We start from the raw sequence: 138193 nt of genomic DNA on the forward strand, positions 1-138193 counted from the left end.
ACCCAGTGGAGCAGCAGTACATGTGGATTGTAAAGTCTATTCATATTTCATAACTGGGAAGGTGTAGCTTTCTGACTTAACAAGAAGCCAATTCCTAACAGGAGATTTACTGTGTTTTTCATTATTTCTAAAATACTCTGGAGGGAAGAAAAACCTCTCTGTGAGGTGCTCCTTTTCCTCTTCATGTTTACCTTGTAGTCATTAATGCAAAGGATGCTATCCTGCAAAGCCCCATTGCCCATTTCACTACTGCAGAACCGTTCCCAACAGTAATAGAGTTAATGCTTGCAGAGCAAGGGGCTTGTGCTGCGCACACTGGTGAGGGGGATCCTGTGTTCCTTAAGGCAAGAACAAGCCTGAGTACCTAAATCACTACTCAATGTGAAAAAATAGAGCTGCCAATGATGAAATGCATTCTGAAGAGGGCATTCTGGAATAAAACAAGCAAGCAAACAAACAAACAAAAAAAAAAAAGCATGCCACATTACAAGTTCTAAGCTTCTGAAAGGCTCAAAGAAGAACCAGAAGCTTTGGATTGTAATCATAAGCTGTAGCTTATACCACACCACTTCAGAGCAGACATGCTGAGGCTGAGACAGCTGCTAGCAGTTAAGAAGGATATCACTGACATAAAATTGCAAGGCAGTATGGCTACTATCGGTTGAATGAGAGGTCAGACAAGTATATGAGCAGACAGGTAGACAAGATTAAAAAATACTGTCTTAGGTAAGTGTCTTCAGAGACAGCAGGATGAGAAAATGCTTTTAATGCACTAGCTGATGGGACAAATGGGAAACCATATTCTGAGTCACAGATACCACAGGTTTGGTTTTGTTTACCCAGTCATTTTAATCACTCTTTTCTGTCTGTCCTTGTGTTGCTTTTTTTGGTAGCAATACATCTTGCAAACCTGTAATCACTGTTAACACCAGCTAATAAATTTGCATGTCCATGTGCAGAGACATCCTCAGTAAAATAAGTGAAAGGAACTAGTTAGTGAAATCAGCAGCACTGATGGACTTGAACACGGAGCAGGCCTGACAGTTTCTTACGCCCAAGCTTCTAGAAAAGGGCTCAGAACCTTACTGAAAAGATAAACACATGGACAAGTCTTTAAGACTAACACAGAACATGTAAGGAAAATGAGAAGGAAAGAGAAAAGGGAAACAGAAAAAGGAGAAAGGAAAAAAGGAGAAGGGAAAAAGGAAAAAAAGGAAAAATGTAATTTTGAATGTTAAAGGAAAATAAAGTTTGTAGTCACCAGTGCTACATGCAGAAAGAAAATAACAAGCAGAGGAAAGCTGAGTGAGACCAGAGGGAATGCATGATTTCTTTTTCAGTTTAATTAGCCAACATATATGATACTGTGATTGTATCAGCTATATATGGTCTGTAGGTAGACAGATAATTCTTCACCTAGAATAAAATCTACAAAAAGCTCTGAACAGTTTTGAACTGCTGAAAAGATTTAAGACCAATTCAGTGTTTTCACTCCGTCTTTTCAAAATGGATTTACCATGACATGACTATTTGACTTCTGCCTAACAGAACCTTAATATCACATAGGCTTTCAGGGCAATGTTTGAACAAGAGAATAGTTCAAAACTTGGATGCAATTGGGAGAAAACGAAGACAAGCTGTAGAAACTGAAAATGAAATGAAAATACGGCATTGTTGTTTAACAAAGTACCTGAAGTTTCCTGTTTTCCAGACAAGTAAAAGCTAGTAATGCTCTTGTGAGTAAACTTCTTCTGAAGCCTTTACTATACTGCCATTGGCAAAATTTGGTGATGTAGCAGGGTGCTGGGCTAGGTTACCCTGGAGATTACCCGCAGTCATACACAGCAGTTTTTGAAACTATAAAGATACAAATGATAACCGGATGATGAGTGGCTACTTGGGATTATTTCTGCTGAACATCATGGCCAGACCAGTGAGTTTAAAGAGTGTTGTCCCTTATGCAACTTGTGTCTTTTACTGATTGCATTGTAAATTTTTAAAAAACTCTAAACACTTACTCCACTGTAGCTCCCACCTAGAGATTTTTCCCCCCATTCTTTCTTAATATCTATAGAAAGTTAATTTTCTTCCTTAAGGAGCAGCAAAATATTTGATAGAGAGAGGGGAGTTTACTGTAAACTGTATGCAATTCAGTACAATTTAGCAGTACAGTTACTGCTGTACTTTTCCCTCTTGCTTTGTAGTAGAAGGAAGTTTTACTTTGTTCCTGTATTGCTACCTGCAGTGCATCACTAGAAGCCCTGGTTGGTGGCAATTTATGTACACCTGATCACTTAGTAAGTCTGATCTCTGTGAGGTCAAGGCTAATCTGTTCTAAAATCCAGACCTTCTGCTTTTGTTTAATATAGCCCACTGAGATTAAAATGGGATTAGAGCTCATCTGATCAGGGGAATAACCTCTGCACATGAACTCTTCTACTGTTCTTTTGCAAAAATTGTTAGGTGGAAACCATGTCGAGCAGTGGCCATGGGTCCTATACATCAATATACATCAGGCATTTGTTGATTTTTTTTTGTCCCTGTGGTAGTTTTGAAAACAGACTTTGAGTATATTACTTCCTGGCACCAGACTGAATTGCTATTCCACATACGGAATATATAAATATGGATATCAGAATAGATGGTTTTCTTCTCATTCATCTCCATATATTTTCAATTTACTACAGCAATAAAACTAAGGCAAATTTAAATAACAGGAAACTGGCAAGCTCTACATTTAATAAAGTGATAAAATTTCACCTGTTTTATTACTAAGATTTCTTTTAAAATGTTTTCTTTTCTTTAAACATCTGTGAGTGCTAAATGCACAGGACTGTTTTCAGCTCATTTTTGCTCAACGTCTACATTATAGATATCACAGAAATAAGCATGTCTACATGATTCAAATGATATGCTTCAAACTTGATTTGTGATGGAGCCAAACATAAGGACTGTCAAAATCCGAATTAATCTAATAGTACTCTTCTGCATTGTTCTTTTTTTCTTAGTATTTTCAGTAAAGCAGTTCTGCTATAGGTATTTTCAGTCTCTATATAGTATTTTTATGTTAAAGTATAAGATCGTGATGTGAGCCTAAAAGTGGAAGTAAAAAGAGCAAAATTATTTGGTTGATGTATTCTCATTATTCAAATTCTATGAAAGGCAAAAATAATACAGTTGTCAATAATGAGGCTAATATAAAATATCACTGGTAGAATACAGTGAAAAGCTCTACAGGTGAAGAGTTCTGAAAGCGCTCTTTTGGCAAAAAGAGACTGGTTGTCTGCTGTCCTGGAAGTCAGCCTGCTCTAGGTGAGGTCATGCTGTGGCTGAAGTAATTAACAAGGTCAATCTCACCAGCTCAGTGTAAACCTGGAATAACTCTACTGAAGTGTAAGACTAGAACGACTGAGAAGAAAAGCTGGGATTCTGTCCTAGGTTGCAGAACATGGCTTCCTAACCCATGTTAGGAACGACAGCAGGTTATGCTGCAAGTAGATTTCAGCACTTCTCAGCTTTGGGATGATCCTTGGCCATTTAATTGCACTTATGCAGGGGGTTATCTTTCAGGTGATGTTACTTCCCATCAGCAATCTGAGAATTATCCAACAACCAAGGTCAGATCTTAATCTCCTCCCGCCGTTAAAGTTTGCCTTTGCTCCTGTTTGGGTATCAGTGAAGGAAAACCCTCTTAAAAGGCAGAAGTACATGTTAAAGATTTGATTGAGTTCTTAAAAAAAATTCAGTGGAAGCAACAGAAGGTACTTTTAGTGATATGCGTAATTACATTTTCTTAACCATATGGCATGAGCTCCCATATGGTTTTTACTTGAGGAGACAATGCATCCATTGAAAGTAACAAGTATCTCACTAAGCAAGAATATGTGAGGGTATTGAATTCAGTCGATAAAATGTAAGATTTCTTCTAGCAGCAAATTCATAATTTATAACCTTAGAGTACACAATTGTGTGAATATATAAAGATAAAAAACCACTATTATTGCATAAATCAGCATATATTATAATTTCTCATCTCTCTCTGAGAAGTTATCTTGCATTCTGCTTATTGTGGTTAATTAATTTTTTTTCTCGCTGTGACGCATGCAAGTTTTTCTTTGAAGAATGCTTATGTCAGTTGTAACTATTCAGAAATTTTGGTATTGCAAATAAAGTAGACATTTATTTTTCACTGGTTTTGAAAGGTCATAAGAACTTGCAAAGTCACTTTATTCACTGCATCATTATAGAAACAATTTAATTCTACTCAGAAATATTCAGTTACTCCATTCAATTCAATCATACAACCATTCAATCATACATCTACTATGGTTAGAGTGATAATGGAAAATATAGTTACTGAATAACAAACATTTTGATGTCTCGGACCCCAGCTATGCTTGTTTTGTAAAACATGATTTACAGACTACATAGCTAACCTATTCCAATTTCTCCATTGCTGCAGTTTAATGTAATAACACATTATTTTGAGTCCTAAGTTGCTTAGCAGAATGGCTGGTTCTTGATTTATCTTAATGGCTGAAAATGGAGTTGTAACTTGTTAAAGTAATTCTGTTGCTAAACTTTCATATTATCCCACTGATACCACAGGTCTCATGGAATTCTTGACAAACATGCTTTCAATAGTTTGTGAATGGTAGAAAAACCCAGATGCCTTCAACCTGTTGTCTGTGATTCTCATATAGGCATAAGTTTGCTTTCTTAATCATGAATCAGAAGAGCACGTGAGCATTTGGACCGGTTTATGCATGTAGGAAAAACAGCTCTTTAAAGGGCCAAAGTAATAATTACTTTTACAATCGTGTGATGAAAATGCATACTATGTTGAGCATTATTTCTAATTGTTGTTTCCCTTTCTTCATTCTTTCCTGTACTCTATGCAGAAATCACTCACAGTGGGAACAATTGTGCCAAAGTAGATTTGGCTTCTATGTTTTGCAAGCAAACAAACACAAGCCACTTTAGTGGAGCTGGCTCCATCCCAAAGGCACCTGAAACTCAAATTCTGTATTTACTGTATAAACTTCTACACTTACTCAAGTGACTTGCAACCCTGCATACATCCAGTACAAGCTTACTTCCCATACCTAGCATTCCTTCCCAAAATGTTCCTTTAGTAAAATAAAAGCTTTTGTCAAACAGTGTTTCCACCAGTCACTTGTATGTTGCACATTTGTATAACATAACGCACTGCCTGTATGCAAAGGATAAGATTTGGAGAAGTACACTTCTGTGCAAACCATGAAACACCAATTCCCATGTTAGCAATGGCTGCACACAGCTCTTACCCACATGTTGGGCAGGTCTAAGTAATGGCAGATCCAATGCTTTATGCCTGGAAATGAGTGTCAGACCAGTTGACCCTACAAGCTCTTGCTGTACACGACTGTATGAGGATGTCCCCTTAAAAGAAAAAAGGAAGGAATTTGTCCAAAAAAGTAGACTTGCCGCCCTTTTCCCCAAATCATGTTAACTACCACTTAAGACAGAATTCCATTCATTCACTGTTCTTTAAGTTTATTGTGCTTCTAACAATAAACTACTAGCTGAAAGAAAAATCATACTGCCAGCTTGATATCTGTCTAGCAGCTGCATGATACTCAGCAATACTGTTCTTAAATAGTTGGATATTACCACACTGATTACCAGGCCTGCTTTTCCTAAACAAATTACAAAACTTTGTGTACTATAAAAGGAAAGGAAACCTCAAGAAAGATGTACAGCTAACATCTCAAAACATCCTGTGGCAGATTTGAAGAAGATTCTAGGTTGTTCTTTTCTTGCACTGTATCAGTAAGATGACTAGAACCATCTTCAGGCCAGAATAATGTTAGCAATCATTTACTTCACATACCTAGTGGTAGTGGACAAGTTGTATGAACTCTCGTTACCTGGGCCCTGCTGGAGCAGGCCCAAGTAGATGGAGAGTACCACAAGGCATCATTTCACGTTCTTGCCTCCCTGTCGCCCCACAGGCACAGTCTGCAGACCCAAACTTTTTTCTCCTTGCACAAGCAAAGAGACGCTCTTAACCCTGAGCATTTGTGGCTCGAGCTGTTACAGAGACCATATTAAGAAAAGCTCCTGTTCTAAACCTGAACCAGAGCTTTTGTACAAAATGTTGTCTGTTGGTTTTGTAAGAACATTACCTTTCTCTTGCTCTTTTGAAAGCTTGTCCCTATAGCATCAACTGTCATATCACCACTGTCAATAAGTCTGTAAAGGTGCTCTCCTTGGTCCCACTGTGCTGTGGTCCTGGCTTTAACCTTATCTCCAGCAAAAGCATTCATTAGTCCCACTTGCATCTCCTAGGAGTTTTTATAGGTTAGGATAAAATGATGGATCTATGGTTGTTATAAGCCAATATCAAGCTTAAAACTGTTTACTTACTTGAAGAAACATTGCGTAGTCAATGTTATGCCTGTTGATGATTGATGTCATATCTGTTTCTTACAAACTGGACTTCCACTTGCAGAAATGATCATGGATGTATGTGTTAAATAATTATAACCCAAAAGAATGTCCTTAGTTTTCTTTCTTCTGCTAGTGCTGAAAAATACAAATCATGAATTCTTAGTTTAAAAGGGCAACCAACCTGTATTTCATACTATATTTACAGCACTTGGTTTAATTTTTATTCTGTATGTGCATGTTAAATCTTCTCTGACCTGGGGCATGGGGCATATAGTTTACTATTAGATATGAGGAAATTATTTAAAGGGCTACTTTTTTCCAGTGATTACACAAACTAGTGAAGACCTTTACTTATTCTTGGCATTAAAACAGAGCTAAATTAAGTATAATTCTTCTCACACCAAGCATTTTAAAATATTATTTATGTTTATATGTGATTTCATATCTCTTAAACACAGATAAAGAGATAAAGTAAGTTGTCATAAGTCAGTAATGGGCAATGAGACAGTCCAAATCTGTCTAAAAGTAATGGAGAAATAAGATGGAGCCACACCTTTCTAGCTTTTTTGGCATCAAATACTGATCACTGGAGATTGCATTCAAGGTAGTACTGGCCATTTGATATTTGGAAGGAGATTTTCAGATTCTGCAAGAACTGATGCTGGAAGGCTAGCTGGAGACAGCTGCAAAAGTCAACATCTTTCAGATCTAACATACAGCAGAAGTTCTCAGTATTAAGGATCACATATCTGGGGGAAAAAAAAACAGATCAAATAATTGTATCTGTCTTCTTAAATTGTTCTTAATGTAGTGAACATGTTACAGTGATCTTTAGAATGTCTAATGGGCAATGTATTTGAGCTTTTTGAATACTTAACTACCTTCCAAATTATGTCTTATTTGTTTATTCCTCTTAGCTTGCACATTAAACTGCATCTTGACTAAGACGGAATAAAAATAATAAACCCCCAAACCCCCACAACCTCTTATGATTAATTTCAGGTGTCATTACTGTATTTTTTGTTAAGTTTCACCTCTAGAAATAACATTTTGCTGCTTCTCTCAAACTGCTATGTTGATCTGTTTTGTTTATCTGATTCTTTAAAAAGCTACTGCAGTACACAAAAGTGATTGTTTTGCTTTATCTGTGATCAGAATTATATGGCAGAATATAAGTTTGTAAGCTTGGGAAATTTGGCAAGATTTTGGGGTGAAATTCTATAAACAGTTCTTACTGAATGCAGAAAGATAACACGTATCTGAATTACTTAGTTTGTGATAGTCTTTCATTTAAAAGACCTGGGTATCTTGTTTTCTGAAAGCTTCTCAAAACATCCATTTATTTCAGTTCCAACTTTCCTTTTATGTTCTGATTCCAGATTCTCTTATTAGTTTGAAAGGTTTGAGGTTTTTTTCAGCTGATGGGACTAATTTTGTGGTGCTGCTTTAAACCACTCTTTTGATCTTACTCTAAAATTTAATATAGCATGACTCAGTGCTTTTACTACTACTGAATACAAAGCCCAATATGTCAGCTGTTCTTTGAAAGATTTCGGCTGCTGTTGCAACCACTGAAACTCATGAAACTATGCTGATAGACGGGGTCTTTGGCCTGTTGACCTGGCCACATTTCAGTCCATGGTGCAAGTGCTTTCTGTGCACATGTGCAGGACTCTAATCGAGCACAGCTAATTAGTGCTATGCTCACAAGGATCTAGCAATGTAAAAGGGAAATTAGTCCATTACTTCGCTTCCCCTCCTCTTCTTTTTCCCTTCCCCTCCTCTTCTTTCTCCCCTCCCCTCCCCTCCCCTCCCCTCCCTTCCCCTCCCCTCCCCTCCCCTCCCCTCCCCCTCCCCCTTCCCCTAATATTTCTGTCCCCTTTTACCCTTCCATTCTGCCTTCTCTGCACACCAGCACATGCATAGTTAATTTACCAACAGATTGTGACACTAATTTTACAAATACTTACCATTTCACTTCTCACTATTTGAGGGCAATTTTTACCTTATATTTATTTCCCTGAAACGTTCCATGGGGGTGGAGGAAATTGCTTGAAAAACAGATTACTGCAGAGATGAAGACAAATAGCTTGTAATTCATCAAGAACAAGAAATATGAGAAGGCAGAATATAAGGATATATAAAAGGAAGAAAAAATTGATAACTGTTTGATGGCATAGCAATGAAGATAATTTAATTGGTGTGGTCAGTGGGACACATTTCCCTCCAGCTCTGCCTGGACAACGGACTATCCAGAAATAAATTGTGTAAAAAAATCCAAGTTGTACCCAATAGTGAGTTTGACCTCTGTCCCTGAGGCACTCCTAAATGTTGCAAGTCACAGAGAGCAGAGAGTTTCAAGCTGAGGCTCCAAGCAACATGATACATGAAACTGCTGGGAAATTGGCAAGGATGTTGGAGGTCATCCACCAAACCAGAAATTGTTTCTAAGGCTGCTGACTTGCCAGCTTGCAGGTGTTCTTATAAATGATGCTGGCAGGCCACAGATTATAGCAAAATAAGCAGTCCTGTTGACTTCAGGGCAGCTCACTGGGGTTACATTACAGCACTTAGATACAAGGAGCTTCAGAGAAGCAAATTATCATCTCTAAAAGAAAAAGTCCTCTGAAAGAGAAAGTCGTGTTGCTCTGTCCTGCTGTTTCTTGGAAAGTGCAATTACCCTGTAAGTAAAAATAATCATCTGCATATAATCTATCCAGGCTTTGAAATGGATTTCAATAATGGTATACCATTTAGTACTTTTTTTCTGTTGTGCTACTAGATGTTAGGCTGCAGTGGTTCTACTCTGATATGGACCTCCCAAGGAGGAAGATTCGTACTTTAGTGAAGGAGTTTGTCCTTTAAAGAGACCGGCATGCTGTGATGACAACATTTACAGTTGCCATATGACTAATTAGTATTTTAAACATTACATTAGTAAAACATGCTCTTTACTGTGCCAAAAAAATCTTTTGTCTTTTAAAGGTATACTCAATTTATATTTTCTTATCTTTGTGTTCACTAGCAGAGACTGGAATCATAAAAGCAGTTAGCTTTAGTTTCCTTAATAAAAATGTTTGCACTGCTCATTGTAACTATGCAGAACACAGGTAAAGCCCTCAGATTTCACATCTTGTATATTAAAAAAAAAATTCAAAAACTCTCAAAGCTTTCCAAATCAATCATTTGTTAAAAAATGTGAATTTCCATTGCAGCTGATTGTGACAGATAGTAATTGCATCAAGACTGTTTCAAAAAGTATGTGTAAGCAAGTAAAATTTAACCCACTCCAAGTGAAACAGAAATATCAGATGATCTTAGAGGTTTAATAATAAGCCAATGCCTACAGTTTAAGGTAAGGTACACCTTTTGCATCTTTTACAGCTTAAGCTCACATTCTGTTGCTGTCACAGTGAATTGCAGTAGTTGCATAGTGATACTGGTCTACATGTCATTTTACTTTTTAGTTTTAATGCCAGTTAGAACTCTGTATTGTTGTGTACATGTTTGCCTCTTACTTCCCAATACATGAAGTGGAGATAAGAAACACTCATAACTTCAGGTACTTGTAAGGTTTACTTATTACAGAGGATTCAAAGTAGTTTCTGAGTATTGTTTTAATTGCCTCTTCAGTGAGGGCTGCTGGAAACTTGTTATTGTAGTTAATTTAAAGAAGCTTGTTCAATTTTGTTCAATATATTCCTCAAGAATGCATTACTCAGGTAATATAAAAAGTTTCTGCCCCTCAAGCCCTGTGATTTATATGTAATATGTTTATTACTACAAACAAGTAAAAGATGCAACATATTTTGATGATAAATACCATGTAAGTGTTTTAATTTAACTATGTTATCATCCTTTTCACCCTTTCACTTGTTATGCAGGGCAAAGTGTTTAAATAATTTTGATATTTCAAATGTCACCTGTTCCCAGCTGCAATTAGCATTTAAAAGCTTAACACCAATTTTCATTCAAATATGCCGCCTGTGTAGTCATGGTAACCTCCTCATCAGCTTTATCTTCCAGCTTTAGAAGGTATTGCCATGATACTTAGAGAAGTTGTTATTCAGGATTTTTCATTTGGCTCCCTCCTTCTTTCCTTTCCTGCACACAAGACAATTCTGTGCTTGCTTTTACAAAATTGTAGGTTTACAACAGCAAGAAAAGAGCCACAATAGAAATACTGAAAAAAAAAAGTTCTCCTTCATGGAGCTTCCTGGAAATAGGAAGTAGTGAAGAAGAGTGGCTTATGATTTCAGAGGGCACATCAGACCTGGGCCGTAAACTACATATAAGCAAGCTAATTATTCAGCATACTTAAAAGTGTAAGCCCAGTCATATATACTGATGTGTAGATTCAGGATCCAAGTACTTAGCAGATGTCTTCTCCCTCCTCACTTAAGAAGAGAAACATTGAACCAGATGCAAGCCAATTACTGTTTCATTCAAGTAATGTAATTATTCTGCGTTTACCCAGGATATGCTCTGACGTGAGAAAAATATGTAATTTATTTTGCTGTTAGTTATCCTCCACATACTAATTTAACTAAGCCTTTTTGTTTCTATCATCATTATTATGCAGTATTTATTTGAGAACAGGTCAGCTGATTCAAAATGCTTAAGTTATTGGTAGAGATACCCATCTGTGAGCCACATCAGTCTTGTTACAGATTTTACTGTCCTTGGCCTGCAACACATGTTTATCATCAGGAGATGAAATGTTACAAGTACAGAGAAACAGATGGATATTACAATTCAAATACATGGACTTTGGTTAGTAGATAATCTAATTATAGGGTATATTACAACATAATTACAGAGGACTTTCTACATTTTCTCCTTATGTTCATTTGCAAAACTCACCTACTTCCATTTCTGTTGCAGAAACTGATAGAAGTTGGGGTACTACGCACATATCCCGGCCTGCCTCTGGCCATCTGTGAAGCTGTGAAAACATCTCCTAGGTATCTTTTTCAAGTGGCCACTTCTCAGAGACTCCAAGGCTGCTATATTGTTATACAACAGGAACAAGAAATCATATAAGCATGCTTATCTTTAATCCTTGTTGTCACTGTATTACAGGCACAGGTTAAATATTTCAGATATAGCCACTTCATCTGTGCCTTGCATTATGTGATTACACACAGTAAATCTGTATTTTCACTAATTCTTATCTATGTGGTGGCTCTAGAAGGATGATTAAAACAATCTCCACATATGTCTCTGAATCGTCCTGAGTCTGAACAAAGCAAGTCTGGACAATCAACAAGCACCCTCTATCAGCTGTCAGCCACTAATGAGAACCTCTCACTGTGTAACGTGAAATAAATGTAAACTACTTGTGCAAACTCTAGCTTTGAGGGGCAATTTGTATGTATGAATCAGCCACGGCTCTCACAGGAAACTGTTAAAATTTTGAGAATATGTTATAAGTCTTTTGCATGTCTTGCATGTCCACATACCCTCTAAGATGTGTGTTGTGTTTTGTTGAATCTGGGTTTGCCACATCATCACTTTTCAAAAGAACTTATAGATTCCCAGTCAACACAAGGCAACCTAAATGGCTCAGATACTGCAAACTGCCAGTGTGGAGATGCAAGTAGACTATGCACCTTAGGTCCATGCAGTGATATCCTAATACTAATTTCACAGATATTTAACAATGCCCAGATTTTATCACTTCATAAAAACTCACATTTTTTTTGTATTCTCCATGAAACACTTAGTAAATTATTTTACACTTGCCACCTTATGAAATCAGAGTTGAAAAATGAAGAAAGTAGAAGTTGTAAAAGTTTAAGTTACTCTTTAGCCCAAAGAGGCTGAGACTTCAGTGTTTACAGTGAAACGTTACAGAATGTGAAAAGGATATCACTGAAAGCAGAGTAGTGCTCGTGAGATGATGACGAAACACTTCTCAACCACTGTCCCATCCAGCCCATCCAGCCCCTCTAAATCTTTCTGATCTTGCTTGGGCTCTGCATTTTTCAAGGATTTCCCCACTGAGGTATTCCCCAGCTGCCCTGGCTCAAGGAAGGTCTTCTTGAAGCATCGGCCTACTTACACTAGACATCTTCCGTGTTTCCATGACTCACCGTGTGTGTTTCTATAACAAAGCCATAGTAGGGGTTCAAGTGATATTTTAAAACAGCAGCACCAGCACCTGCATATTCCAGTGGATCTACAGCATGTTAGCTGCAGCAGAGCTGCGCTTTAACGATTTTGTTGTATTTGTATCTTGAAGCAACTACTTAACAAAGCTAAGTTTGTTCAGGAAACAGCCATGTTGATGGAGAACAGAATAGGAAAGGAGCAGTTCTGGCTATGAATTTGACGGTTTCTTGGGCGTTCAGTGCACCTTCTCTCTGACAACTTTGAAACGCAGTTTAAAGAAGCCTCTGTTCACAGGTACGTTAGTGGTTATGAACAACTTTACAGCGAACGTATCTCCTTCCTCAAAATCAAAACCAAGACGGACCTTTCCTTTCCCTTCAGAAAACACTTGGAATACAGGACGCTTTGACTATAGGCGACCTCTCGTTTCAAAATCAGCGCAGTCCTCGCGCTTAGAAGCGCTGGACTCCGCTTCTGCTCCTCGGCTAACCCCGAGACGCGAGGGGCACCGCCCCCCCTCCGCCGCGGAGCAGCCGCCGGGGGGCTCCGGGCTCTGGGCGGCGCGGGGGCGGATCCCGCGGGGCGGATCCCGCGGCCGCCGCAGACGGAGCAGCGGGGGGACGCCCGTCCCTGTCCCCGTCTCTGTCCCTGTCCCCGTCCGTCTGCCGAGCGGAGCTCCGGGTGAGCGGGGCCGGGGGCGGGGGTGGTTTGCGGGGTCTACTCGCCGCTCCGCACGGAGGGGAGGAGGAGGCGCTGGGGCTGGAATCTCGCTCCGCTTTTGATTGGGGGGGGGGGTGTGGAGGAGGGAAAAAAAATAAGAAAGAAAAGAGAGGAAAAAAAAAAAAGTTTGTGCGGTGCGGAGGGGCGCGGTGAGAACTTGGTCTGAGTCGGGCGGCCGCGGGGGAACGGGGTGCGGGGATGCAGCGCTTCCCCCCCTTTTCGCCTTCGTGTGATGTTTGACCGTGTCGGGTGCTCGACCCACCGCGGCGTTGCCTTTCCCGCTGCCTTCCCCGCTGAGCGGTTTTTATGGTGGTCCCGGTGAGCAATAACTCCTAAGGTGGAAAATGAAATGTCCCTGCCGCGCTGCTGTATCCTGCAGATGGAGCGTGTCTCTATGGCATCTTCTTGCTGTGGGAGCTGCTCGTAGCCATCTAGAGAAGCTGCGCCTGGGTTGATAACTTTTACGTAAATAACTGCGTGTAAAATAGTTGTAATTCTGCATTTGAGAATACAAAATCAACGTTCAGCTGATTAATAGATTGCTCAGTACTCGTCTATTTTTACCAATGACTTTAATAGGTGGTGTAACAAACTATTTTTTGACTGCAATAGGAAGTACCAATAATTTTATTCCGAAAGTAGTCTATATTTTGTGTCATATAAAATGCAACTTACTGTGCATAATGCATCTGTAACTAATTTCTACGTTACATATATTCTTAAAATTCAATAACCTCTGCACCTGCTATTATATAGCTGATTTTTTCCTGTCTGAAAAGTGCTGTTGGTCTAATATGCTCAGCCGTGAGAAACATAAATAGTCCTTCTCACATAGTTTAATTTCTCAACATTTTATTTGTTTCAGGATCAACTCTTTTGTAAATATAAACTGTTTTCTTAAGGATCTGTAAGAGGAGCACTTTTAAAAGATGCTTACCACAAATATTCTTAGCAACTTCCTACATTTATAGCTGAATGTGTGACGGAAGCCAAAACAAAATCAAAGGTGGATGCTTTTTTTTTTTGTTTTTTTACCCTTATATAGTCCAAGCTGGTGTCCTAGGTCTGATCACAAGCCAGCTGAGTCCGCTGTGTAAACCTGGGTCAATTTTGCACAGCAGTTAAAGAAACCGTGGATGTGTTGGATCTTCAGTTCAATCCTGTTCCAGCAGCTTACCATTTTACCTACATGTCAATGACTGTTGCTCTGTGCATGCATAATGCTCCAATTAATACCACTTCTGCTGCCTAAAGGTCAGATGAGATGCTTGTTAGTATGTTGGTTGCTTTTTTCATACGTTATTGCCCCTGCATTTGGGATTTGGACATTACATGATCACGGCAGGAGGTGATTACAGAAGGCAGTAGTCTTTGGTGAATCCATTAAAATAGTAGTTTCTTCATTTTTACGCAACATTTGGGGACTGATTTTACCTTCTACTAGGCAACCAAGGAGAGCAGTGGCTTGGAGGCATATGAGAGGCATAAGATGATCTGAGTATTGATAGACTGCAAGGTTACTACTGAAACAAACATCGTTGCTGTTTTCTGATGGGATGTGGCAAGGTTTGATATTGTAGCTGGTAATATTCTACCTCAAATTCTGAATTTAATCCAGTCTGTAATATGCTTTTTAGAAGTTTCTAATCACATGCTGCTTCACTAATGTTAATAATATCTGTTTGTCCTTTTAAGACTGATGAAGAAAATACTTCCTATGATGAATAAACATACTTGATTCTGGGAAAAGTCTTCAAGCACTTCTCATCTCAAAGCTGAAGAGAAGTATGAAGGAACAATCCATCTGACTCTGTCAGCGTCTCACGTGGAACACAAAATGGCTCTTCAGAAAAAAACTGTTGCTGATGTTGTGGAGGAATGGTGTTTGGAGGAACCGCTGTTCGGTTGCAGATGGCACCAGAATGTTAGGAAAAAACTGAGACTGATACGAATTATAGGGCTTCTTGTCAGTGTAGTGGCCATTAGTACTTTCTCTCTTTCTATTAGTGCCTTTTTTAAGGTGGAACCCCATAGTGTGGTGTGGGCCAGCAACCTAGATAGCCAAAAGCCGGTGCGTGGGCACCAAAGAACTCTGTTGGATTTCCCAGAACAGAATGAAAATGGCACTCCAGACAGACACAGTTCTATGAAACACGAAGCTGGGCATGGAAATGCAACAGATGATTCTGCCAAGGGAGAGTACCCCGAGGACCTTTTCTCTCTTGAGGAGAGAAGAAAGGGAGCAGTGATCCTCCATGTAATTGGAATGATTTACATGTTCATAGCCTTAGCCATAGTCTGCGATGAGTTCTTTGTTCCCTCCTTGACTGTTATCACTGAAAAACTGGCCATATCCGATGATGTGGCAGGGGCAACCTTCATGGCTGCTGGTGGGTCAGCCCCAGAACTCTTCACTTCTTTAATAGGAGTGTTTATATCCCACAGCAATGTCGGCATTGGTACAATAGTGGGATCTGCTGTGTTCAATATCTTGTTTGTTATTGGAATGTGTGCTCTATTTTCCAAAGAGATCTTGAACCTTACTTGGTGGCCGCTCTTTCGAGATGTGTCTTTTTACATCGTTGACTTGATCTTGCTAATCATCTTTTTTCTGGATAACTTGATCATGTGGTGGGAAAGCGTGACACTCCTGACGGCATATTTTTGCTATGTGACTTTTATGAAGTTCAATGTTGAAGTAGAAGAATGGGTGAAGAAATTTTTGAGCAGGAACAAGGTTGAGAAGGTAACAACAGCAGATGCTGAAGGAAAGGTTGGTCAATTTTTAATTAGAATATATGTAACAATGTCAATGTTACTCCAGAGCCCTTCTATATCATAACAATCATAATATACCACAGTAAGTAATATAAAAAAGTTCTGTTTTGCTAAAAGGTCTATTTGTTTAATCAGTACAATAGAATTGGAAACATAGGATGTAAGGCAGCCCTCTAGTAAATCAATAGCTTGTAACTCCAGAATGATCCTGATCAAACAGAAGGCAAGGAAAAATGTCAGCAAAAAGATATAAAACTTTACTCAGCATTTTGTCACATTGATGAGGCATGAGATACGCTACTCTTTTTTTTTTTTTTCCCCTGAGCTTTTGGATTAAGTAGTAACAGTATCTGAGGAGAATCTGGTGAAAAAAATGGCTTTTTAAAGAACCTCAAGAAAGAACTCAGAACACTATTCAAAGGTATTTTTATGTATGTTTTTGATCTGCCGATGCTTATATGCAATATTAACGTCCAGTTTTTATTAGCAGCAGTTATATGTAAAAAGGCTCAGGAAAAACAGTGACAACAATGGCAAAAGGCAGAGATCATCTGTTTAAGTGCGGTGGTCTCCCATTCATGGTATTTGCAACTAAACAAACTAGTTTTTGGCCTAATATCTGCCCACAAGTAGAGAAGGGAATTCACACACAGAAGCTTGGAGGGTCTTCAGCAATTATCTTCATGTTTTAAACAGCTCTCTTTTTAGAGATGGCTATGTTTTAAGGGACTTCTGAAACTGAACACAGATACTTATGTATGTATCTATGTGTGTTAATTTGATGTTTACTTCTGATATTGAAATGTGGTTTATGACAATAGGGTTATTAGTCATCGGGTGAGATTTTGTTATCTGGTAATTATTCAGATTATCAGGGAACTATTCACTGTTCTGTTTCCTTTGTTTAACAGCTCTGCATGAGTTATTCAGAAGAGGCACAATCCACTGGTATAGGAGCAGAGGCACATAAACAGGAGAATAGGGAGATGGAACGCTTGTAACTATAGAAAGAGGCTACCTGCCTGTGGCTCACGGAAGGTTGATGATTCTGCCTTTATGCCTGGCTTTAAAGAGAAAGATTGATATTTTAACGGTACATCCAGGTGGTTGCAGTTTTAGGACAAGCCACAAAAACTCTGAGTTTTTTTTGTTTTCTAGTGAAGTCTAGGACCTGTACACTTATTTGTAATTTTATATTTTCCTTTTTTTCCTGTTCCTTTTCCAAAATCAGCATCTTTCTCAAAAATGCATAATTAGGATTTATAAGAAAATGAAAAGAAGGTTCAACATCATCAAAGTATTTGCCCTAAGAATGAAAGGCTCCTTTGACTACATTCATTTGTTTCTAAATAATGTAACATTTCACAGTAAGTTGTAAATACTTTCAGGGTTTGTGCTAAGTATGTGTAATGATAGGGAGAGTTTGCAGTATGTGAGGCAACAATTTAATGCACCTTCACCTGTCCATAAACTGGATTTGAAGGAGATGTGAATATCCTATAACTAGTCTTATTCAATATACAGTACAAAAAGCAGCTGCATTAGGTTGTCCCGTCTATAGGGTGGGGTAGACAAGCTATTTACTGTGGTAAGTGCTCAGTTATTTTCAACTGGACAGAAGAATAAATCATTTGTGAGCCGAACTGAACACAAGATATGTTTAAAGTGCCATAGATGGACTTGATTTTAAAAAGATACCTTTAGGAACACTTGTTTATTTTTTAATATATTAATTACTTTTTCTTAGAGTTTGTTTGTAGTATAGGTGCACAGAATTCAGATAGGGATGAAAAAAATCAGAAAAATGCCTACTTTTCCTGAAAACACACACTTTACATCATACATCTCCTCAAGTAAATTTATGAAAAACATCTTCAGGTTAATTGAAATTATAAAATTATGTATTTATTGAGGAGTAGAGAGGGTTAAAGATGCTCTAGTTTTGTTGCAGTTTTGCTAATATGTATTTTCTGCTTCCTGGGGAAAATAGCTTCTGTAGGTATCAAACCATGCATTTCTTCCATGAGTTGTGCTGTCAAGACAGATTTTTGAATATCCAGCTAGCACTTTGAAATTCTAACTCATTATTAATTGTATTACTGTTCAGTTCAATAACATTTGAGAGGATGAATGAACTTATTTTCAGACAGCAAGGATGTCACAGATTGGTTTTTTTTTGCAAAGAATGTCACTGAACTTGTTGCTTTTCAGATTTAAATTTCAGATTTAAAAAGAAAACCCCAAGCAAATAGAAAAAAGAGGCGGGGAGGGGAAACTGGCATGTAGTTCCAAAGCTGATAGGAAAGCCTAGGATTTTCAGCTTGGAAGTTGTTCCCTAAAGCAAAGGATTAAATGTTTTTGTAGTCTCAGATCTGATGTCTGGTAGTGAATGTAATGCATGTGGGTGCTTATTTCCTAACCAGTGGGGACTCAAAGTATTGTGGAAGTGATAGTCACAGCTTTTGGTGGCAAAGGATGCGTAATTTCTTCAGTGTTAGCTGTTAGCCTAGATTGCTTCTAGTCATCAAGTGCTAGGTCAAGTCAAAATAAAATTATATGTAATCAGATTAGTTTATCAGATGCAGAATTTGTGACTTCAGTTGTTTGTACTGGAAACTTTTTCACTCTTTTTTTTACCCCTATAGGGCAGAAAATTGCTAGGCAGCTATCTGGAATCTATGGGTTAGAGTGCCTTGAAAGAATGTTATTTTAGGAGTACATAGAAAATTCTCTTCTTTCCTCTAAGCAATACTCCTTCCGACTATCTGTTGTTGATTCTCCTGTTGCCAAACTGGGAAGCATTCTGGTAGAAAACAAAGGGCGCCTGCCATATTTATCTGTAAGACTTTGTGATGTTATCTGAAAGCAGCTCAACAAAGTTGAGAGGCTTAAATAGGGCATGTTAAAGCTGGGTACATGGAGGGTTGGGTGGTTTATTAGCAAACAAGTATCAAAGAGTAAAAAACTGATCAGATGGAAAGCCTCTTAACATATTACAGTGTAGTCTAATGTTAATTTCAGTACTTTTATTATCAGTCATCTTGAAAGGCTGAAGAAAATTTTATATTCTCATGAAGGATAGTATTTCCCATGAGAAGAATGTCTTATGAAATGTTTTTTCTGCTTGTCTGTCATTTGCTCTAGATCTATTCTTTGAATTGCTAGAATGCATGCATATCTCTAGATGCCTTTTAAATTCCTTTCTCTTTCCTGCTCTTAAGAATTAAAGGCATTTTTTGTGTTAGAAAACTGTGAATATTCAAACTTAGCTACTTTTTCTGGTCTTGTTTTCTATAGTGTATCTATTACTTGTAAAATGTGAATGCAGACGAGTACTCAATATGAATTTGATTGTGCTTACTATTTTCCTCTCACAAACTTTGAAATAATATAATATAGGTCCTTAAAGAGCACAGGCTGAGAAAGCCTGATAACTTGAATTTTGGCAACAATTTGGTGACACTGATGAGAACAGACTGCAGTCATTTTTGAATTCAGAGTTCATGAGACACATTGGCAAGGTCCTGCTCAAACTGTTGAATAGTTTCCGACCCATCTCACACTCAGGAAAGCGTAATGGCAGTCTATTACTGATGAACTCTGCTGTGCCAAGGATAGAAAAAAGGAGGAAAGTTCAAAAAGCGAGGCAGTATGAGAAAACAGAATAAAAACCAATGGCTAAGTTTTACAATGTATGGTGTCATATGACATATTTAGACCAAGACTGGTCCTGGCAAGTGATGTTGCTGGATACCCTGAATGAGTCCTACAGTAGCTAGTGCAATTCCACCAACAGGTACCTCTAAAAGTCCCTTCCAGCCTACTTATTTTGTAGTGTGATTTTTAGGGTATGTAGTAATTCTGCAAAGATTTTTTAGGATTGTGGAGGAAACCCTGATATTAATTCTCCATCTTCCTCAGTTGATTGAAGATGTTTAAAAACAAAAGCTTGAAATTGAGTATAATGTATTAGAAGATGAAAACGGAAAAAAACTGATGTACAAACTTCTTAAAAATAAGACTTTTTTACCTTCTGCAAAGGTTTCAGTCTTTCCTTCACAGTTCACACTCATTAAGGTGTGTTGAATATATTAGATCACGGTAAAACATCATGTGAAATTGCATTTCAGTTAGTAAGTACTTTCTTTTCCTTAATGTAGCATGGAGATCATTGCAGAAATACTTGAATCTGATTGCTTGCTAAATAACTCATAACAGTTTTGTTTGGCAACTAGGAGAACAGAACGTGGGTGGCAAAGGGATATTGTGCAATGACATCTGTTTCACTGACAGTACCGTTTTAGATAAATAGCTTATGGTATATATAGGACCGTTCCCATTTTTCTACAGTTACAGAGAACTGCATTTGGAAAATGAGCTATTTTTATCAACAAGGCATAATCTGACATTGTTTTATTGCCAGTTTTGTAGTCCTAAGAAACCTGAATAGCTTGCGTGTGATATTTTAAGATCTATACTGATCTCAAGCATTGCCACATTGTATTTAATGGCAATATTTGAATTATAACGGAGAGGTTACTAACAGGACTTTTAGGCACTTCTCTGCATGGCGGCTTTTAATACTGCATACACACAGTCACTGTTACGTGATCCAGTATGTGTTTGTTTAAGGAAAACACAAATAACCTGCATGTGTACCAGGAAAACTGGAATCAGTGGAAGGTCTGAGTTTGTAGTTGGTTCTTAGCATTGAAACCACAGACCCAGTAACTGTAACTCTTACCTATATAATAGCCTTTCTTTACTCACCACTACCAGAAGATGTTTTAAAGTGATGCTTCGTAGTTCATAGGGAGTTCAGAGTCTTACTCTACAGACATTTCACAGTTCATCTACTTGTGCAAGCATGTGTGTGAACATAGAGCTATGAATATCTGGATCTTATGCAAGAACTTTGCATTGTTTTAAATACCTGTTTGGAACATGAGCATCATCATTGTCTTTGCACCATGTTTTGTTTTGATAAAAGCCTGGGTTTGTGTTACATTTTATTTGCTTTTATTGTCTCAAAAACTTGCAGGTTACTTCTGTGTTAACTTAATGCTACTCCAGTAGCAGTAACTGTCAGTTAATTTGCCTTGAGTATTTAGCATTGTTGATTCCATTTAGAGTTATTGTTGATATATCCAAAGGCTGACAGTTCAGATATGCAACCAATAGTGCAGGGAAATGGATACAATTTTCAGTTTATGTTAGCTGCTGTCAGTAATTTATTGTTTACAAAGGAATGCTTATAGTGATTTTCACTATTGGAGTCTCTTACTTTTGTATGTATGTACCCTGGTAATGAATAGAAAGTGACAGCATGGAAATGTAGTATTCATTAAATGGACTTAAATCATGGCACTCCACAAAAATTCATTACTCAACCCTTCCTAATTGTACTGGGAAAAATAAGCCTAAAACTGTGCCACCTTTAATAAGCAGCAAGGGGACCACATATCCATCAATGTATTTTAAAATAAAAAGCATATAATTAAAAAGAAGTCAAATGATACTTCTTTGAGGCTGAAAAAACCCCAGCTGTGTTGGCAAATGTTTGCCATACTATATTTTGTAAAATTAAATTCATTGTGCTAGGAGCTGTACAAACAGAGGACTATGCAGTCCCAGAGCCTGGAGGCTTTATAAGTGTTTTTCTTTCTGTCACGCCAGTCCTGGGTACTTTGGTCCAGATCCTCAACAGAATATGGGAGCTACCAGGTACTGTAGGTGGAATTTCAATTCCCAGATCAGCATATCAGACCTCAAAATATCTGCCTGCTTGGAGGTACTTAAACTCTGAAAGAGCTTTACTTTTAAACAGAGATGATTGTGGGTTAGATGGAAAAGCAATATCATGCTGCCAGTGTTGCTTCCAGGCTCACTGAGAAATGCCAGACCCAGGTGAGGCAGCATGATACTGCTTTTCCATATAACCCACAATCATCTCTTTTTTCTCCAACCTAGTTCTCCAAATTTACCTCCCAGGCTAATATTTAAGAAAGTGGCTTTTTTTTTAAGTGGCTTTTACAAGCTTTTCAGATTCTAGTGGTGAGAGTGCTAAACTTCTTACACAATTATATCAACCGCATTCACTCTTCATATTATGTGGTGTCCTGCTCATCATTTGAAAACTTTGAATGGTAAGGCACAGCTGACTGCCCTGCTTTTTCTGTCCTTGTTTTAAAAGACAATGGTGAGCTCTCCACACAAGGTTTTTAAAGGACGTGTGTAGGTATCTGTCTTTTCTAAAGTGTGGGACTCGGGTGGTAGGAGCTGTCCTAGGGCAGTGCTTGTTGCAGCCTTGAGGGTGTTGAAGTACAGTGATGTGAGCACTGCTGACTTTAGGGTGGCCTTAGTCTTTCTAGGTGGTGATAGTCCCTAAGCAGCTAGGGACACATGCCAAAAAATTAAGTTTTGGTGAAGTGGTTCTGTCTTGTTAATGATCTGGGTTTTGGTTTTTTGTTTGTTTTTTTCTTATTAGAGGGAGTCAGTTTTCTACTGCCAACTGCAGAGGTGAGAAAACATCCCTTTTTGGTTCCTTTCTTGTTCTGAAATTGTCTGGAAGAATTCATACACTGTGCTTTTGTAACATAAAGTGATATAGAAGCATAATAGTTGGAACAGTTCTTAAAAATTAGGTTAAGGCCCACGCTTGTTTGGTGTTTGAAAACCAGGCTTTTTCCCCATAGAAATTGGCAACCTGTGCAGAAAGCTTTTGAAAGGACTAAATCTAAAAGGCGAAATGCTGGGTTCAAGGTCAAATGCTGGGTCAAGGCCAAATGACGGGTACTGCACTTGGGGAACAACAACCCTGTGCAGTGCTACAGACTAGGAGAAGACTAGCTAGAAAGCTGCCTGGAGGAGAAAGACCTGGGAGTGTTGGTTGACAGCGACTGAACATGAGCCAGCAGTGTGCCCAGGTGGCCAAGAAAGTCAACTGCATCTTGACTTGTATCAGAAACTGTGTGACCAGCAGGTCCAAGGAGGTTATTCTCCCTCTCTACTCGGCACTGGCGAGACTGCACCTTGAGTACTGTGTTCACTTCTGGGCCCCTCACCACAAGAAGGATGTTGAGGCTCTGGAGCGAGTCCAGAGAAGAGCAACAAAGCTGGTGAAGAGGTTGGAGGACAAGTCTTATGAGGAGTGGCTGAGGGAACTGGGTTTTTTTAGCCTAGAGAAGAGGAGGCTGAGTGGGGAGACCTTACTGCTCTCTACAACTACCTGAAAGGAGGTTGTGGAGAGGAGGGTGCTGGCCTCTTCTCCCAAGTGACAGGGGACAGGACGAGAGGGAATGGCCTCAAGCTCCTCCAGGAGAGGTTCAGGCTGGACATCAGAAAAAAAAAAATCACGGAAAGGATCATTGAGCACTGGAACAGGCTGCCCAGGGAGGTGGTTGAGTCACCTTCCCTGGAGGTATTTAAAAGACGGGTGGAGGTGCTGAAGGGCATGGTTTAGTGTTTGATAGGAATGATTGGACTTGATCCTGCTGGTCTTCTCCAACCTATGTTGGAGAAGATTCTGTGATGCTGTGAAAATGTACAGTCCGCGTTCATATTCTCTGTTGCTTGTAGTTGGATGTTTGTATATTTTAAAAAGGTGGTGCAATGCAACATGGGATTTGGACATTTATAACCTTTTACCCCTTAAGTACAGACAATAAATACACAAAACCAGTGAGTGCTTTCTAATAAAGCAATCAATACACTACCAGTATTTCAGAATTAAAATAGCTTCTTCCCTTGGTCCTTTAGACCAAAATTCATAATCTGATTTTAATCAGTAAAGCAAAGAAATAGAGAGACAAAAGAAGTTTGAAAGGTCACACTTTAAAAGATATGTGTGGGATGAATGAGTATTAGAAGTGTTTCATGCAGGAGGTATAGAGCAGATGAGGAGGTGTTTTAGAGAGAAGTAAACTGCTGTAATACCTTTAACAATTAAGACACCTCTTATCTATTTAGTAACCTTTTTTGCTATTTATGAAGTAAATATTAAGAATAAGACTCGTTAATTTCTTCCTAGTGGTCTAAAATGTTTTGCCTGACCTGCAGACTATCATTAGTGTGGTGTTTCTAATTCTGTACAATAAGGAACGGTATTTCCTTGGCCTTAACCTAGCTAGATCAGCCATATTCCATTGTATTTTAGCCAGCTCTTTTTTTAAATATCACTTTTTATTGTTTAACTTAATGGCTGATTCTATTAATCTGTGCAGCAATGAGCATGCTGTTGGCAGAAACTAGAGATTCAAATCCTTTCTTGGCACTGGCAGCTTTTTTAGAACTTAAAATGACAAGATAAAGCAAAATCAGATAATTGTGATGAGTTTATTATGCACAGATGCATTCTGATGCATCATAAGGTAAGATAAAGCTGGTTTAAAAAAAGAAAAGTGACTAGTTTTGTGATTTTTAATCCAACACCTCCCTCTCCCGTTGGGTACTTCTCTTGAAAATCATTATCTTCCTTTATCAGTACAAACCAAATACCTTAGTAATACTTGACTCTACATTTCAAAGTTCTGGAAATCTGGGCTGTGAATGAGAACTCCTTATTATAGAATGCTCTTGACTCCATATTGTTCTATTTTAACAGAAACGCAAATGTTTTAACTATTGTTAGTTTTCATACCAAAATACCAAGATAATAATCCAGCATGCATCATACTAGATGCTTAGACAGCAATATGAAATCACAGTCCCTCCCCTCATAACTTCAGGACAGAAAAATGTCATTCAGGGTACCTGGTAAGAACAATGTTTCAACATGTTTTTTATTTTCTGTATGTTGTTACACTTAACCTTTATAGTTAGCCTGCGATCATTCTTTTTGTCATTATCTGAGCTGTCACTGAGTTGCTGATTATTTATTACACAAAGATGTCCAGGAGGCAATTTAAGTAAGTAGTTTATTTCTCTGTATGTTCTAACAATAGATCTTTGCAAGTGTCAGCCAATGATGCATCTGGTAGAAGGCAGCATCTTTTGTATGATAGTACTTAAGTCAAAATAGTAATGCTGGTGGTCTGTTTTGCTCTTTGGGAAAACAGACAGTTTAGATGGTTTGGATTTAGTTTAGTTTTGTTGTAAATTTGTGTGTGAAATTCTTCCAATTGTATTGGTCACGTTAAGCAGAGATCACTGTTACAGACAAACTGAAAATCCTAAACTAAAGCAGACTTAGAGCATAATTTTTGCAAACCAATTACATCTGACAGAAAATACATTGTTTTCATTACTACATATTTAATTATTTTGCAGGCAGTACCTGTAACTTTAAGGAAATAAAGTTGCTATTTGTTGTTCTTAGTCATTTATTGGCTTTCTTGTGTTACTATCTGAAAAAAAGGAAAAGATGGCAGTAGAATTGAGCCTCACGGCTTGGGAGGTCAATGAGAGTTTTAAGTATTGAACATGTACTTGTTTCTGCAGCTGGTGGACCGTTCAGACCTGTTCAGACCTCACGTTGCCTCCAAAGCAGCTTTGTCTGGTGGAATAACTACTGCAGTGCCTTAGTCAACAGTGACTCACTTTGAGTAATTTTATTGTCCCTTTCAGATACGATTTCATCTGGGCAGTTCAAAGAATAGTTACTGCACAGTTACTGTGTTTTGCAGTATTCCATTACTATTCCATTGTCCTCCATATCATTGAAGTTGTATTTATTTACGTGAATAGCCATGAATAGCAATGATCTTGGATGACTTCTTTTAAGGTGAGTGTGTGAGAATAGGCTTAAAGGTGTGTGTGCAGTGCTATTAACACCACAATGACGTGCTACACTTCAGGGATTAATAGATTGGTGCAAAATAATTTCTTGTTCGAGTCAGAATAAAGATGGCAGGGAAATTGTACTGCATACTACACTGACAAATCAATCACAAATTTTCCTCAGGAATTAATCCTGCATTATCACCTCTTAACTGCTTACTGCTGGGAGTCTAGTCTAAAGTCAGTGGTAATACCAGTGACATTTATTACATAACCAGCTAGTGTAAACTTTTCACCTCTCACATTGCTATCAAAGTGTAGATTTTGTAGCTCTAGCAGCTACAGAACACTAAGGAAAAGGTACATCTACTGTCACAGCCTGCATTTGGTGACCTTCAGGGTCATCTTTTGGGACCTGTCCAGTTATTTAATCTTTTGCCTAAAGGATAAGGTTGAAGTTTGCAGGGCTTGTAATGCTAGAGTTTGAGTTCCTCTTTTGGGACTAATGAGATTAATTTTATTGTTTAATTAGTGGTGCAAGCTTTTACCAGATTACTAATTAAATCCCTTTTACTGCTACCAGGCACAATCAACAAGTTATCATTTAGCTAAAATTTATTGCAATCATGTGTCTGAGTGGAAAAAAAAAGGCAGATTTGGGGGTTTTGCTTTGTCCAGGAGTAGTTAGAAATCATTCATATTATTTAGCTACTCATTTTTAAAGCAGCCATCTGATGTAATTTGAAAGCGTGTTGCTGTCAAGCAGCTATTTTTCCTTCTGTATAATTTTATTGTTATTTATATGGTCCTGGTTTTCTGCTTTATTCTTAATATTCATTGTATTTATTTACTATACTTTGTTTTAATTTACAGTGTTTCTGGGTGGAATCATATCCTATTTGAAGGCTTCATCTTGACTGGCTTTCTAAATACTGCAGTGATATAAATAATTATGAAATAGTTTGCAAAGTTTAGCTTAAGAAGTGGTTATGATTTCCTCTCTGCATTGAAAACAGAACAGTCAAGTTCTCCAGTTCAGTATGAGGTTTTGACATGTATGTGTCTTTGAAACGGACACAGCAATGCTAAATTCTCTCTGGAAGTCACAGGCAGAATACCTGGGTCTGCTCTCACTCAAAACCAGTGGCAAAATTGCTCAGAAATTTAGTCAGAGAAGGATCATGGACTAAATTTTGGAGGAATATTGCCTTTGATTTTTGGATTCTATTTCTGAGATAAAATTGCTACATGCTGCCACTCAGAATCTTACTCTACACTTTATAATGAAGTGATTTTGTAAATTTTTCATTGTCTTATACTCAATCTGTACTGGAACCAATTACTCTCTGAATGTCTGTAGGCACATCTGTGTATACACATACACACATGGACACATAATTGTGAGTCTGAACGGTGCCATGTGGGTCATAAAAGAGGTCAATGAGATATAGTGCAGATCCTTAGGATTCTAATGTGCATGCTTGCTACATCATTTCGTCTGTCTTCTGCCTAGTAACCCATTTCCACAAGACTCACTCAAATATTTAAAATTACTATGCAGCACATTTCTCATAGGTTTTTTCCAGATTAGCTGTTTAAAGAATTATGTCTGTGGCTTTTCCTTAAATTTGGAATCCATCCAAACAACAAATCACTTCTGCCTGAGGCTGAGGACATGACGTACTGAGTTATTGACATATTTTATTATATCTTAATATAATAAGGCCCGTTTTCCTGTGCCTCTGCAGGGATAGAAGAAAGGAGGTCTGCATCACTGGAGAGTGATGATTTCTCGCTTTCCAGTGAGGTAATCGGGACTTGATTCTATCATGGGAGTGGCCCAGGGCACTATTCTATACTACATGACATTTCATGCAGAGAAAAGGCCATTTCTTATTCAGAGGAAAGGCCAACAGCTGGAATTACAGTAACTAAAATTTGTTACATAAGCAAGAAACTGTGCAGTAAGTTGGGGCATGAATTTAAATTAATAGTATCTACCCAGAAAGCATTTCTTCTTTGGCAAAGGAATAGAAAAGTCACCACACTCATTCGTTTATTATTTGCAAATATATTAGTACATATGTTTGTGGATATAATAGTAATTATTTGCAAATAAAATTATTAAAAATAGTTACCAAAAAATACATTAGCATTGAAATTACTTATTGAATTATTTGGATAGCTTCCCTTCTCTGTTTGCTTGCAAGCAATTCCATGAGGATACTTAGAATGTAAGGTATGGTATATATATTTAGCAACCAAAAAAAGAACCATGCAACTTTTTCTTTCGTATTAATGGCCATTGAAAAGAAATGTTGATTTATGATGTCACACGTGGACATGTGTGAAGAAATACAGACTCTCATCTTAAAATAACAGCAGTAAGCTCAGTAATAGGCATGCACTGAATTGCAAACTCATGCCTTAGTTTTGGATTTAAGGGTTGAGATGTGGTTCTCTCTTTCATTTAATCTTCTTAGAAACCCGTGGCTTTCAAGCCTTGTACAACATTGTGCAGTGTGCTGTCGGAAGGTTTATTTCTGTTTGCTTGATTGGATTACTGTGTGCAATGAAAACAATGGTCAGCATATTGGCAGCAAAGTAATCTTGAGGCAAGACAGAACATGTGGCATCTGAGAGAAAAGTGGTGGATACAGTAGCAGTGAGGCTGGTGGAAACCAGTGAGCAAACCAGATACCATATATGAGACTCATATTTAGTGTCATGCTATTTTTGAAGTATCTTGGTAAGCATAATCTTGTTAATGGCCATTTTTGCCAGTTATTAATGTTAGTAGATTTTATGCTTAAGAATTCTTCTCATCATAATTATTGTCCCCTCTCAAAAATATTAGGAGAAGTAGCAGGGGGAAGAAGTGAATTAGACTTGAACAAACCTATAGGTGCAGATTTTTGTAATTGTAAGAAGGTTTTGGTTTTGTGAGGGAAAAGGCTACACTGAATATAAGTGAAGTTTGAAGTTGATGCCAAGTTTTGCTAGTCATTTTGATGAAAGTGAAATTAAGCCCTAAAGTCAGGACATTGAGAATTATGATCTTGCTGCTTCTCTGGTCTGTGCCACCATGTAATTCCAAGCCTCTGAGCTGCTCTCCTTCCATATTAAATCACCCCTAGCAAATAAAGTAATTTCTTTTGGACTCAAGGCGAGCAAAACAGACTTTATCAGCTTTCTGTGTCCTTGGACTTAACTGGAGAAGGGCACTCAGTGTTTCACAGCCTGATCTCTCCAGTCTTGTGCGTAGTTTTTGGAATATTGATAAATCTCAAAGTAGTTACTATCTGGTGAGCCCATAATAGTCTTTTCTCAGACACCTCATCCCTAGAAACCCCTACTGCCTTCAAAATTTTTGGGAATCCATCTCTTTAAGGGGAATACTGGGTATGCATAAAGTCAGTTAATTACTTTCTGAAACGCAGGAAGAGCTACTGCTCTGCACTTAATTAGTTAGTACACGTACAGGCACGTTTTTATGACTGATACAGTGGAAGAGAACTCTTCTCTGTAAATAACCTGGTCTTCCTATAGAAAAATAGTATGCAAAAATAAAAAGGCAAACTAACTCGTTTTCAGATTTAGTTGAACCGCATTCAAAATTGCCAATGAGAAATTAAAGACTTAGACAATTGCAGAATCCAGGTCTTGGCCGCAGATTCATCTAGCTTATCTGTGCTGCCTGACCTATGAATATAGTCTCCTCAGGTTGGTTCTGTGATCAGTACAGAAAAATTGGCATTTATAAAGCATGGCTTGGATCTTTGTTATAAGGATTAATCCTCTTCTGACCTGAAATTGGGCAAAACTAATCTGGGAAATCACCTACAGCAGTAGGGTTGATAAAATGTGAAAAGCCATCTCCTGTGCTTTTATTGCAGTAGCGTGAATACATATCATGATGTTGCCTTTTCTAACTCTTGAAATTGCATCAGGTTGTGGTGAGAGTGACAGCCTAATGTAATTTTTGTGCAGTCACCTTTGAGATACAGGTGTTTCAAAATTACTGGTTTTCTTTGCCACTAAGGAAAACAAAACACTCATTTAGGTGTGTGAATCTAAATTAGTCTGTGAACATTTCATTTGCTCCCTTGGTATTCAGGTCAGTATGGTATCATGTGTGGTTCTAAAGAGGTGTGTGTGGCAAATAAGCTAATGAGTCATAAAGTTAGCTGTAGAAAAGTCACTGACACTGCAGCCACGGAGACCGTTAACATATGTGATTCATGAAGATTTTGCTAGATTATATTTTTTATTAGAAGAGGTATAATTTTAACTTTCAGAGAATTACAGTATTGGTTAACTAATTAAGCCATTCTTTGATTATTTAATTACATTTCCATTAGCCTTCAACGTGGGTGACTGAGCATTTACAATGAATGAATTAAGTTGTATACAGCTTCTAAAATAATGAGGAAACTCTTGTTAGGATTCTGCAACTTCAGTTTCCAAAGGAAAAATGAGTGGTTGATAATGAAAATTCAGATTACATTGTTCTTACTCCATCTGCTTTTCACTGCCTTTGGAAGCTGTTCTTCAAAATTAAATGCTAATTGGTGTTTTCAAATATTACAATACAGCAAGGGAATAGAGCCTGCTGAGAGGAAGCATGTGTGCACACAGCTTCTTTACAAAAGGAAATCAGGTTGCAGTCATGGCTCATTCATACTTGTTGATTGAGTTCGGGTAAGTTATTTCTTTCACTATGTCTCATGTACCCTCAGACTTGTAAAATCATATGCATGTGTTATTCATTTGTGGGAAAAAAAAAACCAACCCACTTGGATCTCCTTGGATGTCACACTTTTAAAATAATAAGCACTATAATGTCTGTGTGTAGAATGAAGACAGTGGCATTTAGCTCATGAAGCGTCTGTTCCTGTTACAGTCTGTTCTGACCACCACCCTTTCTTGGCGCTTTAGATGAGTTGTCAAAGTAGCAATTATAGCATCATCTTGTATCAGTATAGGGAAGTGTAAGACATAAGGATACGAAATTGATATTGAGAAACAGGTATTTTTTTAAAAGACAAAAGATCTGGTGCCACATAATATGTTATGTCATATTAACCACAGATTTTGTACCATACATACTACTGTATTTTGCCATGGAAAACCTGAAATTTACCATCTTCCCTTTGCTTGGCACCCCTCTGAGGCATAAGTACATTCTTCCTAAGTGTAGAGGAAGGTGTATGGAGGAGTGGTGTGCAGAGGGCTGGCCAACGCTAGGCCTTAGCTAGTGCTCTCTGACCTTTTCTAGGGCAAACACTGGCTTCAATTTGTTCACCAATCCTTTTAGAGCAATGGGAGGATAAGGAAAACCAGCAAATTTTTGACAAGGATCTGTGACTTACCTGTTTTCCTAGTATCTTGACTCTTCTGTTCTGATGTGTCAGGTTTGCCAGACGTTGTCAGGGGCTGAGGCTCTTGCATCACTGTTTCCTGAAGTGTGGGCCAAGAAACCCTTCCTGGCAACCTGTGTCAAAACACATAGCTAAGAGCTTTCTGATGCCAAGATTAGAAGAATCTGTTCTTTCAGCTCCAAATGTCAGCCAGAGATTGTGCATTGCAGAGAGCTGGCCAGCTGCATAGGACTGACTTTATTTGCACTAGAGCACTATTACCATTGTTGTGTTTTCTGGGTTTTGGGTAAATTCAGAGTGCTAGAAGAACTTCATGTAATTGCAGCATACTCTGTGCAGAAATCAGTGACCATTAAGATGCTAATTGACAGCAAACATAGAGGAAAAGCTCATTACACTGTGTATTTTGCTAATATTTGTATTGGAAGGGAGCTGTATTGCCCAACATTAAGCCCCCTAGCAAGGAGAATTTTGCTGGAAATTTACATTTTCTAGGCTTAAGGAAAAAAAGAACTATCACCATAGGACATGTGCTACACTTCTAATGTTAGGAGCTTATTTAAGTTCATGAAGATACATGGGGTGAATTGAAAGCTCAGTGTTGAGAAGAACTACTCATTTCTGAGCAGAAATCTATAAAGAATATATCCATGTTCATGAATTTACTTTTGGTAAAATGCAGCGCTGTTTCCCATGGAAGAGTCTGCTGCCATTTTCATTGTACTTTCAAAATATGGTGCTACTACAGACAAAGTTAATTTATTCCTCATAAAAATGCATAAGAGCTTAAAAAAGAAATACAGGAGAAATGTTCTTCATGTGATTGAACTGTATGTGCTGACTGCTGGCAATTTTCTGCTAGCCCTGTGGTGGCAGTTCTGTTGGTTTTGGTTAGTTCCACTTAGACTCATAGAATCCCTAGGTTGGAAAAGACCTTTGAGATCATCAAGCCCAACCCTACCTGTCCACTGCTAAATCATATCCCTAAGCACTTCATCTATCCATCTTTTAAATACCTCCCTGGGCAGCCTGTTCCAGGGCCTGATAACCCTTTTGGTGAAGAAATTTTTCCTAATGTCCAATCTGAACCTCCCCTGGCATAGCTTGAGGCCATTCCCTCTTGTCCTATCGCCTGTCACTTGAGAAAAGAGGCCAACACCCACATGTCTACAACCACCTTTCTGGTGGTCTCCCCTCAGCCTCCTCTTCTCCAGGGTAAACAACCCCAGTTCCCTCAGCCGCTCCTCATAAGACTTGTTCTTCAGCCGCTTCACCAGCTTCATTGCTCTTCTCTGGACATGTTGTAGCACCTCAAAGTCTCTCTTGTTGTGAAGGGCCCAAAACCAAACACAGTGTTCGAGGGGTAGCCTCACCAGGGCTGAGTGCAGGGGCAGACTCACTTCCCTGGTCCTGCTGGCCATGCTGTTTCTGATACAAGCCAAGATGCTTTTGGCGTTCTTTGCCCCATAAGCATACTGATGACTCATATTAAGTTGTCTGTCAACCAAGGCCCCCAGGTCCTTCTCCACCAGGCATCTTTCTAGCCACTCTACCCCAGGCTTGTAGCACTGCATGGTATTGTTGTGTCCCAAGTGCAGGACTCTGCACTTGGCCTTCTTAAATCTCATCCCATTGGCCTCAGCCCATGGATCCTGCCTGTTTGGATCCCTTTGTAGAGCATCCCTACCCTCAAGCAGATCGACACTACCTCCCAGCATAGTGTCATCTGTGAACTTACTAAAACTACATTCAATCCCTTCATCCAGGTCATTGAACAGAATTCAGATATTGAACAAACTGGACCCAGCGCTGAGCCCTGAGCAACACCACTTGTGACTGGCCTCCAACTGGATTTAACTCCATTCACCACAATTCTTCAGGCCCGGACATCCAGCCAGTTTTTTACCCAGCAGAGTGTGTGCCTGTCCAGGCCAGGTACACGGTTTCTCAAGCAGAATACTGTGAGAAACGGTATCAAAGGTATTGGGTATTGTATGTCCAGGCCAGCATGAACCCTCCAAACCGGAATTTAGAAGAAAAAGTTTAATTGAGATCAGACAGCAAGATCAGACACAATACTGAAAAATTAGGCTCCTTATCAGCAGAAACAGTCATGTTTTTGATGTTTCCCTTTTTTTTTTTTAACCAGGGATGCCAACATCTTTAATGCAGTATGTATGCCAATTATACACTTATCATGAAGTAAACTTCTTTCCTTAATACTACTGTCATATAAATCCCAGTCAAGATGTAGGAGGGAGGACTGTGTTTTGTCAGAGGCAGATCCAGTCAACCATGTGTGGTTTGGGACTTTTTGTGACAGTTGGCCGTTCCCATCACATGCATAAAAAGTTCATGGACTGATTTTTTTCTCTGTTTCACCACTTCTGGGTTTGTTGGAGTTTACAAAACACATATATAATGGGACATGTGGAAAGCAAAGTAATTATTTACAGAGACTATTTCTTTGTTCTGTGAGTCAATACAAAACTGATATGTGGCTTACATAAAGTTTCAACAAAACCGTATCTGAGAAAACCTAAAAGAACTTTACAACTTTAAAGCATTAGCAAGTCTAAATTACTCTTCTAACACGTTATGGAATTATTCATGACTCATGTATCAGTGGATCATAAACTGGTATCCACAGAAATAAGCAATGCTTTGTGATTATGAAATATACATATCAAGAGTTGCTCAGAGTATTTTTAAGTGTCATGTCAATTAGGAATCCTGAGGTTAATATTTCTGCTCGTATTGCTAAGAGAAGAGACAAGGGCAATCAAGAGAGAGGTTCAAATGTCAGCTTTCACTGTCATAGACACAGTATTTTGCTGGAAGGTGTGCAGATGCATTTTGATTGGGTCCAAGATGCAGCTTGGATATGCTGGCCCTCTGTCAGTATAATTGGAAAAGTACACATTTACAGTTTGCCCAGGGCATTTAATCTTAGTATAAAGACAGCAGAGGGTTTCTGCTTACTAAGGAGGAAAAATCAGCATAGTCGAACGTGTGTGCATTCCTGCTGTGATGTATTCTCATTACAGATAGATGCTAGTCCTTGAGCAGAGAGAGACATAAATAACAGAAGAACAGTCTCTTCCCATTTATGGTGTCTCTATTTAAATCTGTGAAAGAGCATCTGGTTCTCAGAGGACAGCTCCTCTCTAAGAATTTAAGGTTGCAGAGATGAAATCAGAGATGCTATTCATCACACTTGCCCCCAAATAAATATGGTGCTACAGTACCAGTTCTACCAGTTATTCCACAATTATTAACTTTTCTTGTGTATTAAGAGACTGAAATCAGAAAGGCAATGTGTAATAGTGCCATCTGGTGACCTTGATTTGGATCATGGAATGAAAAGATGTGATTTAACGTAAGACATTTCATTTAGAAACATTAAAAAGTCTTCAAACTTAAGTTTTTAGGTTCAAACTCTGACAAAGTTCAGAGTTACCAAAAGAGGATATTGTTCCATGCCACTGGGAACAGTTGAAGGGTATGTTGTTTCAGCATGGGCATAAAATGCTGGAAGGTGTTTTTTTCTCTGGTGATATCGACATTGAAACAATAGAACAATTTTTACAAATCCTGATAGGCACATACGGCTTCTCACTTCACCTGAGAACTGTAGTACCCAGATGGTTTAATGATGAAATCTGATTATTATTACAACACTGTTTCTCTAGCAAGTGGGATGACACCTCCTGTAACAGGCCAGCCTTGCTGTTGTTGATTAGAGCTTTTTCATCATGGCATTTGTCACAGGGCTTGATCTCCTGTGGGAGCAGCAAGTTCTGTGCTCTGCTGCATGCGATGGCATGCAGTTGCTTGCTTGATCCTTAGCTAATTGGGCTGAAGATCCTGTTGAACCTCTCGGCTGAAAAAAGCAACAATGAAATATAAATATAGGCTCCTAGCTTTGCAGATGAATGGTGAGGAAGTCTGATTTTGTGTCTTGGCTGGCTGGCCCTACTCAGAAGAAAGATGAGAAACCTGATAATGTGCCTTGCTAAACAGCAGATGAAATTATGAAAGATCACTGTAAATATTTTCTGCTAGATATGTTTCCCATTTTCTCTGTCCTCTCGTCTTTACAGAAGGGGTGATATGATTGCTTTGGTTTGAGACCTAAGCAGCAGAAAACTAGTGCATGGATACTATAGTTATAATAAAATACAGTATCACATTTCCTTCCCGGTAATTCTAAATCACTTGTAGTAAGAAACACCCTTCATCTAACTATGCAGATAATTAGTTATCCAAACTTCAGGCCAGAAGATAATAAATACTGGCACAAATCAGTCATTGTGTACATCACATACAACAAGTAAGTTGATGTAAAGGCCCAGAAGTATGTGGGATCATTTTCAGTAAGTTGTCAATGTTGCAGACATAAACATAAATATACGAATAAATAAGTATTTTCAACAGGCAGTATATACTCACAAATAGTATAATTTTAGTTTCTGGCAGTAATAAAAAGAAATACTGCAAGGTGCACACTGGCAAAAGTATTCTTCATTTCAAGACCTTCAATTCTGGAAGTCAGATGCCTGAGCCTGTGAGCTTGAAGGTCAGGACTACTATAATTTCAGGTTTTAACTTGCTTTTTTTTTTTTCTTTCTTATGGAAGGAACTGGATTGTATATATTGCTCTTCTGAGCACAGAGGATGTAAGCAGACATTGAAATAAACAGCTTTCATTAAAGTACTTCTAATGAAGTTCTCCATTTAGAATCACGGCAGGTCTGAGGGTGGTGCTTCCTCTGGAGGTTGTCCAGTCGCACCCAAAGTCAGGCAGGCTCAGCTACTGCAGGTTACTCAGGGCCATACCTGGCTGGATTTGGTTATCTCCAAAGAGGGAGAGTCCTCAATGCCCCTCAGAATTCTCTTCCACTGTTTGACCACCATCACAGTGAAAAAAACATGTCATTGCAAAGGTTAAGAAGAAATTTCTTGTATTTCAGTCTGTCCTATTGCTTCCCATCCTTTCCCCGGGCACCGCTGAGAAAAGGCTGGCCCCATTCCACACTCATGTCAGGTATTTATGCACATGCACAAGCTCTTCCTAAGCCGCCTTTCCTCCAAAATGTCTCAGCCTCTCCTGCTATGACATGCTGTGGTCTACATAAAACCCTGAACAACTGGTATGGTAAATGGGCAGTTATTCTCTTTGAGTAGATTCAGGAATTCAGTCCCTTTTCTGAGACTGAAAACTGTCAATATTTTAGGTCGTTATTTTCATATGTGAATAATAACTTTCTGTGTATTGTCCAGTGTTGCCATTAATTTTATATGGACCCCCACAGGATTTGTTTCTTACATGAAATGAAAAGGAAGCAAGAAGTTACGTGGAGTCACATACATAGTCATTGCATCAAAGTAGCAAATTGCATATCAGGCAAAATTCTTGTTAGTGACCTCCGAGTCCATATTTCAGCCACTTTGTTGTAAGAGCGAGCAATGTGTATTTGTGTGCCCTCTATTATGTTACAGATATTCTTGTCCTACATCAATGTTTTAGTTCTTGCAGATTAAGTTTTTTCTGATCTATTTCAGTTAAATAACTGTTCAGAAAGGGAAACCTTGCTCTGTGCAGCACTAGGTTTGAAGGAATGGTTTGGAGAATTGCTTTAACATTGGCCTCCTGGACTCCCTGCTGTCTATTGAAAATACTTTAGAGAAAGTACACCAAAAAAAAAAAAGGCATACAGAGAGGAAAAAAAAATTCATTAGTTGATATCCATGAAGACCAGGACATAAGCCAGAGGAGAGCAACCTGTCCTTCTGGTGCAGATGGAATGAGAATGAGTGAGGAATGGGACACTTCTCTTATGGGGCTGTGAAGTAAAAGGTGTTTATTGAAGATGCTAGAAATAAGCCACATTTTAACAGCATGGACCTGTTTGTACAGCACAGTTCAGCTGCATCGCACGGGATAGCCTCATGGAGAAACTTTTGAGTGGGCAGAACTGCCAGAAAAGATTCAGTTCAGGAGAACAAAAAGCAAGCTGCCCTAATGCGCTACTAATGTCAAGTTATGCAGAGCTGCTGTATGTTATAGAAATCCTTTAATCTATATGATTTCTCTAGGTGCATGATCCAGGTATGAAGTATTCTTGAGATTATGAAGAAACAAGATTAATGGCGACAAAGCCTACTTCCATTTTGTGATTATAGCTGAAACTAGGCAGCCTAGCGTCAGCATTTCTCACATTTTGTTTTCTTAATTGTAGACTCAGTTTTTAAATAGTATTGCCACAAGGGGAAAGGTTTTGAGACCTTTTGGCAATTACTTAGCCAGGCAGGTGAGTTATCTATCACCGTAGAAGCTTTGTGATTGCAGAAACAGGCAGCTGTACTCAGTCACCGGTTTTCTGGTAGGAACTTGCTTTTTGCAGTAGGCACATGTAGTTTTGCCCCATTGATTTTGTTGTTGCTTGATCCATATGAAACCTCTTGTGTGCAAGATAAAGCAAATAAAATTTGCATGTAATTGAAAATGTAAGAAAATTAATTATTCCAAAGAGACATAAGGAAATAAAGTTTTAATGATAAGATACAAACTATGAGAAAAATATTAATATCCAATGCAGGCATTTAATACTCTGCTTGTAGAATCGTGCCTTATGACCTGACCAGCTATAGGAGAGAACAGATGAAACAATGATGTGACTACATTTTAGGCATTACTTTAAGTAATTTTTTTTTCACTCTGAAGTCATACAGAGAAATATACCAATCGCTGCTAACTTTTTGTCAGGCCTAAAATAAAGAAGATCAAACTGAGATGTTACATGGCTTTAGATTGCCATTATTAGCTGGCAACACTAACTTGTTGCAGTGAAAGCCAAATGTCTTCCCTGTGAGCAGTCTTCGAAGTATTAACTGAGACTAAGTGAATGGATCTGTTTACCATCTCAGGAACTTGGATTTCCAAGCAACTTTCAACAGCATTAAAATACAACTGTCTCCCCCATTTTTTGCTGAAATTACTACTAACAGAGCCTATTTCTAAGCAACTGATATTTTCCTCTTATGAAATGAAAATAAGTTTATTATCACCTTTATTTTACCAACTGTTTCTTCATTAACATACATTTCTAATATTCTTCATCTTAGAATGGAAAAAAAAAAATCCTTATATTTGCCTGCAGTTACAGCAGCATTTTCAATTTGGAAGGCAGTAGAAATGCATAGAAAGCCACATCTGCATGCTTGCACTTACAGTGAGGTGCGATTTGCCTAATATGAGACTCCTCCAGTGTGGGTATTGTGATCTGACTCTCTTTATAGCCCATGGAGACAAGTCAGTGCATCTACAGTGGATATCTAAAAAAAAAATTTCTGCATTGCACCTAGGAAATGCTTTTTTCTCTATTGTATGCAGGGGAAAGCTATAAAACATAATCAGAGGTATACTGCTATATTTAGACAAATGCACCCCATCCCAGTCACCTGACTAAAGCTTATTTTGTAATTATTTACTTACTGTAAGGAATAAGGTTTCAGGCAATTTAGGGCTAATTTCAGATGAATTTGCTAAGAAACCTTTGTTGTTAGATTTGATGGCTAAATAATCAACTTCTGGACACTCTGAGCATCAGCTGCTTTCCTTCTAGTTACTGGAATATGCCTGACAGTCCCTAAACTTTATGATCTTTTTAGGAGAGACAAATAGCAGGTGTGAGAAAGATGAGGTGATGTACAGTGGGATGCTGTAACCCAACTTTTTGAGATCCACTTCGTTCACCACCCCAGCAAGACTATTTACGTAGAGTAGCACGAATAGCCCTTAGAAGAATGGCCAATGTTACTAATATGGGATTGACGTCTGTCTGGGGACCTTTATCTAGCAATCACGATGGGTGGTAGGACGTGGTTTTCTGCCTAATATGTGACAGGAATTAGGAGGACATTGCCTTAAATCAGACTAAATTTCAGTTATTGCAAGAAACTGATGAATACCTTCAGTATCCATATCACAAAGTCATGAGCATTTGAATTACAATCCCCTTTGTTCCCCAGCAGAAAGAAAGGAGGAGAAGAAAGGATTAAACCAATTTAATTGTAAGGAGTGACTGCCAAATGAATTGTAATGATGAAGAGGAAGGAGACGACATAGAAAAATCACTGGAAGGCATTCTGCCACTGCCGTTTTCTATCTTCCATGCACCAGTGAGAGAAAAACGTCCTAAATCTTTGTTGAAATAGAACTAGATTACCAAAGAGTTAAACAAGATGAGTGGCAGCTGTCAAACAAAAAGCGTGATTGCAGCTTTTAATGAGTTGCTTAGGAATAGACAGGGACAGGCGGTGTCTGCTGTGGGCTTGACTGAAACAGACGCACACACACACACCAATTTACTTCTGATTTTTCTACTGATAGCCTTATGTCCATGTGCTAAATATAGAAGTATTTATAATAAATCCTCTTAAGATACACCAGTGCTTAAACTTACACAGAAATTACAGAACGCACTCTCATCACTAGGATATGGTGTGAAAGGCAGTGAAAGCTGTGGTTTGGTAATGTCTGTAGTACCGATATTGAATGCACTGTAGTGGTCTCAGCTTTCTGCAGGATCTGCTATGGCATTACAGTTTTCTTTGCATTTAGTAGTCAAGGGGCAGTTTTAAATCAGTTGTCTAGCTCAAATGTGGTAGATTTAAATTTTTCTTGCAAGGACATTTGCCTGTTTTGGAGTCCTCACTGAATCGCAGTTAACTAGGCACTTGGCATAAATTATGGGGGGACTAAGTAGGGATGTGTGGGCTCCTTGTTCAAGAAGAGCAACAGAAACATCCATTTTACCATGCACTGTCTTCATATGGACTGTAAAGAAAAAGCACTTTGCAAGCAGGCCGACTTGCTGTTTGTAAGGCCAATCCCTTCTACTCTGGTAGTTTGTACAGCCAAAGGCAAGTTGCTTCATGCTGATAGGCAATGTGAAGTCATTCAGTTCAACTTGCTTTTTAACAAGCTCCTTTTCTGTAGAAGCCTACCCAAAAGCAGTGTGGATCTGAGGATGCTTTGGCATTTTGGCTTTATGTCTTGTTATAAGCTGAAGGCAATGGATGATCGTAATGGCGAACTAAGACTATGTAATACCTGACTGAAAATAATTGGGGAAAATTCATTCCTGGACACAACCTAAATATTGCTGGGTTATGGGTTTATTTCTTCTTCCATGGAAGTGCTGAAAATGTATGGGAAGAACATTGTTATAAATACAGCTGGCTATTTGATGGTCCTCCGGGTAGAAGGTAACCTTTCTGTCCTTACTCACAGAGTAGTCTTCCTTCCCGCATATAGAAAGGGGATAAGAAAACAGACACATTCAAAGCGATACTACAAAACTTTCCATTTGTGACCCTGTCACAGTCCCTCCTAGACTTTAATCTTTTTATGTTCTTGTCGGAGGCTATTAAGACTTGTGTATGATAGTTCAGGCATGGAATGAAGGGAAATATAACAGTTATTTTAAAGGTCCATGGGAAATCTTCTCTTTGGGTACAAGACAAGTTTTCAATGGAGAAGGTGTTTGAATCCTGAAATCAAGTGAATCAACAGCCAGAGAATGGAGCCCATGCACTTCCTCAGAGCCACATTCTCTAAAAAACGAGATCAATAATGAAGCAGGACTTTCTTTACGTCTTAACAAAGTAAAAGATTTCTGGGGATGCCAGTTAACATGTGGGAGCATGAATAGTTAGTGTTTGCAGAATTTAGAAGCTAGTCACCAAGGATAATGCATCCTCTGTCATATTAAAAGCTTAGAAAGCCTAGTAATTACTTTGAATATCTGCACGACAGTCAGAAATTTAGTGCTGAATTGTTCTAGTAACCAGCAGATATCCACATCTCTAACAGTACCTGCTGGTTAATAAAACAGTTCAGCACTGCAAAGGGAGAGAAAATCACAATCCACAGAATGTCCAGTTCTGAGCAGGTCAGTGGGGCCTGCTAATTCAAAGCAAAGCTGTCTTTTAACAGACATGCCAATGTCTTTCTGTAGAAGCACCATCTCTGCCAGCCATGCAGCAGGAAACAAGAATAATTGATTTAGTGTCATGTTACTCCTTTCCTACTTTAGGCACTGCTTTGCATCTTATACTGACTTAGCATTTGGAAACACTTTTACATAAACCGTGTTATGCTCCATTTTGTTGAGTGGAGGTCAGCTACAAATCTTGTAGGTACAGTACCTGGTATCTAAACAGGGACAGCATTGTGTAGGTTTAGCTCGAAATTGAGTTGTTGCCACCAAGAGGAGTGGTTATTTGGTGTTTAAATGAAAGTCTGTATTTGGCAGCACCGTTAATTGGCAAGAGTGATTCTTTGACAAAGTCCACCAGCTGTTAAGTACCTACCAAGTTTCTCAATAGAAACAATTACAATTTTAATTATTACATTTAATTATTGCAATTATTGCTGCATTACAGTATCTGTCATCTCATTTGGGTACTGTGCTGATCTTAGCCATCAGATAAGCCAACAACAGCACTCTCTATCCTTTATATTCATGAGTTGATTTTTCTGAAACTTCAATGTCATTTGGTCATTCTTAGGTTATTTAGGTAGGAATGGCTGCATCCCGTTGAATAGGGATTAAGTACCTAAATCTAGAATTTTAATGATTCTGCAAATGTTTGCTAATCTTGGAAGGACATCACACTGGCATACCTGAACTGTGGATCTGCACACGTATATAACTCTGTCAGCAGTGTTTGATAGCTGAGCATCTGTCTTGTACATCAGCCTAAGCTAACTCTGGAAACTTGACCGTCCTCTGACATTGTGCCTGAGGCATCTTCTTAATGGAAGACTTTTATGGGTCAGCCAGTACATGCAAAAGAGGACTAGGCTTCCCACAAAATTAAGTACCACAGGGGTTTTTGAGATCTGACTAGACACAACTGAGCATCTGGGACTGAATTCAGTATTATGCCTTGCTTCAAGAATGGGCTTCATGTAGCAACCTCCCTAGGCCACTTCCAGCCTCATTGGCTCTGTAACACCCTTGAAATTCAGTATCTATAACAAGCAAATTGGAAATCCAACTTCATGTTGGCCTGTGGGAAATCAGTGCTGTTTCTTGTGGCTCCTAGGGTAGTATTTTAACCATCAGGCTATGGACTTAAACCACTGAGACCACACTTCTGCTTCTTTAGGGGAAGGTCTGCCATTGATTTGCTGATCCAGGGATGAAGCCTGAGGCAGTGTGACTCTGGGCTTGCAAGCAGCAGTGGTGGTTTGGGGTGCCTGTCAGCTTTAAAGTGGCTCGCTGCACCACAGTGTGGGCTCTTCTGCACTGAAGTGTGGGGAGCAATAGCAGTGGCCTTTCAGCAGGCAGGAGCATTATCTACCCAGCCATCTCAGAGAAATTCTGACATTCATGAACCATTCATGAGCTAGGTCATATAAGCAAAAAAGTGCACCATCTGCCACCTAGAGTGAGGCACCAAAACTTACCTCTGTCTGCGCCACTAGCCTCACTATATCCTGCTGTCTGTCTTGTGAGGTTCCATACTCAGGGCTGAGCATAACCCCATTTTGAGGCATTTGCTTCATGCACAGATTGGGAAGCCTGTGTGCCTCACTTAGAAATTTGTTTCCAGGTTCACATAGCTAAAACGAACAGTTGGCCTGAAGTCTTCTCTGTGAGCTATCCCCAAGTCTTTGTAGTTCCTCCTGTGTCTTTCTCAGTGTGTATTGGAATACAACTCTTTGCTATGCAAACAGCCTCTATTGATGGGATGGTAAGGGAAGACATAGAAACAGAGGTTACCGAGTGTGACACTACTTTCAGTGACTGATAAGCCTTCAGAGAAGAGCCAAATGCAGATTATCTTTTTTTTTTTTTTAATTCCCTATTAATTTCAAATAGGATTGTAAAATCCAGTCTCACATAGCTCACAATGGTATTTTTCTGCTGCACAGCTGCTGGCAAATTAGTTCTGTGCAGGATAGTTTAAATTAATACCCCTGTTCCAAGAAAAGAACGGATGGCATGTTTAACTCCAGAAGTTCTTGCATCACTTTTGGACTACGTTTTTAACTGTGGATTTTCAAAATTCCAAAAATAATTATCAGTATACATATTTATAAGTAATTTCTGTACAACCAAAATATGAGTAGAATTCTTTGTGAGATTGGAAAAGAGCTATGCTTGTATTGCATTTCTTGTTTTAATTTATCTAATTTTATTAAGTTTATTTTATTTCCTTAGTCTCTAAGTTGTCAGCTGTAATTCATGAACTCAAAATTGAAAGTGAAAAGTTTTCAGTTATGTAATATTACTGTGCACATCCCCACTTCTTATCTACAGAATATTGCAGGTATTAAGTAAAATTATTTATTCAAGGTTGAATAATAAGACACAAAATGCTTTGTGTGATTTTCCAATTTGTGTTTACTGTCTGTAGTAGATTTATACTAGTAATGAATTTGGTCCTGCTATTGAAACACCTACCATAAAATGTTCTTCCACTAACAAGATTGCAGTCTATTACATTGGACAATAGGTTGCAACTATACAGCTGATTAGTGTTTGACTTCTTTTATGAACAACGTTGTTAACTAACTATTTTCATGTCATTATGGAAAACTGATTCTAAAAGTCAGCTGACCAAATTGTGTAAGCTATTTAATTTTTGAAGATTGATTTATGATTTTTTTTAAATTAAGTGTACTTTGGGAGCTGTTTACCAAGGGGATTAAATTAAAAATAATTAAAATTGGTAAGATGCAGTAGACCCACAATAATCCACGTGCTGCTAATCCACACAAATGTTGACAGTGTCTTCCCTTTTCTCAGGGAAGACTTAACAGCAGGTTGCTATAGCCAGGATTCCTAAGCCATTATTTTTTTACAATGTCTGTTGCATACAGTTAGTGCATTCTGAGATGTTATCATAAAAAATTAACCTTCTGTGCAATTCTGAAGTGAGCAAAGTACATTTTGAAGTGATTTATTCCTCTGGCTGCATGCTTTTAGCTTACATATCAGTACTATCGAACAAATAGTTCTCTGCAGCTGCAGAGGTCCAGTTGGCAAATGAGGTGGTACCATCCCATAGGGGCAGGATTCTCTAGCATTATGTAGGCCCTTGTTCCAGCGCTCTCCATGGCATCACAGTGCACCTGATGGACAACAGTGAGCTCCAATTCACTGTGGAACTTGCCATTAGCAGCTCTGCTGGTTCACTTTTTGTTCTAGAAATGTGAAATGCCATTTTTGCTAACAACTGAAATAATTTTGTGTCCAATTGAAAAGATCTCTCCCATTTCTGCTCACTTTGCGTGTCTTTTTAGCACCCAGGCATTCATGCTGACTATTGCTTGAAACCTTAGGATATGCAGCAGAGTATCGATGCCATTCATGTTATGGAGAGAGAAGTGGAAATTATTTCCTATGTGACGAGGCTGGTTCTGTGCAGCCCCAGGTAGTGCTTGAAAATGATCATATTTAACTCAATTCATACTTTCTTACATTCAGATTTATCAGTATACAGAAGTTTTCATTAGTACATTTTATGTCCCTTTTGTGAAATAATACTGATGAACAATTTGTTCCAGTGATGCAACATTCTGGTAGTTTCTGTGGAATAACAATATTAGGAGGTTGCTGCAGACAGGATTGTCAGCAAAATGTCTCTTTGCCTGATCCTAGAAGAAGGGAACAGAGCAGGCATGATCAGAAAACGATTGCGCAATGGCTAGCATAGTTGTACCTGCAGTCTATTGTAGAAGAAAGAAATATAACATCAGGGTCTCTTTTTCTAGACCTTGAAAAAAGAATAGCAGACATTCTAAACCATTATTTTCATAAAGAAATGACATGGGCTGTGATTTCTACTTTGTGAATTTAATTCCTTCCTTCCCCTTACTCTAGAGTCAGGACTGTTCACTACTACAAGCTATTCTAGCTTTTTTCCATCTCTATAATAGCTTTGATACATGGTTTCTTGGCATTTTGAAAGATGAGAGTGAAGGTCACAGTTTTCTTGAAGTCCATGTCTCTGACCAAAAATTTACTTATCATGCCACTGTGCCACATTATCACATTGTAGTGCTGTTTCTGGCAAAAGGCTATAAGGCAGAAGCAGTGAAAGAAGTAAATTGGCTATGCTTTTTTCCCCAAGACTATAAACATAAATTTTAAGCAGAGATTTAGCTGCTATTCTTGCTTTAAGTAATTTTCAGTCAAAATTATAAAGAAATTAATTATACATTGAAACAACTGTAACAGAATGCTATGAACAAATGAGTAGATTCTGCTATCAAAAAAAGTAAACTAGCAAGTAAACTCCTTCAAAAACATTGGGAAAAAAGGGGTAGATGCTGCTATGCAGTGAAGCTTTGCAACACTTAATCTCTGAGCTGCAGGGGTTGAACTTTTGCTCCCTTCTGGAGGGAGGTGAGGAGAAAGGGAAAAAAAAGGAAAACTTATGTCTTAGTTAAAGTGTTTTCTTGATAAAACTTCACCCTTAATTTTTTTGTCTGAGAGGTAAGAAGGGTATGGCCTCAAAGAAGTAGACTGGGGAACACAGGAAAAGAACATTTGGCCAACGGACAAAGGAATATTCTGTGCTGCAATTTAATGTCACATGTGTAGTTATTCCTAAAGCCACATCTGCTTGAACTTTCATCTTCTAAAGGTTTAGACTTCTGCTTCATCAGAAGTTCAATTAAAAAGATTGAATGCATGTTTTTGGAAGGTTTCTAAGTCAGTTTCCTGGCCCGCCTACATCTTAAATCATGAGCACCCTTGGATTAGAGTGCATAAATGGCTGTGGAGGCGTTTAAGATATCTGCTATACTAGGCAGAATGCCAAGGTGCAGTGGGTTTAGTGTGTCTTTAGCCACCCAGACTCCTTAAGGAATGGTTGGACTCGATGATCCGGTGGGTCTCTTCCAACCTGGTTATTCTATGATTCTATGAGCTATGTTTGAAGTTTAAAATGTCATCTGGTTTCCACAGCTTGATGCTTGCCAGCATTCATAGTATAACTTAGAATGGTGCCTTGAATGCTTGCTTTGAAAATAGGAAATACAGATTGCAGGGTGGTGGTGGTGGATTGTTTTAATGAAGGGGTTATAACAGAAATGGTGATATCTTTTTTTTCTTATCTATCTTTTAGTAGTGTTCTAAGTTACATTTTCTCACTGTCACTCTGACTTAAATATAAGCACCTTATGTTTAGTTAAGCATAAGAAAGTCCTTGCATACTTTGTCATTACTGGTTTTGAAAGGGGTTTCACAGAATGAGGTAAAAGGAACTGACTGAAACTATGTGGGTTTTATGGATTGGGTTTTTTTGCTTTGCTATCTCTTTTCAAAACCATGGACAGCAGTGTGCGTGTGGTGTGCGCGTGTGTCAGTGTTAGACCGTGGGAAGAGTAAAGGCTGTTAGAAGGGCTACCTCACTCTATTCATGTGAAAATATGGGTATTCAAGCCAGTGTTCTCTCCTGTAGTTTTAGTAATATATTTTATTTTAATGTGCATTTCAAGATCATTATTTCGTATCATATCATTATAGCAATTTTGCATCCAAATTGATGGCTTTAAATGGAAGCATTAGAGTAATATTTATTTGGACTTCCTGTCATAGAACCTTTATTTCTGCCTTATGGGATTATTTCATGAAGTATGCTAAGTGGGTTTATTATGTAAACACAATAATTCAGCACTATGTTTTTGAAGTATAATATTTTAAGTAAATCAGATTTGTCTTTCAATTTTTCATGTGATTTGGTAGTATTTTATTAATATGGCTACGTATTTTAGTGGGCATAGGTTCTGATAAATCAAATATGCCTTTACATTTACATAACAGAGTTAGTCAAACACATGATTTCCAAGGGAATTAATGCTATTGCATCTATCAACATATATACCAATTTTTAATTTTAAGTGCTATTATAGCACAGTAAAGATGGTCTTTTACAGTTGCTAGGAAGGGATGATTATAAAAGGCAGTGATATAGATGAATATAGTCCTCTGCTTTGTCCTTGAAGTTAGTTGCTGTCTTCCATGGCTTAAGCAGGAAACATCCCATTTAGGTATTAGTAGAAAGAACAAGAATTTTATATAGCCATGAAATAGCATATGAGCTTTAATTAACTATGATTGTCATTTCACCTGCAGTTCTAGTTTGCTTATAGTAGTTCAGATTATAGTCAAAACCTGCTTCAGGGCAGAGGTATTTCTTTCAAAATTTTCATTTCATATACTCAGAGAAAGCTATTATATGAACCTTCTTGCTCTTCCATCCTGAAAATAAGCAGATTTCTCAAAAGTGACACATTCACAACATTGAGGTGCAAAGATTGTGCACTTTCTGTAGTTGAAATTTGGTTTTGTGGATGACTATAAAGCTTTCCAAAATATCCTTTCTGCACAGAGTTCCTTCATAGGAAACTATTTACTCCAGTTTATCAATCTTCTCTTCCTCACTTCCACATTTTAAATGGAGAGCAGAGACCATGAATTCGCATCCTACCAAGACTCTGCAGAGGTCTATCAATAACTGCTGAAATGATGAATCAGCAGTGAATCAGGCTGGCTAGAAAGCAATTCAGAAAAAAAATAAGAGTTTTTTCTTAGTAAATTTAAATTCCTAAATAAATAAAACCCAAATGCTGCTTCATTCTAAAGTGGAGTATTTTTAGGGATAGAGGGTGTATGTGTTATGTTGGGTTTGCTACTATTAGTACTAGCAGTTTCTGTTTTATAATGAAAGTGAATTTGGTTACTTGCACATAATCAGTAAATGGGTAAAATGCTCTTTTGATAAATCGTAGTAAAATTAAAATCTCCTCAGTTTTCATTAGAATATGTTGCAAGTACTCATTGCAAAACCTAACAATGTGACACTAGGATGGACTTCTGTGTCCTGTTCTTTGTAGTAAGAGCTGATTATGTTATGCAATTCTTTGTATACACTTGTCAAAGCCGCAGGAAAAAGTCAGAATTGCTGGTGCTCAGAATTTCACCATTCCCACATATGGAAGTCCTTCTCATTGCTAGATTAATTGTTTCTGTGCTCAGTTTACAATCTTCAATAGTATAATCCTCTAATAATATAATTCTGTCCTTGTGTCACTGATAAATTTTGAATCTGCCTTTGTGTCTGCCATTTTTCCTATGTAGAGGAATGAAGTTCTGAGATCTTCTCTTGTCTTCTGTTCCTTCCCAACACCTCTCCTATTCAGAACGCATTATTCCTCTTGGCATATGACTAGAGTTGTTCACTATCTTGTACTTCAGCCTTTTTTAGTGCCTCTTTGAAGGACTGTCAGTCTCTATTGGAAATACTTTCCTTGACACATCCTAGCATTTAGCTTTTCTACAGTGAAAACATGTACATAGCTCATCATCTTCCTGTCATAGAAGAAAATATGGAACAGCTATGTTATTACTGAACTGTGGTTCTTTGAGTTTTGACCAGTTGCACATAATGGAGGTAATGGAATGTCTTAATAAAATTCCTTTCTGTATATGGACATAATTGTACAGACCTATCCAAAATATGCAAGCTGTTACTTAGCAATGTAATTTCAGTGATTTTCACTGTTCAGTTGTGGTAAGTGAGTTCTGAAAGCAGATGGATATCCTTGTTTTAGCAGCAAGCTGGTGATAGCAGTGAAGTTCAGTCATAGACCAAAACACATGAGAGATCATGCTAAAGAATTCCATTATCATTTTGTTAAAATTGAACAATGTTTTAATTAAACAAGAATACTGAGTTCAAAGATTTGATTAAACATCCTTCGTAAGTACTGAAAGGAGTGAAAATGGTTAGAAAGTGAGATAGGGAAATTATACCTCAACTTGCAGCTTTCTGCCCCAGAAAGTGTGAGGATAGACAGTATACACTGGTACATTTTTGTCTATTGTCTTCTCATAGGCTGTTGTTGCTGATGCATATTTTTTAACTAACACGTACTTCTTTAAGGTGGTAAATTAGGGCCTACAAAACACTTTGAAAGTTTTCCAAAAGGTGGGAGAAAAAAAAAAAAAGCAGCTGAATTAATCTGTTAACTCATTCACTTCCATTTTCATTAAGTCACAAAGTGTGAAAAATACTGATGCCTGAGTATATCTCTTCTAAGGCAACATTTAGTTTTCTTTGACCTTTTCATGTCTGATGGGGAAAATCTGCACTGTTTGCATCAGACAGAGCTGATGCAGTCAATGTTGTCAGCCTGGTTGTCTTACCTACACATACAGAGAAGGCCTCATTAATACAAAGATCTCTTCAGTCAAATGATTGATATTGCCAAATACAGTATTTAAGTCTCAACTCAACAGTCTACATGAATCCAACAAATCACAAAATGATAAAAGACAGGTGAAAAAAGCTGAAGACCAGACTGCCTTACACTGTGTTTGGAAAATGCAGAGAATATGTTCTCACACAAACCAGACCAAACCAAAAATAAACAACCATCTATTCCATTGCAATTGATGCAGTGGAAGACTTTTCATTAATTTAAATTCTACTGAGGTGGACTAGAAGCAAGGAGAAAAAGAGTGGATGGGAAGGTTATACAAAAATGTCAAGGAAATTACCATTTTGAGCAAAACTTTGTCAATAGATTTGATAGAAAAAAGAAAATTAATGGACTGTGTACATTAAGGTTTCCAATTTTCTTGCATTGTATTTGGAGCCTCCTTAACTTGAAAAACAGTAAATAAAGCTCAGAACCTCTCAAACAATTAGAAGATGCACTATGCATGCACCTGCAAGTATAGGCATTTTCTGCAGAGCAAGAAACAATTGTGACCATGCCCAGGCATTTTAGTCATTGAATAGTAAACATAAAAAAAATGCTGGTACAGCAACATCAGATCTAGGTGAAAAATTTAACTAAAGCAAGAACAGGATGAGTCTTTAACTGAGATTGACAAAACCTGCTATTTTAAGTCTGGCCTTGTGTACAACAACTGAGATAATTTAAGCTATTTGTTAAGGTTAATGTAATGTCAACATCCCTGCCTCATATCTTATAATGCCTGCAACCTCTATGAAAAGATCTATACAAAAACTTGTCAAGTGTTGATAATGCTGTTGCTGTAATGGCTAGAGATACCTCAAAGCAGTGCATATTTAGAACTCTGATGAGGTCATACAGTTCCAGTGATCACCAAAGTGAAAACTGTATTAGCTAAGATACACCACGATATTTATTGTGGCTTTGTTTCCTTGATTATCATAAACCACATAAGCAATAAAGACCAAGACTACTAAATCTGAGTTTTATAAAACTTCATAAATGCTACATTGGCTCTCTTAGGCTGTTAAATATTTAGACTTCTTGTAGTTTGTCAGCAAGATTTAATTCAGGATTTATTCTTGTTTTATTTTAAGACTTCAGAAGCAGCACCAGTAAGTGTACACTCAAACAGGATCCTGCTCTTCTGCAGGAAGGTTTTACCCATTTATTTCACCACTGTGCTGATGATTCTGCTTACGTTGATTTGGTCCCTGCTTATGGCAGGCTGACATCAGTATATGCTTATTGCTAGGCAGACTTTCAGCACAGTGTTGAAAGGATGTTTTGTTTTGTAAATTTGGTAATTATATAAATTTGGTATATATAAATATGTATATGTGTGTATATGTATGTATATGTAGATTTGGTATATATAAATAAAATAAATATATAAATAAAAATATTTATTTTATGTAGGATTTAGGGTTAGACTAAGATGTGCTTTGAACCTGTAGTTTGAATTTATACACACATTTCAACAATAAAAAGCATTCTGAGCATCATCCAGAAAGAGTAGCTCTTCAAATCTGTATTTTCATTACCAACCAAAACCATTGCCCGAGATACATGGGATTTAACTAGAAGCAGATGAAAACAGAAATATCAGTTGACAAGGGAATAGCAAAGGTACTGGATAATTGAAATAAATATTTAGATCATTGAATTTTCCGTGTGCGTCTGGCAAACCACTTCACAAAAAGTCCATATTTTTATCTTAATTTTGCAGACAGGGAAACAAACAGCAATGCATCTCATCAAAGGGGGAGCCACGAATATTGCTTAATCTTTTGACTGTTTGGCCTAAGTGGTGCTGTAGTAACTTAAAACTCCGTAGTTTGTCTTAAATGTACAGTGATGGCACAGCCCTCTCTAGAATGGAGATAATGATGCAAAAAAAAATTTATTTCCTGGCAAGTTGCTCTAGCTCTTTTCATACTTTATGTGGCTAATCAAAAAACCACAGACTTCACTGAGGACCTGCTTCACCAAAGCTCTTAAGCATTGGCTGGTAAATCTGGGACTCGGCCTTCACTCAGAAACAGCTCTGACCAAAATATATAGATTGGCAGGTAAGTAACCTCTCTTTAAAGAAAATATTAGTAAGATACCGTTTACTGAGCCAAATTCTGGAACAATCACAGGGGAAACCTGGAGCTGCTTTACTGAGATGAATGGAGTACCTCTCATGCAGAATTTTGTGAAGTCTTATTCATAGAATCATAGAATCACCTGGTTGGAAAAGACCCACCGGATCATCAAGTCCAACCATTCCTATCAATCACTAAACCATGCCTCTCAGCACCTCGTCCACCCATGCCTTAAACACCTCCAGGGAAGGTGACTCAACCACCTCCCTGGGCAGCCTGTTCCGGTGCCCAATGACCCTTTCTGTGAAAAATTTTTTCCTAATGTCCAGCCTAAACCTCCCCTGGTGGAGCTTAAGGCCATTCCCCCTTGTCCTGTCCCCTGGGAGAAGAGGCCAGCTCCCTCCTCTCTACAACCTCCTTTCAGGTAGTTGTAGAAAGCAATAAGGTCTCCCCTCAGCCTCCTCTTCTCCAGGCTAAACAACCACAGCTCTCTCAGCCATTCCTCATAAGGCTTGTTTTCCAGCCCCCTCACCAGCTTCATCACTCTTCTCTGGACTCGCTCCAGACCCTCAACATCCTTCTTGTGGTGAGAGGCCCAGAACTGAACACAGTATTCAAGGAGCGGTCTCACCAGTGCTGAGTACAGTGGGAGAATAACCTCCCTGGACTTGCTGGTCACGCCGTTTCTGATACAAGCCAAGATGCCATTGGCCTTCTTGGCCACCTGGGCACACTGCTGGCTCATGTTCAGTCAGCTGTCAACCAACACCCCCAGGTACTTCTCCTCTGGGCAGCTTTCTAGACAGACTTCTCCTAGTCTGTAGCACTGCACTGACTTGTTCTGGCCCAAGGTGCAGGACCTGGCATTTGGCCTTGTTAAACCTCATGCCATTGGTCTCAGCCCAACGGTCAGCCTGTACACTTGGGAATTAGCATTGTTTGAATAAAAACATGGATGTATAGAGGGGAAGGGACATTTCTTGTTATGGAGCTAGGATTAGACTTGTTTTCCCACAGAAATCTGGATTCATAAGTCTGTAAGAAATGGATATTCTCTCATTTAGTGTGGGAATAGCTTTTTACTCTTAGGAAGGTGAGTGAAAGAGTTCTGGGGCCTTTAAGAGAAAAATGCTGCAATACCCAGAGACCTACATTAGCACAAGCAGTAAAGTGTCCAGGGATGAACAAAGTGCTTGTTCTTATAGAAGAAATGCAAGTGTGGTCTTCTTTCTTCTCGCCTGCCAAGGGAAATAATGTCTCAACTGTGTTTCAACTGGAAGGAGATGTCACGTATTTGTCTGATCAAAATGTAAAGCACCTCTGGTAAGAATGATTTGGATATCCTAATGATCTTATATTTCAGTGCAACTTACATCCACTACTAATTTTATTCCATTTCAACCAAAGATATTTATGCAGAATTGCTGACGCCTTATTTGTTTAACTTGTTGGACATGGCAAATTCCAAATATAGATGGAAGTGAAATTTCATCAGTGTTTCTTGACTCTTCAAAGAACTGTAGAGAGAGCTTTCAGACCTCCTCACTTACTCTGCTATTCCCCTTCAGTGCATATCATCGTTGTGGGAGAAGCTGCAGTGTTTGTCCTGAATCCCAGGGTAATCCACAGGGGACTGCCCTTGTTCTTACTTACTTCATTGTTTTATATTCAGTTCTAGTCCAAGTGCCTAAGCAAAACTTCTGATACGTTAGTCTAATCTGCTGAGTCATATAACTGTACATCATATTAAGATGTAGGACAGGAGACAACAACAAGAAATCCCCTGCCTTTGGTCAAGTGTAGCTGTACCAAGGATGTTATGAGAAGCAGTACACAGCAAGGAGAAACATCTGTAATCACAGCACAGAAGTGTTGAGACCATTGAGATTTGGCTTGGTATTCCTAGGATCCATACTTTTAATAAAAAAAAAACATTGGAAGGAGCAGCTGCTGTTACATGTTATCTAGGAAAAGATTCTGGATGAACAATACTGTAAAATTGATCTAGAGTACTTCATAAGCCACTTGACAGATGTACAAAATGCAGGTGTAACACAGCAGCCATGTGGAAATGGAAATAAAAATGAAGCAAAATGTTATGCAGTTCAATAAATATTTAATATTGGACAAATAGCCCCTATCACTTAGGTTTCCCAGATGTTTTCTTGGCCTCTCCCTTTTGCAAATTATTGTGTTATTTTACAGTAAATGGTGCTACCATTTAGCAAGAAATATTTCAGTGGTAAATAAATTGATTGTCTTTGATGGACAGAGAGAAGTACAGGCATTGAAATCTATAGAAGTTTGGTTTTAATGCTTCAGGAGCAGGCCCAGTTGTTTTCAGTCCACTGTTTGAAAAATGCATTGTAAATTAAATACAAAATCATTACAGTTACATGAGGCATAGAGTAAATCTTAGAAATTACTGAAATTTCAGTGTTGTAATCTTTCCTCCTGCAAGCTATCCAACTGAACAAAGCAAAAGCTTGATGTTGGGATAAGGGCACTTTATTTTAGACTGCACTGTAAAACTATTTGTATTAATTTTCTGTAATTGAGACTAAACCTGGAGTACCTGTATCTGACTATAGTAGAGGAAAAATGTAAAAATGATCTAATTGTACCCTTAACAAGTGTTTACATTATAATCTCTAGAAATCCAAGCTCACCATGCCCACTTGTCCTGAATAGTGCTGAGTCATTCAGACAGTGAGCACTGTTAGATGAGAGTAATAATGTAAGGAAGAGAATATGCTGTGACCTCACAATTAATTCTCCAACCAACTTGCTAAACCACGATTTTTCGTCATCCAAGACTTTCTCACAGATATCTTCATTTGACATGGTGTGTGGTAATAAAATAAAAGGAAAAAAGGAAAAATAAGACAATCAGCTTTATTTAAGAAGATAACTCTGGCTAGTTGTTGGACTCAGGCAGAAGATGTCTTTGTTGCAGATTCAGTTCATTTCTGCAGTGCTTTTGTCTAATATAATAGTTAAATTTTACTGTGGAAACAGACTTATTATTTTATTTTTTATCATAATCTTTAATGTTAGGTTGGCTTCTTGGTAAAGCCTTTCTAGTCTTTATTTTTGGATTATAGTAGTCTTAAGAGTAAAACTTTTCCAGGATTGGAAAAAGAAGGAAAGTTAAAATTAAAGAAAATATAAAGGAATAGTTTGCCAAAACGAGGACTTTGCATGGAAGTGAGAAACAGTACCTTGTCTTATTGAATGGTTTCAATTTAACCACATTTACCAGAAAGACAAAATAATGGCATTTCTGTGACTCTGAAATAGTAAAGTTGTGGAGATGAGAAGTACCAAACATATTTCTGCATCTAATATTGGACAAATTGGTGAACACTGCTGCAGTGTGATGAATGCATTACCATTTTTTCCTGTCATTTGATTATGATTATTTCAAGATACATGTGTGAAACCTCATATCTGAGAATACAATTTCACAATTATAAAATCAAGACTGTAAACCATTTACATTCTAAAGGATGAAAGCTTCTTTTACGACATAAATTAAATAGATTGCTGCTCAGAGTAGCAAATGTGCACATATTTGCGTATGGCAGAAAAGCTAGGATTATTGCTTGCGATGTTAAAAATTTAAGAAATATATTGTAACCTAGGTAGCTGTGTATTTGGCCCTACCTGATGTAGCAAAAGGCTATAAAGTCTAAGGAACTTACCACTTCACTGAGTTAAAAATGGCCTCCAAGGAACATTAGCTAAAAAGTTCCATATGATTTGGTTTTGTTAAGTCATGAGCTTGCCTTTTATGATCAGCACAGAAATTTGTCTTTAAGCAGATTCTGAATGAAAGTGAAAAGAATGAAAAAGAAACAAGTTTTTGTGGAGAACATCCAGCCAATATTATGGAGCACTATTAAGAACTAATAAGAGATGGCCACAGTGGCAGTGTGGCTCATGAATTTTGCAGCAGGTGAAACAGTGCAAACACGTAAATAAAAAAAATAGTCTAGAAGAACCAGCGTATTTTATCCTTTGTCTTAAGGAATGAAAAATCATTTTAACAGAGAAGACATTTTCAAATACTGAAAGCATAAAATTGATGTAAGATGATATAAAAGCGAAAGAAGTTTCTGGAACTTACAATCATTTCTAGCAGAAGCTGAAACACAGAATATTGTCTTACAAAGAATGATTTCTTCAGCCTTCTTTATAACACTAAGAAAGCTTCATGCTGAGCGTTTAGATTGGAGACAGATCAAAATGCAGATGCTTTACTTGGTTACCTTAAGAGCTTAATAGGCTTTACTGATTATTACTCTCACAAGCCTTTTTGAGCTTATAAAATCCTAATGTATTTGCTCTTAGAAATTATGAGCTCAGGCTCAAAAACTGCTACTTGTATGAACCCCTTGGTGAGTTGCTTGATTTAGTGTCATTGGTCTTTAAGAGTCTGCATGATCATCGTCCTGTGCTTGCTAAAATACTTTAGAAGATGAGGAAGTGCAGGAAATTCCAAAGGGCTACCCATTATTCTATGATCATGATCCACTCTACTCAGTCCCTTCCCTAAGATTTTTGCTCCAATCGCATTCTTTCTGTAGTTGCCCCAAAGGCAAATGGATTGTATATAGTATGTGTTAGTCCAAATTGTATTTGTTTAAAAACTGGGTTAGGGTGACGTTGACGATAAAGAGGACTTCTTCCATAAGTCAGGCACAGTGCAGAAGGAGGACACTTTTGGAGAAGTGTCAGGATACAAAGTCTATTCAGCTACATTTGAATTCAGAAAACCAGCCCCTCAAAATCAGATATGAATCTACTCGAAGAGAAATGTCCATTAGTTTGTTGTGACTCTTCCAAGGATTAAGTTACACCGCTTCTATCCTCTGAACTGTCTGATGCCCATCTCTTTGGTATCACAAGGTTTTCTAGCTTTGTTTTTTGTTTTACTTTGTGATGTTGATCTTTTCATAATAGAATAAGTCTCCTCGACCATTAGCCTGACACTATTTCTATGCTGTCATCCATGGTCCAAAATTGATTCTGATGGGAGTTTTGCTGTATGACTACATTTCTGGGTAGAGCTACTATAGCTAGAGCTCTGAAAACATCTGTGGAGTTACTTGAAAATGTAATGAAGAGTTACTTATGAGAACTTTGCACCACCTTATGATTCCTCAGTGTCCAGGCTGGTCTAGTTGACAGGCTGGGTTGTTTGTTTTAACACTAACAGTTTGTCATTTGGATATTTCTATAGGCTTTTACTCCAGAGGTTTCTTGCCTTGAGTGGTGTGGTTCAGGGAGGAGATAAGGACCAGCTATGGCTGCAAGTGTTTCTGGCTCAAGTAGCATAAATGTGTATGTTTGGAGAGAACAGACAGGTGTTATAACTGTATCTTTGCATGACAGCTACTCAAAACTGAGTCTGTTTCATCTGCAGGAGAGGCATTCACTGCTATCAGTGGTTTTATGAATAGTTCTGTTGAGTTCTTGAGAAGAAGTGAAAATTGCACTCCATGGCATTTTCAACTCTGGCATAAAAAGTCCTGTGAGATATTTCTCACCAGAGCAAGGGCCATATGTAACTTTTAGTCCTGAGGTCATTGATAGACCCTACAGAAAAGCTGACAGTTTGGAAGAAAACTACAAGACAGCGAATATATTAGTACTATAGACCTTATCAAAAGAAAGAAAAATAAAAAAAAACAGAGAGAAAGAAAGACTGATTCAGAAAGTGTTGAGAGCAAAAGCCCACAATTGTATGGTCCTTAAAAGTATGTAAGACCAGACTGGATCCAGATTAAGAATCCTGAATCAAACCTTTTCTGCAGGAGATTCTGAAACTGTATTCATTAAGTATGTGGAATGGCATGAGTTCTGTTTAACATCCTGAGGTTGTAATTAACTGTAAAAGACTTTAAAGAGTTCATTTTTTGTTAATAGGTGAGTCACCTTCTAATTAAAGCTGAAGTAAGAAAGAGCAGCTATCAAGAAGCCATCATATTCTGCCTTTGACTTTTTAGGAAACCTTTGATCTTGGTGTAGCCATTGCTAAAAAATTTTGCTGGTATCTCGGGGAAGTTAAATACAAAAATATGGGTTATAATGTATATGCTGGACTAGCTCTTGAATGTGACCACACTTCTGCTCCCAGCCATTTGATGTAGAAATGAAATTTGCTTGCTTTAACATGTTTAAAGGTAGTAAGTGGCTTATGTCAACCTGTGTTTACAAGACTGTCTTTACAAGGATAAAGCAGCAAAAATATCATTTTGTAAATGAAACTGAGATCCATCTTCATGATTTTGTTTCCTCCTAAAATCAGAAGAATTTTTAGGTATTGGACACTAGGCGTTAGTTTGCATAAGTGATAAATCAGGCAACTGTAGAAGATATAAGTGATCTAGCAGGGGTTATTTTTGTCACTAGAAAAATGCAACTAGTAGAATTTAGATCACAGAGACAGATTTCCTTTCAATTAATAAAAGAAGGGAAAAAATTAATCAAGAAAAAGGAATGTCTTTATTAAATAGACCGTCTAAGGAAGCTGAAGATGCTCAAGTCGGTAGGACTTGATGAGAAGCATCCTCAGGTCCTGAGGGAACTGTTGGCTGTTGGATGAAGTTGCTAAGCCAGTGTCCAAGTGGAGACCGGTGGTGAGTGGCATTCTTCAGGGGTCTCTGTCGGGACCGATGTTGGTTAACATCTTTGTTGTAGACATGGACAGTGGAATTGAGTGCACCCTCACAAGTTGCTCACACCACCAAGCTGTGTGACATGGTGAGCATCCTGCAGGGAAGGGATGCCATCCAGAGAGGCCCTGACGGGCTTGAGGGGTGGGCCTGTGTGAACCTTATGAGGTTTAATGAGGCCAAGTGCAAGGTCCTGCACTGGGGTTGGGGCAATTCCAAGCACAAATGCAGGCTGGACAGAGAATGGATTGAGAGTAGCTCTGAAGAGAAGGACATGGAGGTGTTGGTAAACAAGAAGAACAACATGAGCTGGCAGTGTGCACTTGCAGCCCAGAAAACCAACTGTGTCCTAGGCTGCATCAGAAGAAGTGTGACCTGCAGGTCAAGGGAGGTGATTCTCCCCATTTATTCATAGAATTATAGAATCATAGACTAACCAGGTTGGAAGAGACCCACCAGATCATCAAGTCCAACCATTCCTATCAAACACTAAACCATGCCTCTCAGCACCTCGTCCACCCATGCCTTAAACACTTCCAGGGAAGGTGACTCAACCACCTCCCTGGGCAGCCTTTTCCAGTGCCCAATGACCCTTTCTGTGAAAAATTTTTTCCTAATGTCCAGCCTAAACCTCCCCTGGCAGAGCTTGAGGCCATTTCCTCTTGTCCTGTCCCTGTCACTTGGGAGAAGAGGCCAGCACCCTCCTCTCTACAACCTCCTTTCAGGTAGTTGTAGAGAGCAATGAGGTCTCCCCTCAGCCTCTTCTTCTCCAGGCTAAACACCCCCAGCTCTCTCAGCCGTTCCTCATAAGGCCTGTTCTCCAGCCCCTTCACCAGCTTTGTTGCTCTTCTCTGTACTCGCTCCAGAGCCTCAACATCCTTCTTGTGGTGAGGGGCCCAGAACTGAGACCTCACCTGGAGTATAGTGTTCAGATATGGAGTCCTTAATACAAAATGGGCATGGATCTGTTACGGCAAGTCCAGAGGGGGGTTAAGAAGATGATCAGAGGGCTGGAGCACCTCCCATATGAGGACAGGCTGAGAGAGTTTAGCTTGTTTAGCCTGGGGAAGAGAAGACTCCAGGGAAACCTTACAGCAACCTGCCAGTTCTTAAAGGGAGCCTGCAGGAAATCTGGGGAGGGGCTCTTTTTCAGGGAGTGCAGGGGTAGGACAAGGGATAAAGGTTTTACACTGAAAGAGGGTCAATTTGGATTTGATATTAGGAAGAAATTTTTTACTGTGAGGGTGGTGAGGCACTGGAACAGGTTTCCCAGAGAAGTCATGGATGCCCCATCCCTTGAGGTGTTCAAGGCCAGGCTGGATGATGCTTTGAGCAACCTGATCCGACGAAACTTGGCAGGAGGGTTGGAACTATATGATCTTCAAGGTCCCTTCCAACCCAAACCACTCTATGATTCTATGGTTTTTCTAAAAAAGTCAGGCATACACAGAGCACAATTAACTCTGACGTCCTAAATGACGGAAAACAAAAGTGCAGAGTTTAATCTAATTCTCCTTTCTGCATAGGAGTTCACATTATGAGAGATAAAATGCTTGCAATGATTAAAAAAAAATAGTGCTGAAATTCCCAGTAGGAGGAATTATGTGAAAATTGATAATGAAAGATTTGCTGCAAAGTCTTTAGATCACTGTTTCAATTCAATAGCAAGCAGGGTATTATTACGGGAGATTCATAGTGCAGGGACGACAGTGAAGAAATTAGTCATTCTAAATAAATTTTATGTAAGTAGAATCCAAATTGCCGCATCAGACTTTCAAAACTGTGTGTAGCCTGACTTCTTTTTGCAAAACTTGTGATGCAAGTGATTGGGTTTTGTTTGTTTGGGACATCGCTGCTTACAGTTCTTTGTTGTTCTGATTTATTTAATTGTCTTTAGGCATAAGAGATGCAGTGTCATTCTATTATTAGCTTTTTCACAATACTTTCAACAGAGACTTGTGAAAGTCACTTTGTTGGGTTCCTTCTTCGTCTAGGAAGGCACGGTTAACTTGCTCCTTATAGGTTTCATTATCACTCTTACTTTCATACAAACATATGTAGTCTTAGCTCTCATGATTGTATTTGCATGTGAAGTCATGATTGGAAAGATTTAGCAAACAGGTCTATGTTTCTCTGGAAGATTTCTGTTCCATGTTTTGAAGAGCTAAATAACATAAATTCAGTGCCTTCCAAAATAAAATCAGTGGTAAGAATTCAGTCTGCCCCTAGGTCTGTGGCTGTTTCTTGGGCAGAAACTAAAGGCTCTCAGTGTGTGTCCTTATTTAATAGAAGGATAGATAAGCGAAAAGCACCCCTGCTTCTGTGGATAGAACACTTTCTTCATGCTCACAAAAATGTGAACTTTCTGTGTTTTGGCAGTGATTTTGTCTTTTTTAGTTTTATATCTCTTGACTTATTTTCAGTCAATGTGTCAGGTCATTCTCTGTGTCTAAACCACAGGATTAGCCTTTTCTGTATTAATACAATTGTAAATAAGGCTTGTGTAGTTCTGTTAAGTAACTTGTGTCCATCAGAGGAATGACTATATGTAGGTCTTCCACAGGAAAGATAAGTGTCTGGAGAATTTTTCCAAGGCTGTGAGAAAACTCCGAGTCTGTGCTGGCTTATAGGTGCGAGCTATTTGGTGAAAAAGCCAGTCTCTTCCAGGCAGGTGTATACTTTGCTTTTCTCTGGCTGTGCCTGGACAATGATGAGGCATTGGCAGTAGATGCTGGTAGTACACTAAAATGTGTTGTCACCTGGGCCAATTCTGAAGTCCTTGTTTTACAGATGGCACTATTAATCCAGCAGACAGGAACAGCTCTTGTTTATTTGCAACTTTAACAAGCTTTCAGCCAGAAATGAGACATGAAAGGTTTTGCATCCTCTTATAGTTCCTGCTTTGCCATCCTTTAATGAGCTCAGTGAGTAGTTTATATATGTTGTCCTTACTTGCCTGTAACTCTGAATGTGGTGGAGGCCAGGAGTCAAAAGCAGTGAGAGGTGTGGAGGGTAGCAAAGCCGTAGTCTGACTGTTCTGGTTTTGTGTAAAGCTGCCCTGGGTGCTGCTAATGAGAGTGGCCAGGCAGTCCTTTAGTTGGGAGAAACAGTGGTACAACTCACCATAACTTGCCATAGCATTAAGAAAGCAAATTTAAACAAGTATTTTGGATTTTTTTTAATGGCTATTGCTGTGAGACCTGACTAACATAGGTAGAACATGAAGTTGCTGAAATGCTTTTTCCAAAAATATTCTGACTGTTGATATTGTTGGAGGAGTTGAACTCTCCACATCCCCAACCCAGTGTGCATTTGTTTGGTAGGGTAAGCAACTGGGTCTATAGCCCTCAGTCTTCTGAGCTCTGGTTGTTGCAGTGTTGCTTGGCAGGGATATATGACCTTAAACTGCACCAAGGTCTCAACATTTTTGCATCTGACTATACACTGAGTCTCCAGGCTGAGCTGGCAAAGTCCTGACAATCAGTAGGGTCAAGGAAAAGCCTGACTGCGTGACTGAAAAAGCTCTTGTCAGGCGAGAGAAGGTGTGAAACAGGAGCACCTCCTACAGATGACCTCAGATAAAACCAGAGCTTAATAAGCAGACAGTAAATCCAGAGAGAGTGAGACTTCTTATTTAATAGCATATGATAGCTGGTGCTTTAGTGATTCTTACAGCTGCCAGTGCAGTAGGATCTGTTAGACAGTAGATCCTTGAAAGCAGAAAACATCTTTTATTTTCACTGTATTTTGCTTTAAATGTAATAAATTATGCGACTGACATCTTGTTTCAATGTGCTTTGGAATTAGTGTTGCATCTCTTCCTACATACTTCATCAGATCCTGCTCACAATTAATTTAGTTTTATTCTAATCCCATGGGATTAATTCACAGTGGTGTGATATCAGATTTTGAGCCAGGTTTTTTCTGTTCTTTTGATCCGTTTGAGTTTTTCCAAGTCAGTGTCCACTATATTTGTTATTTCTTTATGTTAAGATCATTCCTTTGTCTGGCCTTCTTAATTTTTTACATGGAATTCCCAACTATGAACCAGAATGAAAAGGTTTTAATGATTCAGGTTTAACTAGAACATTGAAAAAAGTGAGTGGTTTGAGGGGAGATTTCTGTGATTGGGAATTAAGTTTGGAAATGGAACACAGTTAACAGGAATTGGACAGTAACAGTGCTAATGACTCTTTCTTATTCAATGATCACAGTTTTGAATTAAAAGAAAAAATACTTTAATATAAAAAGCATTCTTCAGGTATGTTCATAAACATTCACAGCAGGACTGCAGGAATACTATTTATGAAGCGTATTAAAAATGTATGTGCACAGGGTTATCTACAGTAAATTTGCCAGCTAAACAAACAGGAGGCAGACAGACTAAGGGAATTTTAATCTGTGTTTCTTCGCGTTCTGGCCACACAGTGTTTTACAGATCGAAAGGTGATATTTCAAGAGTCAAATACATTTGTTCTCTCTGACTCCCTTAGTCAGCATTGTAAGCACAAAAGCTGTTTACCATAAAAGACCATGTATAGAACACAGTATAATGAGAAGTGGCTTAAATTCGTGAAGTCATGATTAGAGCCTCACAAACTTCCACATGAGAGAACCATGTTTACTGATGATTTAGTCCAGTAGAGACTGCAATTTTGCAGAGTTCAAGTGAATATTTTTAAGATAATTATGGTGCATTGTTTAATGAAGTTTTTACATGCTTATGGAATGACTGCAGAGTCATGTCAAAACAGAGACACAGAGATTCGTAGCAATGGGAGTTTGCTATAGGACCAAGAGCTAATTTATGGATTACTTCCAGACAGCATAAGACTGCAAAGCACATAATGATTGCTGGCTTACCTTACAGTTTTCTTTATATGACTAATTTACTTGAATTAAAGGTTTATCCTAGGAAATTAGGTCGTTCCCTCTTGTAACATCCGATTTTTGTAGATGTGTGTTTTTCCAGTATGTGCATTACTTGAAAACAGGGATTTGCACTAGCATGTCATTAAAGCAAAAATTATGTTAACCTAGAATGTAGGAGTTTGCCGTTTAAATAGTGTTTATACTGAGGCTTAGCAAGTATTCTTATTTGTTTTAATGGGATTCATACCCAGTATATTTCATTATGAGTGCCCTGTGTTGCTGTGCAAGTCTAAGTCTTGTTTTCATATTCCCTTTGTCATGGTGTCTTCACTTAAAGCAAGGGCATAATTTTTGTTAAGTATTCCCCTGATCCTTCTGTTTCTTGCAATTTTTACACTGAAAATAGCCTCGTGGAGCTGCACAATATTGAGACCTGCATGATGTAACAACCATCTCCTTGGTAAATGCGAATAGTTATGATCACACTTGTTAATGAAAGCAGATAGGTGAAACAGTGGAGCATTCATCTCTCATAAAGAGATGTGCCAGTCCCTATAACAGAGATGTTCACAGTGGACTTGGTTTCCATGGGTATTGTGTGGTGTGCTGGCCAAAGAGGCAGGAGGAAAAAGGGCAGCAGAAAGTCTAAGAGATTATTAAAAAAAGCACAAGTTCTGGGGAAAAAAATCATGAGGGGAAAAGATAGAGACAGACTGAGCATTTGGGAAGCAGCTGTTGGCTAACAGGAGGCTTACAGCTGGGGATGGCATGGTCTTCTGCTTGTGACTCCTGCAGTACTTAGGGAAAGCAGACTTTAAATTTTTTTGTAGTGGAATGGGATTACATAAAAGGAGGGTGGAGTTATTGTGAGTTTCTAGTTGAAAAACTTTGCAGATTGTGATTTTGGCTGGTGGCCAAAATAAAATATCTCAGCAAAAGTCTCTGCGCAATCTCATGATTTACAATGAAGGTCACCTGGCAGCTTGGAGGTAAAGAAATGCTTTTGTGCAAGGCTGTAAAGGGAAAAGAGCAGTGGAAGGCAGATATGAGCCTGAGCTAGGGCTACTAGCTGTTTAGGCTACTACCTTAACTACTTCATCAGTAGCTCTCATTCTTTCTTGTAGCGATGGTTTCCCGCTAGTCCCTTCCATGATTCAGTCATTCCTAACTCTTTCCTTTCATGCTTTATTCTCTTTGACCACTGTGGGAATTCTTCTTGGAGCTACAGATTCACCTTAAATATTAGTAAGCTGTTCTGGGAGGAATGGGCATTGCACAGGAGAGCAACAGAGCTACTGCATCTGCATTATGAGTGGCAATGGATTACCTGCAGGCATCCAGTTCAAAGCTGCAGAGACAAGTCAATGGTATCACAGAATCATAAAATCACCACATTGGAAAAGACCCACCGGATCATCGAGTCCAACCATTTCTATCAAACACTAAACCATGCCCCTCAGCAACTCGTCCACCCATCCTTTATACATCTCCAGGGAAGGTGACTCAATCACCTCCCTGGGCAGCCTGTTCTAGAGCCCAATGACCCTTCCCGTGAAAAATTTTTTCCTAATATCCAGCCAAAACCTCCCCTGGTGGAGCTTGAGGCTCCTTGTCCTTCTTGAGGCTCCCTCTTGTCCTGTCCCCTCTCACTTGGGAGAAGAGGCCAGCTCCCTCCTCTCTACAACCTCCTTTCAGGTAGTTGTAGAGAGCAGTGAGGTCTCCCCTCAGCCTCCTCTTCTCAAGGCTAAACAACCCCAGTTCCCTCAGCCATTCCTCATAAGGCCTGTTCTCCAACCCCTTCACCAGCTTCATTGCTCTTCTCTGGACTCGCTCCAGAGCCTCAACATCCTTCTTGTGGTGAGGGGCCCAGAACTGAACACTGTATTCCAGGAGCGGTCTCACCAGTGCCGAGTACAGTGGGAGAATAACCTCCCTGGACCTGCTGGCCACGCTGTTTCTGATCCAAGCCAAGATGCCATTGGCCTTCTTGGCCACCTGGGCACACTGCTGGCTCATATTCAGTCGGCTGTCAACCAACATTCCCAGGTCTTTCTCCTCCAGGCAGCTTCAAGTGCAGGACCGGGCATTTGGCCTTGTTAAACCTCATGCCATTGTTCTCAGCCCAGCGGTCCAGCCTGTTCAGATGCCTTTGCAGAGCCTCCCTACCCTCCAGCAGATTCACGCTCCCACCCAGCTTAGTGTTGTCCGCAAACTTGCTAAGGGTACACTCAATGCCTTCATCCAGGTCATTGATAAAGACACTGAACAAGGCTGGACCCAGCACTGAGCCCTGGGGAACACCACTTATAACTGTCCTCCAGCTGGAGTTAACTCCATTTCCCACCACTCTCTGGGCCTGGCCATCCAACCAGTTTTCCACCCAGCAGAGTGTGCGCCTGTCCAGGCCAGAGGCTGACAGTTTCTGGAGCAGAATGCTGTGAGAAACTGTGTCAAAGGCTTTACTGAAGTCCAAGAAGACCACATCCACAGCCTTTCCCTCATCCAGTAGTCGAGTCACTTTGTCATAGAAGGCGATCAGGTTAGTTTGGCAAGACCTGCCTTTCGTGAATCTGTGTCGACTGGGCCTGATCACCCAGTTCTGATCACTGGTATGAAAGGCAGTGTGAAGTAGCACACTGATGAAGGCAGGTGAGCACAAATATTTTCTGTCTATCCTTCGTTATGTCCATGTAGAACATAATTCTCCAAATGAGATGTGTAAACACTGAGAGCAAAAATTAAGTTCTTAGTGTCATAACTCGGCCTTTAGAAATAGTGTTCTTCAAGTCTTTCTGCCTTAGTTTCATCTCTAGGCTCCAAAGGACTTAAAAGTGACCTAGCATGTGCATGCTGCAGATTGTCCAGGATCCACGTCTGGTAGTCTCCCTCTTGATTTCAGGGGCACAGGTCTTGCGTTTGATATTCATGCAATGCAGAACACCATAGAAAAGTAGTTAGAAGGCAGGATGCATCAGAGTAAGACAGATATTGGTGGGGTCCCTTATTTCTTCACTTAATGTGAACAAGGCAATTTGTTTTGCTGTATGGTGGTAGATAAAATTTGGAGATCCATACTTGCTTTCCTGTCTACAGCGTTATCAGGCTCATGGCAATACAGTGCTGGTGTCTTATCTACAGGTTGTTTTGTAAAATTTCTTTTCTATTTCTTCTTAGCAGTTTTTCTCCTTGCTATTTCTTACATCTTCACAAGGTGTAAGACAAACCCTTAGATGGCATTTGCTTATTTCAATGTTTCAGGTAATCAGAAAGACCGAGGAGGCAATGGTAAGAACAGCTGAAAATGTTTATTGGAAGGATGATGATGGAGGCAGATGGTATTCAATGTCAGTTATAAAGACAGTGAGCCTGAAATACTGTTGAGTCAAATATGCAAAATTATGGTATTTGCTGTGAATAAGACTTTGTTTTGCCTCAGACTTAATATCTACTTTCCCACTTTAAACTGAGAAGGTGTAATATAATCCAGTTAGTGGGTGAATAGAAAAATAAAAAATTTCATTTTATGATATTGAAGAGTCAGTCTAATATCCTATTGGATGTAAAAATGTACAAGTGCTATGGTTGCATTGATTGTCATATAATCTTTTAAAACCATAGTCTTGGATCTGTTAGTGACATAAATAGTCCAAAATTTTTTAAGAAAATTAATTATGCTTGCTGTCTAACAAAACATTGCACGAGGTACCTTTTGATCATTAGCTAGTGGAGATTCTACTCTCAGAGAAGTGCTGCTTTGCAGCTTATTGCAATAAACATACATGTTGTGCTCAGTAAAAGATTCAAAACACAAAGAGCACAGTAAATTCCTAAGGATGGTCATATCCAGTAAACTGCCCCTGAAGCAATCAACCCTCTTCATCAGAACAAAGTTCTTTACAAACAGTGTCTCTTTTCTTAGCTTACAAATGGGCAGATGGAGGAGCCAACTGCTAGATTTTGCTTTTTAGGGTGGTGGTAAACTGACACCCAGAGTCCTGCAGCCTAGAGCTGGCAACGTACACCCAGTGAATGAGGATTTTACGTTTTGAAGCGCAGTTATTTTACATATTTGTACCATAAGCACTATCTTAACTTCTGGTGATGCTTTTCTCTCTCCCTGCTCCCTCTTTTTTAAAATGAATAAGGTAGACAACTTTAAATGTTATTAGAGTTTAATGGAAAAGGTAGTCAAACGGGATAGATATAGTATACCAAGGCTTTCCCTTTGTCTCATTCTCTGTCCCCTTCTGGCACTGTAGGAAACATCAACTATTAGCAATGCTCACCAATTTCTCAGTATCATTATTATTTTATAGGCCCCTCTCACATTTCACTGCATTTGTCTTGCAATTGCTGTCCTGAGTGTTACATCCATCATGAGTCTCTGCCAGCTGACAATGAAGTCGGCAGAGATCCTGGTCACAAAAAGACACCTGAAGGGGAAAGGCAGCTGTGAAATAAGACAGAGAAATGAGCAGAGCTTGGTGGAAAGGGGACGTGACCAGGGCAGCTGAGGATGCACTGATTCAGCATTTCCTCCATATAGGCTGTGCAGGCTGGGTTTTCGTCTGCAGCTGAACCTGCCTTCAAGATTCCCAGCATGATGGAAGTAGTGAGGCAGAGAAACTGCAGCCCTTGTGATGAATCCTCCTCAGTGCAGAGCCAACTTACTGCAGTGAGATTTATTTAGTAGTTACAAATCAGCATAGCAACAGCAAGCGCTAAGACTTGTCAAGCCTTTCCACTGCAGGAATTATTGTGAATACTTTTAAGGCAAACTTTGAAACCTCCATAATCTCTGGTGGATCGTTTGTGCATTTAGGTAAGCAGAAGTCCTAGGAAATGCTGGCTTCTTACTTAACCATTGATGTCTTATTGAGTTGTAAGAAATGAAAAGGAGACATCTTCTGTCAGTAGTCTCTATGGTGTGGTTGTAGTCCAGCTGAAAATCTTCCCAGGCCCCTGCCCAGAGTTTGCAGCTTGTTTCATGTGTGATTTTTAATTCAGACATTTTTTTAGATTTTTAGAACTTAATCTTGGAACACTCATTAATGCTTTCTTGTGTAACATTGTTGATGAAGTAATAGTATATTAAAGACTATAAATCCAGGTTTTTTAAATCTAGCTACATAAACCCATACTGAAATACTGAAAACTGTCGCTTGTGAACAGATATTTTGTATGCATGAGTATGTAAGGACCGCTGAAAGTACCTAGCTTTGGGTTTGGGGGTTTTTGTAAAGATACGTTTGTCCACTTCAAAGTTACATAGACATACAGAGCTGTGGTGCTAATTTATATAATTTAAAAAGTAGCAAAAGGTGACTTCATTGACAAGTCTTGAAATGAGGATAAGAGGACAACTTAAAACTGCATAATTACTTCTGACACTAAGGTGATTAAAAACTCATCAAGTCTTTAAGCTTGAGCTATTACATTGCCATCATAAGCCAAAGACACTTGACTTTAAACAAGTTCAGGGAAGGTAAGAGACTTGGGGCAGACTCTGACTTCTTTACACATGTTGAGTAACTAAATATCATATGATTGATCCTATTGGCTGATTGAAAGAGTCCTATTTCATATAATGGTATGCATAAAAATCTGGAATTAAGTCAATTGACCTAACATTAGGATGTGATTTAGCAACTGATACCTCAAACCATCCATTTATTACTGTTTGAATCAGCAAAGATGCTTTTCTTTTGAACATTTAGGAGGATTCATTATGTGTGTGCACATTGGATAACTGCATGAACAGACTGGCATAAATGAGGCAAATTATCTGAATGAACAAAGACACGTTGCTTTGCCCACAGCTAAAACTTTCACACTAGGTGCCTGTAAATAAGCAGGTGCAAATGCAGCCAGGTGTCCCACTTTGATGGTCCAGCTCAATGTCTTTGGAACTTCAAACTTAATGTAAATTCTTCGTGTTTGGTAAAGTGAGTTTATGTCACGGTTTAGCCCCACCCGGACAAATTCGGCAGCTAAAACCATGCAGCTGAGCCTCCAAAATCTCTTGCTCCCCCACACCCCGCAGAGAAAGGGGAGAGGGAAAACAGAAGGAAAAGGATTATGTGTTAGAAACTAAAACTACAACTTTAATGAAAAGATTATTATAATTATGAAAATAATTGGAAAGTAATGAAATATATACAAGTATATGAGATCGCACCCTCAGCCATCCCTTGCTAACTATATGTCACTGCAGGTAGGATGGAGCTGGACTCAGGAACTGGATTCAGGAATGTACGGATCCTGGATCAGGAATAACCAGGCAGACTATGTCCTCACTGGACATCAGCCATTGCAGAAGAGAGCAAGACAGTTGGGTTATCTCCATTTTATGCTGAGTATGATGTATATGGGACTGGATACTCTGTTGGTCAGTGTAGGGTCACCTGCCCTATTCACCCCTCCTCACAGGAGTGGCCCCCTTCTGCCAGCTTGAGGATGGCCTTGGTTAAGTATAAACATTGGCCTTTTTGCATACCAATGCCCTGTGTTATCATTTTAGAGAAGATCACTGTCTCAAAAACATGCAGTTAGCTTTCAGAAAAGTGAAGTTACTTTACAGCAGCTGAGTTAGTCACAAAACTGACTATAATTTACCTCAAACTACAACAGTTTATAGCCTCAATTTAGTTTTGGTTATGGTTCTTTTGACTCATATCTTCAACAATGCAGAAGACTGCTTCTTTAGTTAAAGCTAATTGTTTTACTTTACTGTTTGTGAAGAGAATGGTGAAGGGAAGGAAGAAAGCAGGCAAAGTGGAAGGGAATTTTAGTTATTTTTCTACAGCATGCTTACTAAGCTTTCTCCTCCTGTATTTTAAATAAGATCAAAGTTCTGTACTTAGTCTGAATTCAGATAATGATCTACTGAGAATATGTAAGTTTAAATCCTTACCATTGTTTTTCTATAGCTTAAATAGGGAAATACTCCCCTACAGACACTTGCAGCCTTTCTACATAATGAATCTAGAGAGTGGGTAATAAGATGTGTCACCTTCAGTTAGTAAGCTGTACTGGCCCTACTGCAGCAACTAACAGAGCTTCTGTTGATGGTGATTGTCAACTTTTATTCCCAAGGGTATCAAGAAGAATTTTTGTTTAAACATATTGAAGCAACTAGGACTTGCACTTTTGGCTTCCTGCGAACCATATAAAGCCTACCCATTGAGTAGGCAAGGGTTAGAATATTGAATTGTTTGGGGATATTCACAGAAAGGAGCTCTAAAGGATTCTAATTTGGCAAAATCCAAAGATGTAAGTATTCTGAGAACTAGATACAGTAATACCTTCCTTTGGGTTTTGTTCCTTCACTGAGATCAGTAGACTTATTTCTGGAAGCTGTCTCATTGAGTTTATTGCTTTGGATTTTAGTTATGCATTAACCTAACTTACATTCCTTTGATAGGAATGGTTGGACTCGATGATCCGATGGGTCTCTTCTAACCTGGTTATTCTATGATTCTATGATTCTATGATTTAAAATAGATGCAAAACAGTTCTGTTCCAATTATGTTACTAGCACTTACTATGATACTGATCTTTAGAAATTTCCTAGACTCTCTTAAGTTAACTAGATTGACTTCAGAGGATGCCTTTGAAATGCATGTCTTTTTTCTGCAGTTCAACCTAGCAAAAACCCACAGACCTTAAGTGCAAGAGTCCTGTGGGGATTAGAGAACCTTGTGCACCAAGAAAACTATCACCTGTCATTTACTTCAGGGCTGAGAAGCAGTGACACACTGATAGGTACAAAATTGCAGAGTGCAGATGCCACTTTTGAAAACAGGCAAGAGAGAGTAGCCAAAGTTCTTCACTGTAAAACACTTCGAGACAATTTAGCAAAACTCTGTCTGGGCTTATACTCTACAATAATTAAGGACACATGCTTCCAGCTACCACCCATCTTGAACTTTTATTATTCCCATAAAGGCTACTTTTTTTTTTAAAAAAAAAGGCTTTTTAGTTGTTATGGTTGGAAAAGATTTAGCAAGCAGGAAAGAGATGTGAACCCACATTGTAGAAAAAGTGTTAAAATTCAGTTATGTTTTTACCTGCTGTTGTTTGACAGCCTGATTTTCTTATATTGAGAGAAGAGTCTCAGCAGTCTAGTTTTCTAAGAGTTTCAGGATATTAAATCTGTAACATGGAAAGTTCAACCAGAGCAGCAACCTCTAGAGCTGCAGGCAGTCAGCTGTCCGAGTATGGTTTTGTAATACATAACCTAATAAATTATTCAAATTACTAGCTATCTTTTATTAACAAGGATATTCTGTATCAAATACAATACAATATGAAATTTTAGATTCTGCTCCTCATTTGACTGCCCCTTGTTTTAAAGGAAAGCTTGAGGACATTCACCATGTGCTTATTGAGGCATCATCTCTTGCATGAATTACTTCAGGACCCTGTTTCTCAAGAACACACATTCCCAAGCAAGGCAAGGAACATGACAGGCTTAATCACTGACAGACATAGATCACTGAGAAAGAAATGTGAGAGAAGGATACCACAGACCATTTCTTCATAACAAGTAGACAAGTTTTAAGACTTTCAGCACAGGTGGTGCAAACTTCAGTACATGATCACCAGTACAGGCAGGAGGATGAACAAATCCTTATGTACTGCTATGGCATATAGGAGAACCAATAAATATTTTGAATTCTCTAAAAAAAAAAAAAAGTAGTTAACTGTCTCATGATTAATCTTTTTTATAATTCTGATAAACTTAATATGGGATTGTGTCCCAGATACTTTTGAGTAAGAGAGCATACTTGAATACAATAATAAATTCAAGGTTTTAAAGAAACATGTAAAGATAATCTTTTTTACTAGTAATTCCTTCAGAAATGTATGTAATGCACATGAAATTTCTCTCTTTATGCTTCTGATGGAACCAATATGCAATGGCTTCCATGATTTGAGAGCAAACTTATCTTTAAAAAATATGTCTTTTTTTTAAAGAAATCGCTATCAGGTATCTAAAAATATATAGCATCCACTCGTAGTGCAAAGAAACACAACCATTTTAACCTTGGACCAATTTTTAAGTGTTGTCTTTAATTAAAAGGCTGGATAAAATATATGAATACTAAGTGTTTCTACAAGTGGAAAATGATACTTTAAAATACTTTGCCATGCAGTGTTTGATACCCAAATTACACATACAAAACTACTTGTAACCAATAGGTAAACAGTTTAATTTGCAGTCCTAGTGTGAACAAAATGTCATCAAATACGTTACATAAGCTGCAACACCACAACAGAATTTTTCACTGTCATAGCTTAAAACCCGATTTTAATGTGTTATTATTGTTAATCCAGAAAACAATCCAGGCCTTCTAAGTATTTAGTATCACGAAAATGTCAAAGCATTATTTACATTCCTATTTTTAAAATTGTGGAGGCACTTCTGCCTTAAAATTCTATTTATATTCCAGAATATTTCTACTAGGATGTAACTTGACTGTCACATTAAGCTTGGAAACAATTGAGTTACTGATCATGTGTGGAAAAAAGAATTTAAAAAATTTGTTCCACTGCTATGTCCTGTTCTGTACTGATGCAGAATTAAATTATTTGAGGTGGTTTTCGCTATTCTTTTATTTTCTTACAGTATAAGCAAAATGTATTTCATTATTCTTTCTCTAATGCAATTATCTTGTACAAATTAAATTACATAGTACAAATTATATTACACAGTACAAATTATCACCTAGTTGTTTGTATACATTCAATGCAGCTTCATCCCATTGTCTTTCAACCAAATGACAGTATTTCCTTCAACATGAAGTGGGGTTTTTTTGGAATGCCCTCATCTTAAGCCTAGAGCATGCTGAGGTTTTTTAAGGCATGCCGACTGCTTTCAGCATTTTTCAGCCCTTTGTCAGGTAAAACATGACAAATTACTCAGATTTATCTATTACATATCCTCGTATCTTTGACCATTAAAATTAAGAAACAAACTTCCTGTCTTCAACAATTCAAAGTTCAAAGTAACAGTTTAAACTTTTATTAATGTTCCTATTCTGAACACTCATCCACATCTCACAAACTTTACTTCTGTACCTGTACCCACTCATCTTTAGGGCTTAACTGTCCTAAATTGCTTCCTTGAAGACAAGAGAAACTTATCCTGGCTTACCCTTTTTGCTTTCTTGCAAATTTTCTGCAAGATAAATTTTCCCTTCAATGACGGTCCCTCAGAGTATTCACAAATAAATCATGGATTTGCAAGTGTCTGTGTGGATTTGTATCTGTAATAGTGTGTGTATGTATAGTGTATATCTACACGTACATAAATATTATGCAAAATTTTTCTAAGATGCATCTACCGTTTTAATATATTTTAGAATACAGATTTTGTATTTTCTTTTGCTTTCCTTTTCTTCCCACAGCATTAAAAGTTCTTTCTGTGACAGTAGTCTTCCTTAGAGGTGTAAAAACTTACTTCTTAACCATTTCTTACACAAGAACAGTCTAATTTCAGAGGTGACAACTAGTACCTTTATCAGAACAAAGATCTTTTCTTTGCCTCATTATTTCTTCTTCAAAACAATATTTACAGCTAGGGGGTATATTTTTGATGAAAGTTTAGTTCTGGTTACTCTTTTAAGATCCATCCAAAGTCTCTTTTTCCTTCCTGGCAGAGCAGCAAGTATCGTGTTGCCTGCCCTTAACCAGAGCTGCCAGTTTGGGCTAAATGGCCATTTGGTGGGAGGGATTAAACTGAAACATCTTTTTCTTGTTTCCTTGCCTAGTCCTTTCCTGTTACTACTTTCTAGGCTTTTCATTGAACAGTTGGTCAATACTGAGTCTCTTATAACTTTTACTTTTTCAGTCCTCACTCTCTTAGGCTGGTTGACGTACAGGGAGTTTGCCTTCTTTGTAATTTGTGTGAAATGAATATAGTGATCTGCAGCCTAGCTGCTGTGTGCTAGGCCCTGAAATGACAATGTTCTTGTCCAAGAAACTGACAAGAATAAAAGACTCCTGCCACGTTGCAATGAGAATTTACTGTGATTTACTAGATCACTAGTATGCTTTAATTCAAGTGGTTGAAAAACCTGTCAACACAACTTTCATAGGATCAGACATCTGTGGTCTTTTACTGCCTTTCCTTTCTTTTCATGCTCCATCTGACACTTCTTTTTATTCTTTTTCCTGTTCATGCAGTCACCTAATGCTGGCGACAAGGATGACCAAACACTTACGGTAGGCAGCAATTAGTATGTATCTGAGCATTTGATTCTCAGGAGGCTGGTGAAGTAAACCCTACTTTGATTTGACACGCACCAGCACTTTTCTAAATTACTGGTATTTCTTAGCCCCTCCTGTGCTGCTATAGAATTCAAATAATTTATTCCCAAACATAAAGTGGTGAATTCATTTTCTTGTTTGGTTTCTTTCATTTTCATTTAGTATGTTGTATGACACTAAGGATTAATCCATGTACCATGTGTTATTGCAAAATACTTTTTTCTTCAGTGCTGTTTTTTAGCCTGTAATTGGATTTCAAGGTCTTATTAGTCAGCAGTCTGTTGCCTTTGATTATCCTTTTTATTGAAACAAGCAGACAACCATCCACAAAGCAGTCTTACTCTATGGGATGTATTAAATGCATTGATTATTGTACTAGACAATAGCATGTGGAAAAGAATCTCAGAATATGTTTTAAATTTCTTTAAACACACATAAAAAGTGCTGGTATGTTAGTTCTGTTGCAGTAGGCGACTGCACTGCCTTACTACACTCACAATCTGTTCTTCCAATCAGTCCTTAATGTATTGAACCAACCCAAGGAGTATGTTTTGTTCTGACTGAACTTTATGATTTTGCCATTAAAAATGTACTGTCTGCCCTTTTTCTCCATGAATTTGATAATATGCATATTTGCAATGTTCCAAGGCAATAAAAATTAGAACTTACTGCAGGGATTCAACCACAAGATTCTGCAAAGAAACAAATTATTAATTCTTCCTGATGCAAGTACGAGTTTTTAATCTTCTTAATACTTTAAGAGTTATTAATCATTAATAATGATTAATCTGGTGATCCATCCCCTCCTGAGAAATTATCTATACATAAGTAAATGTTTTAATATAGAATCATAGAATGGTTTGGGTTGGAAGAGACCTTAAAGATCATCTAGTTCCAAACTCCCTGCCATGGACAGGGAGACCTCCCACTGTATCAGGTTGCACAAAACCTTGTCCAGCCTGGCCTTGAACACCTCCGGGCATCCACAACTTCTCTGGGCAACCTGTACCAGTGCCTAACATACAGTAAAAAATTTCTTCCTATTATCTAATCTAAATCTATCCTCTTTCAGCTTAAAACTGCAATACAGTGTATAGTTTAATACTAACTGTTGTGGGTGATACTTGAAAATGTTTCACTCTGCAATGAGACCTGCGATTAATTCATAGTGTGTCAGACCTGTTTCCACTCGAACAAGAAAAAAATCCCGAAATTCTTTCCCTTGTTTTTCCGCCTAGACCAAGCCACGGCTCCAGCGGGGAGGAAGCTCTGCATCTCTCCACAACAGTCTGATGAGGAATAGCATCTTTCAGCTCATGATTCACACACTTGACCCACTTGCTGAAGGTATTCCTATTATTTTTTGTTGTTTTCTGTTGCAAAAGCAAACAGCAAACCATTACTTCCCTTTTCCCTTCTTCCCATGAAACTATTCTTTGCACTTCTGTTGCTTTCACCAGTCTTTTCTGAATATGTCTGAGAATTTACTGAATTTTCTGACAGTTTTGCAGTGTTATGGCATGATATACATGCTCTCATCAAACCTTGCAACTTAGGAAATCTGTTCCTTGTGGTACTGACTAAAATTGATCTCTTGGCTGATGCACATCATGACTACTGTTTTTACTTTGCCTCTGGCTTCAGCAGCAATTTTAAAGTTACAAAGCTGGGTAATTTCTTATATGGAAATACAGAAAAGAATGAGACTGCTGGTTTGACTTCGGGTGATTTAAAGCTGACATTAGAAAAAAAGGAGCAAACATCCCTTCTGTGTTGCATGCACATTAACAGTTTGTTTCTTTATCCAAATGTGGTAGAACTTCTTTGAGAAGTTAGCAGGAAGACTATGATTTCATTCATCTGCCAAGTTGGCAGGAAAAACATAATCACTGTGCAATTGTTGGGTGATTTAAATCTCAGCTTCTGATAAACTTAAAAAAGATTAAATGTCCAGGTGTTTATTTGGTGAACGTGTGTCTGTAGGACGTTTCTTGCTGTAGTAACAAATGTCTTGAGAAATAGCACTGATGAAGGAATTTTGAGGGACTAAAGATTCCTAAAATATTACCAGCAGTGGGACCTTCCAAACTTCAGTGATCAAAAAATATCTGTAGCACCTCCTTGCATTTGAGTTCCTTTCTGTTTCTCATTGCAACATTACATATGGCTTTTATGTTGGTCTATATCTTTTGGACAAAGCAAATATACTTTTCCATTTGCCTCTTCAAAAGCTGAAGCTGACACTCATTTTCTCAACACAAAGGCAATTTTAGCCCTTACAATCTCTACCCCATTATTTCTGCTCTGGTCGTGATTCATATTCGTTAATGCTGCAGTATTTACTGTCAAAGACTGTTGTCTGTTAGAGTGGAGTCATCAACAGACCATGCCCAGTCCATTCCTGTTCAGTGCTGGAAAAGGACATAAGAAATTTATTACAGTTATATGTTTATCTTCCTTTATTTGTATCAATACAGCAGGTGAGCAGGCTTTGTAATTGCTGTACTTTGTAAGTCTCATATCTGCCCACCTGGTAGCCAAGCTTTTCACTCTACTACAGGAAGAAAAGTCTTACAATCTCTATTTTTCACTTTTTAATGAAAAATTCTAATTTTTTTCATTAGAAACCTTTGCAATCCTCTTTTCCCTTAAAGCAAAGCTCCTGGGCTGCGTTAGTGGTGTCTCAAATAGTGCTAACACATACAAAATAACAAGTATCTGAAAGAGTAAATAGACTTCATCAAATATTTTTTTAAAAATAAGAGATAGCAGAAGCAAGTCGGGGAGACTTCATTAACAGAGGCAGAACCGTTATGACAAATTGAAGACAACAGGAAAGCTAGAAGTTTTGAATGGAGTTCAATTTGGACTTATTTACCAGGTGACCCAATACTGCATTTCATTATGTCAGTAAAACTCTTGAGGTCAACACGGATTGGTAGAGACAGTTGCAAAGGATATATATCTTACTTAAATTACTCCAGTTACAATTTCTTCATCGTTTCTTTGCTCAGAATATCTCACTGTTTCTTTGGGGTTTCTTTCCTCTCAAAACTGTTACATTTATCCTGGTATTGATATCATAGAATCATAGAATAACCAGGTTGGAAGAGACCCACCGGATCATCAAGTCCAACTATTCCTATCAAACAGTAAACCATGTCCCTCAGCACCTCGTCCTCCCATGCCTTAAACACCTCCAGGGAAGGTGAATCAACCACCTCCCTGGGCAGCCTGTTCCAGTGCTTAATGACCCTTTCTGTGAAAAGTTTTTTCCTAATGTACAACCTAAACCTCCCCTGGTGCAGCTTGAGGCCATTTCCTCTTGTCCTGTCCCCTGTCACTTGGGAGAAGAGGCCAGCTCCCTCCTCTCCACAACCTCCTTTCAGGTAGTTGTAGAAAGCAATGAGGTCTCCCCTCAGCCTCCTCTTGTCCAGGCTAAACACCCCCAGCTCTCTCAGCCGTTCCTCATAAGGCCTGTTCTCCAGCCCCCTCACCAGCTTCGTTGCTCTTCTCTGGACTCGCTCCAGAGCCTATTACAATAACCTCTGTGTTCTCCACTATCTATACTTTATAGAAATTTTTCAAAAAATGTAATACGAAGGTCTTGTGGTATTTAAATAAGTGCAAGGCAGTAAGTACCTGTACATTTCATTAAAACTGACACACTGGGTTAAATTTTACAACGGTAAGAAAAAGTCTACCTACATTTGCAGTAAATACTGTATTTTAATGCACAACTTCCATGAAGAAATGGCCAAGAAGACACTGGAAGATAGCCTAGGTGTGCAGACATCAAAGGAGCTAGTATTTCAAATTTCCACTGACTTCACAAAATTCAGATTTTAATTAATGAGCACATAGAAGTGCCAGTATTGGTGTGTGATTCAATAAGTATTTTTGCATGTGGAACTCTGGTTTCTTGCAAATATGCTCAGATGGGTAGAAGAAATGTGAAAAAAAAAATCCACCCACCTTTCTGCCACACATTATGGTCATTAACCTTTTCTGAGGCACCACCTCATTTGTAGGCAGACTTGGCTTTCAAGAACTTCTGCACTGCAGGCAGTTTGGAAGGCAGACACAGACAGTATTGGATGTCTCCACTGAACACTCATATAGTTTCCTAAGATTTTGAGCTTTTAAGTGTCCTAATTCTTTCTTTTTATTTTTGTACTGATATAATTCTGCAAACCTCCATAAAAAGACTAGTATTTTGGTTCCATGTAAATACTATTGCTGGCCAAGGTAGGTAATATTAGTTAACACATTTGGATGACGTTGTACTTAAATCATAAATTACATTAAAAATTAAATGTGGTAGTGGATATGGGTATCTGTTCTATACAATATTTATTATTCATTTGGTTCTGTATGAATTTTACCTACTAAACTCTCACTGTGTTCTTGCGTCTTAATCTTCCTGTGTATGATGAACATCAATCAACTGGTCCACCATGTTTACTTTAACAGATCTTTAACATGCTAACTAAGTAACTTTTTGAGTTGATAACATTTCATCCATAAGAATTAAAATAGGTATTTATCAAAGGTTCTGAGAAGTGCAGTCCTTTGCTCTGCAATTCCCTAATTTTGGGTGATGTAGAAACATAAAGGACTACCTGTTGCCTGCTCTGGCCCCCATGGCTTTCTCCACTTTGCATAGCCTTTCCTACTACAAAAAAACCCAAGCAAACAAACAAACCAACAGAGATAATGAAGAAGTAAATGAGTGATTCATGTTAGTTTTGAGTTTTGTGTAAGCAAAGAAAATAATCTTTGTTGCACAAATGTAACGAAAGACAATGGACCTGGTACATGACTTCTGAGGTCAAAGGATTTCTTTCAAATCATTTCATGCATGTATTGATCAGACTCAAAGGAACAGCAGAACAAGCATTTTTCTATTCCATTTCAGTCAGCTTAGATCCTCTCTGTATTTCAACCAGATGATGGCTTAGTTCAGTAGATCAAAAATATTGCATTATTAGCTGTATTTGTTGGATTTGCGAGAAAAGAATGGTATACAAGAACATTACAAAGTGTCATTCTCAGGGGAAAGAAGTGTGAGAGGTGTAAATAAAAGCTGACACATGCACAGGCACTCTAGCACCCTTGCGTTTGGGCATACTCTTTCCTCCTCCCCCTCTCATTTCCTCACTCACCGTTTTGCTACTATTTACTCCCTCTGCTTTTCGTCATACTGTATCTCATCTACAAACATGTTCTTATAGACTCTTCTCACAGGATGGCTTCCTCATTGTTTGCTCTCCTTCTAGGCTGCTGGATTCTTAAGTCAAAGCACCTCACAAGCAGATAGCAGTAGCTCTGCAGCTGCCACAGCCAAGTGAACTAGATTTTCAGTCTCTGGAAATGCACTGGTAATGTCTGGGAGCTCTGTACTTGACACTTTGCAGCTTCCAGATCAAGCTTTAGCATTAGAAGTAAAGTATCTAGTTGTTGCAGTGCTGCTAGAAGATCCAGCTTCTCTTTCTTCTTACCTGGATAGTAAAGTTCACTGTTACATTCTCTTTAAAAAATTCAAGGAAAAGGAGGATGTGAAAAAGCACGCTGCTCAGTCATTTGGACTTGTGTGCTTTGCAAGGCTTATAGAAAAGTCCCATCTAAGGTCCCTTGACAGCATAAGCAGTATAGAATGTATAAACAGGCTGTTTGACTATTAAAGGTCATCTTGACCTACTACCTTTTGTTGTTACATTAACATACGATGTATTTATAGAAAACCAGCTCATCATATGCACTCCTGAATAATTCATTTGTGAAGTCAGACCCAACTTCTAATTTAATTGAGAGCCTCTTAAAAACACACTTGATTGTAAGTAGGAAAATAGGAAATAAGAGAGAAATGGGCTTAAGGAGTTTTTACTTTCCTCAAAATATAGATGAACAGAACGACCCTGATACACAATTACACATTTGTAAACCTGCCTTTCCTTTTCTCTTTGCCATGGCTTGTACCTGTCTGGTGAACGCCTCCTTGCAAATTCTCAGGAATCAGTGGACTTGCAAAGTGGTCAACCCAGCTCTGCCAGATGAGTAACATCTGAGATCAGTTGGAGTTGCTGAACACTGAGCATTTTACATTCAGGCAGGTGTGTGGCCATGCTGTGGATTTAACAGTCTAAGACCAAGGAGGCTTCTCCTCTTCAAAATCTTGGTCTCAGTATAAAGCTTCTAAGAAGATAAGAGCTCAGCCACTCTAGCAGGTGAATATGTAGGGTATTCATTAATGAGCTGTGAACTTTACATTACTGTTGAAACCTCATGGTTCATTAAAAATATAAATATCTGTATGAGATTTTTTTTGTTTGTTTGCTTTTATCTTTTTACAGAAATAATGACCTTGGTACAGATAATTTCCTGAGGATTAAGATTAATGACTGCTTGTACATCAGTCTATCATCAACTCTCAGCTAGTCATTAATCCCCAGGAAATCCTGTGCCATATTTGCTGCTGCTTAAGTGCTAGTCTGGCAATCCTTTATTCACTGAATAGTGAGCTGGATTGTTCATAGCATCATTACCCATATGAATAAGGATAGCATCATCAGACCTGCTGTGTTGGTCAGGCCCTGACCAAAAATCCGTGCAACTCAGACATAAATCATGCCAATCATTGACAATTTGTGGCTTTTTTTCTTCTGAGCCCTGTACCTCAGCTGCCTTTGTCCTAGTTTTGAAATGGACATTCCTGGTTTATGGAAGCGTAGGACTTGCAAAGATCTCTTTATATTTTTCAATAGATTTCTCTTGTTTTGCAGTGGGAGCAGGGGAAGGAAAGCATGGAAAGTATTTTGTGCAAAAGTATCTGCTATTAGTAACAAGCCTAACTTCTCTCTTCATGCTGTTTGCTACATGAAAGTGTGATTCCTTCAAGATTATTGAAGCAGATTGTCTTCTCTGGAGGTTCCTATTGGTAGTCTGTTGAAAAGAGAAGATATTGGTGGTGAAGTGAGGATTCAGAGCACCATTACAGCCTGAGGCTACCTTGCTTTCCCTGCACAGCATTAGCAGGGTATAGGAAGAATGGGATCTTTTCCTTATTATGCCACCCCTTTTCTGTCTTCTGATGAGGTTCCACAGGACAAGAAACATTTTCTTCAAGGAAGGATTTAGCTAGATGATGACTCCCTTGCTCCTGTTTGACAAGGATATAATTCATATGCAAATGGCATCCTCTGCATGAAAATGATGTGATATAAATCTTTGTCATGGCTCAGTCCTCAGTCAGAAGTAGATGTCTGTGGCATTTATGTCTTTTTCCTGTCTCTAGTCCCATTTGAAAGTTGAAAACTACAGGATGCACTTCTGCAGAAAAGTTGTTGTCTATCTTACATGCTTTACTTTTTTCTTAAACATAAACGTGTGTAAGTGCTTGGTTGAAGAATTAACCTTCTGTTACACAAAGCTGAGCTGACAATTCTGTCACTTCCTTCACTGAGTGCAAAAAAAAATGTGATAATGGTACTGGTACTGTCACTGTTCTGACAAAATAGAAATGGAAACCTGAATTCATGCTTTTCTGGAGAATGAAGGATGGTGTGATTCTCGAAGTATTTAACATAGTACTGAATTATTTATAATTACTAACTAGATCCTGTTGTGTTCCTAGATCTAAAGAATTTCCCAGATTCTCCATTCACCTCTAACTATTCTGCTTAACTTACTGCTGCTACTTGTGTTCTTTTCTGAGATGTCATTAAAAAATATCAGTTTACTCCAAAGACAACTAACAAAGGCTGAATAACCTTCACTCGCCTGGTCACTCAGCAGGCTTCCAGGAAAACAATAAAAAAGGTAACTAGGCTTACATTCAAAATGGAGCATCGTGTCTTACAAAGGCAGACACTCACACTGTCTTTATACAGCTAGGTTTCACCAGAACTGGGTTTCTTTTCATGTAGGTTGGAAAGGATCTCTTGAATTACAGAATGCAGCTAGTACAAACCCCTGGTCAAGCAGAATCCGCTAGAGCAGGTTGTCTAGGACTGTGTCCAGTCATGTTTTGAATATTTCTGCAAATGGAAACTCCACAATCTTTCTTGGAAACCCATTCCAGTGTTTGATCATCATCACAGTGAAAAGTATTCTCTTGTGTCCAGATGGGATTTTCTGTTTTTTCCTTTGTGCCTATTGACACTCTCACTGTCAGTGGCCACTTCTGAGAAGAGTCGTGTTCCCTTCTCTTCTTTTCCTCCTGTCGGGTTTTTATGCATGCAGATAAAATCTCCCTGAGCCTTTTCTCCTCCAGGCTGAACAGCCTCTTCTCATATGAGAGATGGTCCAGTGTCTTCATGATCTTTGTGGCCCAGTGCTGGGCTTGCTCTGTTATGTCCACGATTATCCCGTACTGGTGAGCCCACAACTGGACCCAGCACCCAGATGTGATATGTCTCAGAAACACTGAGCAGAAGGAAAGGATCACCTCTCACAATCTACTGGCAATGCTTTGCTGCAAGGGCATATTGCTATCTCAGCTTTCAGTGGTGTGACTGCACAGCCATTAGCAAGAAGAAAGCTTTTTTTTTCTGTGAAAGATTTTAAAGGCCTGACTGAGATTGGAGAAGTGGTCAGGCACATCACTGTCCCATGAGGCCTTCTTTCGCTTTTCTTTACTTTTCAGCTGTGGAAGAGACCACAGAAGTTGTGTTTCTAATCTAGGTATCTGAGGTTGCATGGCTAATGTAGATGAGATGGTTATTTTTACAGATGCCTCCAAAATCAAACTGAATTCAGAAACTGTAGATACAACTCACCACACTGCCAGAGTGAGCAACAGCATAGGTAGAGTAGAAACAGTGAGTTATGTGCAGCTAAGGGGAAATCTATTTAAATCCACAGAAATGATATTTTAAATAGACCTGTTAATATCTGTCAGAAACTTGAGAAAGAGAAATGAAATAGCTGCTTCTCTGGTATTATTTAAGATTTCAAAGCCAAAAATGGATGACAGTGGAATTTACAAACTTCCATGTAGCAAACATAAGATATAAATGTCACTGTAACAGATATAGAACCTGAGCTGTCTACATGGGTGTGTTGTTTTGGCACAGAGAAAATGATACCAATGAGGCCAATTAAAAGAATTTTGTTAGGAAGTTATGAAGTTTTGGTTGAGCTTATTTATCCAGATGGCAATCACAAATGTGTCTCTAAAACAAAAAAATAGACTTTTCAAGTCTGAATTATTTTGCTGTATAGGTTTATTTAGCATGCATGTAAGGACTGCTTCATTCTTGTCACATTTTGGGGTTGGTCTTGATTTTTCTAAAGACAGTGGCTGCACTTCCATAACTGTAGGGTGAATGGGCTTGAAACTTTTATGCTATCCACAGAATATGTCTATAGTTAGTGACATGTATCAAAAATATTGTATGATTTTGTTATACATAACTTGAGTTGTAACGAAACCCTTACAAATTTCTCATGGAATGGACAGTTCTATGGCAAAATGTAGCTGTTTCTTGTGATGCTTTAGAACTCTGCAGCAGTAAGTGTTTGGTCTGCTTTGATTGAGATTGTGCCAAAATACAGAAAGAAGGCAGCACTCATTGCTAGTTTCACTGATATTAATTTCTAGCTACTTAAAAATTGAAGAACAGGTCTCCCTTTAAAATCAATATTGCTCTTTGTACATAGCAAGTATTAAATAATGTAAGTTTTATGATACCTTTTTTAAATTTATTTTTTAAAATCTTAAATTTAATCCTTATGTTTGTTTTGGGCTAAGTATTAGGTTTCGCAGCAGTTTGTTCCTGCATGTCATGTTTTATTCTTTTAACTAGAATCTACTCAAGCTGCTCACTGCAGGCAGAATTCTCGTCTCTCATCTCCATTATATTTTCCAGTGATGCTCTGTTCTTCTGAGACCATATTCTTCTTGGGATTCCCTAAAGACTGTGCAAGGAAGACATGAATATTTAAATATGAGCAATCCCAGAGCAGGGTACAGCTGTCCTGATAATGCATTTCCATGCTTAATGGCTTTAGCTTCATTTAAGTTTCCTAAGTCTTCATTTCCTTTTTAAAACTATTAACAACAAAGAACACATATAGTTTATAAACCTGTATAGATCAGGGAATGATAGTTGCTATGAGGGAGTTTCTGTTGAAGATGAAAGTGGAAAATTTCCTTTATTATGGTTTGCATCTGGCAGATGACGTCATCCTCCAAAGGCTGGTTGGATTTTACAACTGAATAGTGAGAGGAACATATGCTACCCTTGCATTATTCTCCTTGGACGTGCTAAGAACCAGAACACCAGGAATTTATTGGAGTTGTATGTGTCCAGTACCCCACAATACCTGGCCCTACAGATACTCAGTGAAATCCTGAGCCCATCAAAATCAGTGGTAAAGCTCCTAATATCATCAGTAGGATAAGATTTTTACTTCTAGGTCTTGTAAATCCTATTTTTGTGAATATTTGAAAATTCTTCAAAGACAAATATCCGCTTCATAGTCAATGTGTTTGATCCAGGCAGAGGCATTTCCAATGCCTTTTAATGTTACTACACTCTAGAGAATGTATGGCACTTGACACCTTCCTTCAAGAGTCTGGTGACAGATGGCATAAAGGTAACTTATGGGTAAAAGAAGATAAAACGGAAAACAAAGCCCTCAGAACCAAGCAACTTCATGCATTTTGGGTTATTTTAAAAAAAAAAATGACCTAAAATTTCAGAAGCAGGATTTGACATATAATAGTAATATAAATTACTTTATTCTCTGTTGCACGTGCGTTTGATGCATATGCCATTGTTCACTTCCTTAAAAATATTTTCTCTTTGCTCTGTATCAATTAAAGCCCTGTGGATCCTACGACAATTTTCCTTTTATCACTACAAGAAGATTTTCTAGTCAGTATCGACTGTGAGAATAGCTAGGTTTCAGTCTTCATTTTAAATAGTGCACGAAGTGCAAAGTAATAGGCAGATCTTGCTTTTGGGTGTTGCGACTATCCTGAACTGCCCAGGAATCTCCTGATACAATTGTATTAATTTTTAATTATATTTCTATTCACACTCCAATTTAATGAAATTGCTATAAACTAATATAATAAAAGCAGATAACTTTGATAAGATTATTATCAGGACAAAAAACACCTACAATAAATAACAGTAAGGACACAGGAGAGGAGAGAAGTGAATAGGCATACAAGGCCTGCAATTTAAAGACAAGATGAAAGGTAACAACATGTTTTTAGAGCTCAGATGCACAGAGTGTTGCATAACACAGTTTACTGCTTACTGGTCGAGTACCTGAAAGTCTTCATTTATATCATTTTCTTTATTTGCTTAAGAGTGTTAATAAAGCACTGGTAGTTGCATAATCCAAAAAGACATATTATTATTCTAAAATGCATGTAACCGTTGTTATTGACTGTAATACTCAGATCCAAAAGAGGTCCCTTTGTATTTTTCGCTGCAAGGTCTCAGTGGCAAAGCCTCCATTTTGCAAGAACTGGCAGCCTGAAGGTCTGCATGTAAAAATGTACACTGGAACATTTAATTTTAACTTGCATAGTTTGTATTATGTGGAGGTAGTAGGACAAAGCAAAACATCTTTTGCTTCTTGAAACAGCATTTGTTTTCTCTTCTCTGTGTTCTGCAATGATATTATGTACAAACTCTGACAGCAGTCCCAGTCTGTCCCAGATGAGCTATAAGCAATCTATGAGAAAGTTAAGGGGTTTATGAAGTTCAGAAAACAGGGCAGTCAAAATTAAGATGAAATTCACTGAAAGAAAATTATTTCAAAAGAATTCTTCCTTTTTAACATTCACAATGCCTGATATCCTTCAACTGGTAAGATTTCTTTTGTCTTTTATTTCCAATAGTCTATGTACTAAGACATTGTCAATTATTAAGTATCTCCTAGAAGTTAGGGCTCTCATTTTACAGCTTTAATGTTAATCTCCACGAGATCTTTCATGAGGTTTTAGCACTGAGAATTCTTTGTTCCTAGTCTAACATCACTGATGAAATCAAATCAAGCTTTGATTCCCATTTAGATTGGATAGCCACTACAGCTTATCTAGCAGGACTTTTGAAGTGGCCTCCTTTTTATGTTTATGGGTGAGTCTCTGAACATCTCATTGAATTTTCTCAAGGCCGTGACTGCTAGAAAAAATACCAAGAGAGATATGGGAAAGACAGCTTAGTCCTCCGTGATGTTGTAAGATGAATTCCTCTAAGTCCTTTGGCTTAAGTACTCAGCCTTCTTTTTAAAAAATGCACATAAAAAAAAGGAGGTCCCCTTGATCATGATGACAACAGTAAGTACAAATCAGAGGTTGTATCAGAAAGACATAAAGGGGAAGAGTGGGTTACCAAATTACTGTATTTGTCAGGAACTTGCTGACTTTCAGAATTATGTGTGCAACTTTTCGCACAAAAATTCTCTTCTGTCTTCAATACACAGTTAAGCTTTATGTTTACAACTTTTTAATAAATATTTGCTTGCTTTTAGGGTACAGTTCTTGGCTGAATGTTCATTCTCAATTTCATCATCAGTTTTGAGGCCTTAGTCTCTCATTTCACTTCTCCTTTATGTCGTACGTATTCAACCTTTTGGTAGGTTGAATTTATGGGTATGAAAACTCAGGAAAAATACATGCTGTCCATCTACTTGTTCCAGAATGCCTCATAATTCCCTTTAAGCCAGGCTACCACTGATGCCTTGACTCATTCATGACTAGAAATCAAACACAAGGAAGGTCAAGTAGATGCAATGATGGTATTACACTGAAAATTCAGAAATTGCATTCTGTGATTTATCTCTAGCAGTTTTGTTTTGAATACAAGATGTGTCAACTTTGAAGCCATTTAGAGAAATATGAATATTTCTCTATATAGAGTAACATTTGTGTATATATATAAATATAAATAAATATTTAGATAAATACCTTGGAGAAATATGACATGAATTTTCATACAGATAAGTTTTTTATACTTGTTGAAGAAATCCACAATGTATTACTTTGTTTTCAGAGTCTGAGCTCATGTTTTTCATTAAGGGATATACACCTTAAGCAATGCAGGTTGCTATCACTGAAATAGCTGTGTGTCTTATGAGTGTCTTGAGAAACTGTGAGCCAGGCTCATTTCTGATGTACCTAGGGACAACTGCAGTCTGTATCTGAGGTCTTCGTAGCAGGACAGCAAAGAGAAATACTGGCTGTGGTTTCCTTCTGTGACAGCCTTGGGCACTGTACTTGAAAGACAGAGATAAATGTTTCACCACAGGACACACTTACCATACTTAGTGAGTGAACACTGTAATTAAGCTGAGCAATTAGGTGTACTATTTCATAGACTCACAGAATCATAGAATAGTTTGGGCTGGAAAACACCTTTAAAGTTCATCTGGTCCAACTGCCCTGCAATGAGCAGGGACATCTTTACCTATATCAGATTGCTCAGAGCCCAGTCTAACCTGACCTTGAATGTTTCCAGGGATGAGACATCTACCACCTCTGGGAGCAACCTGTTCCAGTGTTTCAACACCCTCATTGTAAAAAGTCTGAACATACCCTCTTATAAGTGTCAAACCATTGCCCCTTGTGCTGTTAACAGCAGGCCCTGCTGAAGTGTTTGTCCCCTTCTTCCTTATAGGACCCTTTTAAGTACTGAAAGGCCACAAGAAGGTCTACCCAGAGACTTCTCCAGGCTGAACAACCCGAGCTCGCTCAGTCTTTCCTCACAGTTCCATCCTTCTGATCATTTTTGTGGCACTCCTCTGGACCTGCTCCAACAGGTCCATGTCTACCTTGCACAGAGGACTCCAGAGCTGGACACAGTACTCCAGGTGGGGTCTCACCAGAGCAGAGTTAGGGGAAGAATCACATGTCTTGACCTGCTGGCCACAATTCTTTTGATACAGCCCAGGATACTGCTGACATTCTGGGCTACAAATGCATGTTGCCTGCTCACGTCCAGCTTTTCATCTACCAGTACACTCCAGTCTTTCTCTGCAGGGCTGCTCTCAATCCCTTCTTCGTTCAGCCTGTATTGATACCAAGCATTGCCTTAACCCAGGTGCAAGACCTTGCACTTGGCTTTGTTAAACCTCATGAAATTCACATGGGCCCACCTCACAAGCTTGTCCAGGTCCCTCTGGATGGCATCCTGTCTTTTAGGCATATGACCCACTCCACTAAGCTTGATGCTGTCTGCAAACTCACTGAGGGTGCACTTGATTCCCTATCTATGCCATCGACGAAAATATTAAACAGTAGTTGTCCCAGTACAAACCCCCGAGGGACACCAGTTGTTGCTGATCTCCATCAAGCCATTGACGATTACCTTCTGGATGCGACCATCCAACAAATTCCTGAGGTCTGTCCATCAACTCCATATCTCTCCAGTTTAGAGAGAATGTTGTGGGGGACCATGTCAAAGGCCTTACAGAAGTCCAGGTAGATGACATCCATAGCTCTTCCTTTGTCCACTGATGTAGTTACTCCATCATAGAAGGCCAGTAGGTTGGTCAGGCAAGACTTGCCTGAAGCACGCTGGCTATCTCAAGTGTAATTTAAAGTTACAAATAATATAGTAACTTTATATTTACTATATATATTTACTATATATTTACTATAGTTACTATAGTAACTTTATAGAAAGAATAATACTATATAATACTATAGTAACTTTATAGAAAGAATAATACTATATAGTACTATAGTAACTTTATAGAAAGAATAATTAACATTATTCTTTCTGTTTACTTTGATATGGTGTGGCACCCCCATACATAACAGAGAACAGTAGGTAACAGTCAAATGTTGTTGTTATAATCCTTCAAGAATGTCAGGCAGGATGACCAGGAACTCTTTGTTCTCTTCTGGTGTAAAAATATGCAGAAGGAAACAAATTGATCCGATGACTCCATCACTGTCAAGGACCAGCTGTTAAGACACAACTCTGCATCCTCTTTGTTTCATGCACCCAGCAGGATGGAGGTACTGGCTGTGAGCCGGTCTGTCTGCTGTGTCTTACCCATAGAAACCTCATAGCATGTTCATGAAACTGGAATTCCTGAATTTTAATAGTGTTATATTTTAGGATATTTTTGAAGTACTCTTTATCACAGTATTTCAGTTTTCTAATTGTTTACTTTAAAAACTGAATTTTTTTTCCAATACAGTATTTTTTTCAAAAGATACTTAAGTTCAGTTGAAATTTACTTGCAGTCATATTGAACAGAATCTTAGTATAACTGGAAAATTAAAAAATAACTACTGAAGAGCAGATTTAGTCAAATTTTACCAGATAAGCCAGTGAGATATATTGAAGGCAGACTGTAAAGACAGACCTTTTGTATTCCCGAGCAGCACTGACCCAAGTAATCTTGAAATCCACAAAATAATTCATCTGAGCATGTGCTGCAGACATTTTCTGGTATGAACATTGTGCATTGTAGTCACTGGGCTAGTGATTGTATAAAATGTTCTGGACTGGATAAAGGACTATAAAAGCTTTGAGAAACATAATCTCACCAGCAGGATTAGAGTTTTCCTGGAAATAATTCTGCTAACTGTGAGAATTAACCCAGTTTAATCCTTGGCATGTTCAGTTGCTGATGTGCCCAGAACGTGATTATCATCAGCATCATACACTCTCATGCATCTCATTTCTTTTCTCTTCAAACTCTGTAAGGTCAGCCTCCTCTTTTCTGCAATATATTCAGGTATATTTAATAATTTAATTAAGTTAGGTGCCATAGCACCTGATGAAGTGAGTAAATACTTTTTTTCTGATTTCACAAGTGACAAGGGAGTGATTAAATTAAGTAAAGCCTCTAACACAAGTCAACATCAGCACAGGTGTTGAAACAATATTTGCAGGACAGCATTATGAACAGTTCCTTAGATTATATGTTTTGAGATTTATTTTTTTTCTTTGGATGTGTAAGTATTCGAATGTCTGACCTGGAGAATATTAAAAGAGCTTTGTTTCCAAAGCTCCTGCTGATTAGGTACTGTCAAGGTTTATTATATCTTCCCAAATGTAGAGGTATTGAATTGGCCATCAGCTTGAAAAGGCTGAATTTTAGATTTCAGTGCTTCTCCTGCATCTCACTTTAGCAAGTTACTTATCTAAAGCCAATGAAATTTAGGTGGGGGAGGGGAAAATCATTGCCATTTATGTAATCCGTGTTTTGCTGTCCTGCTGAATTTTTTGCATAATCACTGTTTGAGTTTATGAAGCACATGCAAAAACATGTACATTTCTTGAATGGTTCCTTATCTTTGTGTCTTTTACTGTGATGTTGTAGAGCTTGGATCATATGGAAACCTAAAATATTATGACACAATGACTGAAGAAGGTAAGAAATATTTTAGAATTGTTTGTATCAGCTTTTTTTGAAGCCCTTTAAGCGCCTTTTATGTTTTTACTTTTTCCTTCATTTTTCTTAGTCCTGTTTTCAGTTTTCCCATTTTTTAATAACTCCTTTTTGCATGCCTTCATTGATGGCGTGATCAGTTATGGCTCCTTTTTCAGGTTTTTGTTTTCAGCATTTCAGATTTGCTGCTTCAGATAAGGAAATACAACAGAGGGCTTTTCTTAAAAACATACATGTGAAACCACACTCACAAAGTGTACAGCACAATATGATGTAGGTTGCAGATGCTTATTTTGTGCCAAGTTTTACAATGTATTCAAGGATAATTTATGGATGTTCAAATCACTCAGTTTGAGAACAATTATTAAGTGACTTCAGTTACTGTATTATTGAAAAGTAATGAATAAACTTTGAGAACTATGGATAACTATTCCTGGAGTATTAATTTTATGCTTAATTACAATGCAAAAATTATGCAATTTAAAATCCTGATTCTAGCAAAACAAGAATGAATTCATAGGGCTTGAATCAGGGCTCAGTGAAATCTTGGGAAATTTTTCTGTTGATTCAAAGGCATTGCAGTTTATTATACTGATTCAGGAAAGCAGTTAACTCTGTACAAAATTTCCAGCACATACTCTCAGTCCTAGTGCAGTCAGCTTTTCAATAATTTGGAAGTTTCTCTGAATTAAGACCTGATTGTCCATAGGATCAAGGCCTTTTGTCCAGCTCTCTAATTGCAATGTCAGACAGATGGCTTAATGAATGTTCAGTTTAGTAATTAATGCTAGTTTTAAGGATGGAGATGAGCTTGAGGCCTAAGTTAACTACTTATTCCTACTTCATTTTAAAGTTGGGAGCACAAAGCAAATAGCTTCATTTTCTGTTTCTAAAAACACGGCTATTTTCTAGTTTAGATTAGCCTTGAAGTTAAAAGGTTTTAAGAAAACCGTCATTATATGACTTACTGATGATCATTTCTTGGGCAGGAGGAAGGGGCAGAAAGGCAGGGAACGTGGGGAAGTGGTAACTTCTCACTATTTCCCATTTTCTGTATCTGTTGTTGATACTCAACTGTAACTGTACTATTCTGGGGCTGGCTGTAAGAGAGATTTCTTTCCACCTTTGTGCCTGAGGATTGAAGATGCTGTTTTCTTATGTAGCAGGCATGAGCTTATAAGGCAGTCTTGCCACATCACCCTCCATTGCCCAGATTCATGATCTGATTCACAGGAGTGGCACCGATATAAGAAAAGATGTCTTAGAGGAGATTTTACTGGGCAAACAGTGTTGTCTGTGTTCAAATACACCTCTTGAGCACCTCAAATGAGTCCTTAGCTAAAGCCATTCAGATGTAGCTATCAATTCTAAAGCTTTTGCAGTATGTTTTATCTCAGTGTTCATTACAATTAAGATGTGAAGGTCATTTCTTATTGTCATCTCCAAGTTGGGCATGTTTTTTATTTTTTATGCTGAATTTTCAAATCTATGATTTTAAAAGTAGTCGCTATCTTTGTAGCCTTCTGATGTTCATAAATATTCTACTGACAGTTAAATGTAGCTCTTTGAGGGCAAACACTTGTGCTAATATGATACATGCAATATATGTATATACAAATACTGTGCTTATGCTGCAGTAATGCTGTTAATATTTAATGTAATCTCAGAAAGCACTCCTCCTGAATAAATAATCCAGGACCATACTGTAGCAATATCAATAAATATCAAATAAATATCAATAAATATAAAAAAAATCTACCAGTAGCAAAAATAAGAAAGGAAGGCTCTTAGTCTCTAGGAGTATTAACACTGACAAAAGACTATGATACAGTTTACCTTCTCAAATACAACTGTCTTCAACATTTTCATGAATTTCACAAAGCAAGTAATGGATAGTATGTTCCAGAAGCTGTATTTAGGTCGGTGTGCTGTATTTTTAACTTTCTGTTTGGATTTTCAGAAGTATAATCACTATCACTCTGCATCACACTTACTTGCCTTATATGTTTTCCTCTTTCTCTTCCGTTTTCAAGTGAGTTTTTTCATAGTTTGTACAGAAAGCTAGCCACAGAAACATGTAAACCCAAATACAAATCCATGGATTTTTTTCTAATGTAGTACATCTTTATCTCCAAGTCCTCAAACCCTGAGTGGAGATTGCAGATTAATCAGGCCCAACTGCGAGAGAAAATAAGCCCTGCTAGATGAGAAGAGACCCTCAGGGTAATCTTGTGCTGATGTAGCCTCCACAAATAGCCTAAAACATAACAGAAGTGCATATATTTTCATGTGATGCTTCTGCAGGATTTTAACATTAAATGAGGAAGTACGTGAGGTGATATTTTGATGTTTATCAGTTGTGAACCACCTGTTGTGTTCCTGGTCATGAGCAGGACTGGTAAGTTCAGTTCGGACTGCTTAACAGCTGCGGTTTTGACATCTTCAGACTCATGAAAGCTCAAATATAGTAATTTGCATTTGATCAGAGACTAAAAATTAGACAAATACTAGACCCTTGGATTTTTTTATCAAATAAATTTCTGAAGGTAAACTGTTTTCCTGTTAAATCAAAGGCTTTTTTGACCCAGGGAATATGCAGACTGTAATTTAGGTAGTAGTCAAAGGATTGGCTTTTTAATGTATCCTTGATAAAGAGGAGAATCGCTACCAACTGATGCCAGCAGGAGTTACTTATGCAGATCAAGACATATCTATAATATACAATACTGATTTATTGCATATATTCAATAAAAGAAATTTAGTTTTAAGCTACCTTCTTTGCTAATGACCTGCCTATGATCTCCTGTTCCTTCTATTCCATCCTTTGTAAACTGAAATGAGCTGCAAAACCTGTCGCAATTTAGTGACTCTAGATAAATTAAGATTTTTCTATAAGAATCTATCCATTTGGGGGTCTATGGAATCAAGCATTGTCATTTACCTAAACCCTCATGGTACCAGATGGTGTGAAAATTACTCTTACATAGTTAAACCCATAGTACATAGAACTGCTAAAGAGGAACCATGAGTTCCTACTTTCTCCTAGAAATAAGAACAGAAAATAGAATTCATAGAATCATAGAATAACCAGGTTGGAAGAGACCCGCTGGATCATCGAGTCCAACCATTCCCATCAAACACTAAACCATGCCCCTTAGCACCTCATCCACCCGTGCCTTAAACACCTCCAGGGAAGGTGACTCAACCACCTCCCTGGGCAGCCTGTTCCAGTGCCCAGTGACCCTTTCCGTGAAATATTTTTTCCTAATGTTCAGCCTAAACCTCCACTGGTGGAGCTTGAGGCCATTTCCTCTTGTCCTGTCCCCTGTCACTTGGGAGAAGAGGCCAGCTCCCTCCTCTCCACAACTTCCTTTTAGGTAATTGTAGAGAGCAATGAGATCTCCCCTCAGCCTCCTCTTCTCCAGGCTAAACAACCCCAGCTCTCTCAACCAATCCTCATAAGGCCTGTTCTCTAGCCCCTTCACCAGCTTCGTCACTCTTCTCTAGACTCGCTCCAGAGCCTCAACATCCTTCTTGAGGTGAGGGGCCCAGAACTGAACACAGTATTCCTGGAGCGGTCTCACCAGTGCCGAGTACAGTGGGAGAATAACCTCCCTGGACCTGCTGGCCACACTGTTTCTGATACAAGCCAAGATGCCATTGGCCTTCTTGGCCACCTGGGCACACTGCTGGCTCATGTTCAGTCGCTGTCAATCAATACCTCCAGGTCTTTCTCCTCCAGGCAGCTTTCTAGACAGACTTCTCCTAGTCTGTAGCACAGCATAGGGTTGTTGTGCCCCAAGTGCAGAACCTGGCATTTAGCCTTGTTAAACCTCATGCCATTGTTCTCAGCCCAGCGGTCCAGCCTGTTCAGATCCCTTTGCAGAGCCTCCCTCTGGCAGATCCATGCTCCCACCCTGCTTAGTATCATCTGCAAACTTGCTAAGGGTGCACTCAATGCCTTCATCCAGGTCATTGATAAAGACATTGAACAGGGCTGGACCCATCACTGAATTCTTCTGGGTTATTTACTTCTGCTTTGTGTTCTTACACCTTACTGTCTTCCTGCAGGCTAGTGCTACTGCTTTCCTCACTTTTATGCTTTTGATGGTTGATAATGTCTTTTCATCATTTTCTCACACGTTTGTTAATTATACTGAGTGAATCAAATGGAAGATAATGATGTAAAACAATATAGAAAAATGTAAAACAGTGTAAAACAATGCACATACTGAGAAATAAAAATAAACCAAAGTACAGTTTCCGTTTCAAATTGTTGAAGTTAATTTCCATCACAGTGGCTTATAACTGTGGAACAATCTCCTGAGTGAAGCAGCATAATTTACAATGTTAAAAGTCCATATGAGAAAGTCTTCTTAAAGATGGATAGAGGCTCTTGGAAATGTGAAAAACATATTGAAAACAACTTCAGTTAAGCTAAACTAAGACAGTATGAGTATCTGTGGAAACATTTTCTTTTCAGTTCAATAACAGCTCAAGTTTCTCTATTAAAAAAGGCCTAAACAATTTTAAGCAATCTCAAACAAAAGACTAAAGTAACATTATAAAATTCTGGATTACTTTTAATTAAGCCTTTTACATTGACCCTTAAATCAAAAGGTCCTGCACCAACCTGAAGGAGGGGAAGACATGAATGGTTCCACAAATATTTCTCAGAAAATGTCTCAGCTGCGTCATTTCTATTTCTTGCAAAAAATACATTTATGTACTTAGGACATCACAAGCCAAATTCTCAAGTACATGAAGTTGGGTTGAAGTCTGAAATCTAATTCAATCTTTTAGGAAACCGACATATACATTGTGTGAAAATTATGCATGCCCCTTTCAGATGTATATGAAAATTCCACAGGCACCTATCTACACATGCTGCTGGATAAGCACTTTTTAAATGCCTCTAATGTTTCAGGAGAAGCTAAGACTTAGCATTTCAATTCAAAATATTTGGAAATATGATCTGTACTTTTTCCTCTATTTTTGCTTTCTCTTATCTGATATCTCAAGCAATTCCTTTTCTCTCTCCCTCTCTCTTTTTCTTTCTTTCACTCTTTGTTTATTCTTCACCTTCTAACTAAACTCTCTTCCACCAACCCTGTGCATTGCAATAATAAAACAGCATGCTATTTATGATTGCGTTCTCTGCTTAGATACTCTTCTGCAGGCCATTTTACTCTAGGTATCATGTAACAAAAAGGTAATCTTTGCAATATGTTGTGAATGGCTAAATATTTTTTGGAGCATGATGTGTTCATGAAAAGATAGGGACTGCTGAAAGGACACTACTGCTAATTAAAACTTTATGGTATTTTTATTACTTCCCAAGTGATCTGCTGTTGACAGATTAATTCCACTTCCGAGCAAATGATAGTCCCTGTGGACTGTGCATATGCTTCTTCACATACAAAAGTATTATTACAGGGGTTTGAAGATTCCGTTTGTGAGAAGGGAAGAAAGGATTTCTTTCTTGACTTAAAACTTACTATTCTGTGTCTTCTATTTCAACTTGGAAGCAGTGACTGTTATCCAACTAAATGAGTTCAGTTGTGTCTTCTCAATGTTACTTGCCACTGGGAATGAATTATGTGATTCCATTGAAACATCTTTTGGTCTTAAGATTGAGCTGGTTTTGCTGCAGGGACACCAACAGTTTTCAATGGATTTTTTAACTGGAGATGAAGAATTCAAACAATAACAGACTCTGTATGGCAATAGTGCTCTTAATTAAAATTGTACTATAGCCACCAGTTGCACTTTTTAAAAAGATTGGAAAATACTTAAATAGCAGTAGCAATGAGGACAACGATAAAGAAAGACAAATAAATCATCTTTCTACGTGACATAGATTCTTATAAGCTGTCCAAAGAGTCCTTGCATAGAAGGATCAACCAATGTAGAGGTTGCTTAATATTTGCCAACTTCGAGAGTGCCTAGTATGAATGTTTTATTTGGACTCAGTGGTCAATAAAAAGTGGCAGGACTTGAGACCTCTCTTAAGATAGGATGAGTTGCCGTCAAGACAGTCTAGATGATGAGATGCATTGTTAACCTCATGGGAGATGAAAAACACATGGCAAGCTGAGAAGAAAATTTCTCTTTGAGCAGCTGGTATGGAAATCATGTGTTCTAGGTATTTTTTCTCCTACTTCTATCTGTAGAAGTCACAGGCACATAGCTGAGTGTGAAGTGACAATGTTGACCACAGTCACCATCGTGCAATATCTGGGTTTGTCTGAAATTCTGTCTTACTGTGCTACTAACTGAGACCTGAAACTGTTTGTGTTTGTTTACAATATCTTTATTCATCTGTACATATCTTCTGTTTAGGCTGAAATCCTACAACATCACATTTATAGTTGGACCTTTAATGACTACTTCGGAAGGAAAATATAGCTTTTGTTTTCAATTTCTCGTTCATTTGTTGCTGAGTTCTCAGCATAGGGTGAAAAAAACCAACATTTTTATTTCCACTAAAGAGAAAAAAGTGTGTAGGAGAACATAAGGTAGTGTTTTATCACGTTTGCTGTTTGAGGATTATCAACACTGATTTATGGAGCCTAAGCTACAGTAAAGAAACTTTCCTTTTCAAAATGGCTACATTTTAATAATAAAAATACTTTCTTTTAGGAAAGTTCAAGGAAAGAGCCTCAATTCTGCATAAGATCGCCAAAAAGAAGTGCCAGGTGGAAGACAGTGAAAGGCAGAATGGAGCTGCTAATCATGGTGAGTGCTGCAGTCTAGATTTATCATCTGTTCCTGAGGGCCTTTTTCACTGTTCTATTTTGCTTGAAAATCCTTAGGGATTAATTTCTCCTTCTGCTTCCTTATACTATTTTAGTAAAAATATTCTGATTCCCTATATAAAAGTGTTTGAAAGTGCAAGAAGAGAACAGTCGAGGCATTTACCCTTCTGGCAGGGTTGAAAGAAAACGTTGCTGATTTTGGATATGTGTTGATGTGACAAAAGAGAGAGACAAAACTTATTCGTAGTTTATATGTGAAAATGTAATGAATTTATTGACCTGCTCTAGGTTAATATGTTTTATGTGATGTCATCCTTGTCACAAAATATTTTAAATATAAAACTTTTATATTTAAAATTTGATTTGTCTATTTACTACTTGCCAGAGTAATTTGGGCCCATCTGTTCCAACTGGACAAAATTACCTTGCTATGGTTTTCCATTAAGGGTAAGAATCTGTACTATATCCATTTTTCTCTACTTTACTTCAGCATATTCTCTGCATTAAAAAAACAGATGCTAATGTGCCCAATAGTAGCTGCATCATTTTGTTAGTTGATGCTTTTTCTGACCTTGTGCTATGTTTAGATACTTTTTGGTTCCAGAAACAAGCAGTTGGATGGGATATTCTGTTAATTAACCATAATGCTGTCTGTGGGGTTAAGAGACAACACAAATGCACTGAAATAATTACAGATAGTCTAGCACTCTGCTGTGGCCGTGATCTCAGATTTTTAATTTAGAAGAATCTCAGGATAGCAGTAATGTAACTAGACAGCTGTATTTATTTCCGTGCACAAGAGCATACCATAAGGCGTGTTGAACTTGAGTTAGACATTTCAAAGTGCTATTCCCCATAAACTGCTATTGTCCAAGCGATTTTCGGCCACTGAAATTTTTATCTAGTACGTACTTAATGAAAAAATACTCTTTAGAGAAATCCTGGATAGTCAAAGTAAGAATAAATTTGAATAGATTTTTCATCAGAAACCAAGGGTCCAGTTTTGTCCCTTTCATTCCTATAAGCACTTAGGACAAGGACTACAGGATTCTGAGTTAAAGATCATCCTCTGTAATTGGATGTTATTAGACTATCTATTTACTGTTTTCCCACACATTTGCATGGGAAAGAGCATGATTACAACTTGGAAGTAACTTGACTGATTGCAGAGGTTAGTGTGTCATAAAAGTTACATCTTCTTGAATATACCCCCTCCCCTGCAAAAATGCAAGATGTTGTGTTCTTTTATGTGGGGCGAATGTTATGTCACTTTTTACCTGAAGTATTAGACTCAGTAAGTTTAACATAAAAAAGATGACTGAATATTGCAAAAAATGTAAAGTTTTTAGGACATGAGTACCTGTAGAATAGTTTCTTCAAATGCAAGCTCACCACTCATAAAAGTTTTCTTCAAAATGTGTACTGGTCAAATGGACGACAGAATTTTTGTCTCTCTCTTTTGAAGGCAGATATATGTCCACCTTCAGTATTTGATGATTTACACAGGTTAAATATATGACAGTAGTTTCACTAATGGATTTGGTACTTAATATTCTGTTCTGTTATTTTCTCACTCTTCTTTATGTATGATGCCACAGAAAAAAGTGCAAAAGTGGAAGTTGCAGTAACACCACCAAGTGATTCAGGACCAGTGCAGAATGGAATCGCCCACAATGTTGAAGAAGAGGTTGATGTCTTTTTTAATTTTTATTTTTATATTGGTAAATATATTGCATGCTTGATTGTGCTTTTGACTGAAAGTATACATCTTAATAGCAAGAAGCTGTTAATATGAACTGTCTGTAATATATTTCATTTTCATTTACAACTGAACACGCAGTATGGTTTGCTGTATATAAAAGCTCTACTTTTGTGTCCCTGCCCTTCAGTGTAAGGTAAGATGGCAGTCTGGAATGAATTATTTTAGGAAATGTATTTGTACTTATCGGATAAGATGTTTGCAGCCCTTAATATAGCTAATGGAAATTGGTTGGTTGGTTATCATCACAATGCACAAAACCTTTTCTCCTAAAAGCGTGTCCTGGCAAGTTGTGCTTCATGGGGTAGTTAGAAGTAGTTATAAAGGAGGAACTGCATGCAAACCACTTCTTCATACTGCCTTGAGACAAATAATGAATTAACCCAAATAAGATATAGAATACTACTGTTTCTATGACTCCTATTTCATATGGTTAAAATCTGTAAAAGAAGTAATTACATGCTTAAATGTGGCTTTTTTAACGTATACTCTTTGTAAGTAATAAGTAACTGCATAACTTGTTTCTAACTTGCACAATGGCTACTGAAATAGCTATGCAGTTGAGCTAACGTCTTAATTAATTAATTTTTAATACTCTAGAGTAGCTAACAGCAAAAATTTGGCCCTGCCAGGACCTTTTTTAATCTATTTATTTATTTTTAAATTTTATCAATACTACCTGCAGCTCAAGTAGGCAAACAAGTGGAAAACTGCTTGTGAATTGATTTTGCTGAACTTGGGCACAGCAAACCTTGCATAGAGAAAGTCTTGTTGAAAATAATCCTTGACAAAGAAGCTTTTATAATGGTTTTGTTTGTACAGCTTACTTTTTATCCTTCTCATTTAAGCTATAGCAATGCAGGAGAGGTGCTGCAAGAGGTGGCTGAGCAGTGGCCTATACCATAACATCAGCTTCTCCTTATTTAAAGTGGAATGAGCTGTGTTGCATTTACATACAGCAAAATCATGAGAGAAGGGCAATGGCCGTATTTTGGTTTGAGTCATCCGAGGTTTAAATTTTGATATTTTAGTTGCTTTCCCTTATTTAGCATTTAACAGTATTGTTAGTCCAAAGCAGAGAGCCCCTTGCCTTCTTTGTGACCTGAGCAATATCACTGGAGCTGCAATTGTTTCCTTGAAAGGTTCTGCAAGTCATCAGGAAAAATTAGAAGTGGTGAACAAGCAATGGAGTATGTTTATGTCTGTTGGCTGCTTCCTAAGCCAAATTATCTTTCACAAGGAGCATAATTTATACTGAAACATAACAGGGAGAGGTTATCCAATTTTTTTCTGCAAGACTGGGTAAAACACCACAATGTGTAGGGGGTGAGTCTTTGGGAAAAGATTCTGTTTGCTTTACACAGCTGGAGGTCGAGAAATGACAAGATGATTCTGGCCAGCTGGTGTCTTAGTGCAGTAAATATTGGCAGATAGCTTTAATCCTTCACTGTCTACAGATAATTTTTGTCTCTGGGACCAGGAATTGAGAATCGGAGTCAAGGATCTAAAAGAGATGGGTATTTTTGATATCTTGAATGTTCAGTAAATATAATCAATCTCCCATGGAAAGGAGAGCACAATAGAACATTAAATTACTGTTCCTGTTATTAATCTAAGTTGTTAAGACTGGTATGCCACTTAAAGATCTTCGTCAGCCCAACAAAGCATTAGTCTTACATAAATGAGACAAGTAAAATCTATGTATTGAAAAATCTCACTGCATTTCAGCACTCAGCATTTTAAGGCAAGGAAAGATCTGTTTTCAGGCTCCACTTAGATCTTGGATCCTGTTCTTGAGAGTCTGACCTCAATGCTGCAGTGAAATATGTCTTTAGACTATTCTTTCACTTGAGAAAAAAAAAAAAAAGGCAAAATCCAGCAAGCAGAGTCACTTTTAGACCTCTATTCTCAAAGGTCAATAAAGGATGACATAGCATGGTGTAACCCATTAAGACTGTAAGTAAATCAGTCTATGGGATGTATGGAACTCTACTAGAGTTTAGTAGCTTTAGAAGTAAAGTAGTCTTGCTTTGTGAGATTTTTTTCCACTGAGATTGTTCAGTGAAAACTATGAAGGAAAAGCAATCCGAAGCAGTCACATCTCACAGCAATGTCCATATCCTATGATTTTGCATTGTAATGAAGCTGTTTCTGAGCTTGTTCAAAAATCTGCAAGGTCAAGTAGCCTCATCATTCAAGATAATGGTTTCAATTTCAAGCAACTGAAGGCTAAGGAAGGAAAATTATTGCAACAGTACATTACTCAGCAATGTCTTCCTCTCATCTCCCTTTAGATATCTTGAAGTTTCTGTAAGGCAAAGTTTGGGACTTCTATATTAATTTTCAGCAAGTATTAGGACATCCTGAAAAGCTACTGTGCTCTGTCAGAGGTGGGGTATGTTACTTATACTTACCCAAATGACAAGATGGAGCAAGCAGGGAGGTTTGTAAGTGATGGATTCTGCAGATTAAACTCCATCAGTCTGAAAGAAAGAATTTTATTTATTAAAGTTCCTTTTAAAAAAACCCATAATGCTCCAAATGCCATGACATAGTTTTCCTTATTACCTCTTCTAGTATCTTAAAGCGGGGTATCATCTTTATTTTTTTTCCAGATTCTTATTCTTTCCTGCTTTCCTTCCTTTCAATTTTACAAGGCTGAAACACTAGAGTCAAGGACATTGTTAGTTAAGGACTTTCACAAGGTCTCATGAACTAGGTGAATTTTGCTTTACTTTCTTTTCTTTTTTCTTTTTTTTCTTTCAATTTCTTCATTTGTCTCTTCCAATCTCTACTTCTTGCTTTTTGCCTGTTTCCCAGGCCCTTAACTGCATTCTTCTTACTTCTCTCTCCTCCAGGGAACCTCAGGTGTCCTCTTGCTAGCCCAATCTCTTGAGCAAACAGATAAACTCTGTCCTGATGCTGCTTGCAGAAATTCAAAAAGACTTCCCAGAAAATGTACCCAGCAACCCAGTCATTTGTCCAAGAATGTAAGACTTACATAATCCCACTCCCACTGTAAGAAGCAGCAGATCTCCTACACTTTGATAAAACTAGGATCATCAGCTGCGAAGGACGGATGGCTGTGGCCTTCCCAGTTCCTAACCAGCACAGCAAGGAACAATACTTCTTCCCACCATATGGTCTGTAAGATATTCCTGCTTTATTTGCAGCCAGAAATTGCATTCCCTCCTGCTGGATATTGCGTGTTCTTCTGGGATTTTGTTCTACTTACCGCATTCTGTCTCTTAACCTTTAGCAGGTTGCCACAAAGGAGAAGACTCTGTTATCTAAAACTTAAGAGAGTTGTACTGAGCATGTATGAAAAAATGAAAGAAGACTGAAAGGACATTGCTTATCTCATTAAATGTTTTATAGGGTGCCCTTCAGAGAAATGATCCTTCTGAGAAGTGCAATTGTCTCCCATCCCCCTCACCACCTTCTTAACAAGCATTTGATTAAGAGTATGCAGTCATAGTCGTTTTAACCTGTGGCTTTCCTAAAAATAGCTTCCAATCTGAAGATAACACCTTTTCCTTCCACCTACACACACAGACGCGCGCATGCATACGCGCACACATGCATACACATGCGCACGCTTTTACCTGTTTCCGTGGAAACGCCACTGGAAAATGTTTACATGCCAGCCATGTCAGAGATAACTTTTCCATGAAAACATAAAAAAGCAACTTGTATGTCATAGGAAAATGCCACAGATGCTTTATTGCTTTCATTGGATCTAATCCACTTCCTTGAGCAACAATGCAGTAAGCATGTTTTGCCTTCTCCACCAAAGAGCAACAGCACAGCGTGCAGCATTTTGGTACAAAGCCCCTCATGAGAACAGAACTCCTCTGCCCTGGAGTACTCATTCTGTTTGCATTAAATTAGCACAATGTGAATCTGAGTAGCATTGCATTCTCTGTCTTGGATGTCTAAGATTCTGAGCTAGTTTAAACATTTCTGGTTCAAAGAGAAAGGGTCTAGGAGATTAAAGCAAGCGTTATTATAAGGCCATGATAAATTCTAGCATCCCTGGTTTCTGTTTGACTGATCATTAAAAACACATTTTCCAAAGACCAAATGTTATTTCAGTTGCCACACTCAGTCTAAGGGAAATGCTTGTGGCTTGTTTGCTGGTGTAGCTCTTTTAGTAACTTAGTGAAAATGGCACTATCATCAAAAACATTTGATCTTTATTTTCCCAAGGCTACTCAGTTTCCTGTGCCACATTTTTGTCTGCTGTATGCCGGTTTGACTTACTTGAGAACTAGGACAGTGAAGAATGGCCTAAAGACAAACGCTTATCCTTCAGATGTATCTGCATCACACCATAGCCATTACTTCTTCTGGTGGACTGGCTGCAGCTTTGACTATTACATCCTGAGAATTTATTTTAAAATTTCCTGAAGAGTGCTGTCAGTAACATGAGCATTAAATACTGCATATAAGCTTCAGGAGCTGTGCTTTCGGATGTTTGTGCAAGAGCCCAAGAGGACAAAAGCATAAACAGCAGAATCTGCAGCAAATACCTACCTGGGCCTTGTTCCTTCCCATAAGCTCTGCTCAAGAGGTAGCTCTTTTCAGTGAGTTCATGGTGCAAAGAGGATTCATACAAATTTGCTACCCTGAGTATACATATATATAGAATGCATTCTGGAAGCTCAGGGATTTAACTTTACTCTCTGCTTGAATTTTACTCAAGAATTCATGAGGAAAGTTCTTTTCTGTACTAGTTACTCCACAGAAATTTTATATTATGATGCTAGCTTACTATCTCACCTCCTTTCACATATTTTTCTTTAAATGAGAGGTAAGAGAAGATAAATGAGCAATTCAAGTTACAGACAAGAAAAAGTAAGCAGAGACTCAAGGCTGTTCACAGTAGGGCTCCAATTACCTTTGTTCTCTGCCTTGCTATTGAAATAAATTAGTGTGAGATTTGCTATTCTAAAGAAAAAAATCAATCTCTATTCTGAAAATCATTACTTACCATTGAGACAGGTAACATTTTAAAACATCATAATTTTTTCTTGATTCATTCATTGTGAGAAGTTGGGTTGTACAAAGATCTTCACTTCAAAAGTAAAAAAAAAAAAAGCTGAGCAGTTTTTTGCGGCGCCATCAGGCAAAGAAAGTAAGCGCCTTTTTTGTAGGGGGCACAATATCTATACTTTAGCATAAGCAAATTCATAGAATCATAGGATCATAGAAAGAGTTGTGTTGGAAGAGACCTTAAAGATCATCTAATTCCAACCCCTACATCTCACTGGATCAGGCTGCCCAAGGCCCCATCCAACCCAGCGCAGAACACCTCCAGGGATGGGGCAGCCACAATTTCCCTGGGCAACCTGTGCCAGTGTCTCATGACTCTCATGGTGAAGAATTTCCTCCTTATGTCTAGTCTAAATCTTGCCTCCTCCAATTTAAAGCCATTCTCTCTAGTCCTATCACTACATGCCTTTGTAAAAAGTCCTTCTCCAGCTTTCTTGTAGGGCCCTTTCAGGTACTGCAAAGCCATTATAAGGTCTCCTTGGAACCTTCTCTTCTCCAGGCTGAACAACCCCTACTCTCTCAGCCCGTCCTCATAGCAGAGGTGCTCCAGCACCCTGATTGTCTTTGTGGCTCTCTTCTGGACTCACTGCAACAGCTCCACATCCTTCTTATGTTGAGGATTCCTGAACTGGACACAATACTCCAGATGAAGTCTCACAAGAGAGGAATAGAGGGGCACAATCACCTCCCTCTACCTGCTGGCCACACTTCTTTTGATGCAGCCTGGGATAATGGTTGGTCTTCTGGGCTCTAAGAACACATTGCTGACTCATGTCAAGATTCTCATCAACCAGCACCCCCAAGTCCTTCTCGGCAGGGCTGCTCTCAATCACATCATCCCCCATCCTATACTGATATCAGGGATTGCCCCGACTCAGGTGTAGGACCTTGGACTTGGCCTCATGAGGTTCTCACAGCCCCACTTCTCCAGCCTGTCTAGGTCTCTTTGGATGACATCCCATCCTTCTGGTGTTACAACCGCACCACTCAGCTTGGTGTCATCTGCAAACTTGCTGAGGGTGCACTCGATCTCACTGTCTATATCATTGATGAATATATTAAACAGCACTGGTCCCAATACAGACCCCTGAGGGACACCACTTGTCACAGATCTCCATCTCAGCATCAAGCCATTGACCTCAATGAGAAGAAATGACCTCAAGTTACACTAGGGCAGCCTGAGACTGGATGTTAGGAAAAAATTCTTCACTTAAAGGGTTATTGAGCATTGGAACAGCCTGCCCAGGGAAGTGGTCGAGTGACCATCCCTGGAGGTATTTAAAAGACATGTAGATGTGGCACTTAGAGATGTGGATTAGTGATGGACTTGGCAGTATTAGGTTAACAATTGGACTTGACCTTAGGGGTCTTTTCCAACCTTAATTATTCTATGATTGCCAGCTTGCCCAAATTAATTGTTACTTGTCAGCCTTTAAGTGTGGCCTGGGCATGTGTTCTTCAGATGATCGTGCTGGTTAAGAGAAAGTGATACTGATGCCATTCGTTTCTGCCAGCAATGGTATTGATGTGTTTTATGACTATCCAGAACAGTTAGAATTAATGTTCTTTGGATTAATATAAGTAAACTGTTCAGTTCTATGTTCATTAGCATATTCAGGACAAGCTTTTCAGGTACATCACCAAAATGGACTTGGAAGTATAGGAGAACCATGACAGTCTGTACAGCTTCAGGTTTTACTTAACTATACTATGATCTGTGTTTTCATAACAGCAGTTAAATTTAGATTCATGTGAAATTTTTATGTAGATGTCAGATTATCATCAGAGTTCCTAATGTCAACTAATGCAGCTTTCCCATGTGTTTTCACTCCAGTACCTTTAAAGCTACTTAGCTACAAACTCATAGCAGAGAATGAGTTTGGGGTAGGACTCATTTATGTGTAGATGTGAACACAATACCACCTAAGCTGGCCTTGAGAAATGGGGATTTTTGCATAGTAGTGGCAGGCATGTCATAAACAAGCAGAATATTCTCCACTTCTGATGGAGTGTGTGGAGGTCAAGTGAGATACCAGAAGTTATATAAAATGGCACCACCGTATGTGTATTTAAGCAACTGAATTCATAGAATTATAGAATAGAATCCACTGTGTATATCATGTTATCATTACATTGCAGGAGAGAATCATACTGAACATTGCAAGTATAGCAATTTCACCATGCAGACTAAAATAAATAAAAACTATAGTTTCAGTATTAGTGTCTACAAACTGTGAGAATGCATATTCAGTAATTACATTGCACACAGTCTGGAGCCACAGACAGTGCATGTAATCTCTGCCGTAAATCTATGCTGAGTCATTTTATATCACTGCCGCTTAGTCCAGAGCATGATATTCGCATTTATGTGGCTTTATAGCTTCCAGAATTATTGTTTCCTTTTCATGTCTTCAACCTCAGTGGACAGCTCAGCATCACTTTGAAATTTATGAGAGCTAGATTTACAAATATGTTGAACTTCCTTACTTCCACAGATTTTTGGAAGGTCAATATTTGAAAATCAGATGCTGATTCCAATTTATGAAATAGGAAATGGCGATCCAGTCTGTAGCATCTGTAATCAGGGGTCCATACTTGGACCGGTGCTGTTTAATATCTTCATCAATGATATAAACAGTGAGATCGAGTGGACCCTCATCAGGTTTGCAGATGACAGCAAGCTGGGTGGTGTAGTTGCACACTGGAAGGACGGGATGCCATCCAGAGGGACCCGGACAGGCTGGAGAAGTGGGCCTGTGAGAACCTCATGAGGTTCAACCAGGCCAAGTGCAAGGTCCTACACCTGGGTCAGGGCAATCCTCCATTTCAGTACAGGATGGGGGATGATGTGAATGAGAGCTGCCCTGCAGAGAAGGACTTGGGGGTGCTGGTCCATGAGAATCTCAACACGAGCCGGCAATGTGTGCTCACAGCCCAGAAGGACAACCATATCCTGGGCTGCATCAAAAGAAGCGTGGCCAGCAGGTGGAGGGAGGTGATTGTGCCCCTCTATTCCTCTCTTGTGAGACTTCATCTGGAGTATTGTGTCCAGTTCAGGAATCCTCAACATAAGAAGGATGTGGAGCTGTTGCAGTGAATCCAGAAGAGAGCCACAAAGATGGTCAGAGGGCTGCAGCACCTCTGCTGTGAGGATGGGCTGAGAGAGTAGGGGTTGTTCAGCCTAGAGAAGAGAAGTCTCCAAGGAGAACTTATAGCAACCTTCCAGTGCCTGAAAGGGCCCTACAAGAAAGCTGGAGAAGGACTGTTCATAGTGGCTTGTGGTGATAGGACGAGGGGGAATGGTTATAAACTGGAAAGGGGCAGATTTAGGATTGATATAAGGAGGAATTTCTTCATGATGAGAATGGTTAGAGACTGGAACATGTTGCCCAGGGAAGTTGTGGCTGCCCCATCCCTGGAGGTGTTCAGCGCTGGGTTGGATGGGGCCTTGGGCAGCCTGATCCAGTGAGATGTCCCTGCCCATGGCTGGAGGTTGGAATAAGATGATGTTTAAGGTCCCTTCCAACCCAATCCATTCTATAATACTGTGTTTCTGTGAATCTATGATTCTATGATTCTAATGCATCCTGGAATTCAAATAATGAGAAAAAGAGTTTTGCCCTACTGCACTGTGGACTCAAGTCTGGCCTATTTTTGGGGGGATAGTTATCTTGGGGTGAGGGATGACGCAGTGCAGCATAAAAATATCTCAAACAGATGAATCAAAGTTTCTCAGGAGACATCTGGCAATCGCCTTATGCAGTTCTTTCTGGTCTTTTGCTGTAGCCAGTCATGTTGCCTGTGTGCTCATGCTAGTCCAGTGCTGTTTGACGTAGACTTGAAGCTAGAATGAGGGCCAGCATTGAAATACAGTGTGTATTGGTACAATGCTGCATGAACAGACTTAGGTATTGATTTCTGTACATTTTGCAGACTCACATGCAACTCAGACTAATGTAAAGCTTTTGTTGTGATTAAATAGAGTTGTTAATCATGGCTAGTCTCTAAAGATGGCAATTCAGGAAGCATTTTGTTACTCAGTGCTGTTTATGACGCAGTCATTTATAGAGTTTTATTCCAGCTGAGTCTGCTGCTTGAATTAAACAGAGGCCACTCAGAGAGAGTTTCTTAGGAAACCCTTCAATTGGTCCTTTTGTGCTCAAACTTTACCTTAGCTGTCATATTTCGAAACTGAGCATCCATTTCAGTTTGATTTTCCCAACCCAACAGCATCAACCAGAATGGAAAAGGAGTGGATTTGGTTTTTAGAAAGTAGCACCACAAACTGCACTAATCCAATCCCCTAAAAGTCAAGCTTCAATGGATTGCAGCAGTGAAGTACAGATCATCTGCCTGCTTTGGTAAAGACCAGAAAGCTAGAGGCTAAAGCTAGCTTCTTTTGCTGCTCAGGGCCATCTCAAGTACTGTATGGAGTGTGTCAAATTGTGCCTATGTATATTTTTTAAGTTTTTTAATGATGATAGCTATTATGACCTGTTCACTTTACTGTTGTCTTAGAGTCATGCAACTTCAAAGTTTTATGAAGTGTAGGGGTTAACAAAGTATTGTCGTTTGTTAATATCACACTAGCTGTCAAAGTAGCTGCCACCTGTCAGTGTGTTAAGAGGTAAATAAATATTTGCTTCCAGTCTGTTGCAGTCAGCCTGAGCTAACAGTTGGGCTTGCTTCTGTAGGTACTGGTACTCACTAGGTACTCTGCAGGTACTCAGGTAGCTGATATGTTGAATAATTTAGGAGTTCATAATAGTGGAATAATTAAGACCAGACCAATTCTTCAGTAAAAAAAATAGCAGTAAGGAGAAAATATAATGAGCAATACCAACATATGTTGACATTTCATTAATAACTTTCTTGCTTAGAAAAAAAAAACTGACAGGGTCATCCAAATGTCTGCTTCTTAAAATATTGTCATAAGGTTTATAGAAGCAATCTTAAAACAGAGCAATAACTGACTGAAAAACTGTATTATTGATCCATGGGAACAGTAACCTGCGCACTGCAGGGAGAACTGAACTTCCAATTACTATCTTTTTGCAAAAGAAGGAAACAAGAACATTACATGACGAAGTAGTTGTATGCCTCTCATGCTCTCAGTTTTCACTACATAATCTGCTGGACTTCTTCAGCTTTCACTGAGCTCTCTAGGAACCTTTCCACAGGCTTAACAGGGTTTGCATTACAAGCTTTGATGTAAAAAAAAAAAAATTGCTTTGATGCCATTTTTTCCATCATCTTATTCTGCAGTATAAGTAAGATCTATGTGCAATTCTGGAGACGTTGCCTACCTGTGTTAAAAGTTAAGAAGTTATTTTAACACATACACCTAAAAGGCTAAACTCTGTTCACTTTGCTTTCTTTCTGTAGCGTGCTGAGAGGAGTCCTTTTTGTTGGCAGAAGCAGTCTAAGGAAAGAGAATTGTGTGACAACCAAAAGGTTTTCTATCATGGGAGAAGGTCCCTGTCTGCCTCTTCTATAATGGAGATGACAAGTTAATGGTGTACACATAAACTGGCACTAGAGATTGATGGGAAAATCAGCTAGACAAATAGCAGGGGAATGTTTTTCCTCTAGTTTTAGTACCAAGGTGTTAAGAAGACTGATGTGTTCTGGCAGTTCTGAACATGAGAGGCTCAGGCTGGCAATAAGGAGAAGTGTTTTACCCATTAGGACAGCCAGTGGTGGAGCCAGGGCCTAGGGAAGCTGGGCCATCTCCAGCCTCGGTGGTTTCACAGCTTGACTGGGCAGAACCTTGAGCAGTCCAGTCTGAATCCCCCCAGCTGAGCTATGGAGCTCCTCAAGTCCCTGCCTACCTGAATTACCCCATGGTCCTATGAACAAGAAAATATATACGTACAAATACATATATATATATGTGTGTGTGTGTGTGTGTGCGCGCGCATGCATATGTATAAAAACTGAGACTAACCCTATAGCTTGGGAACCAGGAATGGGAGGGGAGAGGCAAAGAGATGGTTATAGAACATGTTCTAACCTGCGACAGTGAGACAAGGTTCAACTCAATCGCATTACCCAGAACAAGTGAACGTGTGTTCTAATATAGACATTTTCTTACCCTTGGTCAGAAAATGTCAAGAGTGAACACTGAGTTAACGTGAAGTTTCCTCTGAAACTTAAAAAACCCATGTCAGAAACTTTTCCATAATTGACTGAGGCTTATGATGAAGATATCCCAAAGATCAGGTCAGTTCTCCAAGGAACCCATTTTTTGTTGGTAGAAGATGTGAAATGAGAAACAATAGAGATCCTCAACAGCCTTTTAGAAAATGATCTCCGTAATTCTTTTGAATGTTGGCAGCATCATATGCAGCTCCGCATCAACTCAGGAAGGAACTATTTTGAACATAGTCAATTTTCTTATTTTGTTAAATAAAGAGTTACAGCCACAATCTTTTTTTTTGTTGTTGCTCACAAAAGATTAGAATGTCAGATGTATGTGTATATATGTGCATATATATATATTACTACTTATATGCATATATTTGTGTGTGTAGGAGTGTACACACATGCACAGTATCTCTATCCCTATCCCTATCTCTATGTGGCCAGATTTGATGCAGTCCAAACCAATTTTGATCCCTGACTAGACTAGCCCACATCCAAAGGGAGAGCCTGTGGGAACATGTATCAGAGGCATAAGGTTCCCCACCAGGAAGAAGGCACAACACCGCTTTGTGCATCCCAAGCTACCAGTGTCACAGTCAGCATAGCCACAAGCATGTCCTCAGGCAGCCTATGCTGCAGGGATACCTCACAGTCTGGCCAGAATCTTTTTAATATTGTGAGGTAGGTGTGGTGTTGATGTAATGTTTTCAAACCCCATGGGTTCTCACTGAAACACAGCACAGTCCTCAGGACTCTTTTTTAAAGAATGCCTAACCTCATTCATTCATTTACATTCTGCTTACAGAATGAAGAGGACGAGGACCAGCCTCTCAGCCTGGCCTGGCCTGACACCCCACGCAAACAACTCACCTACCTTCTTGTATTACCCATTGTTTTTCCATTGTGGGCTTCCTTGCCAGATGTCAGAAAACCTGTAAGTAGTAACTATTGTAAGTCATTCTGTTCTGTGCAAAGAGTGGTTCTCTAGCTAAATGCCGGGAAGAGACTGTAGTGGATTTAGGTAAAAATAGAGCAAATTTTTGGTTTTAATAGTTTCTTCTTTGAAGAAGAGTTCACATCAGTCGTCAGATCTTCAAATGAGTGTATATGGGCAACTAGTTAGTAATAGGTCTATCAAGATTGCCGTTTGTATTCACTAGTATTTTATGACACAAAGTGAAAACTCTTAGAACTTCTTTGGGGCCTTCACATCTGTATTTCTGGATCTCCAGTGAATATCACACAAGTGCTGAGGAAGTCTGTCCATCTAGGGTACCCTAAAGAATACAACTGGTAAGACTGTAGACTGTCTAAATTTTCTTTGTGATTCAAAAATAATGATATGCATTCCTTTTAAAAGCATGTTCTACTAGACCTTTGTCTTCTACTCATTTTCTTTTAATTTTCTTACTAGAACAAGACCTGTAAGTCTTTCCACATGTAAAATACTTGCTAGTTTTGTCCCAAACACAGCTCGAATCATGTGAGACTGGTTATTAATGCAAACGACTTATTGTGACAAGTTGTCAAGTCTTATGACTTTTATATTCACATTTGCAAAGAGACCTGACCGGCTCATGGAAAGTAAAAGGAAAAAAACGTCAAGAGCTGAAAAAAATCTCTTAGTAGATTTTTAATCTATTTTCCTTTCTGGATCAAAAATAGATTTAAAACTGCTGCAAGAGAGGGATGCACATCTTGTAAGCTTATAAATCAACACCTTGGATTCTTTTTTACCTCCTCACACACACTGAAAAACTCTGCCATCCCCCACAGTAAAAAAACTGCAGTTTAGTGCGAGAAACAAGCTGAAATAAGACCTCTAATTTCTGTTTAGATAAAGGTTTCTCGGAGAATATAAACTGACATTTTCCCTTCAATTCTTTAAGCTTTCTTTTCTTAAAGTTTTCTAACAACTCTGGTAAACATTTTTTGTTGGGTAACAGAGAACATACAAAATTAATCTCAAGATTTTTTATTTCTCTATTTATGCCCTCCTTTTATCACTCAAAACCATTTTCTTTTTTTTTGTCATAATTTGCCCCAAAATCAGCAAGTACTGCTAAGAAATAAGTATATGCAGTATTTTTAAAATCCGAAGCTAGCATCAATAGACATGGAGTCTTATCCAATATTCAGTACTGTACAAGTGAAAGCAGTTGTTACAATAATGGTTTTGTAAAGTGACTATCTCAAGAAGATACATGCAACTGTTTGAGCATGTAACTATTAACACTAGTATTTTTCGCAGGTGGCATACTGACATTCCTACAGCTAAAATACCCTGCCACGATACAAAAGATAAGCACAGTTGTATATATCAGATATGTCAATAGGCAACAGCATTTTAAAATGTCACTCACTGAAAGGAGTAGCTTTTTATACAGAAGTAAAAGAAATTTAGTTTGTAATTACACGTAGTAATAACAAAAGATACAGTAGCCTGTATCTGTATGACAAGCTACTTACTTTGAAAATTACTGTCAAAGAATTAACCAGATGATTGAATAAACTGTCTAACTTTTAAAGGATGCTTTGTTAGTGTGTTTGACTCTAGAACATTCTCCCTTATGCCCATGTGCCATCCCCACTATTCCCTGCCTAACAAAACCAAAACCTAATATCACAGCTCAGCATGGGCATCAGAAAACAGCTTTCCATGAAATCTGGAAGGCAAAAGTTAAAACAAACTTAAAATAATATTTAAGCAGATTTTGTAGGTAGGTCTACGATCAGAGGCTTGATTTGAAAGTGTAGTGTAATTTTAGTCAGAAACACAAATTCTGCATCAGGATGCTCAGGTCAGATTTGTGTATGTAAACTGAACACTTATGTACTATATGCTGATTTGAGAGACCATATGGAGCCTTTGACATCTTTGTGGGTGTCCACTTTTCAAAAATCAGGTTTTATTTCCTCCTAGTGTCTCTTTTCTAAAGCATATTTTTTGTCCACATAGTGGTGGTGGTTTGACTGCATTTACTTGTACTACATCAAGCTATAATTAGCTCCATGAGATTCAGAGGCTCTAAAGAAAATTATTTCATATACAAGGTCTTTGGTTATAAAGTTAGTGAAATTCTTGCTGCCTTATTGTTCTCTGTTGCACACATATGCAGATTTTTATATACTTAGAGTAGGTTCCACACTAATTCAACTAACTCTTAGCTGATTCAATAGCTGACGTCTTAATTTGTGTTTAGTGCCTGAATAATACATGCTCACATTAGCCAGTGTATATTAAAATCCTTACTATAACACCAATAATGTTGCTGGCAGTATACCAGAGGTGGTTGTGCCCTTGGGGCATTTTGCACCTGACTTTTTGTTCAGTTTGTTTGAACAGCAATGGATATTTTTCCTGTACTAATAGCTGATTTCCCCAGTGGCTCTGTAAAGACCACAAACATAACTTTCCACCTCCTGCAGTAAGGGATATTGAAAGACTGAAAGCAGAATGACGTGACCGAGGTGGCCCAGTGGGTCAGTGGCAGCTATTGAATGCCGTTTCTTTTGTTATAGCCTTACTGCGCTATCCATCCCTTTACGTTACAGGCTAGAAAAATGGCTATTGGGACTCCAGTCCTGCTATCACTGGGGCAGTTTGTTGTATTTCTGCAAATTCCCACTACCAATTAAGAGGTACAACTTATGTGAACTCACGTTGCCATACAGAGATGCACTGTTACCAAGGGGACAAGGACAAGATGTTCCCGCACAGATCCACTTACAGGAGCATGTTCAGAGTAATCAGATTTAAGCACTGTCAAGTATGAAAGGAAAAGCAAAGCTAGCAATGCAGATACATTTATGTACAAGACAAACATATAATTCATTCATGTTAAAGGTGAAGGCATTAGCAATAATACCGGCTAAAATTAAGACCATTATTTTGGAAATTTTTAAGCACTCACTATTTTTCAGGATCAGGGTCTTAGAAGAAAGACCTTCATACTTGGATAATTCTTGGTACTTAGAGTCCTTTTTTTCAGACACTGACATGAAATCAGTACCAACAGAAATGTCCCTGAGATTTCTGATAGACAAGAACAGCACCAATCCAAGCTATCTATACTGAAACTGCAGAATTCTTTCTCTTTTGTTAGAAGATTGTAACATAAGAACTGGCTTTCTCATTTGCCTGTTACTATGACCACAACAGAACCAATTGGTAATAAACTGGATGCTCTGTCTTTACAAGGCAACCATCGCAACAACTACCAGAAAAGTGGGCGAGAAGTATTGCTGTCTGCTGTCTCTGACTAATTCTTCTGGGAAAAAGCTTAGAATTAGCAGCTCTCTGTATTTCCAAGAGCTAGGTAGTTGCAGTGAGGTAAATCTTGAAAGAATGCTGTCATTACAAAATAAGCATGATTGTTGTTATACTCTGGAAATAAAACCAAGCATCTGAAAAAGAATCAGTGCTCTCATTACTGCTTTATAAAATTTTATCTATATGCAAATTATATAGCAGCATCTCCATTCTTGATTTCATTACCTGTAATATGTAAAAGCTTTAAGTTTCTTTTACTTTCAATGTTCCCCCTTTAAAAACAGGTAATTAAACTGTTCAACCTATTAAAATACTCCTAGTTTTGAACTGCTGCTTATCAGCCAATTTAACTGGAAAAGGATTGGCTAAAACAAGCTGGGAGTACACATGCTGCAAAGTTACTGACTCATAATTCTTAGCCATCCAGATTCTGTGGGTGTCTGACTCAGATAGGCAATATCTTGTTATTTTGCAAGAACCATTTGGTATATTTAACTGCGCTGACAGAGAGCTATTACTGGCCAATACAGCTCTTGCTGTATTAGTTTTGCGTAGGCCAACTCATGCCTATATAGTTACTTATATAGTTATATAGTGTTATATAGTGACTATTCCCATTGCATTGCTATGAGGTGCTCTGCATAGATCTTGTGACCATCTGTATTGCCAGAAAATCCCAATTTTAAAAGGAAGGCAAAAAACACTGGAAGTTGAAAGAGTTGGTTCTTAAGAATGGTGAAAATAAGTGCTAGCTATTTAGTTTAAAAAACAGGAAATTTCTGTTTAGATTCAATTATCCCTTTCAGACTCAATTCTGCTTCCACTAATGTCAGATCACTAGTTTAACAGCCATCTTTGTGTTCCTTTCAGATTGTATTCCTTTTCAGACTAAGGTCTTCTGTCCCCTGATGCATGTGAATTTTTGATTTTAAAAATAAAAGTTCAGCTCGGTAGGTTTGAACATGGGAAGCTCATTATCAGATTTGACAAAAATTTAAAACTCCCTTTTGAACATGTAAATCTGTTTGTTCTGTAAAGAGTTACAAAGCTGATTAACCAAAGTGCACTGGGCAGATCTAGAAACACTGCTTGTGACAGTAATAGAATTTATAGGAAAAAGGAAGTTTCCAGGTGCTATTGTGGCTGTTTATGCATATACTTAAAGGTAATCCTTTTAAAATACCTAAGGAGTGGTTTTCTTACTCCAACAGAAGTTCAGTTATTTATATGTATTTGGGAGGTTGGGAGCATTGTTAAATTTGTGCCTTCTTTAGTGTGTATTGTGGTGTATGTTCAATTGTGGAGTTGTATAGGATGTATAGTCAGTGTTTACAAGCTCAGTTCTCAGGAGTGCATTTAGCATTATGCAAAGTGCCTACAGGCAGTGATTTAGTGTTCTGTAGCACAGCCTACAGCTGCACCTGCTGGTAGAGCACATACGACCTTCTAACTGTCCTGTCCTGTAGAATGAGTGTGCGTAATTGCCATTGCTGACTTTACCTTTTCCTCATCAGTTACAACCTGATCTCATTCCATTTCTATCAGCAGAAAGAGTCTACACTCTTTCAATGAGCTGCAGACCAGCCTTGCTCTTTCCTGGTTCAGCTGACAGTGTCATTTCTGCCTGACCAGCTCTAATAGCCAGCCCAATTCAATGAGCACCTCTTAGTCCACAGCCACCCATGCTGATCAGTTCCTAAATGTGAGGCTGTCCTGTATAAATGCCTCTTGTCTCTGTTTTATGAGAAAAGCTCTCTGTGCAGCTCTGTTAAATGCCCTAAAAAGAAGGCTTTATCTTGGCTTGTGCAAGCTAAATTGACAAAATCCAAATAGTATTTTCTCTCCAACAGTCATGTTCAGGGAAAGCCCTGCAGTCTTCTCTGCTCCCACCACACCAAAGAATGACCCTCAGGCTAATGACTCATCTGGGGCAGGTCATGCAGTGGAAAGGAATACAGGCAAGGTGTGCTGCCTAAATATTCTGCAGGCCCCTGTACAGCAAAAAGTGGAAGTGTATTTATCAAGGACTTAACAAGAAAAGGTAGTGCAGGGTTCAGCAGCAGCTAATAAACTCTGTATGTATATTTTTTTAGCTCTGTCATATTGGCAACCTTTGTTATACTGACTGTGTGATTGTGAATGGTGTTGCACAAAATCACTGATACATGAATAAAAGGTATGGGTATCTGTTTATAATGATAATACATTTATAAGCATGAAGTTATTCATAAATTTAGAAGTCAAACTACCATTCAGCTAAATACATATGCAAGCTGCAGCGTAACAGAAACCAAAACTTGCCATTCATCAAACAAGTGTTATTTTACAAATGAAGTGGTTGGAAGAATAATGCATAGATAAGTATATACTAGTGCAGGGATTGAGTTTCATGACATTTTTTTCTATCATCTGATGGTGATCAGAATAGCTGGTGAGAACAGGTTAACAGAGAAAATGAGAGGCCACTCATCTTGAGAAGCAAATAAGAGAACAGCAGATCTTCAACATAGATATTCACTGTTTCTCTTTGTTTCTGTTTCAGAGCTCAAGAAAATTTTTTCCTATCACATTTTTTGGCTCTATCAGCTGGATTGCATTTTTTTCTTACTTAATGGTCTGGTGGGCACATCAGGTAAGGAGGTGATTCTGGTACAAAATACAAGCCCTGCTTTGTGTTTTGCACTGTGAGACATCATTTAGAATGAGTCTTATCATCTATCTCATGCTGAGTAGTGCTTTATTTTAGGAGCTTCAACTGTGGATGAAGTAAATCACTACTCAGTAAATGAAAAGTATTTCAAGGAGCTGTTGTCCTGACCACAGGACTTGATCATTCTGGTAACATCAGAGGCATCAACAACCTCTTGTCAATGCATAAGGGTTCTATTTGGCAATCTTATCTTTCTCCTGAAATGTAGAAATCTGTGAAAATGAGTAATTCTCCAATCTTGACTATATTCTGCAAGCTAGTTATTAAGCCCCAGGGTAATATTCCTGGTTAAACATCAGAAAGCGCTTTTTCACCACAGGGTATTCTTTTGCTGTTTTGTTAAACCCTTTTAGGTTGGAGAGACCATTGGTATTAGTGAAGAAATCATGGGATTGACTATCCTAGCTGCTGGCACATCCATTCCTGACCTTATTACCAGTGTTATTGTAGCACGCAAAGGTCTGGGGGACATGGCTGTATCCAGTTCTGTTGGGAGTAACATATTTGACATCACGGTGGGGTAAGTCCTACAGCAAGAAAATTGTATTTGTTTTATCAAGTCTTTTGTTCTTAGCATGTTGCTGTGGTTTTGTCAAGGTGTTGCCTGCCATGATTTTCTACCATTGGTGCTTAAAATGGAGAATGATGCAAATATGCAGCATGTGGTAATATTTCAAGTGCTCAGGAGTTCATAAATATTTGCCTGACAGAATTTTTACAGATTTGTTGTCTAGTTCTCTCTTCGATACATTGTAGAGCTGGCTAGGCAAGTGAACTGAGCTTTAAAAAGTGTGCAAGAGCATTGCTCTGAGAAGGAATCTCTGAAGATTTTTATAATTATGTCAGGTTGCTGTTGTTTGCATATGTAACCACTCCTTGTGCTTTTACTAGGCCTTTCTTTTTAAATTATAATCAGGAGCAATTCATTGCCTCTGCAGTATTCACAGTGTTTGCTGTAATAAAACAGAATGTCATTGTCTGATGTAGCTCATTTAGGCTACTTTTGACATGTGATTTTTTGTATACCTGGTAAGTCCAAATTACAAACCAATTCACTATTAACACAAAGCACCCTTTGTGTATCTCTGACAATGTGAAGAAATAGAAGATTGTGCAGAAAAGTGCTATTTACACTTCACTGCTTCACAGCAGCTCTAGGATAATGATGTGTGGCACACGGTTGGGCTTCAAATGCCTTTTTGACCTTCTGAGACCAAGCCAGATCAGGTCTAGAAATGGGGTAATCTGTGCCTCAGTGTTTCAAAAATGTGCAGGAAATACACAGACAATCTCTGCCTTTATTCCTGCATTCCTATCATCAACATAGGTTTGAGGCACTGAGAATCACGTACAGACTCTCAGTTTTTCCATCCGTGGTTGTTCCTTGCTATCACACATACAGAAGAACAGATCTAGTCATAGTTGTAGTCCCAAACAGCCTAGTTGTAGAGATCACAGGTTTGGCTGCTGAAAATATACCAACAGCTGCACAGGTACAGGGGAAAAAAAAGAATCTTTAAGTTAAGAGTGGATAATAAATGGCTTTTTTACTCCATCTGTTAGCGAATGAGAATACCTTTGGACACAGCAGAAAAACTGGGACATTTTTCACTATTCATCCAAAAGCACAAAGTGTTTGAAATAACAAGCAGCAGACCTGCAAATAATATAAAAACATTATACACTACAGTGTGCTTCTACTTACAGCATTTGTAATGCTTTCTTACTTTTCTTTAAATCTTTAGTCTTCCTGCCAATAGAAATCTTTTTTTCCTGTACTTGGTATATTTGTAAGAGAAATGGCACCGTTGAGCTGTGGGCTGGTGTAGTTAGTACTGGGGCTGTAATAAATTATTCTTTCTTGAGCTGCTTATTCAAAATTTGAATGTTGTAAGCTTCTGACACCTCTCTTCATGCTTCCTAAGCCTGCTAAGCTCCGATCAGTGCTTAAATATTTATTTCAGCTTAACATCTTCCAGAGGGATGTTGCCGCGTTCTGTGGCATCAGAAATGAGAAATGCAATGACAACAAATACAGAAATAGAAATTAAGCTGGAGTTCAGTTAAAGTTCACATTTTAACACAAGTTTATATGATAGATATGTTTCGAGGCTTTTATGGGCCAAATTTGGGGTGCAGTGCCTTGCTTCATGGCAAGGGCATGTGTTTATGCAACCCACCCTCCTGTCATGCAGACTCTTAGAAAGAAAGTGGGAATAGATTCTTCCACAGGCAGTCTGAAATCCAGAAACAAATGAAACAGGTCTTCCTGCTCACAAACAGGATGCCAGGTTATTTGTCAGCCAAAGGAAATATAGTTCACCAATGTAACTGGTGGAAGAGTGAGTAGCATAAATCCCATGTGATCTCCCCAAGCTAACAAATTATATTTGTGTACATAATAGAAAAGCTGAAACTCTTCCTGCCTCAGTTTATGCAACAAGATGCTGGCTGTATTTTGAAGTGCCTCCAGAAATTCTCCAGTGCCCGATTCTGCAGCTCTGCAATGTTTACAATATATTTTTCTCTTTCTCAACAGCCTTCCTCTTCCATGGCTCCTGTATGCTGTGATTAACAGCTTTGCCCCGGTGACAGTCAGCAGCAACGGTCTGTTCTGTGCAATTGTCCTCCTCTTCATCATGCTGCTCTTTGTCATCCTCTCCATTGCTTTCTGCAAGTGGAAGATGAATAAAATCCTGGGCTTTCTCATGTTTGGTCTTTATTTTGTGTTCCTGATTGTCAGCGTCCTCCTGGAGGACAAAGTGATCCAGTGTCCTGTCTCCATCTAGTGGAAAGTGCTGTTTCTCTAGAGAAAAAAAAAACAACCCACAAACGTATAGATTTGTTCAGAAGATATATATCAAAGAGAAACAGTGAAAAACCACAATGCAAAGCATCTTGAGAATAAACCGTGGATTTGTAAATTTCCTCTTCCTCGATTTTAAATATGAGAAAGAAAGAAAAGGATGCAACAGATGGATCTCAGAGCTCAAAAATGACTGGTACTGGACAGTACAGTCACATGTGAAGGGCTGAGGGCAGTGCTGAGGGTGGTGCTGAGGTTTTCTTTGTCTGCTGCAGTACACCCCCGCTGCTCAGTACTGGAGTTCCTGCACACGCACGGAAGCAGAGGAAGTTACTGGTTCTCCTACGCCCGCAGTACCTATCCACAGACTTCTTCTCTGTAGTAGTATACACAGACATGCAGTGCGTTCAGTTCTTAAAGCTCTCATCTTCTAAGGGGAATGCTAATATTAACTTTGTGGAGGCACCACCCCCCACACACCCTGGTATGGGACTTCTCTGATAATCTGCTGAAACTCCTGAGTGGAAAGCATACAGCAAGTGCATGAGTCACGGACAGGAAAGAGCTTGCATATGTCTTCATATAAGTGGATTTATATGATATGATTTCAGCAAAGCCAGGGATTTCATCAGTGTTTTGATCCTCTGCATCACAGGCCTGTAGAGGCAATCAGCAGGATGTTAATGGTGGTTTATTACATCTTGCAAAACTCTTCAGATTCCAGAAACTCTGTCTTTAGTACTAAAGGAGCTAAAGCGCTTCATAACTGGTGCAGAATTTTATCGCATTGACATGCAAAGACCAGAATGGGGATATTCCTTCTTCTCTAACAGCACCACAGCATGCAGAGAGATCATACAACTAGTATGTGAACACACCATTTTTATTAATGCAGCAATACAAACAACAGTACCGATGGCTTTCAGATGCTGTTAACGTTATGCATTTGCCTTTTCATGCCAGAAGAAAAAGGCTAATTAGCTAATGAATAGTATTTCATGCAGAAAATAGAAGTAGTTTTAAAGTGCCAGCCTAATTGCTGAAATAGATATATATTTTACAGCCTAATTTTCACTGTTATTTGGAGTGTAAAGACCTTCACAGCTACATATAGCCATTGCTGGGGGAGTTCCCCAGTTGACGTACAAAGCTGAAGCAGTTCATATTTGCTTTTATAAGTCTTGAAACTAGGTAGGAGAAACTAACAATTTAAATATAGCAGAGCTACAGGAAAACTACATCAAAATTTTTCATTACTGCTGGAAGTGTGAATGTCTAAAGAGGCCTAGAAAGGAGTGAAAACACAATACTCATTTACTGAAATACTGAGAGAAGAAGGTCCAGATCTAGAGAAAAAATATAAGGGGAGAGAAAGCAAAAAAAGTGTTCATCTTTCCTGTGGTTTGGATAAATTAAAAAAAAATAAAGCAGAAAAAAAAAGAATAAAAGAGGACTGGAATGGGTATTAAAAATTATTTCAGATAATCCTCATCTGTTTGTTCAAGTCTTTTGTGCAGTTAGAGTTCCTGAAACCTCAGTGCATTTCTGTGACCTGTTTCAGCATTGTTTGTATTTGTATTGTGCTCACAATGGCAATGGCATGCTCACAGCTATGTGACAGAAGGGTCAGCACATTTTATCTAGTCTGTTTTTTCTGTGTTCCATGCTGTTTGCTTCTCATTCATCCCTTTTGTCTCTTACTGTTTTCCTGCTATATGTGTTTGTATATAACTATCTGTTTAGAGAGTCAGGGCTTGACAGAAAACATGGTAGAGAAAACAGTAATATATATATATAAAATTACTAAAATTGTAATATTATGTGATGATATGAAGAAAAAAGTGAGATGCTAATGCGCAAAGACAAGAAAACTAGGCGTTTCAATGTCTGTTACTCATGTCTTGTCCTGAGATCCTTGAGTCCTAGCTACAGTAGTTGATCTTAACCATACATTTGCAACGTCTTTTGCTTCTTAGGGCTTTTTAGTGTGAGTTTCTCTCATTGTGAGCAAAAAGCTGCCTGCATATTTAAGAACTTTAATTGCTCCAGAATCCTTACCTGTTAACAGTAGTGCGACCCACCTTTTAACATTTGTTTCTAGGGGTGTACGCCATGGACAGAGGTATCTCTATCCCTACAGTGCCCTCTACTGACAAGAACAGCAGTCCTGCAAAAGCTAAACTGTAATCCAATCCTGACCTTAAATGAAACAGGTGTCCCAAAATACAGAGCTGACTTCACAGTATAATCTGTCCCACCAAATGCTTTTATTTTTGATGACGGTGCTCAAAAACAGGCAATCCTTTCCCAAGTCAGCAGTATAATGCAGAGCTATTTGAAAGGTCGTTTGCAGTATCAGGATAGGTCTGTGTTTACAGGTGCTTAAAATATCCAAAGACGGCTGGATTCACTGATCTGGCATTTCAAATCAAGAAGCCAAGGAATTGCAAAGTCCTGATCTCTGTTCAGTACATTATTCCTTTATTATCATTTATTGATGACTTCATGTCCAGTATAGTGTAACTCCCACACTGGAGAGGAAAAAGCCCTGCCTGACCTTGAGAGGTATAGGAGCAATCTGGTACACTCTGCAAAGTGAGGGCATCAGCTGCAGAGACTACTGTCCCACTGGGGGCAGGTAGGGAGAAGAGAATAACCAGTGGAAAGCCCTACACACTGGGAATATGTCAGTCCTAAGCTGGACCAACAGCTTAAAGGAAGAATGTAAGATGTATGGCTAAGGGCTGATATCCTGTAATAGCATTTGTGTACAGTCTTGAAATACATATGACTCGTTTCTTTCCTGTGTCTGTTTGCCTCTATCAACATATATATATTGGAAGGTGTTAAAAGTCAATTTTTTGCTTCAGGAGTGAGACAACCTTATGACTCCCACTGCCTTGCATCTGCTGGACAGATTATTATTCAAATGGCTGAATAACTGTGTGGTCAGTGGCAACTCAGCTCCAGAGGTCACAGGAGAGTTTCCATTTGTGTGGTGCTTTCTGTGGGAGCTGGCAGTGAAAACTGGTTATATTTACCAAAACAGCTTTCTTCATAACTGCTGGAGTAAACTGTTTCAGGATGCTTGCATGCTGATGTGGTGTTTGATCATAAGGCAACAGCTGTGCTGATAGAGATATTAGAGGAATAGGGTAAAGGGAGAAGCATGGCCTGTTATCCCTGTCAGAGGCGTTTGTAAATCTTAAACTGGATTGCTGGGAGAACAGCCAAGAGCTGCTGCAATCCAGTGACTATATGTCCATCCAAAAGCTGTCCAGGCTCAACACTGCCAAAAATGCACATAACTTGTTGGGACACTCCTATTTTTCAATGACAGAGTATTTCCCAGCACAGTGTTTTTCATTGCTCAGAACTGCTTCTGTGGGGCATCCGTGAATGTTTCTCAACATTGTACACCTAGAAGTCAAAATCAAATTTCTGTTTTCTTCACTCAAAGTTCTGTAAGAATTCACTAGGAATCTGGTCCCTCAAACTGCCTGAAATCTACCATAAGTTAGTTGGCACTGAAGCCTCTACCATCTGCCTGTATGCCTGTGCTCATTTATTAAATTCATGCTCCTTCCTGCATAATCCTTATGAAGCATAAAAGAATACAGAATAATTAATAATAATAATACAGAATTATATATAATAATAATTAATACAGAAATTGATTTTATGATCAAGATCCTTTTCTAGCTCAGTGTTTCCAGGACAACACCAAGTTGACAACACAATAAATAAGAATGAAACTTTAGGTTAACTAGCCTCTCTGTGGCACCATCACACCTGAAACAACCAATGCTGGATATGATTTTTGGAAGGGGTTTCCAGTAGCATTTCAGTGGGGTCATGGGTCAAATTGGAAGTGTTTTATCGATTTTCTAGACTAACTTCATTAGAATTAAAGAAAAGAATGGCCCTCATCAGTATAGAATACCATTGGAGTCCTACAAGTATTTGCTGGTTTCCATTAAAAAAAATAGAAAAAAAAAAAAAAAGCTGATTTCCCTCTGCAGAAGCAAGCAGGGTTGAATATGTAGGGTGAATGCTAAAAAAGTCTGATATTTCCTCAAGAACTACATGTAAACATGAAATAAAATTTCAGCAAAGCTCTGTGTATTTTAAATTAACTATTCTACTGAAAGCTAGTGCTTTCTGCTAGTGCAGACCAATTCTCTGTGTCTGTATGCCTCTGCTTATTTATTCAATTGATGTGACTGTCAGCATAATCTTACTGAAGCATTAAGCACAGTGAGTGACAAAGAAGCTTAGCTAGATGTCATTTGATGTTCATAATGGCAACGAACCTACCATGTAATTTCCACATATGCTACTCTGAAGTAGTTTATGATCACTGTCACTCATGGTACTGTTGTGTGTGGATATGAAGGTCCACAAAGCAGTAGGTTAAACATTTGGTTAATCTAAATACTGTAAAAATAGATGCTTAGAAATATTACTAATGTTTGGAAGTTTTTAAGGGATTATTTCTCTGGTTGTCTTTTACTTCATTACATGTTTTGCAAAAAGGGGATATACAATGCTTTATTAATTATACTTTTTTCAGCAGTAGTTCCTTAAAATAGCATCTTGTGGTCCATATAACTTATGTTCTGATTCGAATATGAGTCTATATCAGATGGATTTATTTAATTTATAACAAAGAAATAATCCCTTCTCCAACAATTGACCTACTTACATCCAGAAGATTTCTGCCACTAACTTGGCCAAGATACAGATTTTTATCTTAGGATCCCATATTTCATAAATACACTTGCATAACAAACAGAATTGTCCTGGGAGCCAGGTGTAAAGAGAAAAATTGCATTCGCTTGTATTTCTGAAAACCGTTTTACCTCTTGTAAATAACAATGACACGAGTAACTGAGAAACAGGCATGGTTATTTACTTTGAGTAGGTGATAGATACTTGTTTTCCTGCTATTCCTGGAAAGTTTGATGCAAGAACTTGCAGCAGGAATCATATCTGCAGAAAGTGATTTTGAGATAAGCAAATGGGATAGTTTGCACTCGACACTGGAGATTAGTCCTACTTCAGCCCTCCAGCGGATGTAGGTTTCACTCTTGGTTGATGTTAAAATGATCGTTCTTGAATTTCTTGCCATCAGTTACAGGAATATCAGTATTGAAATATCAATTGTTTCCATTGGGACTGGGGAGAGTAACTTCCAGACTGAAGTTATGCAGTTCAGTGCACCCATCCCATACGGACATTGTATATGGATCACACCCCAGTAGTCCAGGCAAGTCATCCTGTAGATCTGCTGTGTGTTGCTAGTGTATGGCATCTCAGGACTTGTCTGCCTGGATGGGTGCAACTAGTTTGTGTGTTTCCCTGCCCGTGCTCCTTCCTGGCTGGACATAAGCCATGTCTTCTCCAGAAGCCATGTAATCACATTAGTGTAGCACTGAGCCTGTGCTCCCAGCCAGCCAGATGCAGGTCAGCCCCGGCCCAAAAGGCGTGTAACCAACTGGAGCATGGGTAGACCAGACACACAACTGGCCACATCATTCCTACATGAGCCATAAGTGGCCCAGGACAAGACTGAGTAAGAAATAATGTGAATTGAGATTGGTAAATAAGCTGTACATTCATGTAGATTTACTGTAAATTCACTACTCATCAAACACAAAACCAATCCAGACAATGAAATTTATGTGTGTTTTTAAAGATCTTGCACTTTACTATTTTTTTTTTACTTTTATTTTATGTCACATTGTTGTCTTAATGCAAAAATAAGCCATAAAAAACCCAGAAGACTAGTATGGGGTTTCTAAATAAGGGGATCATTAATTTTAAAGTAAAGAATCCATTTCATGTCTCTGTTTAAGGTATAATATAAATTACTATCAAATAAATGTACAGTAAAGCAAGATCTGGTTTTGCCTTAGTGAAGCTGTGAGTAAATCAGGGGGTGTTCACTCATATTCTTGAGCTTCCCTGTGGTACTGCACAATGCTTGCAGGATCAAGCCCAGTGAAGAAATTAAATCATCATGCTACTCCAATGCTTTTTCCCAATGAGACCACAGTAAAGGAAGCTTGTCATATATTAGTGAGCTTGTAAGAGAAGTGTTGCTTCTGTCACATCTGTTTTACAAACGAGTTAAAAGTTTTTTGGGTCAGGCTGTCCAATAGAAAAGAATTGTTTCTTTTAAAACACACACACCCATCAACATTAAGTAATGCCAAAGGGGTTTTTCTTGGTTTTGTGTTCATTTCCATGATCAAGATCTTTGTTACACTGTTTTAGTTGTGCAATCCTGACTCTGGGAAGTTGACTCACATGAATAGAAATTATTTCTATCACATAAGATGGCAAGATCAGGCCACTCTTGTCACACAAAATTAATAGTAGCATATTATAACTGACAATCAGATGCTATTTTTCTAATAAAGCTTTTTTTTAGCTTGTTTAACTTTGTAGTTTTCATTCTCTTTCATCTCTGATTTTCAACTTATTGTAAGAAAAATCTAAAGAATTCTCCCGTCTTACTCATTCCAAAAAAACAGATTGCCATGGAAGCCAGTCCAGGCATCCCTCTGAAAATTCCGGTTTTATTCCTGTGTTTATGTGTATGGATCATTATTGACTAGATGAAACTGTCGTATCTCTGAATCAGTATTTATATGATTGTATATAGTATGAAAGTTACCTTTATTTGTACATAGGCTCTTGGAAATAATCCCTTCTATCAGAGGTCCTATATCACCGTATCTACAGAATGTTTCACTGTGGTGTGTACACTTTCTCACCTTATGATATCAATGCAGAGCTCTTCATATAAATCACTTTGTGTAATTGAGTTTAAGTGTGAATAACAACAATGAATATTAATAAAAAGGCTTAACAGTCTGTCATTTTGCTCAGTATCTTCTGTCTTAACTGTCTTGGACTTCCTATGGCTCTGAAAATAATATTTTAACTACCTGCTCTGGGTTGAATAGTGATCTACAATGCTACTCTTCATCCTAAGCATTCAAGCAGCACTAACTGCTTCTTGCCACCTTACTGTGGTACTTGAAATGCATACACATTGAAGAAAACATCAGATTGGAAACAATGAAATAAATTTGTAAGCAGAGTAAGAGTTGAGAATGGTGATTGTCCATTCATGCCTGCCAAATGGGAAAAAGAACAAGGTCAGGAACATTCTACAAAAAGTTGGTATGTATGCTCACAGAGGTACATGTGGGATGCTTTGAAATTTAGGTTGGTGTTGGAGAGTCTGAAAGACTGTGCAAGGCTTTATGTAAGAAGTGAATACATGTGTACACACACACACACACACACACACACACACAGCTGTTCGCTGCTGGATTTTGTAGGTGTGTGTTGTCTTACCCCACTGCTTAGTAACATTTGATCCCTGCCTCAACTTCAGCCACTTTTGTGAGGAAGTTTCCTTGCCTTGCATTTCCCAATCCACAAGCAAGTGTTTCAACTGCCTTACCTGCAGTGCCTGAAAAAAAAAACACCCCTCTGTTCATTCACTATTAATTTTTCATCTAGAATTAATTGACAGGGATAGAAGTGTCATGTGTTGTTAAAACTGGGGTTTTGGTTCCTCCCCTGAACGACTTGAGAGCTTCCCTTTAAAATATGGAATTCCTTCCTGTCAACACATCTCCCAGACAAATAAATATTTGTGACATATACTTGCAAAATTACAGAGAGATAGACTACATATCGTAGCCCTAAAGAGGTATTTTAATCATCTCATCATCTCCTATTTGCACAAATTTCCTCATCACAGTTTGGATAACCATCGCCATTTTTTGTGGCCGAGTGGTTTTTGGGCAAGGTGACAAGGCCCCAGTGGTAAATCCGTAAATCTACGCTATTGCCTCTGAGGCCTCAAACCCGAAATAAAGCATTTCTTACACGCATCCCCTAAGTTAAAGAGCACCAAATCTTAACTTAGGAAGAGGGGAGTGTGAGGGTATGTTTGTGTGTACTGCCTTGCTAAGGAAAATACTCCACTTCACTGGAACTTGAGCTTGGTGTAGTATTCCAGAGAGCAGGGCAGGAGGGGAAGATTGCAAGGAAAAACTATGACAAAATTCTTGCTTACAGTTTATGCCTAAAAGGACACTTTAATATACTGCTTTCTTTCCTGGCCCTATGCAGCCCAGTTTAATTGTATTGTAAATTGAAGGAATGTTTTTGTGCACTGTTTCACTTCAGTGACAGTGAAAAAAACACTGCACCCCCTGACAACCCTTATTTCCTATTCTTGATTGCTAATTCAGATGAAGGAAAAGGGAGGCTACTTCCAGAATTTTCTAAGCCCCTGTAAAGGTCTAGATCTGCTCTTGTCATCATGTGTTGCCTGCCTGCTTTGATACCATGCCATATTGCTTGTTAGAATTTGCCTCCCACAACAGTGATTGACACTTGATAATTTGGATGAGCATTTTCTTCACTATGAGATTGTATCCCGATTGTTTGTAGCTATGAGATAGCGCTAGCAAAAACTAGCTCTAAAGAGTTCGACTTGTATATCTCACAACATGCAAGACTATTCAAGAAAGTCTGGGTATTGGGAACATCAGCTTCTTCCAGGCTAACATGCTGTATGCATCAGTTCAGCATTTGTGCCTCTGTCAAAAGTGTCAGTAAACCCATCTTCTGCTATATTTTATAGACTATTTTCAAAAAATACTTCCTGAATTCTGGTTTACTTCCACCCAGAGCAATGATTTTCAGCAAAACCCTTAGCAGAAACAGACTGAAAAGAAGAAATTCCCTAGGGTTCATTATTGTTAATAAACAATTCTTCCCCACCCAAAAAAAAAGTTTCCTAGACAGCCTGTCCCCACTACCACTACCTGTCCTGCTAAAAATCTATTTAAAACCTGCTAGGATGTCATCCTGAGAAGAGCAGAGGCAAGCATGGTGGAGCCAAACCTGCGCTACCTCAACCCAATTTTTACTCCCCTGGTCCAAGAGGTTGAATACTTTTTGCTCCCCTAAATCACTTGTTTTTGAATGTTGAAGCTACAGCGGAGACTATGACCTTCAACTTTATTTCACTCTCACAAAGAGCCCAGCTGCACTTGCTGCCCAGAGAGGTCAGGCTGTAATCTTGCCTGTAGGTAGAGCAAGGGCAGAACAGCACCTGGGGTGAGTATTCCCTACCCAACCCCCAAACTCAGTTCCAGAACTTTCCTAGAAGAAGCATTGTGTAGGCCCACCAAAGTAAAACATAAATAACAGTCTGCAAGAGGGGCCATTTGAACACCCACCATCCTGGAAGGAGCTATCAGCTCTGGACCCCCAGCATGGTGAACCTTTGCTATTTTTTCCTTTTATTTTCTCTTTATTTTCCTCCTTTCCTTCTATTTTTTTCTTCCTCATCATTATTCCTAATCAGGGCTTGATAAGCCTACATTCTTCCTATACCAAAGATTTTTGTCTATGAGCCCACCCCTTGCATTCCAGATTGGGCAACAACACCTGGGCCCCTCCACACTGCTGTCCTTTCTGCTCCCGACATTGCCCAGCATCCAAAATAAATGCTGTCACAAGGAATGCCCCAGCAAATGGAGGCAGGTGATGCTCAGAACATGAAGGGCTTAGGCCTTTTTTTACCCCTGACAAGACTTAGGCAGCAGGAAAGACCCCATCTAGAAATAAATCCACAGCACAGTCTAAACAGGTGTGAAGTAGTCTTGGTGTACCTTAGGTTTTCTACTTGAAGTTTTCTTTTATTTACACCTGGGATTGTCAGCCTTTTTTAATTTTTATTATTATTATGTATTTTATTTTATTTTTTCAACCTTTTTTTAAATTTTTTTTTTATACGAGCAGGACATCTGTGCTTTTGTAATCTATTACATCTCTTAGAGAAGTGTGGATTTTACTTACAGGGAAAAGCAGTGTAAGGGACTGATGCAACACAACTCTCCTTCGGGTACATTGCAGGCACTGCTGTCCTCAAGGCAAGGCCAGTTTGCCCCAGCTGGCAGCACAGCTGACGCTACTTTTGGCTGTCCTTGGTATCACTTGGCAGCTAAAAATACAGTGGCAAGAGTCAGCTCTGCAGGCACCACTAAGCAGCATGAAAGGAGCAGAGAACAGCTGTCATAAGCAGAGCATCCTCAGTCATTTCACAGTGTGTTTGTGCCAAAGTCTGGATACCAACAGGAAGGTGACCCTGTACATGTACCCGCTGCTTGCCCCGCCATGGCAACCTCTACTGCTCCTGGTTTACAGAAGGGAAATAGAATCAATTTATTCGCACAACAGTGCTTTTGCTCCTGCTCTGGCTTGTCTAGAGCGGCAAAACTCACAGACCCCAACATGCACGCTTTTTGAACAGCCACTTCTGGGAAGCAGCAATAAAAGCTAAAGTCTGTCAGCCACCCGCACTGCTAGAAATGGCATCAAGAAAAGATAGGCACAGTCACACTCGGAGCAGAAGATCCCTGCTCAGCCAGGCTGGCCTTCTGCCTCACCTGCTTTACTTCAGCATTTCAGAATTGCCTGGTCCTGTGCTCTTAGGAGGTGGGACTTAAAAAGTGACCAGCACCAGTGGACCCCAGCACCTTCAGATGCTTTTTCCCAGGGGATCTTTCTAATCAGTAAAAGTTCAAGCAGAAGACCTCAACTACATGTTTCTCTAAAGCACTTAGATCAAAGCCACAGTCCGCACAGCTCTGCTGCTTAAGTGATGATCATCACACAGTTACAGAAGAGGTCAGGGAGAGAATACAAAAGGATGGAGATGTATGTCAGGAAAGAAAGGAGAGGTAGAAGCCATTCCTATTTCTGCATGACACAATCCTTTGTCTTGTTTTGGTCAGGTCTGTAGTTCTTTATTCCCTTTAGCTGTCCTGTCTGACCAGAGTCTGTATTCTCTTTAATTTTGTGATGTAGTCTGAGTTAATTATCAAGCCAGGTTGTTTCACAGTCCCTACAGGCCTGGTCTTGAAATCTCCACTGGATTCACAATGGGAGGTGTAGAAAATTCACCAAGAGTGAGTCTGAAGGAGTGACTTTGTGTCTTGGTTGTTGGAGTGCTGCCTTCAGAGGCTGTACCAAGAGAACTAAAGGCAAGATAAATTCACTGTGAAGACAAAAGATTAAAAACAGAGACAGGTGAGTACAATTTGTGCAGTACTTCTTCATGAACCACAGGGCTGGAGACAGTACACAGAGTTTCTATGACTAAAGCCTCTTCTGTAGCAGCAGATCTGCAAGTAGTGTGTAGGGTTAGGAAAGCTGTGGAGGGTATGGGTTGCCTGCTACAAGCTCCTGCCCAGAGTTCCAGGCTAGGTCTGAGGCACGTGTCACTTCGGTGGCAGTGTCAGCCATAGGCAGGTAGCACAGGCAGGACTGTGATTTATCCCAGGGCTAACAGTTTGGCAGTGTTGAGTATAAAAACAGTCTCCTAAGAGGAAGAAATTTAAGAACTTCTGAACAATAAGAAAAACCCAACCTGCATATCATGCTCGACTGCAATGGAGTAACATCTGGGCCACTCTGCATGCATTACACCATATGCATCCCTGAGGTGTATCCTGACTGAATATGTCGTGGGGGTTCCTAAACACTAGCAAAGGCTAACATTTTTTAGAGGCCTTTATTTGCTTAATATGGCAAATTTCTTCATCTGAGTGGACTGAGCAACTTCCTGTATTTTAGAAAGTATTTCCACATTCTTTATTAAAAAGCCTATAGGAATTATATTAGGAAGGAAATTTAAGATCTTATTTCTCCTGTTGAGGGTATCTGAAAGGAAACATGCAGAAAGATGACCTTTGTATCTGAATTGGAGGCCTAGTACTGATGGATGATGACATTTTTGTTGTCTTCTTTCTTGGAAGATTTCCTATTAGATTAATACCTAGCCTTCTGATTAAAGTACAGTTAAGTATGTTTCGAGAGATTAAAAAAGTCCCCTCTAGGGACTAACTTCAGCAGAAATGTATGGTCATCTGCCAGTATCTTTTGTTTTCATAGGCATCTCTGGCAGCAAAGGCAAAAGAATTAGACTAAAAAGACATTTATCACAACCTGAGTCCTCACCCAAGCACAAAAATTATTGCAACAGGTCTCTCCCTTAGCATCCACTGAGCGATGGCCTGATGAGTTTGTATGATATATCTTCATCCATTGATTTTTTTTATTTTATTTTAAAGTCCAGGACACCCTGCAGCAAGGGATGAGTAATCTAGTTCACAGAGAAACTATCCTGCATGCCATCAACGAGACTGATTTTGACAACAGTGGTAACATGCCCAATCTAGCCCACATAAAAATAGACCTTCTGTTTTCTAACTTGCTCTGGCAGAGCCTCACAGAATTTTCAAGTTCTTCCCCCTGTTTCTAGCTGTAAATTTGATGTCATGGGTACATGCTGGCAATGGAAGAAAGGTAAGAACACCAGTAACACCTAAAAGCAGAAATCTTCAACCCTTTAAGGTAAAAATTACTGCCATCAGAAAGAACAAAATAGTCTCAGTGGTGCTCAGGACCCAACTAACCTCACAAACTATATCTTAGTCGTTCAGTCTTTTTCTAGAAGCAAGCCTATCAAAACTTTTTTTTAAGTATCATTCAGCCAGTTAGAGATGAATATAATGCTGGATCTGCTTATGGTTTTCAGGAAATACTACTATTAAATATTACTGTTCTGGATCACAAAATACAGATGAGTTATTTGAAGGCTGTACCAACCAAATCTTTCTCAAAGGGGAAGGAGGGTCTTTGCCCAGGAGCTTGCAGGGCTTGTAGACAGGGCTTTAAATGAGATGTGAAGGGGGAGGGGGATAATAAAAGACTAAACTGTGACAAGTGGTGGGAGGGCAGACAATGGTTGGAGGGATGGGGTGCTGGTATGGGCCTCCATCTGGTGTCCACGAGTATGCTGGGGATGCTGGGGATGCCGTGATGCAGCTGAAGTCCTGTGCAGACGAGTGGGAGGCTCCTGAGGTAGTAGGTGTCAGGGAGGAAATTTCTCCACAACACCTTAAAGGTAATAAAGGGTCCACTAAGAAGGTGATGCAACCAGCAGCCCAGCTGAAGTGCTTCTATAGAAATGCATGAAGCTTGAGTAACAAGCAGTGTATTGGTTGACAGCCAACTGAACATGAGCCAGCAGTGTGCCCAGGTGGCCAAGAAGGCCAATGGCATCTTGGCTTGTATCAGAAATGGCGTGACCAGCAGGTCCAGGGAGGTTATTCTCCCACTGTACTCAGCGCTGGTGAGACCGCTCCTTGAATACTGTGTTCAGTTCTGTGCCCCTCACCACAAGAAAGATACTGAGGCTCTGGAGCGAGTCCAGAGAAGAGCAATGAAGCTGGTGAAGGGGCTGGAGAACAGGCCTTATGAGGAACGGCTGAGAGAGCTGGGGTTGTTTAGCCTGGAGAAGAGGAGGCTGAGGCGAGATCTCATTGCTCTCTACAATTACCTAAAAGGACGTTGTGGAGAGGACGGTGCTGGCCTCTTCTCCCAAGTAACAGGGGACAGGATAACAGGGAATGGCCTCAGGCTCCGCCAGGGGAGGTTTAGGCTGGACATTAGGAAAAAATTTTTCACGGAAAGAGTCATTGGGCACTGGAACAGGCTGCCCAGAGAGGTGGTTGAGTCACCTTCTCTGGAGGTGTTTAAAGGACGGGTGGACGAGGCGCTGAGGGGCATGGTTTAGTGTTTGATAGGAATGGTTGGACTCGATGATCCAGTGGGTCTCTTCCAACCTCGTTATTCTATGATTCTATGATTGTAGGAGGAGCTGGAAGCTACCATGCTACTGAAAAGCTGTGATCTACTTGCCATCACTGAAATCTCGTGGGATAAATCCCATGACTGGAGTGTGGCTATTGATGGCTACAGGCTGTTCTGAAGGGATAGGCTGGAAAGGAGGCATGGAGGTGTTGCCCTCTACGTCAGGAAATGGATAAAGTGTGAAGAGCTGTCTCTGAAGAATAACCACAAACAGGTCGAAAGCTCGTGTGTGGGAACAAAAGACCGAGGAACCAACTGTAACCTTGTGGTAGGTGTATACTACAGGCTACCCAATCAAGGAGAGCTAACCAATGAAGCCTTCCTCCAGCTACAGGAGGCTTCAAGCTCGCAAGCTCTCGTTCTGCGCAGGGGCTTCAGCCACCCTGACTTATGGTAAAAAAGTAGCACAGCAGGCTTTAGGCAATCAAGGAAACTCCTGGAGTGCACTGAAGATAATTTCTTAATCCAGCTAATAGAGAGGGGATGCAGTGCTGGACCTGATGGTCACTAATACCAGTGAACTCGTCACTGATATTAGGATCGGAGGCAGCTTGGGCTGCAGCGATCATGCACTGGCAGAGTTCAAGGTCCTGAGGCGTATTCACACAAACACATTGATGAATATACTAGAGCACTGGGGGTACACTTTTAAACACATTGGAACCCTCTACCTGCTTACAAGTCACCAGAGGCAGTGACATTGACTTTCAAAGGTGCAGCTGTACTTTAAAACAGTCACAAAATCAATTCCACAGCCCTTCATGAGACTGTAGATTTATGAATGCCAGGAAAACCACAAGTTAGTGCATCAGCAGACTGAGAGCTTGGGATACATTGTATTGGCATTGCAAGTTACAAGGCAGATTTCTGAAAATACTCAGCTAAACATGAGCCAGCAGTACGCCCAGGTGGCCAAGACAGCCAACAGCATCCTGGCCTGTGTCAGAAATGGTGTGGCCAGCAGGAGGTGGGAAGTGATTGTGCCGCTATACTCAGTGCTACACTGTGTGCTACACTACTCAGGCCAAACTTCAAATACTATGTTTGGGTTTGGGCCCCTCAGTACGAGAAGCACATTGAGGTGCTGGCTGGAGTGTGTCCAGAGAAGGACAATGAAGCTGGCAAAGGACCTGGAGCATAAGCCTTATGAGGACTGGCTGAGGGAACTTGGCTGTTTAGTCTGAAGAAGAGAAGGCTGAGGGGAGATCATATCACCCTCTACAATTACTCGAAAAATACTTCTCTGACATAACTAGTGATAGGATGACATTAAATGGACTCAAGTTGTGCGAGAGGAGGTTTAGACTGGGTGTTAGGAAAAAATTCTTTACTGAACAAGTAGTGAAGCATTGGAATAGGCTGCCCATGGAAGTGGTGGAGTCACCATCCCTGGAGGTGTTAAAAAAGACATGTAAGTGTAGCACTTTGGGACATGGCTTACTAGTCATGGTGGTGCTAGTCTGACAGGTGGTTTTCATGATCTTAGAGGTCTTTTCCATGATTCTTTGAAGAAGGTGTATTTGTGGGTGTTACAGACAAGGAATCCCTCCATCTCTGGAACACAAGCCTGTGATACTCCTTGCATGTGTAACTGCTCCAGATGCTGTAGCAGGTGTGAGCCAGAATCAAAGCCTCTACTATTTGAACAAGATGGCTCTTGAGACAGCTTGGTTCAGATGCCTGGCTTCTCTACCAGGCTATCTATCTTACACAGATTGTAGGAAGTTATGTTCAAGACTTGCATCCCTCAGGTTTGGTCAAAATAAGACAGGAGCTCTGAAGTTATCAGAGAAATGCAGTGGTAGGATGATGTTCCCTTTGTTTCCATGGGAAACCATGTCCATATTCTCCAGATAGAGCAGTCTGAGTGACAGGACATATGAGCCAATCCACCAGCTGCTTTTGACATCTTGCCAGCTACAGATACTAACTCCAAGTGAACAAAATTCTTCAAATACAGCAATGCTTTGACACAACAGTTATTTTAAGTTTGATCACACCAGCTTATGGGGGTCCCCACATGCCTCAAAGAGGGTATTTTAGGTGGAATGGGAAAAACTGTAGAAAAGGGTAAGTAGGAAGGGAGGGGTAGGTGCAAGGCTACTATTATACAGCCATTATCTCCCTCCCTAAGTTGGAAGCACAGTCTTGGGTAATGAATACTGAAGATCCACATTTGGTTCTCGCAGACATATTCACTCCAACAGTTTTCTGTACACATAAATACAGGCCACTGATTTTTGGCCATTTCTTTTGCTCTACTTGCAAATAATCAGTAAGCCAAGCAAAGTAATCTAGCTCATCATGTAATGGTCTTCTATCTACTGTGGTCTACCTCCTGCTCTAATAGCCAGAACTTTTGTTACTTGTGTGAGGGAGACGTTCCCCTTACTGTACTTCAAGGAATTATAGTGGCAGCTTCATTCTTATCCAAAAACATGACATATGAAAAGGCAAACAGTATTTACTCCAAATGCAATTTAATGTTGCAAAGTATTACATCCTTTTCACAAACATTGTTACATTCTTCAATGGAGATGGAAAACCAAAAAACAACATACCACGCCTTACACACTATTTATTGAGATTTTAGCGACTGTGAATTGTGCAAGTGTTTGCTATCATTGAGAGCAAAACATCCTTTCCTAAATAACATAGTTTAACATTCAACAAATTATGGATATAATATGCCAATGTATGCAATCTTCATTATGTAATTGAACCTAAGGACTAGGAACCCTCTCACTTCCTGCTGGCAAGGTAAGAAAGCATTCTGGGTCTTTAATGCATATGCATTACAGTCCTGAGGGTGCATATGCATCACTTTATACTCCAAAATAATACAGCTGTTTGTGCACATGTCTATGCATCTGTATGGAATCTGCACTGTGGGCAGTTCACAAACCTCTTTGTATGCCAGTCACCCACTATTTTGGGAACTAACATTATCATTAACTGCAGCCTAAGTGCAGTATGTAAAGCTGTTAATCCGGTAAAAACTGCATTTTTTTCCTTTTTAAAAAGAAAGTTAATACTAAGTTGATAAGTTAATATAAGTTAATAGTAATTTAATGTAAAGTGCAGTAGTTACCTCTAAAAGTAGTGGGCTGCTACTACAGTGGAATACACCCACCCAGTTCTGTATTGGAGCTTTGAATATCAGATAGTAATCTTTCACAGAATCTCCCACGAAGAGTACAAAGGTTAGAGGTTAATTAATAAAATGCAAGAGATTGTTCTTGGCCTGTATCTGCACTCATTCACCTTTGCAATATCTGAATGCACTGCTGCCATTTTTTTAAACTGTAAAATTAATTCTTTGTGAGCAGTCAGACTCTGCAGAGCAGAAGACAGCAGTTGACAGCAGCTTGATTGGAGCCCTTTGAGTCAGAGAGTTTGCTTGCAAACAAATATTAAGTATGTAAGCTCCCGTTATTTTGAATAGCATATTATGTTGTAGTTACTAATTTCCCAAGCACTACTAAAAATAACTTATTTACCATAACAAAATAATTTAGCAAACAATATAAAAAAATATTACTCAAAGTTGTGCCATGTCAGGCATCAGCAACTTTAGCTGGTTTCCTGACAGCAAGCCTAAATTTATAAGGTTCTAATCATGACTTTTAATACCTGAGATGCATTTGAAACTAAGTATTTCATAACTGGGGAGAGGAAAAAGAAAAAGCAGCTGTGCTTCAAAGAGTAACAAGCATTACTGCATGAATTTTTTACAAACAAGTTCCATACAAAAACTATATGACAGTGTGTCTAAAAACATGTTTCTCTCAGAAAAATCTACTAGTAAGTGGTATAAATCTTTATTGTTCCACTGAACAGATTTTGCTGCTTTTATGATCCGTCAGTCAATCTGAGAGCAGGCTCCTTACCTGCTTTGAAGTTCTCGAGAAGACAATCATATCTCCCAGTAACAACCTCACTTTAAGTGTAACAGCATACACCTTAGCTCTTGTTTTCTAAGCATAGATTTTCATAAAAAAGTTATCTGAAAGGCTTTACAATGCCTTTACAATGGAAGTTAATTCATCCCAAAGTTCTTGCTAAAAGCCACTTTCCTAAAGATGATACTGAATAGATTACATTTTGCACATTGATAAAAATCAAGAACAATGTAAGACTTCTTATCAAGCACAGTGGAAATTTCCTGGTCTAATATTAAGAAAAAGGAAATATCACTTTTACTAATAAAAG

At 38.8% G+C, this 138193-nt stretch overlaps 1 protein-coding gene across 4 annotated transcripts; it reads left to right on the forward strand.

Moving 5' to 3' along the window:
• Positions 1-14966: 14966 nt before the first annotated feature.
• On the forward strand, positions 14967-120242 carry SLC24A2 (solute carrier family 24 member 2). Of its 4 annotated transcripts, XM_069881199.1 has the most exons (10): positions 14967-16039; positions 74267-74305; positions 75589-75697; positions 90650-90700; positions 97361-97456; positions 99075-99163; positions 111240-111368; positions 117250-117339; positions 117771-117937; positions 119957-120242. In XM_069881199.1, exons 1-10 carry the CDS (start codon positions 15104-15106, stop codon positions 120204-120206), a joined length of 1956 nt encoding a protein of 651 aa, XP_069737300.1. In that variant the 5' UTR covers positions 14967-15103; the 3' UTR covers positions 120207-120242. The 4 variants fall into 4 exon arrangements, with proteins under 4 accessions (XP_069737300.1, XP_069737302.1, XP_069737301.1 ...); XM_069881201.1 differs by lacking the exon at positions 90650-90700; XM_069881200.1 differs by lacking the exon at positions 74267-74305.
• The last annotated feature ends 17951 nt before the right edge of the window (positions 120243-138193 follow it).

The sequence above is a fragment of the Phaenicophaeus curvirostris genome, chromosome Z (assembly GCF_032191515.1).
Source record: "Phaenicophaeus curvirostris isolate KB17595 chromosome Z, BPBGC_Pcur_1.0, whole genome shotgun sequence".
Taxonomy (NCBI): Eukaryota; Metazoa; Chordata; class Aves; order Cuculiformes; family Cuculidae; genus Phaenicophaeus; species Phaenicophaeus curvirostris.

Bases quoted from the DNA above. Each gene is read 5' to 3' on its own strand.
- SLC24A2 (XM_069881199.1), top strand. From the start codon at position 15,104: ATGGCTCTTCAGAAAAAAACTGTTGCTGATGTTGTGGAGGAATGGTGT. The intron at 74,306-75,588 runs GTAGGCAGCAAT...TTTTCCGCCTAG, and splicing joins AGGATGACCAAACACTTACG to ACCAAGCCACGGCTCCAGCG. The intron at 97,457-99,074 runs GTGAGTGCTGCA...ATGATGCCACAG, and splicing joins GAATGGAGCTGCTAATCATG to AAAAAAGTGCAAAAGTGGAA.